We start from the raw sequence: 140,913 nt of genomic DNA, 5'->3' as shown, positions 1-140,913 counted from the left end.
AATAGACATAAATAAATAGAATAGATGAAGAAAAAACAGATCTGTTGGCAGGGTTCATTAAAGGGGGACATATAGAAAATATTTTGTACTGTAAATTGGGGAGGACAGATTGGTATTTCCAACATGGGGGGGGGGACACGACCCCCCCAAAGAATGCGTGGTTACCCATGTTACTAGGGTACATATTTTGAGAACTATGTATTGTAGTGCATTGTGAATTTATGAGTATACTGGCTATTTTCCACGCTGTGCTCCCCGAATAGTTCCGTTGAGGACCTAGTGAACATCTTGTGGACTAAGCACATGAATATTGATTTTGTTGAACAATATGGCAAGAAACATAGCTTTAGACGTTGCATACGCCTGCCAAAGTTCTGCCCTATTTATTCTGTGCAAGATCGCTGTGTCAGGATGGCCTACATAGACCTGAAAGAGAGCATAAAAGACGTCAGCTATGAAAAGATCCAGCAGATCACAATTTCAATCCAGGTTTCCTTGTTCTGCTGAAAATCCTGGCCTGATTACGAGAATAAAACTGAACCCTGAGGAATTCTACGGTTTGCGTACACTTTCATCATAAGACACAACAAAACAAAACAACCCCCTTACAATTGGCCTAATTTAATCAGAATAACTTCAGAAACTGATCTGCTGTCAGTACACATCAGAATGATATACGGTACACATAATTGCATTTTCTGTTTCCTGTTGTTACACAATATCACGATTAACAAACCACGGGCTGACGTCGATTGCTGTTAAGTCTGTGCAGTGGACACGTACACCACTCAAAGCCACGTTTAATTTAATTACAGGATTTGCACACAAGTCAGCATTTCTCACCGTGCAGGTCTGTTGGTGCAGAGCAGATGAGGAATAGAATGCTGAACTCAGCTCAATAAAGCTGGACATTAAGCTTGCTGGGATGGGGAGCTAGGGAACCATCCATCATTTCCACCAGTAAAAAGAGCTAGAATAAGGGCTTACGCTAGCGTTATGGTAAATCAGTATACCCAAAACTACGGCTTTAAAGTATGAACCATGTGCTGTGCGAAGTACGGTGCATTTTTGTTAAAATTACTAGAATAAACAATATTTACATATGAATTATGCTACTTGGGAATGAATAAAAGTGTCATTAATAGGTTATTATTATTGCTTAAAAATGCTTCAGTGTTCACACACACACACTCAGTATGACGTACCACACTGCATAGGCTATACAATCTCAGCTTTATTGTATTAGGATGTGAAACAATTCAAAACGTTCCTTCTGAGTAGAAACCCAAAGCTCATCCAATGGAAACTCTTGTATTCATTAGTGGTTGAGTGGCTTCTGTCCTGGTTGCTGCTATCGATCTGTAAAGCTGTTATCGCTGATAAAGGTTTTGCTGTGGCTTTCGTTAAGCCTCCGGGCCACTGTGGGAGAACCTGCGCTTTTCTGATCCACCTGACCAACCAGTACACGTCCTCCTTCCTCCTTTATGCAGGACGTACATCTGCAACTGTGTCTGTTCTGGTGGCAGATGGCGCTAGTCGCACACTTATTGCAGAAAGAGCTTTCTTCGTGCGTGAGAGTGTGAGTGTGTTTGTATGTGTGTCCTTCACGGACTCGACTACATCCTCTAAGAGTATGCGGGTGTTTACATTTAAAATGTTTGACAAGATATGAAGGATGTAACACAGAGAACAGACGGGGAAAGAATTTCCAGATCTGTATACGATCTCTTCTCCGAACCCGGCCTCCTCCAGGAAGAGATATCAGCCAATATCAATATTTCATAAACAAATGAGTGATTTTACGTCGGCTAGCATTAGAGCACTGCTGGAGGAGGTCGATCAATCCCAGGATGCCTCAGTCCAGCTGCATCTGCCAATCGCAGCCAGACCTAATGACATTACCCATCAGTCAGAGTGGACCATCGACCCACTCACTACTCCCTAAGTGGCCTGATCTGATAAAAAGCATTAAAACATTTGTTCAGTGACACACAGCAGCTCACCGTGAACAGCCATATAGATTGGCTTTAAGATGTCTGGCAGCATTTTTGTCCAGATGTAGTATTTGTTTAACCGTTAACATTTTTCTAAAAGTGGACCATTTTTTCCCCAATTAACACTCATATTAATATATATATATATATATATATATATATATATATATATATATATATATATATCATATTTCATAGAGGGCCTTTGGATAGACTGTAGTGAATAGAAAGTGGAAAACTCTTTCATTTTACAGACCTGGAAAATTCTAAAATATCCCCGTGAAACATCCATGAAATATCTTAGCTCTCATTATTACTATTGCCATAAGACTTAATCACGTTACAAAGAAGCTGCAAAAGAAAAAAGTTTTCCATGGTGGAAAAACTAACTGTTACAAACACCTGACACTGGAGACTCCTTCCATAAACCTTATATAAACATTTCCTCACAAAACACTGCACTGCATGTCAATATATATTTGTTGGTGTGTTGTTAAATATTACACTGTATTACTAAGATTGATTATTATTATTAATATAGAGTGCCTGTGAATTCATTGTTACTATAAAAATGATATTGTATTAAGGTTTTTTTTTGTGTGTGTTAATTAGAACAAGCACATTAAAATATACCTGTGATTTGCCTTACAACCAGCACTACTGTCAGATTTGCTACAACACAGCTCTATCATCACCTTCTGACCAGTCAGAATTCAGAATTCAGCAGCGCTTTAAAGTCAAAATTAAATGATGACAGGTTTTTTGTAAATATTAAACAAAAAACTATGTTTTTCCTCTTGGATTTTCCCCTCCAGCTCCTATTTTCACTTTAGAAGGATCCCCAAGTATGGGAAATTTGTAGTTTTGTGTGTAATTGAGATGAACATCTATATTTCATAGAAATAAAATGTTCCATTTCTATTAGAATAAACTCAAAAGAAATAGTCAGGGTCAATATGACGACATCTATAGTGTCTATTTCTAGAACTAGCAGTCCACAGAATGGTGATATACACTGAAGCTGTGTGCATACGCTTGCAGTCTTCTCTCTCAGCAGTCTCATTATCATTCACTGTCTGTCTCCTACGACCACGTCAGCACAGAGGAATCTCTCTGTCTCTCTCTCTCTCTCTTTCTCTCTCTGCCTCTCACACCCACACATTCTCACGATGAGATAAGCCCCCCTCGTTCCCTTGTGTTGACTCCAAACACAGTGAGAGTCTTCTCAGTGTTGTAATATAACAGCCTGGCATATATCCCTTCACTAATCCCACACACCACAGTCTCACACACCACAATCTCTTTCAATCCATCAATGCAAAAAGTAGAGCTCCTGAAATTTGGGAACTTTAAACATCAACAACCCTCCCACCAACCCCCACTCAAATACACCCTCCACTTGACTGGTTTGCTTTGCTTGCCTTAGAGCCCTGACTTAAAGTCATATATCCAGTGTATCATACTCATTGATTTTGGTGATGTTAGATACTTCATGTAGACATACCATTTTAGAAAACAAGGCCATATCTAACATCCTTAAGGGGTTTTTGGTTTCCCCGATCAGAAAGAGTTTCAAATGGAAGCTACTAATAATTATACGACAAACCTCTTGAAGCAGAGGCTTTGACAAACCTTCTGCAGTCAGAAAAAGCCCCACTTAAGGATTATCATGGAAATGAAGATGATTGCTGTTCAGCAATAGCCGCAGTTAACCCTGAAGGTGATCTTTAGCCAAATGAGGCGGCAAATTAGGGATCCTGTTGCAAGGACATTTAATTAAGACAGATCTGCTCTCTGAGCCCCCAGAGGCACTGTGTGGTGATGGTACTGCATGGGACTGGCTGGGATTTCATTCATAACTCAGAACGTCTGAGAGAGAGAGAGGGAGAGAGAGAAAGGAAGGAAGAGAAAGTCAGGAAGCATCCCAGAAAGCATTTTAAAAGAGTCTAAAGAACGTTTCTAAAAAGATTTTAATTGGTGGACTTACAGTAACAAAGCTACTAGCAAGTTATGCACCAGAAATAAACATAGTAGATATGTTGGAGCCGTGGCTGTCAGTTATATAGATTGATTAATTTCATGTCTCACTATATAGTGCAGCGAAGTGCACAGGGCATGAACTAATGGCTTTTACACGCTAAGTAGTTCACTCTGTGCCAATCTGGGAGCCATCTTCGATTCGCCCCATGAGTATTAACTTTTTACTTGTGACTTATTTCTACTAGTAAACCCTGAATAGATATGTTTGTGTGTTTGTGTGTGTGTGAGTGTGTGTGTGAGAGAGTGCAAAAGAGAATGTGTTCAACTTGACCAAACCAAAGATGAAAAAAAAGACAGATTGAATTAACGACGTTACTAACAGAGACAAGGAAACACTTTAAAGTTGTTCTTATTTATCACCTCAAATGTTTTACTGCATATTTATACCAAAGCACTGTTGAATGGTCTAATTGGTCAGAAGGTGTTGATTTATTTTCTGTAGCAGCAGCCCTGACAGTAGTGTAGCTTCGAATTACTTTATATTTTATATTGATGTGCTCATTTGAATGCATTATCGTTTCTATAGTAACAACGTACACAGAGCCTTGTATAACGGACGCTCCACATATACAGATTTAAAAACGTGCCTCACTGTTAATATAGTAAAGATTTCCGTGAGTAGACGTTTATTTAAAGTTCATGGGAGGAGTCTCCAGTGTCAGCGCTTTGTAAGAGTAAAAAGTAAAACTGCAACTTTAAGTTTCCCACCACTGGAAAGCTTTCAGGACGGAGGAATTTTCGCTTGACACGACAAGCCGTGGTTTTTGTCTTCCTAACTTCAAGAAAGGGGGAATAAAAATGAGAGATTGGTGAGGTGATTGGTAAATATACTTATTTATAGCTGCTGTAACATAAGTGATAACACGAACTAGCTTGTTTTGCTAACGTTCCACAACATTAAACATAACTATAAATGGATAAAATGTACACGTAGTTCTTAAATAAATGAAAAAAAAAAATGAATGGTAACATAAAGATGACTATAGTATACACGGAATCAAACACTTTGGGTTTGGATGTTACTTTATTCCATACTTCTTTTACTGGAGTGTCTAACACACACACACACACACACACACACACACACACACACACACACACACACATATATATATATATATATATGGGGAACTCTTAACACCTGACAAATTCATTTCAGAAATTTCCCACCACGAGTGGTACATAATTCACCTGGTACTTACCAATTTCTCATATTTATTCTCTTACATCCAGAAGTAGTCACTCATGACCTTGGCCTACCACTAAACACAAACGCCCTTCAGAGAGAAGCCTACAGCCATAACACAGCCCTTTTTTTTTTTTTTTTTTTTTTGAGAAACTGCATTTATTATTCTTAGAGTAACTGTAGAGGAGAACATTGAATAGCAACAAGCTATGCTCCAGTGACAATCATAAATCACAATGACCTACACTGCTCAGAGAAACATGGCATTTAATTATGAACCCAAAAGCAACGACCTTCACTTTGGATCAGTGTCTGCATTGTAATTGAGTTTGCTATTTGCCTGAGATTTGTGGCTAGAGCTTGTCTTTTTATGAATATGAGTATGAACATGTGCTCAAATAACACCTGAGTGAAATCAATACAGATCCAGATCATACCTCTGTGTATTTTGTTGTTGTTTATTGTTATTTTTTTCCAGCGCATGCATCGATGGTGGAGGGCTGGTCTCACCACAGAGACGAGGAGCATACTGATCAGGACCCCCTTTTCCAACAAGCATCGTCCTTGAAAACATGAGCTAATTTCCTATTGTATCATGAGGGTCTACTATTACACATCAATGGAATTAAAACCCTTTCTAGCAGTGCACTGACATTCCATTCAGCCGGCGGAATGGAAATCAACTTTTCGTAAATTTTTAGTCAGTAAGAACAAATGAATTATGTTATCACTGCAAGTTTGTTATGAGATGAGTCAGGACACTGCTGGGTTTCTGTGTGTAGAGTATCGTGACCCTGTGTTTAGCTGCTGGTGGAGCAGGGCGATGTGAAAGGGGAGGGAATTGTGAGCCCCCTGCTGGGCAAACAGTTCACATCTCTCTCCAATAACACTGGTTCGGAGATAAAACGGACAGCACAACTAAAACTTTTTTTTGATAGTAAAGCACTGTATACAACTGCCAAAATAAAAGTATAACGTTTAAACCTAATAGGCTAGGGGAAGAAAATAAATACTTATGAAAAACTGCAAATTCATAAAGCCCTGAGGCTTTAAAGCCTTTCTTGTTACCAATGTTGGAGTCTCCGTCATTAAAGTCTAACGTGGGGATAATATTCAGGAGATTTCTTCACACTTAGGAATTTTGCTCTTTCAGTTAAAAGCATTCATTTCACATTATTTAAAAGTACTGTTTTAACACATGCCAGGTGGATTGGTTTGAAAGTTGGAGGTCACAGTAAGAATCAGGAACTCAAGCAGCACATTACAATAAAAGTGAAATTTTAAGCCTAGAGGTTCAACTATTGGTGTCCCGGGGTTGTCACTCATTTTGCATAATCATTTGTAGTGGAGAATATTTAAATAGTTTAAAATCAGAGTTTCCGACTACACAGTAAGTAACTTTTCTGGTTCCGCTTTGGACCAGAGGAATCAGGAAAACCACATCTGTCATCAACAGATTATTTCTTGGGTGAGTGCACTGGAACGTGTCTGGTCATGGGTTTTTTGGCTCACACCAACATTTAAACGTCAAACACACACAAACATTGAGTTAGCTCTTCCTTTAAAAACCCTCATGTTTGCATGTATTTGCATCATGACTGTAATATCATGCCAATTACACTTCTGTGTTCTGTGAAAGTCATTCTTCCTTCTTTGGTGTTTTTGGTTAAAATTGACCAGGCCTCACAAAACATTCTTGCGTTAAACCTTACGTGCCAGCCTATTCGTATTCATAATCACAAGATTTACATTCATTTTTGGAATGAAATGAAATAATTCACTTTTGAGTAAATTTAGGAACAAATCCGGCTTTATTTGGGGTACTGCAGACCAGAGACTAGAGAAAACCTTGTTCAGTGGTTAATGGTTTTTAAGCACTACAAATTTATTCAGGTTAAAAACCAAAGAGAAAAGCGTCAAACAGTGACCTAACAAAACTTTACTTGCTTTGCAAACTGCACAAACTCAGTCACATTATAAGGCAACATGAACTACAGTATTCCACAGAGTAATAAAATAAATAAATACATTAAATAACAACATTTCATTTCCAAGCTTAACGAATTAATTCAGTCCCATTTATGTGTTCATGCACATGAGTAGCACTGTGTAGTCTCCGAGGCATGTGCCTTGCAAATTTCCTGCATTTCTTGCACATGATGTTTTACATCCCCTTTTTAATTTTTTTATTTTACAGCTGGGGTCAAAATTATGACTATGGTTGAGAATTTCAGAATGTGTGAAAAAAGACCCGAAACTAGCCTTTTCTCAGTCTTTGAATGGGAAACAAGGTCACTGGGTTTCACACAAATTTTTCATTTCTTATATCCGCAAAATCTTTGCCCAGTACAGAGATAATCCACTCCATCATCCCGCTTTCTTCTTTACAATATTACTTATAACAGAAATTGTTCTGTACATCATAGTTATACTGTCTACACTTACACATTCCCTTTACGTGCCATAGATTATTTGCATTAAAACACGATCTTGGCAGCAATGGTCTAGTTTTAAACCAGCTCCTAACTAGGACAAGCAAAACTAGTCCAGTTTGGCATAAAAACCATGACCCTTGTAACCTAGATTATAACGTTGTGTGGTTGTGTGTGTGGTGGGTGGGTGAGGCGGAGTGAGTGACAGAGAGAGAATGTTTATTCTGCATCTTCTTAATGTCTGGCTTAATCATGTCCTTGTATGGCTGGTGAGATTTAAACAAGCTCATGAAAGGTCTATGAAACCAATTTTCATTAATTCTGTGTGTTCAGACACATAATCTGGTCAAAAACCTTAAGTTTTATGGCAATCAGATGAGTGAAATCACAGTTAAGCTAGAGGAAATGAGCTAAATTCAACCTTGAACACAACTGAAAAAAAAAAAAATCTGTCCATTGTTTCTACTTTGGAAATGACAAAATAATTCAGTGTTTTATATAATATGTGAACATTATTATCACAATGTTTATTATTGTGATATTAAATATATATGTCACGTCAAGGCCAGAACTGGCGCTGAACTACAGTTCACAGTATGCATTGCCGCTTACAAACATGGCCGCCATGGACTACATCTCGCAACAAGGACACCCCGTGGCATGCTCCAACTCACCTGATTATATATATATATATATATATATTAGTGTTTCACTGATATACCAAGCCTTGTTATTCTTCTGCATGACATTCTGGGGTTCAAAAAAAAACAGAAAACATTTAACCAATCTGTTTAAATCTGCTTTCTGGTATTTTGGAATCTGGTTTTGTCTACCAAGGCTGTTTTTTCACCGCCCGACCCTTGCCTTTTTCTGACCAGGCTCTTGATCTTCAGCCACTAATTTATGATTTCTCAAATCTCCAGTCTTTAGAAAGAACTAATTTTTTTGGGGGGTGATGAAGTGTTCCAGGGCTTTCACTGATTTTGCATAATCATAAACAGTGAAGGTTTGTACAATCTGGTAAACACGGGTGTGTAAGTCTTAGAAAAAGCACAAAACTGTGTAATAGGTGCAGACGACTTTAGTAACTTGTTCCTCTTTGGCATGCGTCTGAACCAGAGGAAGCTGTAAAATTTATATCTGTCATTAAATCAGTATTTCTCTGGGGTTTGTGGTGTTTGACCTCCCTTCCCCTGATTTGCCATGAACCATCTTCTGATTCAGTGTGCCGGAAACAGCTGTGTGTCACAGTGTCTGTTTATAAATGAACAAGTTTCCAGGATGTAAGCTCAATTTCAGCTAAAGTACATGAACATAGTTTGCTGTAGAAGACTTTTTATTGTTCAGTATAATGTGGTAATGGTATACCTTACAGCCTGGCACAGGAATCACAAGAATTACATTGTCAAGGCTAATTTATTATCCCAGAGCCACGTGTCGTTTTGTGTTGGTCCTATGTTAAAAGTAGTCAGCATCCAATCTGGGAATATGTTGATTAAAACTAAAATGCAATTTGCAATTTGATTAGTAAAATTATCATGACATAACAGGGTTATGTTATGTTTGTTAAGACACAAATTCTGCTTGTAAAGTAACAAAAGTGAAAAACCTTTCATCTGTAGACTTTCCTGATAGAGAAACCTGACTGTTAAAGAGTACTAACACTAGAGACTCCATTCATAAATGTTTAAAAAAAAAAAAAAAAAAACGTCACTACATCAACTTTTACAAACATTTTTAATAGCTTTTTTGGGGAGTGTCAGTCGTATTGTACAAGTCCCTGTGAATTGCTAACATATTAGATATATAATAAAACATAATAAAACGTATAATCCTGTGTTTTGCATCTACACTACTGTGAGCTGCTCTTATAGAACATTAATTAACACCTTCTGACCAATCTGAATCGACAATTCAACAGCGCTGTGGAATAAATCCAAATATTTTACCCTACAATTACTGTTCTATTGCAAACAATTTTTTTTTTTTTTTTTGCAATAGAAGTGATGCTATGAAAAAACAATAATGAATAGACTTCTAGATAACAGCTCATCTGGATAAGATGTGGTTCCTCGGAATTTTTTTTATCTAACACATGAAAGAAAAGATATTCCACAAAACTATACATAACAATGTTGGTGCTACATCATTTTTCCTCTGGAAGATAGCTAGCATATATATATATATATATATATATATATATATATATATATATATATATATATATATATATATATATATATATATATATATATTTTACACATACACCTCAGTTCCCCTGACATGACTAATTATCTCCCAGACAAGACAAACTTGTCTGATTGATGTATAAATATGACTTGTGCACAGTCACTACTTGTTCATCTGTAGCCAAAAATTGCACTTAATATACTATATTTCATCTGAAACCTCAACAGAAATTAAAATGTCATTTGAAGTAGTAATTGATACTACTATTCACTTAAGTGAAAGAGGGCCTGAGGGCAAGTGTTGGATGCTGTTTGTGGTCAATAGATGTAGCGTCAGCAACTTTTACATTAGTTCTGATATATTTCCTTCACTGAAGCTTTGTTAAAATTCCAGAAACGCTTTTGCATTCTTATTTATTATCGTAATTCTTCTACCTTTTTTGACTTCAGTGCTGCAATGCTGTGCTCCAGTGGTGTCGATTCTTCTTAATTATAGTACTTCAGGAAATATTTTGCCTGTTAGATCTCATGCACAAAAGAGCTAAATAGTTTTTTAATGCCGTTGTTATACACAACCCACCGAGTACCAAAGAAAACTGGGCTCCAGCACAGACTCCTCACACTCGCATGTCTGGCTCACCTTGCTAATCTGGTAGCAATTACAGTAACGGCTTTTCCATTGAATGGATTTAATAAAGATGAATGCTGCTGATGAAGCTGTTCTATAAAACCTGTTCTAAGATCAAAGCTTTTTTTTTTTTTTTGTAGTTTACATGCATTATTATCTAGTTAAATAGTAAAGTTTTTTTTTTTTTTATTGAGAAAACCCATTGTGCTTGGATAATACTGTGTACTGTGCCCACTTGGCATGCATTGTCTGAATAATTGTGACTTTTATAGTATGCTTATGGTGATTTTTAATAAGGAAGATAAAGTCTTTGTTGGAGAATCTAGTTTAAGGATGCAGTAAGGAGCCAAACACAACCAATCAGGGTGTCCATCCATAGCCAGACACCCTGATAATCTTTCTCCACCCATCACGCCACATACCATTATGGTCCTGTGAGAGCGTTCTTGTGCTTCAGCCTCTACCAGGTTAGCATGGTGCGAGATCTCGCAGCGACACGACGAAGCAAAACACTAAGCTGGCTACTGCTACGAGGTTTGGATCTCCATAGTCCACCAAAGTCTTTTTTCTGTTTTCCTTTTAATTCAGTAGCGCCTCTAGAAAAGTGGGTCACAAGAAGTGCACAAAGGCTCTCGGTCAGCCTCCCTGACACAGGCCGCTTGGGAAAACAGAGGAGCCTTTCACCGCATTGTCGAGCAGTCTGACTCAAAATGTGCAAAATCTCAAGAATAGCGTTCGTGTCACATTGTTTTGTCTTCTGATCCATAGAAGCTTATAGTACGACAAGACAGACCTATTGTGAAGTTGTCTTTTCCTAAGTAGTTTGTATTGCTTAAATTAGCATGCCTGTGTTTTCTTAGGGACGTTTTGTGGGGGTTTTTAGTTTGTTTTTTTTTTTTGTTTGTTTTTTTGAACTGATGCTATCCCAAACCATTTCACAGAGCATAATGAAAACCCTAGAACCCTAATGGATGAAAGGGGCAATGTTTACAGGATCTTACCCATCCCTCTCAGAGTGGGCTCCCAGGAATGCTTGCAGGAGATGGAGTCCAACCAAAGGGGGAGTGTCACAAAGAAATGAGACTATAAATACACGTCAAGCCACGGAGGCTGCAGCTCTTCAGCACAGCTGGGCTTCACTGGAACACCACAGAGGGCACCTCTGCACATTTCACCGACTAACTGTAAGCCTTTTTTCTTCTCTCAGCCATTGCTGATTTCTATTTTTTTTTTTTGGTATTCTTCTTTGCTTTGCTTCTTCTTTTGTGCTTTTATTTGCTCAGCTATTTTTAACACATAAAAGAAAGTTCAGTGAACACTGGCATAAAAAAAGAGATATGAACATCAAAATGATCTTTGTACCTGGATTGTATTTGCTAATTCCTGGCTTATAATAGATACAATAAGAAAAGGTTCTTTTGAGGTAATATGAGATGGCCGGATCTTGTGCTTAAGTAAATATTGACCTGAATAAGACTTTGTCTGCAATGTCAGTGTAGCAGGATTAGTGACCCAGGATGTGGATTTGAGAGAGAGAAAAAAGACTTGATATACAGAAATGATCAAAGGCAATTTTGCCATAATAATTAATAATGGTCTTGGTGCTGACAATTTACTTTTGTTGCCATTCAATGAATCATAACTATTAAAATAGAAATTAGGATTGTACCACTTGTTTTCTTTTTTTGTCTAATGTAGATATGGATTCAAACTGTAATTAGAAAAACATACTTAAATGTATGCTTATAAACTTACTTATATATAATATATGTTTTCATACATATTGTTCAAAGGGAAAAATGAAAAAACGACCAGAGTCTGATTTCAAATGCATTTTAAATAACTGCTTTGATGAGGCAAATTGCGTCATGAGTGTTGAGTCACAAATGGATTCTTCTTATTGGAACAAAATTATTATTGTTTGTTAGATATCATAGTCATGAGTATAATTTAACTCTACTGAGCCTTAATGTGAAATAGAGCAGAGGAATTGTTCTTGGTCGTATATACCAAGTGGGCTGGTTTCACTTTATTTGCATTAACCAAACATTTGATTTAGTCTTAATTTGCATGTTGCATAATTTTATTTTTGGATACAGTGGCTTTCCTGTGTTATACATTGCTGAACAAGTGGAACGGTTACACGTTTTCTCAGATCTGGGTGTGCCTTTTTGCTGTAGTATACGCAGGGTCTTGGGAAATGAGATATACGTGTGAGATCATCTCCCTCGTGTAATGAAACTGCCCAGAAATACCCTGAAATATTCAACAGCTCGGCTATTTAAACATCCTTCCTCGGAAATGCATGTTGAAAACAGATGTTTTCTACTTTTCCACTAGTGCTAGATTTACCCCCATTATTGTCTGGCATCATTTCACAACTCTTCTCGTCATTCTGAGACACACTCATGATTTACGTTCCGATGTTTATTCTGAACAGTTGTAAACTTTCAGTATGTTTGTTCTCATTCAATCCTGGGAAACACCTGATCATTCCCAAGCCTCGCAATCAGAGGGTGTGGCGTATTATGACTCTGGGCATGTCTGTACATGTCCAGAATTTAACTTTCCCACATTTTGCTGGCTTTGACTTGTGATGAAACTGAAAAACCGACTCCAAAACAGACTGTACAGTAATACACCCACACTTGTCTGATCCCTGTGATGAAAATGTCTGATTTTGTTTCGGGTTACCTCAAAGAACTCATGTTGGGGAAATAAATGTGACCTTTAGAGGTGGCTGCATTGATTCTGGCATTGATTTTGATATCACTTGGCTAAGAGAGCGTTTGTAAATGACTTATCTTGCTATGTTACAGAGAGAGCGCTTGCCTCCCTTAACGGATTAAGGCAGGACCTCTTTCCCGGCATCCAATATGAGTCGTGTGGAAGAATGGGTTCTGGAGAACAAGGACAAGATTGAAAAGGGAGTGGAGATCATGAGCCAAGGCTGTGAGATCCTGGCAGCCACTGTAGGCCAGTTCCATCCCATCCTGGAGGCAGTTTTTGTGGCCTCAGCTGAGCTCCTTAGCAACCCAGAGGGCAACGAGGCGAAGTATCTTGCCGAGCAGTTTGAAAGGGTCAACCAGAAGTTGGAAGGGATCCAGGATGAGGTTGAAAAAATCGCTCTGGAGCTGCAGAGAACATCATTGAACAAGCAAAACTTTGACCGTGAAGCACAGATGATCAGTCAGTATGAAAAGTTTCAAGAGTTTGTCATCGCCAAACCCAAGTTCAAGGAGAAGAAGAAGGAGAAGTTTCTGAGCCACTTTGAGAACACTGACCGTGACGTGAACCTTGATGCCTTGTACAACTCCTTCATTGGAGAGAACACCTCCGGAGATGCAATGATGGACACGATACTGGTCACCGAGCAGCGGAGCAGGAGGGCAGTGGAGGAATTCTGTGCTCGCCTGAAGAAGCTGTTCGTGGTTGGGATCATAGCAGTGATGGGCTACACTGCACTAAAAGAAGGCACCGTTGGAGAGGATATGGTGAAGAAATGGCAAGACCGCATGGAGGACGTGGAGAAGCGAATGAAGGCGGCAGTGGATGAATGTGTGAACAACTTTCCTGCACAAGCCAAGATGGATGTAGAACACAAGCTCACGGAAACGCAGAGCCATGTCGATCCTGAGTTTACTAAATTCCTACTGGATGCCCTTGTCAAGAAGTATGACTGGGTCTGCTGGTCAGTTAGGGTCTTTAATCATGGTGGTATTTTTTTCTGGAATTGGCTGGCTGGCAAGCGGTACCATGGAAGTGGAGGAGGTATCAATTATTTTGACCTTTTGACCAAAAACAAAATAAGGATTGTGGTGTCTTTCACCGCGAACCCTAAACCACTCAACAAGGTCGAAATAAAGGATCAAATAGAGAACGAGAGGCTGAAAGGTGACATGATATCTGTGGCTGAGTCTTTGTGCAAGACTCTTCCCAACTGCCTTGTGCATGCTGTCAGTCGCTATAAGAGAGTTGAGGAAGTCAACAATTTTGACCCTGAGTGCTATTATTATGCGGTTCACAAAAGAGCACACATCTGTATCCACTCAGAATAGTGAACATCTGATCAAACTAAATATATCGAAGGCAATCAGTCTTATATATATATATATATATATATATATATTTTCAGTGATTGTGGTCTTAACAATACACAATACAATGATATGACGGCAAGTCTGCCAGGACGTCCAGTTCCTTTATTTTATTTTATTTTGTGGCTTCTTATTCTCTGTAAACGGTAAAAGCGCATATGTGACTACCTTATAAACAGATGTATGAATTTAGCCAAAAATGTTTAATCAAAAGAATTATGCATATACCTTGTGTCTGAGCACTTTTGTATTCTGTAGATCACATTTAAGGCAAAATGGTAGTGTGTTTATGCTCTAGAATATGCTGGTAGACTCATTAGTAATGATGAACCTAACCATTTGATCAATTACATTAAAACATATTCAAACTCATTTCCAGCTAGCTGTTGATTTATTAACCCATGCTGTCTCTTTTATATGGATTCATAATTTTTCAGCCAAAAAAACTACACTGCAATGATATATATATATATATATATATATATATATATATATAAATGAACACAAAAACAAATAAACAAGCAACCAAGCAAAAAATAAAACAGGTCATTCAAATTATAAAAGTATTTTTTAATCCTTAAAATCTTGAAACTAAATTCAACACAGTGTCAACCTCAGGAAGGGTTAAAATTCAGAGGATTTAACCCTTGTTTCTTCTGAACATGGGTGTGACTCACATTCAGCTGCAAACAGGGAAACTACATGAAGTCGGGTTTAAACGGAGAGCTGTCTAACTTTCTTTTGTTCTCCCGCGATTTTAAGGTGAGTTTTTTTTTTTTTTGGTCATACGGCAAATAATAAACGTTAGCCATCCATTACACTACAGCAAAGACTATAAAGTAAAAGGGCTTGAGTAATGTAAAAGAGTTTGTTGTAGGACAGAAGTTTAGCAGCCCTCAGGGCGTTGCTCTGTCTTCAACAAATAGACCGGAAGTTATTCCCGATTTTTTTTTTTAAATCATCATTATTATTATTTTTAAAGATAATATAAGCCTTGTTTCAACTTCATGATGCATTTGACGATTGACTAAAACTTTACTCGATCGTACACTTAGCTAAAAGCGTGATAATATCTCAAAGGGAGTCCCTGAAAACAACTCTGTTTGGTCTTCATCCAACCAGGAAGTAAGTTCGTTTCACGCAACTTAAGCTCGCGCCTTCATACTTCATGAGCCTGAGCGCGAGCCTTTATACTTTCTATTATATTCTTCATCCAGTGTTTTATTGACCCTCACATATAATGTATATAAGCTGTACACTTTATTGAGCTATATACTGTATACCTTACTCATTTAACACTTATATGCGTTATGTTTACTGACTTACATACATAACTTGCATTATAACTGTGTACATTAAACATATTCTACATGTATTCAGCTTTGGCTGTGCCTTACTGAAATATATATACACACTATATTTAGCTATATGCATTATACTTTACTGAGCTTATGTTTATCTGCATTACGCTTTACTGCGCTTTATGCATCATAGCTATGCACAGCTGTGTCTTGTTAAAACACACCAACTAAACAAAGTTATATTATACTGAGCTCAAAGAATTATACCCAGCTATATACATTATAGCTAAACATACCATGGCTGTGCATGATACATACTGGGATATGTGCATTATAGCTATATATGCTATACGTTACTAAGCTGTATATTTTACTTAGGTTAATGCATTTACTCGGCTATATATAAACACTTAATAGTTTTATGCGACATACTTTAATGAACTTTATGCTATGTAGGTATGTGCATTACATATCTGCTGGAAAATTGAGGCCTTGGAATTGTACGTCTCACTGTGTCTGCTCAATATCTTAAAATTACAGAAGTATTCCAGTGTCTCAGCATGTACTATATTGAGCTGTGCATGTTATATTTAGTTGAGATGTATGAATTCTGTTTTATTCAGTATGAATGTATTGTAGGTGTATGTATTAGCTCACTCAGCTGTATGCATTATAGCTGAATAGATAATACTTTAAGCTGTATCGTTCACTCCTTGCTGCTTGCCACCCCGAAAGTCTGAAAATCTTTGACGTAGATGGATAATGTAATCTACATGCATCTGTAGTAAAAGATGGAACCTTTTCCAAATATATTTGTTTCCTGTGGTAATTCTGTACAAAGGAAATCTACTGGAAAGCTACTACAGCTTTTGCTATAAAAATGTTTGCGTCACGTTCTCTGTCAGTTGTTTATCATCTCCTCTTTTCTGCTTCTTGCTCTGTGGAATTCCTAGATCCAGGTGGCTTGAACATCTACAGGAGTCTCTATACTGCAAAATAATGATTTTAGACCTTGGATTTAAAAAGTCTAAAACCTCAGACACTATCCGATATGTTAACACTGCATTAGTGGTGTATTTTAGTGCAATTCCTGATTCTCTGAAGTGCTGCAGTAACCCAGGGGAGGGAATGGGATGAGGCAGTCTGTAATGTTATGTCTAATCTGTTCTAGTGCTTTGTGGCGCAGAAAAAAAAAACTATGATGACAGTGCACAATATATTATTAGTTAATGAAAAAAAAAAAATCATCAGTGGAATATTCTTTGCGAGCTCATTAATCAAACAGATTTTCTATTTGTAAAGGTTTAGTGAGGGTTTAGACTAATCACAAAATTTGACTATGTGAAATTTAAATACACCTGCCTCTAAAAATATTACAATCTACTTATAAAACACATTAATATGTTAGGTAAGGAATAAAACATGAAGGGGCATGCTACTATAGGAATGTAATCAACGATGGGGTGGTGTGATGAAGCGGGGCTATTGTTAACAACCCAAAGTTTATTATTTTCATGTAACAGCATATCCCAAAGTGTTTACTTTTCTTATACAACAGCAATTTGCCAAAGATTCCAATTATTTGATTCAATTATGGCACTTAAAGTTTTTTTTTTTTGTTACAAAACACTGACGACTCCTTCCATAAATGGTAAATAAATGTCTCCTTAAAGAACGCTTTACCATAATGATTATATGCTTTTCTTTGTTAAATATCACATTTTTAGAAATGTGTGTATTGTCTGCCTTTTATTATTATTATTATTATTATTAGTGCATGAATCTCAACAGTGCAACCATCAGAGCTGTTCTTATAGAAAATGAATCACTACCACCTGACCAGAATCAGAATTAATCAGCACTGTGGTATAATTTGGATCAAATACATTAAATAAATTTTTGCTAATTTATGCGTTCACAGAAGAAAATAGATATGGAAATCATTTAAATTATATTCAGTGTCATTCAGTGTGCATTTGGCTGGAAAAAAAAAGCTGTTGAACAAAGTAAATACCAAGTAAACCGGCAAGGAATTTCATCAGTGTAACTGACAGCCTCGTTTTTCTTTTGTCTGGTTTCCATAGAAACTGTCGGGGTTGCTTTGGAAAATGTGCTCTTGCCCAGCGAGTTGAACTACCTTATTAACCGTTTGTCCGCCTACGATGGCACTTGCACACACTGAAAACGGAAGATGTCCTAAATTCTAACTGGTTTATGGATATTATGAAGATATCATGTTCCCATTTCTTTTTAACTGCATCTCATTTGTAGTTTTCAATTGAATTACACGGTCATTACTTAGCCTGTGTTTGTAAGATCAGCAACTGATCTTTCGAGTGCTAGTCTATGTAATAAACGTCTATGCACAAAGTCTACAAAGATTGCTGACATTGCTTTTCTTATGTGCGTTTTAAATATTATGAGGTTAATCCATGTTTTAAGCTGCAGTGCTTGGGATGTAGGAAGAGTCCTGAGTTAATATTCATGTATTCCTCCACTATAAAGCTGCCCAGTTATACAGGCCAGTGGTTATAGATTTTTTTATTTTTATATTATATATATATATATATATATATATATATATATATATATATATATATATATATATAAAGGATGTTTATTTTGAATGATGAAGGCAACACTGTTAAATGTCAATTTGTCCTTGTTATGTGGCCTGTGGAGAGTCTTTTCTCCCTCAGTGTGAATTCCTGGCACATTGTTGACTCATTAGTTCACGGGGTGGGACGTTACTGAGTGGTTCTTGCTCTGATAGCTGAGCTGACTCGCTTTTCTTTCTTTCTCTCGCACAGCAATCTCACCTTTTTCCACTCAGGCACTGCAAAAAGGCTAAAAAAAAAACATTACAATCAAGGACTGACTGTGTAAGTTCTTTATTTACTACCTTCTGGCTTATAAAATGATGCTTAGCTGGACAATTACAGTGCTGTATCTTCAAATATTTCATGTTTTGGATCTTTGCCACCTGGATAAGTGAATTTAGTGAATTTGCAGTGTGATAATTTGTGACCTGACCTTTGTGCTTTCTTTTTGCCCATAGATTGATTTTCAGAGATATTTAAAAAATGGCAGAGAACCTGCAGAAAATTGTTGCATCCAAGAAGGATGTGGTGGAGAATGTGATGGAGGTATTTGAGCAGGGAGCAGAGGTGTTAGCCAGCATTGCTGGAGATCTGTTCCCCGTTTTCTCCATCGCTGCTCCCATTGTGAAGATGGCACTAGATAACGTGGAGAGCAAAGAAGCGGAATACATGAAGGAACAGTTTCAGAAGGTCCGTGAGCGTCTGGAGGTTATATCAGAGGAGATCCAGCGCATAAACGATGAGGTGAGGAAGAGTGGTATGGACGCGGCTTACTTCTCCGTGGAGGAGAATATAACCAACCAGTTTCGCAAGTACATGGACATCCTCAATGCCAAGCCAAAGTTTCGAGAGGCAAAGAAGAAACAATTCTTGGAGCACTTTAGCAAGTCTGGCGGAGACAAAAACTTGCACACGCTTTACGGTGCTGTGACAGGAGATAGCTTCTCGGGAGAGTCCGTGCTGGAGATCACGCTCAACTATGAACAAAAGAGCCGGCGGGCGATGGAGGACTTCTGCGCCAGACTGAAGCAGTTGTTCTGCATAGGTCTCATCGCTTTGATGGGACACACGGCTCTAAAAGGCGGCGATGACGAAGAGGAGCTGCTCCGAAACTGGGCCGAGAACATGAAAGTTGTCCAGTCAAAAATGAACGTGGTCATCGAAGACTGCATCAACAGCTTCCCAAGTCAGGCAGAGATCGATATCAAGCGCCTAGTGAGGAACCACAAGGACAAAAGCAACCAGCAGCTGGCCGACATGATCATCGAGAACCTGAAAGGGAAGTACGACTGGGTGAGCTGGTCAGTCCGTGTCTTTAACTCGCCCAAGGGCTTGTTCACTAGCAAGAAAGACTTCCAGTGTGCCACAGGCAAGAGCAGGTTTCAGGTGCCTTCACCGGATGAGAATTTGAATGTTGTGCTATCCTACAGTGCCTCTCCTGAACCTCTAGACAAAGCTCAGATCCAGCAGTTGGTCCAGGACCAGAAGAAAGTCACAGTTCCAGGGATTGCAGAGCTTATCTTTGAGAAGACCCCTATGTGTGTGGTCCATGCTGTCAAGACGTCATGCAAAGAAATGGCTTACTCATGGAGCTTTCAAGATGAGCTTCACTACTTTGAGGAGTTCAAGAACGTTTACTTGTTCGTTCATTCTTCTTAAGACCACAGTTGAGGATAGCAAACATAGGACAAGATTTGTAATAGAGTGTAAACGTCTTTATTTACCTTTAAAAGAATGCTGACTATTTTCTTAAGCCACTAACCATGTTATCATTTAATGCTGAAGATTTTTTAATGCTGTGTGATTGAACACTTAGATTATTTGAATATCAATCTTTGCCAATTATAAACACTGCATTTGCAGTTTTTGAAAAGTGCACTATGATTCGTATCTCAGTTGTATCTTTGGGTAATTTTAAGTGTCTTGGGGCAAAAATTTCTTTAGCTTCATGAAGGTTATTAGGCCACCCTGAAATGAATCAGTATCAGGATCTAATGAATGGATGCAACAATGCTGAAAAATCTTTGTTTTGTTTTTGTAACAGCCTTATTTTTTTTTCCATTGTATTTCAAAATTTCACAAAGACGTCTCCATATCTACAGCTGTGTGTCCCTGAGCGTATGATATGGTGTGTTTACCCTCACAGAGTTGGATTCTTAAGGACACAATCAGACCTTGAATTACTGCGTTTCAACAAAACCTGGACATGTAAGAACATGTCATGAAGGGAAAAGAATTGTTTCCTTATGAGCCCTTTCCAGCCTGTTGGACTGTCACAGGTTTTTTTCCCCCCCCTTTGATACTAATTAAACTATGCCTCCAGTTTAACTTAAATAATATAGTGTACAAATATAGTGTATCAATATAGTTCATCCTGAACTGAGATATACAAATAAGATGCTACGTTTTAGCAGGACATGGTTTAAAACCATCACAGAAAGGAGTACACCATTCTTATCTGTCTTCTTATCCAAAACAACCATTCAGACATTTAACACTGATAAACGATGGTCATGTGATTTTTAGTTCAACACGCTGCTGACTTTTTATTCTTACCAAGCAGCTTAGGGGACATTTTCTTTCCATTTCACTACAAAATTACACATGTATTAAGTTTTTGGTTATAAATTCAATTAATGACACTATAGCAATAGGCATGCATTGTAATTTTTGCCTCCTAAAGTGGCCAATATATATATACACATATTTGCATTAAAGGAAACACCTTACTTTATGTCAAAGGGAATCGGAATTCCATTTGAGACTGATTCTGGGTTTATTTGTTATACCAATCAGATTCAGCAAGTTTTAGCAAGTAATCTGAGCTAGTTGAGCAGGTTGAACACCTGAAATGCACCTTTTGATGAATTGCCAAAACATCTACGCTTCAAACTGGGTCTCTTACATTTGTTTTTCTTTCTTAGTCGCTATTAAAAGTTTTCTTATTACTTTGCACTGAAGTTGTTGTTTTTCCCCCCCCCACAACTGTCCAACAATGTCTTTGCTTACAGCCATAGCTGATTTTATCTCACAGTATCACTTTATTAGGTTTGGCATTTTCAAGCCTGTCATACCTTTTCATGATTTAAACTTCATATTGTAAATGCAGAGAAATATACACAATACAATATATATACACACACAATTGAGTTTGGTTGTTTTTATTTAAATCACTTAATTAATTTGAAACATATATAATTCAGCAGAGGATTACATAGCGGGTGTCGCTTTAAACAATCTCGGTTACAGGTAAGGATATTTTCTCTTCTTTTTTTTTTTCGTTCCGCAGATCATGGACTGTTTAGTGTAAAAGCAGTAGAAGAGTTACAAAACACACTTCAGTGGAGAAATAGATGTGGTTGTGCACTGGGTGAAACACCCTTCTTACTCTGTAATTATGCACAGGAACAGTGGACTGTTGGGTTTCTATATAAGGCTCCATTCCACTGCACCATGCATGCAAAAAAACATGTTTATAAATACATTACCATAGAAAGTCCATGCCATGGGCACTGATACACCCCCATACCATGACAGACGCTGGCTTTTGGACCTGACGCTGATAACAGCTTGGATAATGATAATGAGTCTTTATTGATCATGTATACAGTACAGCACAGTGAAATTCTTTTCTTTGCGTATCCCAGGTTGTTAGGAAGCTGGGGTCAGAGTGCAGGGTCAGCCATGATCCAGCGCCCCCTGGAGCAGGGAGGGTTAAGGGCCTTGCTCAAGGGTGGCAACTTGGCAGTGCTGGGGCTTGAACCCCCAACCTTCCAAGCAATAACCCAACATCTTAACCACCAAGCCACCACTGCCCCTTTGGATGGTCCTTTTCCCTCTTTGGAACCAGAGAACACGACGGTTGTTAATAAAAATTAATATTAATAATAATAATCCAACCTAGAGGTAAGAAAAGCATGAACTAGTTTTTCCTGCATTGTGTAGAGACATTATATTTCTTACCTTAGCAGTAGTTCTGAGATGAAAGAAGGCTATCCTGATAATATTATCTACATGAGCTTCAAAGGAAAGACTGTAGTTAATAAGGTCTTTTACTGCTGCACATGATGAAACTGAAAGCCATCCAGAGCTACTACGGAATCAGAAAGCTTATTTCTAGCTGCATGTGGTCCTAGAACAAGTACTTCTGTCTAGTCAGAATTAAGCAAAAGGAAGTTAATAAGCATCCAGTGTCTAATGTCCTTTCTCACATTCCTCAACTTTATTAAGCTGCCGTCTGTCAAGTGGATGGAGTAAAACGGAAATAAGGCTGCGTGTTCTCCAAGTCCAAGTGAAGAGGTGAAGTCATGTGGTCTGATCACTGAGGTTATTACAATGTAAGATGACAAAGTGTAGTTGTTGGTTAACTGCATCTGATTCATTTATACTGACCACTGAAAAAAGGGAATACACTTCTGGTGAGTTTTCTGCCTTTTTTAAAAAATTTTTTTTTTAAAGTCCCATCTAACCACCAATATTGCTGATGCTCTATTTCGATTTCCTCTTCTTAAGAAGGCAATTACTCCCAAGTGCAATTTTAACTGAAGCATGCAGAGTTCAGGACCGGAACATCATCTTGAAATGAGCTACTGAAGAAATGAGCAAATCTAGAACTATTTTCTGAATCTTTCCTAGTATTTCTTTATTAGATTATTTTAAATTCTGCATATTCCACCATCCAGTATTATTTTCTAACATGCCCTGATGAGTTTCGCTAACCATTTCCTCTTGTACTTAAGAGGATCCCTCTTGGAGGCCAAAGAGATAAAATCTTTATAAACACAGGCCTCTTGGAGGAATCAAAACTTCAGCACTCCTACAAAGTTTCAGTTTCAGAATAATGATGAATGAGGCATTCCATTATACAGTAACAAGATCAACAAAATACTTAATATTTCAAAGAATATACGTCTCAAACTGGGCAGGTCTCAATCTTGGCCAATTTTACACCACAATCAAGCTTTATAGTCAACGTACTTCATTAAATCTTCTCAACTACCAATATATTACAGTTGAAGTAGGATTTAAGGAAGCTTGACAAAATTTGTCAAGATTTAGTTGCATTATTTTTATTTGGCTCATAGAGCCAGTGTATGTGACCATATGGCCAATAAATAAAGTCTGTAAAGCCCAAGAAATCAGAAAATGACAAATTTTGGAGAGGTCAGATTTGGGAGATTTTCCAGTCTCAAACTTGGAGCTTCAGAGATTTTGATTCCTGCTTCGGTGACTTTTATGATATTTTTGTTGAAGACTTAACTTGAACTTGACCCATTACACAATGGGCACAGGAGCACTGGAGAAACATCTATACTGTGTGTGACTCTGGCCTCAAAATGTTACCCAGATGAATAGCTCAAGAGATTTTTTAAAAACCAGAACAGAATTACTATTCCAGAAACATGATTTGGTCAGACAGCCCTGCATTGAGTCCGGCCCCATCAGGTGATCTCAGGAACGCAGAAAAACATCACGTGGCGTGGAAACATTTTCGGTCGGGATTCAGGAATACATTGTGCTGCCATTTATCCTCGAAATGTTACCCTGTCTACTGCTTAATTCGGTCTCTTTGGAAATAATTTCATTTTAGTGTCCAAAAAAAGGATGGTTCTTATCGGACGACTGGCTCCAGTGGAGCATGAGCAGGGCGACCAGGTCTTTAAACAAGGACCTGATGTAGACAGAGAAAAGAGGAAATTTGTTTATATAGCACCCCAAACACCAGTTTTACAAGGAAACTATAGAATAATAAGCATATAGCATAAAATTAAGCAATTAATTTACAAAAATGCTATAAACCTAAGCCAAGATAATAGTTTTCTTGGTATATTAATCATTTATACTAAAAATTGTTGACCCTATTTTAAAAGGTTTTACATGAAGGAGGAGGGGCACGGCACCTCAAAACGTGAGGACATCGTCTACATCAGTAACCTTTAATGTAAACAACCAAACAAATTTCAGGTTTTCATATCAGGTCAGACCGGTGTATTGCCACGCCCCAAATGTGAGCTGGGTTTTAAGAGACCCAGTGATTCACTCAGAAAGTAATCCAAGTAAAGCACAGAGTAAGAGCAAACCCAACACGAACAATGGCATTAAAAAAAAAACAAAAAAATACAGACATGCCTATGGTATTAAGAGAAAATTCTGTTGTTATCTGCCTTTGTCTCCAAATTGCTTGTTGATTCTCAGTATCAGACCACTTGAAATTAGCAGCTGTACAGAAACACCTTTTTTTGTGGGTATGATGAAAAATGCTGTAGTTAATTATAGCACGCTTTGTATTTAAATTCCATTCTTCTATATTCACTCACTTCTCTTTTGTGAGTTGGGCTGGATCAAGTGCTATTCTAAAAACTGTCAGATGATGACGGTAGAAACCATATTGTTACATTAAATCAATGATTAATGTGATAATTCCTATTAGGAATATTTGTTCAGCAATATGTAATACTGTATCGGCAATATAATAGACTCCACGTAGACTTATTTCAACACATGCCTCATCATGTTAGTCTTTTCCATTTTTCCATTTTATGTAGCATCATATTACTTCTAATAGCAAAAAAAAAAGGCATTTTATTCTTCAGTCCACATTTCACTAGCTTGAGGGCCAATCAGCCGTGAAATATCAAGGATGGATGGAGCACTAAATAAACGCTACATAAAACGCAAACGTAGCAAATCAGTGGTTTTTTTTTTAAACGTATTAGGAATTGTATTCCTTGTGCTTACAGCTTCACTCATTATTTTCTGTTTTGAAATAGAAGTGAGATGTGATTGAACGTCTTCTGTGTGTTCAGGGAACAGCCTCTGCTGGAGTACACCTACTGGAATACAGCCTTCATTTTCTGAGCATTTCTCTCTCAAAATGGCTACTACTGTTCTAGAAATGCAGAGTTGTGAGATCAGTGGCGTTCTCTGAGCGCCCTCTGGTGGTGGACGACTGTAAACACAGTAGATTTCGTTCATTAATACAAAATGTTATTTACTATTTACATAGTAGTTACTGTGGATTATTGTTTATTTCAGTCACTAAAAATGTATGCTGTTCAATCATTAACATTTCTTTTAAAAAATATGAAATATACTTATGCTCAGTGTGTGTGCGCACATTATTACACCACTGTTGTCCTTAATTTTATTAAAGTGGCATAAAGTCAATAGAAAAACGATGACATACTTAGCTGTTCAAAAAGAGAGTTTTATTATCCAGTCTAACTGAAACAGACTATCAGCTGTATGTAAGTATTAATATCTAAATCCCAGGAACTAATCTTCTGCTTTGGCTTCTCAAATACAATCAACAAAGATAGTGTACTTGTTAAAGACTTGATTTTAAGGGCATTCGTAATCCTTAAGTTTGCTGAGGTTTGTTTTTCGTTACCTCTTTATAATAATGATAATTCATATGTTCCAGTTACTCGTTAGAAATGATAATCTCTTTTGATATTATAGCAGTACAAGTATATGTGCCATTATTACCCAAAATGCTCATTAGAATTCAATCAATTATCAATCATTAGCACTGATTTCACGTTGTTAGTGTCATTGAAACAATTTTTATTAACAAAATGCCCATTTTTATTGACTTCTTTACATTTATTTCGATTTTACCAAGCATATGCACAATGGTGGTTGATATAACAGGTGAACAAGCTTTAATAATGATTCATATCTGAAATTGTGCTTACAAAAACAAATCTGTGTAACTGTAGAAAGCAAATGTCATGCAAATTAACACTGATTTTAATAACCATGTAGATACTTTAAAAAACAAAAACGTGACAGAGAGGAAAGTGCTGGATAGGAGCTAGTCTAACTATAGTGGCTTTAGTGTTTCTAACACACTGGATTGGGAGTTTCTTGCTCCATGAGGGGTTTGAAAAGTTCTGGATCCTCCATGTCCTGAAAAATTTGAACACAGATCAGCTTTAAACTCCTTATATCAGCTCATTTATTGTACTTCTTTAAAAAGACAGTTATACCTGTCGGTCTGTGTTCTTCTTGCACAGCGCTTTTGTGTTCAGGACACACCAGCTGATGGTGACGCAGAGCTGAAGAACAGCGAGCACAATCATCATGATGTCCAGGCCTCCGCAGATGGTCTGGGTGTAGAAGTCGATTCATATAAATGATATATTATGCAGTATATTAATATTAATGTAGTATTCAATCCAACTTGTATATTTAGTACTGAGATCGAATACAAATCTGATCTAACAGAATTCACAAGACTTTTATGTCAATCCAACTTTCATCATAATTTTGCATTGGTGGGAATTTATCCGAGCTGAAGCGTTGTTCTTGGTCTTGGAGGTTAAATTGGCAAGATTAATGTATGTGGGTTGTTGGCATAGAAACAACCTCCTCACTCGACATCTAAATTACACAAAGAGATTCAACAGTAATCGAATTTGAGCTTAGCGAGGGTCATATTGCTTACACCTAAAGAGAATTTTTCATGTCGTAACATTACAAAATGTGGGAAAGTCCAAGGGGGTGAATACTTATACATCGAACTGTGGTCTAAAAGTGGGTTTCCTTTTTAACCTTTCACCCCCCCTCCCCCCCAAATTAATCTAATGACTAACAAATCACATCGTACAAATACAACATCATTGTTTCAGAAATTGTACTTTATAAATCAAAAAAAAAATTTTTTTTCCTGAAATTAGCAAAAGTGATTACCTGTATAAGGCGCTTGTTTTGCTCACAACGTCTGTAGTTCTCCAGTTTTATCTCAAATATCTCATCCAACTGAGCTTTTTTCGAAGGAGATGCAGTTGTCCAGTAATACTGATATTCCGGCTCACGTTTAGGAAGTTCACACCCGTAAATGTACCGTATTTGTGCCAAACTGACTGAATAAAGCACGATGGCAGTTATAGCTAATGCACCGCTCACTATGTTCATCACCACGGTCAGGACAACCTGTATACACAAAACGAGAAGACGCATCTGTGTAAGGACGTGATTTCATTACATGCTGGATTCTCTAATAGTCCGGAGTCAATTCCTTACGTACGGCGCACATTCAATTAAACCAGTTTTAACATAAAATGGCAATGAGCCGTTTGAGAGTCGACTTGAATTGGTGAGTCGAATGATCTGACTCACTGAGCTGCCATACAGTAACAGCATGCTTTCAAAGAAAAAGGAGGAAACTCACCAGACATGGGCTCGGAAACTTTTCAGCTAGGATACACATGATTCCAACTCCAAGAAACTGAAATAAAAATTTCATTTATCGCACCACAATAATGCATCTTATGTGAAATAGGCTTACATTAATCTGAATAAAACAATGACATTTTCATGAAATATTTCTACTCTTACCATGCCTCCTAACCAAAAGGGAACAGGACCAAGATCACCGATACCGTAAGTGGCTATATTCAAAAACCCAAAGCCCAGATTAATTATTCCAACCATGATCTGTATAGTCTGTGGGAAGAGAGCAGGTGGTCATTGCAAAGGCCCAGACTCTTCTGAGAAAATAGTTTAATTTATTATAAATCACAGTTTGAGATGCCATCTTAATTCTAGTCCTAAAATATCAGACAATGGGCTATTTCCTTAGATGGGACCATGAAGAAAATGCATGAAATGATATCATGTGGACATATTGTGATTTGTAATCAACTCGGTGATGTCCATTTATCACACCACGTTAAGTTCTGATTGATCAAACGATTTGTCAAGCAAGAAAACGAGGCAGCATTTCACGTGTGAGTTTGAGTGCGTAACAAACCGCCAGCGTTGTGAAAGTGCAGCCAATCTGCTGCTTCAGTCTCAGAGACACCGAGCACACGGGGCTGTAGCACATGGTGCCCAGGATCTGGCAGATGAGCGGCCATTTACTTTTGGGGTTGGATTGTACAGTGTATACCGTCACCCCCTCGGCCCTGCTTATCATCAGCGACATCCTGAAGCTCTACAAAACAGACAATGATATTACAGGGTGTCCCAAAAGTCTCTATACACAGGGAAAATTAACACTTGATTACAAAACTTAACACAAAATGTCTTCCACATATTTTCATACTTAGTTTATACATATACATACATAGACATATACATATACACACACACACACACACATTTTTATATATATATATTTCTTTTTCTTTCTTTCTTCTTTTCCAGATACAGCCTTTAACAATGCCTTTGACAGAAGAAGGTATTGAAATCATTCTCATCGCTGGATCAGGAAGCTGTCACAAGTTTGAGATGAACTTTAACATGAAACATGGCAAGCACATCACACACAGTTTGGAAGTGTTATCAGACCAACCGACAAACATCCATTGACAAAGGCACAAAACCAACCTGGTGCTGGCATACATAGTCCCCTACTGTATGTATGGAGACTTTTGGGACACCCTATATTATTTATTTTATTAATAGATATTAAATATGTCTGCTACTATTTAATAGCTTAAATATAAATAGTTTTATATCCACAAACATTTTCAATTATGATATTAATAGTGCAAGTCTCCCCCGCCCCCATAGTGTATGGGGAAATACCATATGTGGCCACTAGGTGGCGTCTGTAATTGCGAAAATAATTGTGTGATAAATGTGGTCACCAGGTGGCGCTTGTACTATTAACGAACTATTATAGCGCCAATACCTTACATAGCCACTAGGTGGCGTCTGTATGGACGTCAATTCCCAGAACTCCCGTCCAGTTTCGGTTTCGTTCTTGATGTTTTTAAATGAACGAAATGACTTAATTTCGTAAGTAAAATGTATTAATGGTATTCAGATTAGATAAAAAAAATATCTAAATAAATAATGCAGGTTTTACCAGCGCAGTAAAAATGAGTTATGTAATTTATAAACAGGCGGGGCTAGGCTACAGCTCTGCTGCATCTTCTTACACCTACATAGGCCGTTTTCCACTATAATTTACGCAATATTTATCATCTTCGGTTGTTTTCACATTGTAAACCCATTTCCAAGAAGTTCCATTAAAAAAATAAAATAAAATAAAATAAAAACACACACACACACACACACACACACACACATTGAAACTTTTCCTGGGCCTGAAAAAAAAAAAAGAAAAAGAAAAAAAAAACGTGAAAAACGGACCCTTCAGCCAAAGAAATGATCCAAGTAGTATAGGAAAATCCAGTAATTCTGTTGCTGTAAATGTACTATATAACATGTTGCCGACGTTTATCTTCGTTTAAAATACTACTTTTACGACTCCATTTTACAGAGAACTGTTTGTGCTGATGTTTACAATAACGCGGAAGCAACATCGCGTTATTTCCTGGAAAATATCGCGCGTCTTATGCTTCCAAACGACTAACGATCCCCATAATATCCTCAAACTCCTGTTTCTAAATAAATAAAAGCTGTTTAGATCCTTAAATCACCTTTTTTCAGTCGACTTCCTGGTGCTGTGTTTCAGTGCAGTGCTGCTCCAGAAGAGGCGTGAATTTTACTAACAACCACCAGAGGGCGCTCTGTTTCTCCCCCTTCATTATACCGCCACAGCACTTCATCATATCTTCACTACATCACCAATTCTTAAATTAAACGAGTACATTATTAAGTCAATATGGTTGCTAGTATAATTACAAGTAACAAGTAAAATTTATTACTTCTTTTTAAACTATGTTTTAAAAAAAACAATTATGCATGATTACACTGCCCAATCTAAAATTATTAATTGGGTATATTTTATATTTCAGATTAATATTTTGAATTCTCTAATGCTGTTTGCCATACATTCAAGATTTATCACTGTTTTCTCACCTCACAGTTGGTTGGCTACTTGGACTAGATTAATAGTTAAACTCCCCTTACTTGCCTCAGCGCTTCAGTACAAAACTAAAGAGGCAGAATTTTGGCAGATTGACTAATACATTTGAAGATAGTATTAAAAATTGTGTCAATTTCACTTTATTTCCCAAATTAACTGAATGAACACCACTCTATGCGCCATGCTGCTTGGTGGTATTTTGACATTAACCCTCATAGAAGCTAGTTAGTTTATAACGACAATATATTCTGGCTGCTTTTTTGGGAATAAAGAGACTCAGTTATTCACTGTATTCAAACATGTTTGCCTTTTATGGATTTTTGGAACATTCATGAAATATCAAAAAGGTCAGTTAAGACTAACTACAGATTTAATGTGAAATGTTATTTGGACTTTCATATTAAGGTTAGTGGAGGTTACTCGATCAGATCTGACATTGAAAACTCTGCTAAAAGGATGCACTAATCAATTACTGGCTCGCAGCAGTGAAACAGAAAGCTGAATTTAAAAAAAAGAAAAGATTTTATTGAAATTAAGAAGTAGACTGATGATGGTTTAATGTTAATGATTGATCTGTTCAAATAGTTTATCAAAAAGAACATTCCAGAGCACTTTTGTTCGTATACACCATGCATGGTCTAGTGTATTTTGTACATATTTATAGTGGCTTGGTGCTCATGGAAAGTAGCAGCATCAGGTAAGATTTTGGTTTGTGTGCACTAAATTGCTATTTCCACCTTCATGCTAGTTTTAAAAGCTACGCTGATCAGCAGAACACGGCACTGCAACATGCCGAAGCAGCACGCGTTATCTTGTCTGCTTTAATAAAAGCAGTTTAAAATGACACACCATTTACAACCATTTGATTATTAACCATTTACAATTGTGAGTTTAGTCCAGCAATGAAGCTTGAAGCAATGAAAACAGACAGAAACTTTAACCTTGGCTTTTCAGTGTGCCCTTGTATAAGTAATGAGGATTAAATACAAATGTGTTACAGCTAGTCTACTTTTTTTATTATTATTATTTAATGTAGTTTTACATCACAGTACAAGGCATAACAGGACACATAACAGAATGCATGGGTTAACCCGGCCTGTAGCCCAAGACCCCAGGCAAAAGATGCAAATGTAAAAGATCAGAGATTGTTATGTTAAACAAATTCAATATAATCTGCTCTGAAAATGTAAAGTCGTAAGCAAAGAAGTTGTAAGTGAATAAAATGAACATGAAATTTCAAGCCTTATAATCTTCAAAACACAACCACTGGACTGTGAGCACACAGAGACACTAGAGTCATTTTTATAGTACATTTCATTATTTCTAGCACTAATTAAATCTTACAACCTTAAAAAGGGGCCTTAGTTCAACATAGTAAATTCTAGATGATAAAGTGCAGTCAGATTTGACTAAGCAGAGGGGAGGGGACAGGCTTTATCTATGCCCAAATCTAAAAAAAAGCTGCAATTTAGCAATGCTATTTCAGTGTCTTTCCTGTTTATTTCCTGTTCTTCTTTTTCTTTTTTTAAAGAGCGTGATGACTCTGATCGGTCATATCATTAATACTCAGAAAAACCATGCATGAAAGCCTGGAACTGCATCATAAACACACAAACTAACCCAGAACTTAAGAATAAAACCATTTCAGATGAATTCAAATATAATGTTAGAAATGACTTCAGATGTAATTAAAGGGCTAATTAATAAATCTTGTTATCAGTCGTATCCAGGGACATAGGAAGGTCTTTTGTTGCCAAGTTGTGTCTTTTGTTTCTTCTGCAAGATCTGCATCATGTCTGTGAAAAATAACAGTATCAGCCCTCATACCGATACTTTTTTCCCTCGTCCTCCTCTCTAACCCAATGAGCACCGCTCTGATACGAGTCCCACCCTCACCCAGGCCATAAGAAGAGAAAACCAGCAGACATTAACGCAGGTAAGATCCTTAGGCCCTTGGACCCATTTTCTTTTTTTTTTTTTTTTTTCTGTTCACTGTTGTAGTCAGTATGCCTCGTGTACAGTAATTGTGTACTGGTCATGTTGTTTGATAAGGTTGTGTCGTCATTTGGGTTGTTTGCCGTTTAACCTAACCAGCTTAGCCTGACAACATGCCGTGTTCCATTGCTAGACGCAGTCTCTATATTATGCAACCGCAAGAATATGTATAAATAAAACTTTATTTTTTTTATAAATGTCTGGCTCATGATAAAGCAGGGTGTAATAAAAGCCCATCTAATTGTTAATCGGTTGCAGTTAAGGATTAATAGACAAAAAGGTTTAAAGCCTCTGATTCACTGTCGCATGAAAACTCGATCATATGTGAATATAAAATTAAACTCTCCTTTGTTTACACTTCAGGAAACAGTTACAACTTGCTCCCAGTAACCTATTGTTTTTCCTTCGAAAAATCTAATCTAGTCTAAAGTAAAAGCCTGTCCCACACACTAGAGTATGAATCCCTATAGCCCACCATCGAGAATTTCCACAGTCTTGAATGTACTATGCCTATCAAACGGGGATTTAAGGAGTTAGAATTACCAGACACCTTAGCTTACTGCTTAATTATATGAATTAATTGCTTATTATTTACCTCATTAGCTCATAATAAGTACTAACATTTTCTAAAATGAAACGTGTGCGAGGACTGACTGAGGAGTCAAAAATAAATAGCCTTACCAAAAGAAGAGTCCCAGTGAAGAAGGTTGAGATAAAAATGTTAATTTAATGACGAATAATCCAAAATGTAATCCTAATCAAATAAAATCAAATGTTATTTTCAAAAATCACTCCAAGGTTAAAATTTCCAAAGTATCACAAAGTAGTGTAGTAAAAGGAAATGAGTCAGAAACCAAAAAGCTAATGTTTCTAAACCATGACCTTTAAAGTTAAAGCAGCTACCCATGTTAATTTTTTTAAGCTCATTATCACACTTATATACCTTAGGTCTACCTTAGATCTGTCTGCACTCGTGTGAAGCATCAGTCTCCTAGACAGAGCTAGTTAACATTTCACTCAGCTGCTCAAAACCATCTTGTGGTTTTACTTCCTCCAAACTTGCACTGAGAGCCCTTTTCCGTTTCAGCCGTTTTAGAACCATTCTTTTGCATCACTTCTTTTGCTTCAGCTGTTGCATTTGTTGTACCTCAGTTTGAGTCTGAATTCCTCCAATTAGTCTCTTGGTAAAAGAACTTGAGAATCAAAGTGCCACATCACCATATAATGCATTATTTAAATTCACTTTGCAAATACAACTATTGAGGTTGGCCATTGACTTACATAAATACTAGAATCAGGATCTAACTAAATTAGAATCAAAGTGCTCTGAGTGAACGTAGATGTCTTTATAATATGGTTAAAGTATATCTTCTTCTCCCCATCAGGCCAACATTTCTGTTTTAGGCCATGGCTGACGTCAAGATCTCAGAGGACCGAGACAAGCTGAAGCGAGGCCTGGTGAAGGTGTTGGAGTGTGTAGCCACCATCTCATCAGCAGCTGCTGTGGTGAACCCCATCTTTGGTGTGGCAGGCTCACTGATCCGCGTCGTGCTCCACCACGTGGATGATGAGGAGATTCAAACCCTCCGACGCGAGTTTGGCAGCGTGAACCGAGCCTTGGATAAGCTTACAGAACAGAACCGCAGTGCGCTGCTCCAGATCAAGAAGGAGACATTGGACGGGCAGTACAACAGCGTAGAGCAGAACCTACGCAACCAGTTCCGTAAGTTCATGGAGGTGGTGGAGGCACGGCCCAAGCACAAGAAGCGCAAGCGCGATGATTTCGAGGAAAGCTATGCCAACGACATGGGCGACCAAAACCTGCACACACTCTATGATGGCGTAATGGGCAAGCCCAAGCTCTTCAGCCGGCCCATCCTCGAGGTCTACATGACTCACTCACAAGGAGATCGTAGGGTGATGGAGAACCTGTGCACACGCCTCACCTACCTGTTCTGCATAGGCCTCATCGCTCTGATTGGTTACGCCGCCATCATTGGTGATGATGAGGAGGGCCTGAGTGAGGAGTGGGCCGAGAAGATGGAGAACGTGCAAGAGAGGATGCAGGAGGTGCTCCGGAGGTGCAAGTGATTCCTTCCCCCTGATTCACACAAGTTTAATGTTACACTGAAACTATTTACTGTCACAATCCTTAATAAAACAGACAGAATTGTATATTGGTGCACAAATTTCAGGGCCATGAGTTTTTATTTTTAAGTTATTGACATACCCCAACTTGGAAAGTCAGAACAGAAATTTGAGTTCCTGAGTGATAATTATGACATTGTGGTGGCGTTCATGTGCATCACCTTCTAATTACAATATCTATGACAGGACTTGAAGGCAGCATATTGTGTGGGCGGTTCTAGCATTGGCATGTACAATTAGAACTCAGCAGTTTATTGTGTGGCATTTATGTCTTAAACACTGGTGTTTAGATTATACAAACATGCCACATGTTCCATGGTTTTACAGTGCCCTAGCCAGTGGTTTGTGTTATAGCACTCTGGTTGGAGCAGTTGTAGATTCATATCATAGGGCCCAAACAATGGACCCTTACCACCCTAAATTCACCCCTGCTCGTAGAGGTTGACTCAAACATTTGAACATTCTTATAATGCAAATAAGTCTCCGTGTTGTGCTTGTTTTGAGTAATAATTAGGTCTTTGTTTGTGGATACACACTTGCACCTTTGAAGAGGTGTGTCAGTTCTCTATAACTCTGGCACTCTTAGTTACTCTATTATATTCCAGTGCTTTTTCTTTCCATCTTCAATTAATTATTATAAAACTTGATTTTTTAAAATAATAATTCTAATAATTGTACATTAATAAAAAAAATCAATTATAATACTTTAATTTGTCCCTCATAATACATTTTGACACTTTGGAGAATATGGTAACATTTGGCAAGGTCTCAGAAGCACCTCCAGCTGCTAATGCTAATTTAAAAAAATGGGAAAAAAACAAAAACAAACAAAAACAAACAAAAAAAAAACACACACACACACACACAACAACCCTAAACCAATAAACACTAGCCAAATATGACTGATGTAGAAATAAAGAAATCAAAGCACCCATTTCAACAATGTACTGATCTTGGACTAACCAGGAGCACTGTTTTCTCTAAACATGTATACATTGATTTAGATTAAATTACGATTATTTGTTTAGACGGTTCAGTTCATTAAGGATCTAAATCTATATCCTGTTTCTACAAGGTTGGTAGAGCCAGAGAATTCATTACGCTCTGGAATTGTTATTCCTAGAGTTGGATTACTCAATCCCGGATTCGGACTCGAGTCCAATTATGAATGAACTCGGATCTGTCATGCTCTTGGGTAAATTTGTACTCAAACTTGATACGGACTCGGGCATTTTGGGCATTTTTTTCTGAGTACAATCGAGTCCATGTGATGTGTAACATGAAAAGAAAGATAAATAAATAATAACAGGGGGGCTCAAGATGGCGGAGTGAACGGTCGTATATTTTGGAGCTGAAAAACGAAAGCAGGTGGACCCAGTTATTCCTGATAACAAATCTTGACCTGCCTAACAATTCCTAATGAGTCCATTTAGGCCTGGATCAGGGGTGTTAAAACATACAGCTCAAAGGCTGGAACTGGCCTGAAATATTCAAATTAGTCCTGAAATTATTATTTTTATTATTATTATTATTATTATTATTATTATTACTACATTTTAGAATGCATAATCCAAATTAAAAATATTCTTGGGAACCGTAACTGAATTGAAAGATTCAGGGACAAAACGCTAGTCTCTGTTATCCCACTAGGGGGCAACATAGAGCAATAAACTTTCACGTAACTTTTAAATCAAACTTTCAAATAAAAATTATGTTGGAACTACGTCACTTTCTAAAATAAATGATTTAAGGGTTTAGCAGTAACAGGGGTGAAGATGCATGCTCTAACACCTTGTGTTTTTTGTTTGTAAAATGTTTTTGCAGACCATATAGGTGGGTGACTGCTTATACAAGGCATTTTATAAGAATATGTGATACAAATCAAGATATAGATTAAAAAAAGTTATTAATTGCAGTCTGGCCTACTTTTGGCTAAACATAAAGATAGCACCAAATGATAAAGGAACAATTTGTTCCTAAACGTTCCTAAGAGAGCCAAATATTTATCTCTGAGTCAGATTGTTCTTTCTAGCCTCCTCTTTAGGTTTTTTTTTTTCCCCTCCATAATAAACTTTCTCCTTTTCTTTCCCAGAATGGTTTCCCTCCAAGTCTACCGTCCATTAAACTACCGCTCAGAGCACCATGACACTGCTCTATTGCCTGACACATCTCTCTATCTGCACACAGAATGAGGCGTTCAGAGAGCTTATAAAGAGGCGTGTCCAGGTGCAGCGCGTTTAGACTGATTACTGCACCAAGGTGTCGCGTAGCAACCGGTGCTGGGCCTGTTCTAAAAGCTTGTGCAGGTGACTCGCAGCGTTACAGGGTGCACAAACTTTTGCATACAACTGTACCTATGCTAATAGCATAAGGAGCTAACAAAACAAAGATGTTCTAGAACAGTATAGGTGAAGATATCCCAAAAATATCCCAAATTGGAACATTCTGTAGAACATCATTAAATCCCTGTGTGTGTGTGTGTGTGTGTTCCTGATATAATCCCAGTAAAGTTAATTTCAGTTCCAGGTTGAAATGTTACAAAATGTGGAAAAGATCAAAGGGGTGAATACTTATGAAAGGCACCATATCCTGTATCCTGAGCCTTTTATACACTGGGTTATTAAAATGCTGGGTTATTTTTCCTACCCAAACACTGAGTTGAGCCTTTTGGGTCATTTATTTGGGTTATTTTCTCAGTCTTGGGTACTTTTTGGGTAGTTTTGTGTAACCCAAACGCTTGGTTAACGGCTGGGTCATTTTCACTGACAGTTGACTCAACGCTCCCCTTGGACCTCAGCTCTGCTGCTTGGGTCAAATCAACTCAGCACCTTTGAATTCGCCTCAGGTGGAGGTAGGAGTTTTCACACGGACAGACTGATTGATTTATTTGCACAAACTAGGTCTGTATCAGTATATTTATCCATAAAACCATTACTGTACACTAGATAAAGCAAACATGTGCGATAACAGTCCAGTTTACAGGACATTAAATGCAGGGCTGTCTTCATTAGCTTTAGCTTACTTGTTTGTAACGCTCACTGGATCGTATGTTGGTTACTCAGGTTTTTTTTTTTTGGTTTTTTTTGTGATGTTTTAAACGACTCATTTGATCAAAATCTGACGTTTTCGTCTTAAATACATGATATGATTTGAGTAATTTATTTCAAAGTCTATATATAAACACCACTTTAGCAGTTCTAGCAATACATTTCTGAACACCTTCTTGTGTATAAATAAAGAAGATTCCATGTTGACATTTTTTATAATGTGGTATATTTGACATTTTCCAAGGGTAAAAAATAATCCTGAAAATATTAACCCATTTATGAAATAAAATGGGTTATGAAATTTATGAAACCCATTTATGAAATAAAAAATTTTAACAACCCAACTGGGTTGATGGGTTAGTTTAGCCCAAATGTGTTCTGTCTTATATTTACCCAGCCATTGTGCTAAAAATAACCCAGTGTTTTTTAGTGATTGATTTAATCTGAAATGATATACTTTTTTATTTTTATTTTAGAGACTGCTAAAATGTTATTAAAAAATAAAAATCAAACGGTTAATTTTTATTTGGAAACGAGAAAATTTTATTTTTGTGAAAATAATGAAACCGTATGGACCATGGTTCAAATTTCAACCAGAATCAATAACATTCACTATAAAATACACAAACATGTTGGTGGAAAATATCTAGCTCAACTATATATATAAGCAACAGTTTTATATAAGGTGTTGCACAATTTGTTTAAAGTCAATAAAAGTAGGCTACATTAAAAAAAAGAAAAAAGTCAAGTGTTAATTCAACAAAAAGACGTAGAAACAATATAGGAAGAAAAAGAAATAGTGCTCATTATATAACAGCATTGGAATTTTTTATTTTTATTATTTTTTTTTTTTTGCATGCTAACCCCATCAATTCCATATTATTTCAAGTTTGCTAGACCTGTGTGTTTACAGTCGTTCACCACCAGATGGCGCTCATAACTCCACTAATCTCACAACTCTGCATTTCTAGAGCAGCAGTAGCCATTTTGAGAGAGAGAGAGAGAAATGCTTACAAAATGAAGGCTGTATTCCATCTGAAGCTGTTCTCTGACACCTTGGAGGTCAGAGGGGTGGAGACAACATGGCTGAAGATTAATCAGGGGCGAAAATTAGATACAGTGATCAGATGTTTTTTCATTTAAAAACAGAAAAATATAATGAATTAATCTGCAAGCTCTTAAAAATAAAATACTTAAGTTAAAAAAAAAAAAAAAGATTTTGCTACACTGGGTTTTATATAGCCAACTCATGCATCCACAATATATGTTACTTTATTCTCAGTCACCTGGTGAATTGGCCATGAAGCTAGTTAGCAAAGCAGCTAGTTAGCACACTAAATATTTTTCTAGCTTACTGTGGTGCTTGAAAGTTTGTGAACCCTTTAGATATGTCTATATTTCTGCATAATTATGACCTAAAACATCATCAGATGTGCACAAAAGTCCTAAAATTGGATAAAGAGAACCCAAATAAGCAAATGAGACAAAAAATATTATATTTGATCATTTACTTTTTGAGGATAATGATCCAATATTTTACATCTGTGAACCTTTGCTTTCAGAATCTGGTTTGACCCCATTATGCAGTCACACCAGATACTGAAAGCAACTAAATGTTTGCGGTAACTGTTGATCAGTCCTGCACATCGGCTTGGAGGAATTTTATCCCGTTCCTCAGTACAGAATAGCTTCAACTCTGGGATGTTGGTGGGTTTCCTCACATGAACTGCTCGCTTCAGGTTCTTCCACAACATTTCTATTGGATTAAGGTCAGAACTTGGACTTGGCCGTTCCAAAATATTACCTTTATTCTTCTTTAACCATTCTTTGGTAGAACGACTTGTGTGTTTAGGGTCATCGACTTGCTACATGACCCACTTTCTCTTGAGATTCAGTTCACAGACAGATGTCCTGACATTTTCCTTTAGAATTCACTGGTATAATTCAGAATTCATTTTTCCATCAGTGATGGCAAGTCATCCTGGCCCAGATGCAGCAAAACAGGCCCAAACCATGATACTACCACTATCATGTTTCACAGATAGTATAAAGGTTCTTATGCTGGAATACCGTGTTTTCCATTTTCCAAACAAACACTTCTCATTTAAACAAAAAATTCTATTTTGGTCTCATCCATCCACAAAATTTTTTTCCATTAGTCTTCTGGCTTGTCCACGTTCTTTAACAAACTGCAGACGGGCAGCAATGTTCTTTTTGGAGAGCGGTGGCTTTCTCCTTGCAACCCTGCCATGCACACCATTGTTTTTCAGAGTTCTCCTGATGGTGGACTCATGAACATCAACATTAGCCAATGTGAGAGAGGCTTTTAGTTGCTTAGAAGTTACCCTGGGTTCCTTTGTGACTTCATGGACTATTACACGTCTTGCTCTTGGAGTGATCTTTGTTGGTCTCCACTCCTGAGGAGGGTAACAATGGTCTTGAATTTCTTCCATCTGTACACAATCTGTCTGACTGTAGATTGGTGGAGTCCAAACTCTTTAGAGATGGTTTTGTGACCTTTTCCAGCCTGATGCGCGTCAACAACAGACATCTCATTTGTTTGTGCCTTGATACACTTCCACAAACATGTGTTGTGAAGATAAGACTCTGATAGGACTCTCATTGTTCTTTAAATAAAACAGGGCACTCATTTACACCTGATTGTCATCCCATTGAATGAAAACACCTGAATTTAATTTCACGTTCAGATTAACTGCTAATCCTAGAAGTTCACATACTTTTGCTACACACAGATATATATACTTAATAATTTTCCTCAATAAATAAATGACCATGTATAATATTTTTGTTTAATTGGGTTCTCTTTATCTACTTTTAGGACTTGTGTGAAAATCTGATGATGTTTTAGGTCATATTTATGTAGATATATAGAAAATTCTAAAGGGTTTACGAACTTTCAAGCACCACTGTAGTTAAGTAAAACTGAAGCCACATTTTAATCAGTATGCAATAGCAAGTAGAGACAAAACCTGACAAGCAGTCCAACGGCTGGAAAATGTTCATAAGAAAACAATTTTTTTCCCCTCCACAACATGTTCTTACATGTCCAGGTTTTGCTGAGTTCAACAGTAATTTAAGGTCTGATAGTGAGAATCCAACTCTGTGACTGTAGACACACCCTAACACACACATGGGCGAACAGCTGTAGATATAAAGAAGGCTTCACATGGGTTTTCATACCACTGCTATGCTGATGACACGCAACTCTTCCTCTCCTTTCCTCCTTCAGACACTTTTTTTTTTGTTTTTGCACAGAAATCTCTGTGCATTGTCCAGTGTACATCCCCATGTCAGGATCTTGTTATTTCCTTGGAAAACTCTCAGATCTCACCAACTGTTACTGCAACAACAGAAATCTCCTTTGTTTGTTCCTTCATACACTCCCATTCAACACTGGGGTAACCATGGACAACCAACTGAAGACTAAAAATCTATCTCTTCACAAAGCACTTAAATTAGCACAGTGATTTAAACTGATGGTACTCTTAGGCATCCCCATAGACTTCTACAAACAGAATAATTGACCTGCAGAAGGTCTGTGTAAAGTGTTGATAAAATGTTTATGTAACTACTTCTTTGTGAATTGCTCTGACTTAGTGTGTGTATATACACACCAATCAACCGCAACATTACAACCACTGGCAGGTGAAGTGAATAACATTGATTATCTTGCAACAGTGGCACCTGCCAAGGTGTGGGATATATTAGGCAGCAAGTGAACAGTCGGTTCTCGAGGTTGATGTGTTGGAAGCAGGTATAATGGGTAAGCGTAAGCATTTGAGTGACTTTGATGACGGCCAAATTGTGATGGCTAGACGACTGGGTCAGAGCATCTCCAAAACAGCAGGTCGTGTGGGGTGTTCCTGGTATGCAGTGGTTAATACCTAACAAAACTGGTCCAAGGAAGGACAAATGGTGAAATTGTTGTTGAAATTAATGCTGATGATGAGGCACGCTGGCGGAGGAAGTGTGATGCTCTGGGCAATGTTCTACTGGGAAAACTTGGGTCCTGGCGTTCAAGTGGAAGTTACTTTGACACATACAACCTACCTAAACATTGTTGCAGCCCAAGTACACCCCTTCATCACAATGGTATGCTCTAATAGCAGTAGTGTCTTTCAGGAGGATAATTCGCCCTGCCACACTGCAAAAAATGTTCAGGAATATTTTGAGGAACATGACAAAGAGTGTCAAGTTGTTGACTCCGGCTCTGAATTCCCCAGATCTCAATCCGATCGAGCATCTGTAGGATATGCTGGATAAACGAGCCCGATCCATGCAGACCCCACCTCGCAACTTACAGGACTTAAAGGATCTGCTGCTAACGTCTTGGTGCCAGATACCACAGCACACCTTCAGAGGTCTTGTGGAGTCCATGTCTCGACAGGTCAGATATGTTCTGGTGGCACAAGTAGGACTTACACAATATAACATACGTGGTTTTAATGTTATGGCTCATTGGTGTATATACATAACCAATTGAATTCATTAGAAAATATTGCAGGCAGGTACAAACAAAAAATAACTGTGTGGGCAGGATTATAAACCGGTTCCTCTGTCAATGAAACCAGTTATTACCTTGAGCAATGAGAGGAATTCACACACTATGATGGTTTGTTGTTTCTACCTCTAAGGGATTTTCCAGTGTATCCAGGGTAACATTTAAATAGAATTGAAGAAAAAAAAAATCAACCTTGCAGTAGAGGCCACACCTACTGCCGGATTAAATCTTAATACAGATACAGGCGGTGGCATGGCATTACATTCCTAGTTTGTGGTGCAGGCAGGCCCAACCTGGGCTCACACTTACACACTTACAACAATTTAGTTGCAAGACTCAAGAATAAACACATCTAAAGGTTAAGATTAGGGTTCCGACAGAGTACGAGAGTTACGACATCCATGCCTTTTCTTATAACTTTATATGTACTTCTTTAAAACAAAGGCAACAAATCATGTTGCCTCAAACGTTTAAATGCCATCAGATTTCTAATAAATTTGAGAACATTTCTCGCCTTAGGTGCAGACAAATCTGTGATCGTTGTCTCTAGACATGCTAGTTCTGGTATCTACAAAAAGGGTTTACCAAAAACATGAAAAAAAACCGACAAAGCTAACAGTGATTAAGTTTGTAAGTTAAAGATACTGTACTTTTTAATAAAATCACACTATAAAAAGCAGTTAAAAACAGTGAACTAAACAAACGTCTTCATGACAACAGGAAATTGACTGGTAAATTCTTCTAAGCATCTGGAATCTTGCCACAGTCTAGAGACTTGTCACACTTGCTTCTGTTTTTTTTTTTTTTTTCCCAGGTAAACCCTGACAGCCAGCATTCTTTTATTTGTCTGAAAAGTGATCAGTCATGTAGTATGTTACTTTCTATACTGACATGCAAAGATTTTCCTCATCAATCTTTTTGAGCATCATGTGCAGGTTGCAGTAGCATCTGGACCCATCGGTCGTGCTACTTAGCAAGGTCTACAAAGTGCACCTGCTGTTCCTGGCACAAGAAACGAAAGGCTTGGTATTGTATGTGGTGGAGACTGGCGAGAACGTAGTTTCTTGCTGAGCAGGGAAGCAGGCTGTGTCTTGTACCTCCTACTGGGTTTCGGCACCACTGTAAAACGAATTGAAAAGCTGATTCAGCTCTGATTCAAAAACTGATTCAATCTTCCCTTAGTTTTGCCACTGCTGTTGACCCCAGCAATCAGATTCACATCACTCAACACTCCTCGTATATTCTTCAGCTTGATCTAAAAATTTATTTTCTTCATAGGAGTTCTTGCTCTCTTTACTTTCAGTTCTCTCTGTATCCACCTCATGTCCTCCTTGTCCCTTGCTCTGAAAGCTCTTTTCTTCTTGTATAGAAGTGTCTTTGGCTGTCTAGTTACCCAGGTCACGACATTTATGAAATCCTAACGGTGTTGATTATCTACATCTAAAGGAAAATGTTTCTATCACCTTCTAAAGCACATATCCGTTCACCTTTCCTCTGTCCACTTATTGTATTTTAAGATTGTCCTAATTTAGCTAAACCACTGTGTCCCAAATTACCAAACCATGTTCACTTTTAGTGTTTTTACATGTTAAGATAACATGAGCAAAGGCATGCTGTATCAAGTTGGTAGTTTGGGGTGATCCAAATACAAATACTGCTCCAGTTATAAAAAGAAACTTACAGAGCTTTAGTTAGTGTTCAAGAGAGCAAATGTTCTGCTGTGGCACTTTTGTCTGTGCCCTTTCCTTTTTTCACATTGCATATGCTCTAATTTGGGCCTATGACTGACTATCCCAAAACTCAGAGGAAAAATAGTCTCTGTTGCTGATCACAGTTAAGCCGCATGGGAACCAATCGCAGCAAATGCACTGATTTAAAGAAGATAGAGATTTTCTCATGGTATTTTGAGGAAGTTAATTAGCTAAATTAGATAACAGACTGGACTTGATTAGGTGCCAGTATAAAAAATATTACTTATACGGATGTGTTTGGTGCTGAGCACTGACTGCTACTAACTTAGATCTAACAAAGCTAGGGTTAGTGAATGATAATGGACCTATAAGTGTACTAATGTACCCTTTGTACCCTAGAAACCCCTTTTTCTGAAGACGAAGGCATCAGCCATGCACCTCAGTAAAAAAAATAAGACAATTATGTCTCTCTTCCAAACAACCAAATGAATTAGAGGCCCCTTAGTGGTTTTATTTCATTTGTTTAGTCCAATTGTTTAGGGAGGCTGGCATCACAGGGATCTTCTCTTAAAATGTAAATAACAATGAAAACACTCGCTCGCCATCTCCTGGTCAAAAATGAGGAATGGGTGAAATATGTCAAACATGACCCATTAGATAAACCTTTTTTTTGATTCTGCAGGTACAGCATGTCTTACTTATCAAACAAACCTAGCTGTTTTTGACAAGTATTGGTGTTCTTGTGCATTTTTTTGTGGGCTAAGCTAGCGATTTTTCTATTCTGAGTTTCCTGCTTTGCTGATGCTCTGCTTTGCTGGTGTAGAGGAGACAAACAGTGGCAGGACCAGTAGAGAAAGATAAAGCAATTAACACTTCAGGATGTTCACAAGTGAGAAGTCAGTGTTGGGGTTTATTTTTACACTCTTATGTTCTCATATATAAAAAACTGAGTTACCTAACAGATGTTCACCAAAATGGCAGGTAGGCCCAGCCTACACATATACAGTTATTTTGGAAAATGAAGTTTTTACAGCAGTATATGAATATGAAATACATTAGGAGTCCTCAATGGAAGGGAATCACTTGCGCCCCTACATCCGCTCTTTCACATTATCTTCTCAGTCCATCACAATTCTCAGAGGAATGAGGCTGATGCAGAAGAGGCATCTGCACAGGAGCACAGGAATATTATACAGCCTCGATTCTGCTTAGAGGAGGCTCTGCACCAAAGGTCAATGACTGGGTAAAGAGGGTAGAACAAAGATTCCCGTACAGCAATATTATGGACTATTTTATATACGTTCATGACATATAATATAAGCCCAATTAAGTTCATTTCAATTCTGGGTTGTAACACTACAGAATGTGGAAAAGCTCGAGGGGGTAAATACTTATGAAAGGCACTGTATACAGCCTGGGTATACCGTGTGGGTAGTTTGTATTGAAATGTATGCAAGTGTTTCGAGGCTAACATGCTAATGTAATTCTTTGTAAAGCCTGCAGGTGTCACTAACCTAATGATGCAAAACAACCTAATTTGCATATTTTTCTTTTATGAGTTTGGCTGGACGAATCGGTTAGCTCGGAGTGAGCTACTTAATGACTGCTAAATGTTATTAAATGATGCATTTTATTGGAAGCTGATCGTCAATACAGCCAAACCTTGACTTTTTTTTTTATTTAGAAAAGATAAATATTTATTTTTGTGAAAACAATGAAACTGTATGTTTCACAGTTCAGAAATCAAGGATCACTGCTTTAAGTGCTAATCCAACAAAAAGGCATAAAAACTATCCAGGAAGAAAAGATAGTTTTCTCATTAGCCATAATATAAAAAGCATCGATTCTATTTTTCATTGTCTCCATTATAAAGCATAAGAAGCTAAGACAGCTATGGTTTAACAACCTTTCAGTACATTCTATATCACGTCTGCTCTCTACAGTCCAGTCCAGGACTTCTTACATCTTGGTCTGAATCTTGATAACCCTTTGGCCCCATTTTTTTTTTCCTGACCTTGATCTCATAATCCTGTGACTGTGCAGTAGGCCATCAGTGCTATGAAGCTAATTTGGACGAGGTAGGCCAGATGAGAGCATCTAATCTCCCATTATCTTCCTATTCTTTTCGCAGTGCTCTAGATAATCATTCAGCTAAGGGCGGGTTATAATTTCATTTATTTTGCCCCCATTTTCTGCCTAATTTGGTCGTGGCCAATTCCCACCTATCAGCCAGCTCTCTACTATCCTATGACAGCTACCAGCCAGGGAGTGGGGCAGTGATCAGCTGGTAGGTCTGCCATTTTTGTTCAGCTACTTTGCCTTGCACTCTTCTACAGACAATATACACTACCAGTATGCAATAACGTTTATTTTATGTCTGGCTAGCACTATAGGTAGCAATATGCTTCTTTGGAAGAATTATTTGAGGTAGAGAAACAACCCCTTACCCACTCTTATGAGCATCTGACGATACAGATCCAAATTCCTCAGGTTTTAAACAATGGCATACACTAAAAGTTTATAGTTGACTCAGATCAGTAAGCCATTCACCCCATCTATCAGATTCTTTTTCTGGAATGTCTCATTCTAGTGTAGTTTTTCTTTACAGAGTTGCTGCAGAATCACCTTTGATGGTAAGATGAATTGAAACAGGATAGTCATAAATTGACCTGAGGATGGATAATGGTTGAATGGTTGACCAATTAATGTTTTTACTTTGCAGTTATCCTAAATAAAATGAATGAAAGCACAAGCATCATTACATTCCAAGAGCCTTATCTACAGGAAGAATGTCACGCCGCAAGTCCAGATGCTTGACTTCTTTGGCTCTCTCTTTTTCACTGGAACTGATGACAGCTTTGCTGTTGCGATTCCATTTTGTGATTCTGAAGCCACCTATTAAGCATAAAAGATGAAGATTTTTCAATCGGTGAAATTGCTTTCTTCTCATTAGACACAAATTCTAAGCAGTCAACCATATTGAAAATTCTCAACATTCTTTCAAGTGTCTTGAAAGTTGAAGAGTATCTGCTGTCTTATGTTATGTTTGTCAGGGAAAAATTGGCACAGCTGGTAGGATGGTTTAGTGCCAAAGACATAGTACCATCTGGTACTTTCTAGCCTTTGCCTAAGATCTCCTTCTGGCCACAGCAGGACTGTGAACAGGTTTGCATCTTTATCAGTCACCATTACCCAGTAGTACATTGCCACAATATTAGTCATGATGGCTAGTCTCCTCTCCTACCCTCCTGCCTAAATCACATCAAGACTCCAACAAGTGTATTGGCCCCTGTACGAGTTCTACATGCAATGATGTGCTTTGGAAACTTGTAGTACAAACAAATGGTGATCAAAAGTGGTAATGGATACCATATTATTTGGTTATCTGCATGAAGCTCCTCATCTGGTACCTTTCCTTTGCAGTCATGCCATGCATGACAATCCTGTACTCATCATGAAAGCCTGTGACTTGGTGTCACATACAGTATGTGCTACAGAAAATCAAGGTGGAATTGCTAGCTCAACATCTCCATGTTTTCAACAGAAATTCTGTTGACAGTGAAGCATAATCAACATGCATCCTCTCAAAGGACCATTAATCAATCAACCATTAATCAATATTCTAACAGAATATGGTCTGTCATTTTCACTGTTGATAACTTGCATTGGTTTCCTAACCTTATTAGCACTGATTAGCAGCCCAGTTTCAGCTTCAATGTGTGACAACTTCACACCCTTCAAGCAAAGCTAAATTTTCACTCTTCTGTCAAGGCTATTCAGTAGATGTTGAGCGTGCCTGTGGGGATTTGTGTATTTGTCCGCAACACTGTATGGTGAGATGTTGCGAAGAGGCACAACTTCAGGGTATCACGATGCGTAATCCACCAGGACCAACACAAAGCAGGCAGACCATTCCAATGGCCTGATAAGGTCCATACCAATTTTTTCAAAGGGTACCTTGATTAAGGGAAGGGGTGCAATGGGTGGCCAGCGGGTTCAACAGCTGACATTTGCAACATGCTGCACACCATCAACATCGCCACAAATGCCCAGCCAAACAAGCCATGAGACGATTCAGTGTTTTGTCCTGCCATAAACGTCTTGCTATCGGATTATGATGATCCATCTGCCTGGATTAACATTTCCCAACAGCTCTTTGGGACCAATAACTGGGTCATTTCTTCTTTTGTTTGAGTGTCTTGCTTCACTTGGTATAACCTAATCACAAAATGGGGGAAGGAGAGTGCAACATTTGGCTGAACCCATTGACCATCAATTACTTTCACTTGGTCAAAGGCATCCCTGAGGGTTTTGTCTGTTGTCTGCTCCAAAGGGAAATCCCAGAGGGAGATTCGGCCTAATGGGCGGGGGCCTTCCGTGTCTTCCTGATGCGGAGCTGACATCAGTGGCCCAGGCAACGCCTCCCCAGCCAACACTGCGCACATCCCACATAATGCTATCCTGTTGCAGGGCCCATCCACACACACTTTAAGCCCTTGAAAAAAGCTAATTGAAAAAAGCTAAATGCTTGACCAAACAATAAGGTTGTCCATCTTAAAGAATAAGTGAATTTAATAAATTAAACTTGCATTTGTAAGAGTTGCTATTAAATTAATAGTTTCCAATAAATTACAGAGCAAACAAAAGCACAGACATGCCCATAGTGTATGACACTGTTGGACGAAGTATGACAGTGTTGGACTTTAGCCATAAGTACATACTGTAATACTCATTTGCATATATTAACAGCTTTACTCCTTTCACTATGCCTATTGTAATGCGGTGGGTCAATAAACCTGCTGAGAGGTGAATACATTTCATCATTGTATTTGAGCCAAACTGCTTCAAGGCATTATTTTCAGAAGCCAGGACGGAAGTCACCAAAGCACCCCCCCTTTAAAAAAAAAAACAATGAGCATTTCTCAGATTTGAGTCACTCCCTTTGCCTGCCCATATAGCACAGTGGTAAAGACGGTATCTCCAGCCTGAGGTTGATATAGTAGTTACTTGCACGAAACACACAGCAGCACCATTAGGAAAGGAACAGATACAAACATTAGAGCAGGTAAGATTCTTAGCTTGGGCCCATTTTATTTTCTTTTTTTCCTGTTTATAGTATTCCTATGTAATTTTTGGACTGATGTTGTTGTTTGATGTGGTTGAGAGAGTTGTTCTTTGGGTTGTTTTTATTTTAAGCTGACCAGTTAACCCTGACAAATGGCAGTTATGCAGTCTCTTGTGTATATATCTTAATATTTACATAAATGTATTGAAAAGGTTTATTTTGCCTAAGGACAATCTTTTTTTAAAAATCTTTTTTTCTGACAGTAGATACAAGTAGCTCAGCTAATGGTTATGGTTTGAGATTAACAAAGACAGATTTACAGCCTGTGATTTACAGCTGAATGAAAATTGATCTTATGTGAATATGAAATTAAATTATACTTTGTATACACTTCAAGAAATGGACAACTTGCTTGTAGTAGTCTTTATTCAACAGTAACACTATTTAAATCCAGCTTTAAAACAGTTTAGGTCTTATTGGCTCTTTAATGTTAGATTACTCTCCTCTGTTGTTTAAAACAAAATTGGACAGCAACCTACTACAAATACATCTATGATAATAGGGTGATGAAAGTAAATGTTTACAGTAAAGATAAGAAGAATAAACTGGAGAGGAAGTGCCATGGTTTAATTGCCCATACCCTGTAAAATGAACATAATCACATTTTATTAACCTTATTTGTGCACCCCATGATTCCTTATGTGAATTATGGACATGGCTTTGTTGTTTTTAAAACATACATTAAAAACTACCAAAAAAGTGCTAAAGTAAACAATAATGATTTTAAGAAACCACCATGAAACACTTTCCATCCAATCATGGCTATAAGCTATTTCCTCCAGTTACCAGGAGTTGCACCCATAAGAATTTCTATAGCAGCGCCCCCAGGAATAAGGTGGATATGACTGAAGATCTTTTGTGTGCCTGATCAGGCAGAACGCAGTGGTTGTGCAGTTCGTGCTTGGTTCTTTAATACATTTTTCCTTAATAATTTCAGAATTCCACGTGACCAAAGGCTAGCTAGGCAAAAAAACTAGTGACCCCTCTGCATCAATGGCAGACAAGGAGCAAATCAAGCAGACTGCAGCAATGGTGCTGGGCTGCTTGGAGAAAGTGTCCTCCTTTGCCTCCACCATCAACCCTCTGTTTGGCATTGTTACCTCACTGATTGGTGTAGTGAGGGAAGGCCTAGTGGAAGATGGAGCCAGTGAGCTGGACAAGAACTTCCAGCAGATTCATGACAAGTTGGAGAGCATCTCTGTGCAGAACAAGCAGCTGCTGGACCAGATCCAAATTACTGAGATCAACAAAAACTATGGTGACTTGGAAAAGAACATCAAGTATCAATACCAAGCCTTCAAGACCATGGTGGACAGAATCAGGAAGGACCCAGAAAAAGACAAGCGTTACAGAGAGGATTTCAAGAAAATCTATAGAAAACAAAAGGGCCGCCTGAATTTGAATGTGTTCTATCAAGCCGTCATGGAAGACCATGGTCCTTTTGGGAGGCCACTACTGAAATATTATCTAGAGAAAAGCAACAAGAACAGGAAGATCATGGAGGCTAGATGCGCTCATCTGGCCAACCTTTTCCACATCGGCCTCATGGCACTGATGGCCTACTATGTAGTCACTGAGGATGATGAAGATGAGTTCAGGGAAGAATGGGGCCAAAAGGTCATCAGCATTCAGACCAAGATGCAAGAAGTCCTGGATGAGTGTAGTGAGTAGGAATGATACCAAATTCACTGAAAGATTGTTAAACCACAGCTGTGTTAGTTTATAATACATTATAATGGAGACAATGATAAACAAAATCAATGCTATTTATATTATGAGCAATGAGAACACTATTTTTTTCTCTTCTTGTATTGTTTTTATGTCTTTTTATTGGATTAGCACTTACAATTCCAATATTTTATTCAATTGAAACAGAATATGCAACATCTTATATGACTTTATAAATCTAAAAGTGTTGCTGAATGTATAGTAAAGCTGTATATTGTAAATCAACAAAGTTGTGTGTTATGATCAGTGTTGTTCATTTTGGCAGATTTTTGAACCAGGGACCATACTGTTTCATTGTTTGATCGACTATTAGCTTGCAAAAACGTTGCATCATTTAATAACAATAATATCATGAATAACATATTTAGTGAGAGTGAAATCATATTATCAATATGGTCATTGTAAAAGTCCCAGGATATCTTGATATTTTGAAGGACATGTAGCTCACTCCAAGCTGTTCAGGTACACTAATTACCGAGCGCTATACAAATTAGTGCGTTTTGCAGCAGTACGATAGTGTCATCTGCAGGCTTTACAATGAATTACATTACTACGTTAAACCTGGAAACAAGTTTCTAAAGAATCTACACACGGAAGCCCAATACCTTGCATAGTTATTCAGCAACTTCAGCTTTTCCCCTTTTTATATGTTGTTTAAGTTATTTGTCAAGAACCTACTCAAAATAGCCCATGATTCTCAGCCTAATCCCCTCTTTACCCAGTAATACCACTGACTTTTGGTGGATGGCCTCCTCTAGGAGTTGAGGTTGTGCCATATACTTTTCATTAAAAAAAAAAAAAAAGATAAAGATGCTATGTGGAACATTCAAAGTTTGGGATATTTTTTGGGGATATCCTGACTGATACTTTTCTAGAACGTTTTATTTATTTATTTATTTATTTTTGCATAGATACAGTTGTATGCAAAAGTTTTGGCACCCCAACCAGATTCCATATTTCATTGCTTTTTGAAGTGAAAAGAAGAAAGCACAGCTATTAACACTAAAAACGACAAGCAATCCATTTAAAAAAAAAAAAGTTTTCTCGCAAATTTCAATGCACAGTTACTTTATATTTGATGAACTGAAAAAGGGACTTCACAGCTAGAATGGTGTCCAAGTTCATCAAATGGGCAAGCTTACCCTAATTTCTCCATCTGGGGATTAATAAAGTGTTATCTTATCTAAGCTCATGCTTTTACCATATTATAATGTCAACTACCTTCACTGAATCTACTGTGCTTTAAAACATGCAACATGTATTATGACTTTAGTAAAGCCCAAAATACTAATCTCTATACCTTAAAACACACCAGTCAGTGGCCCATTATCAAGGTCTACATGACTCACTATCATGTGCCTGTGCACTCGCCTCACCTACATCTTCTGCATCTACCTCCTCCTTCTGTTGGGTTCCGCTGCTATGATTGGTGATGATGAGGAGGTCCTGAGTGAGAAGTGGATCAAGAAGACCAAGAGAATGTGCAAAAGCAGACGTAGGAGGTGCCATTGAGTCCTTTCCCCCGATACACAAAGGACTCCTTATGTATTCCATAGTGGACTATTATTTGTCTTTTTGTCATCTCTTTATCACTGAATATTTCATATTCAGTTCAGCTTAATTTTATGTATGTAGCACTTCATTACTCTTCTACAACTGAATGCTCTACACAGTCACACAGTACTGAATGCATTGAATGGTCTTCAGTACGAGTGTCACAATTATTTAAGTCCCTGTGTACATTTGCACTATAAAAACTATAACATATTAGAAAGATTGCATCGATACAAACCTGAGATTTGCAGCTTCAGTAATGTCAAAGCTCCTGTTATAGAAAATTAACGAACATCTTTAGACCAATCGGAATGGAGAATTGAACAAGAATCTCAATATATGACAATATTTTACATGAGTGATTGCATGACAAAAAAGATGACGAAATGATTTCTAGATGTCAGCTCACCTGGATTGCGTGTGGTTCCTCCAAACTTAGACTTAACACACAGGATTTCAAATGTATTAGACCGAATTAACTCGGCTCATCAGGGTCTGTGAGTAGGGATTCATTGTTTTATGGTTCCTGTGGCAAACTAAGTAACTAAGTGGTGTAACATTTGATTCATGTTACTGTGGTACTTATTGTGGCCTGTTTACTTAGAATCAATACATATCCCTCTTTTGGTCGGTGATATTTGAGGCAAAGACATCGGCGAGTGCTGGAAAACACAAAAACAGCCAGGCAAAGCAGACACACCTACAAACAACAAAGCAGCACCTCCATTACTGGCTAAGAACTGGTGTGTGGAATTGAATTATTTGGTGGTCTATGGGATACCTGTATGACACTTGTGTTCCTATGATTGTTGGACTTAGAGGGTAGCACGTTCGCCTCGCACCTCCAGGGTTGGGAGTTCGATTCCTGCCACAGCCCTGTGTGTGCAGAGTCCGCATGTTCTCCCCGTGCTGCAGGGGTTTCTTCCGGGTACTCCGGTTTCCTCCTCCAGTCCAAAGACATGCATGGTAGGCTGACTGGCGTGTCTAAAGTGTCCGTAGTGTATGAATGGGTGTGTGAATGTGTATGTGATTGTGCCCTGCAATGGATTGGCACCCTGTCCAGGGTGTACCCCACCTTGTGCCCCATGCTCCCTGGGATAGACTCCAGGTTCCCCGTGACCCTGTAGGATAAGCAGTATAGAAAATGGATGGATGGATGGATGGATGGAAAAGCTGGATCAGGTGTGGTTCCTCTGAATTTATACTTGGCATAGAAAAATGAAATGAAATGTATTTCACATAATAAGACACATTAAGGTTGCACTTACATTCTAATTTTTCTGGAAGACAACAATCTCAGTTCATTTGAGGTGACAGTTAATAACATTGATATAGAAGGCCTGAGACTAACTCCGAAGCTCATGTGACACTTGCCCAAACTTGTCTGCTGTCAGATGTAGTCCACTTATACAGTGAAGTTACAACCCTATCAGTATTAGCTACTTTTACATTAGTGCTGATTTTACTTCCTTCACTGAAACTGAAAATGTATTGAAATCAATGCCGTAAAAATTGTTGTCTTGATTTGTTGGTCAAGACAATTGGTGCTGTCCCAAACCCTTTCACAGAGCAGAGTAGGAGCCTATGAAAGAGGCACAGTTTACAAGATTGTACCCGTCCCTTTCGGAGTGGGCTCCTAGGAATGCTCACAAGAGGTGGAGCCCATCCATAGTGGGAGTGCAAGGAGCGCGGGTATAAATACATCTCGAACCACGGAGGCTGCAGCTCTTCAGCACAGCTTGGCTTCACTGGAACACCACAGAAGGCACCTCTGCACATTTCACCGACTAAACTGTAAGTCTTTTCCTCTTCTCAGCTTTTCTTGATTTCTTTCTTGTTTGCTTCTTTGCTTTCATTTCCTTTTTATTTGCTCAGCTAGTTTAAAATATCGAAAAGTAAGTTCAGTGAAGTTCAGTGGCATAAAAAGACATCTTTGTACCGATATACAACGTGGCTCGTATTAGCAAATTTCTGGTATATAATAAATACAATTAGGAAAGGTTGCGAGATGGCCGGATTTTGTTCTTAACTAAATCTTGATGTGTATAACACTTTGTTTACATTGGATTAGTAACCAAGGATGTGGTTTTGAGACAAAAAAAAAGACCTTGCTAATGTTAAAAGGCAATGGTCTTTGTGCTGACAAACTATGACACTGGATTCTGTTTAGTTTAGGTTTGGAGCTTTAAAAATTTTATTGCATTTTGAAATAAGTTTGCTTTGAAGATGCTCATTTTTATCCCAGCACTGCCAATATACATTTATTGTTGAGTCACAAGTTGATTACAATCTCCTAATTATTATTTTGTCAAGACAGAGCCAACATTCTGTTCTTCTTCGTCCTCTTCTTCTTACTATTATTCTATTTGCAATTTTGTACCTCTCTCACGGATCATAATTTTTGATGTGGAACCACAAAATTTAGAGACATAGAACCTATTCAGGGACAACATACTTGTGCTCTTGAGTAAGATGCATAAAAATGCTTCAAATTTCCTGAATTTTTCATAGGGAAGACATATGGGTGCTTTTATTTTCAGTCTGAAGGTCGTGCAGACTAACCCGTTGATGCTACAGACATGAAACATGTAACTTAAGTTAGTACTTTGTCCCGTCTCTGCTCAGGCAGGAGAGGTGAGCCTGATCGGCCTAATGGCGGCGCTGTAACGCACCATTTCATGTTTAAATCATCTCTTGAGCTCCACGAGGCCTATAGACAAATTTTCCCGCCTGATTCTGTGGCTATTTCTGCAACCGTTTTCAATGAAACCGTTTAGGTCCACCCACTTAGATTTTTTGATAATTTGCATAATATGCAAAACTTACTTGTGGTTTCACTAATACTGGAATTTTGCCTCAGGTTACCTCAAGGAACTGGGACTATTTATACATAGACATATGAATACAGACTTTGGATTTCTTTGCACAACACCCATACAATCAACATTACTGTTATCATACATCAACATAACATACTTCTATGTAAGTAAACTCTGTTTTTAGGTCAATTCTGTTTTGTGTCACCGGACAGTCGTAAAAAGTATTTCAGTGCATGTGGTAGTGTGTATGGTTGTGTGTTTGACCAATAAAATATTATTTGATTTGATATCACCTGCCTGAAAAAATTTTTTTAAATGACTTTTCTTGCTATGTTACAGAAAGAACATTTGCCTCGTTTAACGGAAAAAGACCTCTTTCCCGACATCCAATATGAGTGGTGTGGCAGAATGGATTTTGGAAAATAAGGACAAGATTGAAAAGGGAGTGGAGATCCTAGGTAAAGACAGTGAGATCCTGGCAGTCACTGTAGGCCAGTTCAATCCCATCCTGGAGGCAGTTTTTATGGTCTCGGCTGAGCTCCTTGGCAACCCAGAGGGCAACGAGGCGAAGTATCTTGCTGATCAGTTTGAAAGTGTCAACCAGAAGTTAGAAAAGGTCCAGGGTGAGATTGAAAAAACACAGCTGGTGCTGCAGCGATCATCATTGAATATGGAGAACTTTACGTTCTACACACAGATAATCAACCAGTATGAAATGTTTAAATATATATTCACAGCCAAACCCAAGTTTAAGAAGCTGAAGATAAATGAGTTCCTTGAATTCTTTGAGGAATATGAGGGAGAAAAGAACCTTGATTGCTTGTACGATGCCTTCACTGGAAAGAATTCTTCTGGAGATGCAATGCTGGACACGATACTGGCCACTGAGCAGCGGAGCAGGAGGGCAGTGGAGGAATTCTGTGCTTCGATGAAGAAGGTGTTTGTGGTTGGGATCATGGCATTGATGGGCTACGCTGCGCTAAAGGAAGGCACTGTTGAAGAGGATATGGTGAAGAAATGGCAAGACCGCATGGAGGAGGTGGAGAAGCGCATGAAGGCAGCAGTAGATGAATGTGTGGACAACTTTCCTGCACAAGCCAAGACTGGATATAGATCAGAAGCTCACGGAGAAGCAGAGCAGTGTCCATAACCCTAACCCTGAGTTTACTAAATTCATACTGGATGCCCTTGTCAAGAAGTATGACTGGGTGTCCTGGTCATTTAGGATGTTTGAAGATGATGACAGCAAACTTGGGAAGTTTCTGTCTGGGAAGCAGCACCATGTAAATGGAGGTGACAATTATCTTCATCTTTTGAGCAATAATAACATGAGGATTGTGGCGTTTTTCACTGCGGACCCTAAACCGCTCAACAAGAGTCAAATAAAGGATCAAATAGAGGAAGAGAAAGGTGATATGGAGTCTCTATGCAGGAGTCTTCCTAACTGCCATGTGCATGCTGTCAGTCTCTCTAACAGACTGGAGGAAGCCAATAATTTCAACCCTGAGCACTTTTATTATATTTATAACAAAAAAGCTTACATTTGTATCCACTCAGAATAATGGAATTTAGATCAAACTAAATCTATTAATGCCAATCAGAGTCTACACTATCTGCTCTATTTGGATTCTCCAGGCTCCTGTTAATTAATGGATTCTACATTTTTACAAAAATTTGTGATTATTATTGTTGTTGGTCAAATCACTCAGGCTTGACAGGAACACATTAGGCTCTAAAGAACGAAAACTGCACTGAAAAAAGTTTGATATTGTTCCTATGTTGTATTAATCTTTATATACTGTATATATAAATAAACCCAAGGTTTAGTAAACCTACTCCCATCTCATGACCTATTATTTCCAATACACCTAACACCAGAAACCTGGCTGGATATATTCCAGGCTTTGCCACAGACTTCCCTCCCCCTAAAATTTGTACTTAAAAATCTATTCGAGCATATTGTTATTGTGGATATGAAATGTCTACACACCCCTGTTAAAGTGGCAGGTTTTTGTGATGTAAAAACAAAAAAAAGAAAGAAACCAAGATAAATCATGACAGAACCTTTTCTACCCTTATTGTGAAATTTTACGCTATTAATTAAAGTGAAAAACAATAAGAATCATTTTAGGGGATTTTTTTTTTTTTTTTTTAAGTAGAGTACAATAACCTGGTTGCATAAGTATGCACACCCCTAAACTAATACTTTGTTGAAGAACCTTTAGATTTTATCACAGCATTCAATATTTTGGGGTAGGAGTCAATCAGTTTGGCAGGGCACTTTAATCTACTGATAAATTACTGCTAACTGTCCCACGTTCATGTTTAAAACACAAGGGTGACCAAATGTTCAGGCTGCCCCTAGACTGTGGAATACGCTACCTTTTCGAGTAAGATCTATTTTAACCATTGACGAATTTAAATCGTGCCCATCTTTTCTCCTTGGCATACGACTGTATCTAATCCTTGGTTTTTAAAGTCATGTCTCCACTTAACATTTTAATACAAGGATTTATACTTTGTTTTATTATTTCATGTCTGGTTTGGAATTCTTTTTTTTTTAAATTATTAATCAGTATAGTAACTATTATTGTGGCAAACATTTCTGTCAGCTCGTCTTTTTCCTAGTAACATACTATTCTAATTTCAGACCCTAGTTTTTTGATGTTAGTCAATAGAATATGTTAAATACGTTAAAGTCTGCTGAGCCCGGCAGAATTTGGCCTAGCTGTATATAACCAAAAACAAATAAATAAAATAACAAATGAATGAATGAAGCTTGGCAGATGCTGCAGGGTTTCTTTAAGGTGCACTGTGCTGCTTGATGGGACCAGCCACATTAGTGGCATATCTTTATGTCACAAATCCATTTTGCTTTCTGCTTCATTGCAATGCTCTGGACCCACAGGCACTTGCTCAAGAAATACTCATCATTGTCACAACATTGGCACAGTATGCTTTGAGTTTAACCCTTTTCTTTGCTGCAGCTCTGGTTTCACTGTTACACTCTGCCAAAGCACCATTTTGTTGTTGTTGTTGTTGTTGTTGTTGTTAATCAACTGTGATACACAAGTGGTGTCCACACTGGAGTTTCATGCTTCACCTGTCACTATCGTGTGTGATTAGGCAGTAGAGTAACATAGATAGGAATCTGCCACGAGCTGTGCTTCCTCCAGCTTCAGGGAGTCTAACAAGACCTGATATTTGAACAGTTCTGTACAGCTAGCTGGCAGGAGGCGCTCTAAAGCCATGTTCATCTACACAAATGGGTCTTTATGCCAGAAATCAGAAATTGTAGGTTTTGACCCTCCACAGTCGATCTCAGAGTGCAGATGAGCTTGTCCAGATGTCCAGTGCAATTGAGTCATTACTCCAGCATGATCAATAAACTGGCTTTGGCTGACAGGATCAAAATAAAATGTACCATAACACTTTATGCTAGTTAGCAAAATGCTTGACCAGACAATAACACATTTGTAAGACCTGCTGTTAATTTACTAGTTCCGTATAAATTAAACGGCAAACAAAAGCACAGACATGCCCGTAGTGTATGGCAGTGTTGGATGAAGTATGGTGGTGTTGGACACATATTGTAATACTCACTTGTATGTGTTAACAGCTTTACTCCTTTCACTATGCCTATTGTAGCATGGTGGGTCAATAAACCTGCTAAGAAGTGAATACATTTTCATCAATATATTTGAGCCAAACTGCTACAAGGAATATCCCACCAAAGCACGCCCCCTAAAAAACCAGTGAGCATTTCTCCGATATGAGTCACGCCCTTAGCCTGCCCATATAGCACAGTAGTAAGGACGCTATCTCTTGTCTGCGGTAACATGAAAAACACAGCAGCAGCATTAAGAAGGGAACAGGTACATACATCAGAGCAGGTAAGGTTCTTAGCTTGGGTTCATTTTCTTTTTTATCTGTTTGCTGTATACCTGATGAAATTTTGGGCTGATGTTGTTATTTGATGTGGAGAGTCATTGTTGTGTTCATTTTAAGCTAACCAGCTTACCCTGACAATGGGCAGTGCTTCAGCACTAGATGTAGTCTCTACATTGTGTATATCTGAGTATTTAGGTAAATTTATTGAAAGGCTATGTATATTTTGGCTATGGACTTTTTTTTTTTTTTAAAAATGTCTGGCTCATAATAAAATGGTAGATACAAGACGTTTTACTAATGGCTATGGTTTGGGATTACCAGGGACAGATTTCCAGCCTGTGATTCACAGACGAATGACAATCTATCTTATGTGAATATGAAATTAAACTATGCTTTCTTTACACTTCAAGAAACTGACATCTTGCTTTCAGTAGACTATATGATGCACTATTTAATTGCAGCTTAATGATGAAAGCTATATCCATCCATCCATCCACCCATTTTCTATAGCATGTATTCAGTTTTATTTGTATAGTGCGTACAACAATGGGCATTGTCCCAAAGCAGCTTTACAGAAATATGTAAATTCAGGATATAAATTTTAAATGGATGAATTTATCCCAAATGAACAAGCTTATCGTACACACCCTGGGCAGGGTGCCAACCCATCGCAGGGAACAATACCACACCCATTCACATACGCTACTGACAATTTAGAGATGACAGTCACCCTACAGAGCATGTCTTTGGACTGGGGGAGGAAACCCCTGAAGCACGGGGAGAAAGCTATATTGGACTCCCTAATGTTTTAAGCTTAGGTTTTCAACTGAAAACCACAGCAGGTACTACAATTTGGCCTCAGTTTAGGTTTTATTGACTCTATTTAATGTTACATTACTCTCCTCGGTTGTTAAAAAAAATTGGATAGCAACCTACTACATATGCAGCAATGATAATTAAAAGTAAAAAAGTAAAACTGTTTACAGTAAAGATAAAAAGTATAAACTGGAGAGGAAGTGCCATTTCTTAAATCAAATATCTAACACTCATAGTGAATAAATGCCTATACCCTTGATAATAAACACAATTTAAACCTTATTCCTGCACCCCACGATTCCTTGTGTGAATTATGGTCATGACTTTTTATTCTAAGACATATGTTAAAACCTACCAAAAAAGTGCAAAAGTAAACAATAGGGATTTTAAGAAACCACGTGAAACACATTCCGTCCAATGACGGCTATAAGCTACTTCCTCCAGTTACCAGGAGTTGCACCCATAAGAATTTCTATAGCAGCGCCCCCAGGAATAAGGTGGATATGACTGGAGGTCTTTTGTGTGCCTGATAAGGCAGAACGCAGTGGTTGTACAGTTCGTGCTTGGTTCTTTAATACACTTTTCCTTAATTGTTTCAGAATCCCACCAAAGGCTAGCTAGACAAAAAACTAGTGACCCCTCTGCATCAATGGCAAACAAGGAGCAAATCAAGCAGACTGCAGCAATGGTGCTGGGCGGCTTGGAGAAAGTGTCCTCCTTTGCCTCCTCCTTCAACCCTCTGTTTGGCATCGTTACCACATTGGTTGGTTTAATGAGGAAAGGCCTAGTGGAAGATGGAGCCAATGAGCTGGACAAGGAGTTCCAGCAGATTCATGACAAGCTGGAGAGCATTGCTAAGCAGAACAAGCAGCTGCTGGACCAGATGCAAATTACTGAGATCAACAAAAACTATGGTGACTATGAACAGAACATCGAGCACCAATACCAAGCCTTCAAGACCATGGTGGACCAAATCAGGAATGACCCAGAACAAGACGAGCATTTCAAAAAGGATTTCAAGAAAACCTATGAAATACTAAAGGGCCGCCTGAATTTGAATGTGTTCTATGAAGCCGTCATTGAAGAGCAGGGTCCTTTTGGGAGGCCACTACTGAAATATTATCTAGAGAAATGCAACAGGAACAGGAAGATCATGGAGGCTAGATGCGCTCATCTGATCTACCTCTTCCACATCGGCCTCATCGCACTGATGGCTTACTATATAGTCACTAAGGATGATCAGGATGCGTTCACAAATGAATGGAAGCAAAGGATCCTCGACATTCAGACCAAGATGCAAGAAGTCCTGGATGAGTGTAGTGAGCCTAATTAATTGAATGGCTTATTATTCCTAATTAACTGAATGCTTCATTATGCCTAATTCACTGAAAGATTGTTAAACCACAGCGGTCTTGTGCTGCATTATAATGGAGACAATGATAAACAAATAAATGTTATTTATATCATGAGCAATGAGAACACTGTTTTTTTTTTTTTTTTGCTTCCTGTATTGTTTCTATGCCTTTTTATTGGATTAGCACTTAAAAATCCTATCTTTGATTCAATTGAAACAGTTATGCAACATTTTATATGACTTTATAAATCTAAAATTGTTGCTGAATATATAGTAAACCTGTATATTGCAAATCAACAAAATTCATTTGGGAACCATGTATTTTGAAACAGGGACCATACTGTTTCATTGTTTTATTGACTATTAGCTTGCTATATATACACACACACAGAGTACTGTGCAAAAGTCTTAGGCACCCTATTTTCTTTAGTACAAACTTTGTTATAGATTTTTATTTTATGACTTTCTACATTATCAAGTCAGTAGAGAAACATTTAAACATTTTAGATATCCAAACATTAGTTTTCCAGCACAAAATGAAATGTCACAGAAAAAAGGTTTGTATGTCAGTAAAGAAAGCAGCATCTTAAGTGGTAAGACACACCTTTCAAACAAAAAACACAATGAAGGCTGCTGGATTTTGCTGCAAAAATAAGAAACAAGTGCGACAGTCAAAGTCTCCAGAAGAACCGTGGCTGGTTCTGCAAGATGCTCGATAAAACTTACTTTACTCATTTCCTTATGACAATGAGTCTACTGTTGCTGTTTTTTTGTTTGTTTGTGTTTTTTTTTTCAAAGCAAAGGGTTGTCACACCAAACATTGCCTTTGTTTCATTCATAACTGTTTACTGCTCTTTATAGTTTTTTTTTTTTTTTTTTTTTTTAACTGGAGAAACATTTAATTTCATTATCTTTGAAGGCATCTTTGCTCTACAGCATTTCTTTGCATGTGCCTAAAACTTTTGCACAGTATATTAGAGAGTGAGAGAGAGAGAGAGAGAGAGAGCGAGAGCGCGAGCGAGCGAGCGTCACATTATCATCAAGTCCCAGGATATCTTTTTAAGGACATAGCTCACTCCAAGCTGTTCAGGTACACTAACCACAGGGTAATATGCAAATTAGCATGTTTTGCAGCAGTAGAATAGTGACATCTGCAGGTCTTGCTATGAATTACATTATTACGTTAAACCTGGAATCACTTTTGTGTAGAACAGAGGTTCTCAACCTTTTGTAACTGGAGACCCCCGCCCATACACACACACACAGCCTAGCTAAGCTATAATCTGTTTTTGATAGATTGTACTTTTTTTTAATGACTTTTTATAACTTTAATGTTTTGGTTTTTTTTTTACAACTAGGTTGTCATAACATGGACTATTTTAAATATAAAACATGTTGCATTCCATTCGTCTCGTATTCTAAAAACATTCACATAAGAATGATGTAAATTGGGAGGAAGGGCGCGTCTCGTTATCCATGACACTGTTAAATCTCCGGCTCTCGGCCCCTCACTGAACAGAGCAGACGCAGAGAGAGGGGAGAGTGCAGCAGGAAAGAGAGACCTCGCGCTTCGGGACAGAACTGGTGACATTTGGAAAGTTGCTAAGGTTTGTCCAAAAAGTCGCTAGATTTGTCGTTAGGCGGTTTTTTGTGTTTATTATTATTATTATTATTATTATTATTATTATTATTTATTTTTAATTTTTTTGCACACACACAAAAAAGTCGCTAAGTTGGCAACACTGGCCTGCACTGAGAGCTAGATAAAAGTCAGGCTAAGCTCCGCCCCTCCGCAGCAAAAAGAAAATACAGAAGGAGAGGGAACGCGGGGTTTTCCCCATTTATGCACATTCTATTTGAAAAGCACTAAAATACACAGAGTACACAAATGATGCCCTGTCTGTGTTTTTTTTTTTCCTTTTTTTTTTTCTTGAAAACAATTTGCGCCCCCTTCCTATCTCTCCACGTCCCCCTATTTGAGAACCACTGGGAATCTACACACGGTAGTCCCACGCTGTCATAATAAGAGTCTTAAAAATAGTGCCTTGCATCATTCTTCACCCACTTGTTTATGTTATATGTCAAGAACCTTCTCAAAATAGCCCACAATTCTCAGGCTAATCCCCTGTTTACCCAGTCACTGACTTGATGGACAGCGTCTTCTGGGCAGAGTTGAGGTTGTGCCATATTCTTTTCATTTAAAAAAATATATGAAGATAAATATGCTCTGTGGAGCATTCAAAGTTTGGAATATTTTTGGGGATATCCTGAGTGATACTTTTCTAGAACGTTTTTTTGTTTGCATAGGTACAGCTGTGTGCAAAAGTTTGGGCACCCCAGTTAAATTCCATATTTTATTGATTGTTAAACTGAAAAGAAGTCAACAAAACCACTGCAGCAAACTATTTTTAAAAATCACATTTTCCTGCGAATGTTAATGCACAATTACGTTATATTTGATGAACTAAAAAAAAGTTCTGAGACTTTACAGCTAGAAAGATGTCCAAGTAAATGAAATGGCCAAGCACGTGCTTTTACTCTATTATATAGTCAACTACCATCATTGATAGCAATTTGCTTTCAAACATGTTACAGGTTACATATATTATGATTTTAGTAAAGCACAAAATACTAATCTGTGTACTTTAAGCCACGCTAGTCAGTGGCCCATTGTTAAGGTCTACATGACTCACTGTCACGTGCCTGTGTACACGCTATCTGCTGCATCGTTCTGTTTACCCACCAGACTTCTGGGTAACACTGGATCGTGCGTTTATGAGTTATTACTCTTCTACAAATGTATGCTATAAAGTTAAACATTAATGAATGCATTGAATGGTCTAAAGTACGAGTGTCAGAATCATTCCATTCCCTGTGTACACTGGGGACTATAAAAATGATCAAACATTATAAAGAGTGCATTAATATTAACCCACGAGATGCAGGTGCACTACTGTCAAAGCTGCTTTTATAGAAAATTAACAATCTAATAATTAAACATCTTTAAACATGCCAGAATCGAGAATTCGACATCAATCTAAATATTTTATATTTAATAGTTTTTTTGTTTTTTTTCAAACTCTCAATTAGTGTTCCTGACAGGATGCGATAAACATGTGAGAGATTGTATGACCATAAAATTGATGGATAGAATTGTAAATGGCAGCTTATCACCTCCCCTCTTTGATTGATTGGCTAGAAGAGGATCTGTAGTGGACCAATGGTGACGCTAAAACCCGCCCTCATGTACATGAAACTCGAACTGCAGCTTTTGGAAAAGGAAGCAGGGAATGTGGAAACAAGCACGAAGGGAAAAACAGCACGAGCGTTCAAAAAAGAAAACATGAGCAGATAATGTCAGAGAGCACAAAAAAACCACAGTAATATAACCAAGGAAAAAGATTTTCTGCGTGATTCAAAGAACATTGCAAAGTCCATTAGCAGGGATGTAGCACAACATGGAGGTGAAAGCAGTGGTCTGTTTATTTAAATGTGAAAGTGCAATAAAAATATGTTGTCCCTAAAATCAATGAATAATCATGATAAATAATCGTGATCTCGATATTGATCAAAATTATCGTGATTATCATTTTGGCCATGATCATGCAGCCCTATAGCATATGAAAATGATAAATGTATTTCACATAATAAGACAGTAAGGTTGCACTGACATTCCTATTTCCTGGAAGACAACAATATTTTAAAACCAATGTAAGTTTCTTTCTTTCTTTTTTTTTTTTAGTGATGGTAAGAACGTTGATATAGAAGGCCTGAGGCTAATCCCCACTAATGGAAAGTCATGTGACACCTGCTCAAAGTCACGTGACACCTGCTGTCAGATATAATCCACATATACAGTGAAGGTACAACCAAATCAGTCTTAGCTACTTTTACATTCGTCCTGATTTATTTCCTTCACTGAAACTCAAAATGTATGCAAATCAATGCCATACAATGTGTTACAGTCTTTATTTATTATCATATTGCTAACTTCTTACCTTCTGTGATGCAATGTTTTAGTCCAGTTGTATGATTTTTTTTTTTTTTAACTTAATTACAGTATGTCAGGAAATATTTAGTTTTTTAGATTTCATTCTAATCAGCTCCAACACATTTAACCCATCTCATAATTAGTGATGTTTAGTGTAACAGCTTTTCAGTGTTTGGATTTAATTCAGATGAATGCCAAAGCTCTGTGTTAGGGCAGGTTCTGTAAAACCTGCCCTAACACCAAAGCACGCCGGACCTAATTTGAAGTTCTTTGAATTTCCTAGGTTTTTGTAACTATTTTTGTCATTCTAATATTATGATTATTTTTATTGAGGAGACTTTTTGTTTGCTCTGTTGGTCATGACAGTAAAAGAGTAAAAGCCTATGAACGAGGAAATGACCCATCCCTCTCAGAGTGAGCTTCTAGGCATGCTCAGAAGAAGTGGAGCCCATCCATAGTGGGAGAGCTGTGAGAAGCGAGGTTATAAATAAAGGTTACAAATCCACAGAGGAGTGCAGCTCTTCTGCACAGCTTGTCATCGCTGGCACACCACAGAGGGCACCTCTGCACATTTCTCCAAATAACTGTAAGCCTTTTTCTCCTCTCAGATTTTTGTGCTGCTTTGCTTTTCCTTTCACTGAGCAGTGGCATAAACAGTATCTATCTACAATATGGATTGGATTTCTGGTTAGATACGATAGATACAATAAGGAGAGGTTCCAAGATGGCCGTATTTTGTGTTTAAGTAAACACTGATGTGTGTAACACTTTGTCTTCAACGTCAGTGTCGTAGGATTAGTAACCAAGGATGTGGTTTTGAGATTTAAAAAAGACTTTGCTAATGATAAAAGGCAATGGTCTTTGTGCTAACAAACTATGACAATGGATTCTGTTTAGTTTAGGTTTGGAGCTTTATTAAAAAAATAAATAAATAAAAACATTCAAAGGGAAAACTGAAAATTGGTATCATAAAGAGATTTATGAACAATATAACCCCAATCTGTCGATCAATTCTAGTGTGGTAGAGCTTCATTCACTCAAGCAGCTGTAACTGAGGCTTTTGAGATGTTGTTCCTGTTTTTGGGTGTGGTCATCAATTAAGTTCAGAAAACTGTTTCTCAGGAACTGCCAGTCCGATTGAGCTCAAATTAGGTATTCATCATCGTTATCCTAATTTGTAAGTGTTTGTTAATATCGACCTGGTTGCTGAAAAAGCATGGCCACCACTGGCACCAATCGGCTTGCAGTTTGGCCAGTTAACTTTCAGCAGGCATTTGATAGGGTTAACAGTCAATAAGTGTCACAAAACCTGAATAACCGGCAACTCTAGGAACCCACTAAAAATGATGCCTTTTCACTCACACTGGCCACTAAACCCTTTTCATATAGTCAAGCATATCTCGTGTAAAATAAGGCGTACATTAAAGATTCTTTCTTTGGCTATCTTTCATCGATTCGTGCTTCAAAACTGTGGTGTCAGATTACGCATAAGTGCCTGCCCATCAATAATTGTCTTACAAGTCATTGATGGGCTGGCACTTCTGAGTAATCTTTTCACCGCCTGCGAACGAATCAGTGCGAGTCAGAGCTTACTTTTTAGTCAAACAGCTACAACACATGAAATATTGGATGGATTCAGTCAAAACCTGAAAGGCATATTCAGGACTAGATTCTGAGGTATGTCAATGGGAACACCATAGCAAAGAACAAGGATACCATAGCAACTACCTAACAACAGCCTAACAGCCACACGGAACATCACAGCAATACCTTAGCAACCAACGAATGACTAACTACGTTCTTGCGAATACTGCAATTTTGCTGCAGGTTACTGCAAAGAATTGGGATTATTTATACAACACCTACACAATCAACATTCCTGTTATCATACAAGGCATATCCCACATTTATAAATATTTATTATATTGGTAGCTATCTCAACTCTAAAAACTACCTCAGCTCGACATTGAACAGCATTGCACTGCACTTCATTCCACATACAGATCATAGTTTTGCTGTAGGTAAATTATGTTTTAAGTACATTCTGTTTTGTGTCACGGGACAGTCGTAAAAAGTATTTCAGTGCATGTGGTAGTGTGTATGGTTGTGTGTGTGACCAATAAAATATTATTTGATTTGATATCACCTGCCTGAAAAAAAGTTTTTAAATGACTTTTCTTGCTATGTTACAGAAAGAACATTTGCCTCCCTTAACGGAAAAAGACCTCTTTCCCAACATCCAATATGAGTGGTGTGGCAGAACGGATTTTGGAAAATAAGGACAAGATTGAAAAGGGAGTGGAGATCCTAGGTAAAGGCTGTGAGATCCTGGCAGTCACTGTAGGCCAGTTCAATCCCATCCTGGAGGCAGTTTTTAGGGTCTCAGCTGAGATCCTTTGCAACCCAGAGGGCAAGGAGGCGAAGTATCTTGCTGATCAGTTTGAAAGTGTCAACCAGAAGTTGGAAAACATTGAAAAAACACAGCTGGCGCTGCAGCGATCATTATTGAACATGGAGAACTTTAAGTTCTACACACAGATAATCAACCAGTATGAAATGTTTAAATATATATTCACAGCCAAACCCCAGTATAAAAGGCTGAAGATAAACGAGTTCCTCATCTACTTTGAGGTATATGATGGAGAAAAGAACCTTGATTGCTTGTACGATGCCTTCACTAGAGAGAACTCTTCTGGAGATCCAATGCTGACCACTATACTGGCCACCGAGCAGCGGAGCAGGAGGGCAGTGGAGGAATTCTGTGCTTCGATGAAGAAGGTGTTTGTGGTTGGGATCATGGCATTGATGGGCTACGCTGCGCTAAAGGAAGGCACTGTTGGAGAGGATATGGTGAAGAAATGGCAAGACCGCATGGAGGAGGTGGAGAAGCGCATGAAGGCAGCAGTAGATGAATGTGTGGACAACTTTCCTGCACAAGCCAAGATTGATATAAATCAGAAGCTTACAGAGAGGCAGAGCAGTGTCGACCCTGAGTTTACTAAATTCATACTGGATGCCCTTGTCAAGAAGTATGACTGGGTGTCCTGGTCAGTTAGGGTGTTTAAAGATGATGACAGCAAACTTGGGAAGTTTCTGTTTGGCAAGCGGCACCATGTAAATGGAGGTGACAATTATTTTGAGCTTTTGTGCAATAATAAAATAATGATTGTGGTGTCTTTCACTGAGGACCCTAAACCGCTCAACAAGAGTCAAATAAATGATCAAATAGAGGAAAAGAAAGGTGATATGAAATCTATGGCTGAGTCTCTATGTAGGAGTTTTCCTAACTGCCATGTGCATGCTGTCAGTCGCGCTAACAGAGTGGAGGAAGCCAATAATTTCAACCCTGAGCACTTTTATTATATACATCACAAAAAAGCTTACATTTGTATCCACTCAGAATAATGGAATTTAGATCAAATTAAATATATTAATGCCAATCAGAGTCTACACTATCTGCTCTATTTGGATTCTTCAGGCTCCTATTAATTAATGGATTCTACATTTAGACAAAAATTTATGCTTGTTGTTGTTGTTGTAGCACTTAATCATGGAAACAAGACAGATTTAGACTGAGGGTCAAAGCACTAAGGCTTGACAGGAACACATTAGGCTCTAAAGAAGGAAATATGAACAGAAAAGAAGTTTGATATTGTTTTAATGTCCATACCTTATATAAACCCTTACATATGTAAATAAACCCAAAGTTTAGTAAACCTATTCCCAGCCTATGACCTATTTTTTTTCTGATACACCTAATGTAAACACTGGTTACATTCCCAGCATTTTTATTTTATATTGTTATATCTTTTTGCATTACCCGTTACTATTGTCCTGTTTCAGTAATCATCGTACTACCTTGTGCTGTTTGCACATGCACTTTATACAGTCCTGTATAGGTCTTATTTAGTTCTGTGTAATCTCATGTATTTTGGTGTTGTGTTATGTAGCATCATGACCCTGAAGGAATGTTGTTTCATTTCACTGTGTACTCTACCATCTGTATATGATTGAAATGACAATAAAGCCAGAATACAGACTTTCCCTTCTAAATCTAGTGCATGAACTTGTAAATCTATTAGAGCTTACTGTTAAATACAGGCTTTTAAGCTATTATTAGATTTTACCATTACATCATTGAGCATTAGTAATTAATACATAAGTAATGCATATAAAATGATTAATAAATGATACTATTGAAATATCTAATCATTGTTTCTTCTTTTATATGCCTCGTACAGCAGGGTCAACTTCAGTGACACGTTTAAATTAGTATTTATTTCTAGCATATTTGAATATGAATGAATAATCAATAAATAAGGAGTAATCAATGATCAATAAGTACGGTTTCAGTAACATGACTTGAAAGAAATTTCCCTCAAATTCATCATCAGCATATTCTAATATGATTTGAACAGACTACGTTAAATGGACTACATATTAATATATTGGCCTGTGTATCATTCCATAAACCCATTTCTGCACCAGTAAACAGCGTTGACATGGTTTTAGAAAATATTTGACATTTTCCAAATTAACAACCTACATATATATATATATATATATATATATATATATATATATATATATATATATATATATATATATATAAATATATTAGTATTGTCCTATATTTCCTGGTCTGCCCTTGTTCCCCTGCTTATTAAGCATAAAAGCAACATTCATCAGTGTCACTTAACCAGTTTCATGCAGCTCTTCATGTAACGCTTCTGGGTTGGGAATGCGGTGGCAGGAAACAGGCTGAGGACAACTCAAAAAGGCTCTTTATTCTCTTTATTTTTACTTTCGCTTCTCAGCAGACTCACTCAAAGACCCACACCCACGCACACACTTTATCTCTCTCTCTCTCTCTCTCTCTCTCTCTCTTTCTCTCTCTGAAAGCACAAACAAACACACATAAATCATCACATGTTACCTGCAGGTTCGACAAATACTCTTCCACTTTTATACACCTGTATATGATTTAAACTAACACTATGCTTCTCTTGTAGTGTGTCATACATACATGTATAAGCATCATGGGATTTTGTGTGAAAGTGTGGGAGAAAAGTTGGTGTGTCTGAGGTCCAAGGGAATTTCTTTTTCCTTCTATTTTACTATTTTCCTTCTATTTTAGTGTATATATATATATATATATATATATATAGCATTGAAGCAAACTTTGGTGGCATGTCACATGGTGACTTGGAAAAGAACATCAAGCACCAATACCAAGCCTTCAAGACCATGGTGGACCGAATCAGGAAGGACCCAGAAAAAGACAAGCGTTACAGAGAGGATTTCAAGAAAATCTATAGAAAACAAAAGGGCTGAATTTGATTGTGTTCTATCAAGCCGTCATGGAAGACCAGGGTCCTTTTGGGAGGCCACTACTGAAATATTATCTAGACCACTGCAACAGGAACAGGAAGATCATGGAGGCTAGATGCGCTCATCTGGCCAACCTTTTCCACATCGGCCTCATGGCACTGATGGCCTACTATGAAGTCACTGAGGATGATGAGGATGAGTTCAGGGAAGAATGGGGCCAAAAGGTCATCAACATTCAGACCAAGATGAAAGAAGTCCTGGATGAGTGTAGTGAGTAGGAATGATACCAAATTCACTGAAAGATTGTTAAACCACAGCAGTCTTGTACTGCATTATAATGTAGACAATGATAAACATATAAATCTTATTCATATTATGAGCAGTGAGAACACTATTTTTTCTCTTGGATTAGCACTTAAAAATCCTATCTTTGATTCAATTTAAACAGAATATGCAACATCTTATATGACTTTATAAATCTAAACGTGTTGCTGAATGTATAGTAAAGCTGTATATTGCTGTATAAAGCTGACCATACTGTTTCATTGTTTTATTGACTATTAGCTTGCTATATACACACACAGTACTGTGCAAAAGTCTTAGACACTATTTTCTTTAGTACAAACTTTGTTGTAGATTTTTATTTCATGACTTTCTACATTATCGAGTCAGTACAGAAACATTTAAACATTTTAGATATCCCAACATTAGTTTTCCAGCACAAAATGAAATGTTACAGAAAAAGGTATATATCAGTGTATATCAGTAAAGAAAGCAGCATATTAAGTGGTAAGAGAAACTTTTCAAACATAAAACACAATTAAGGCTGCTGGATTTTGCTGCAAAAGTAAGATGAAAGTGTGATAGTCAAAGTCTCCAGAAGAAACTTACTTTACTCAGAGAGAGAGTCATATTACCATCAAGTCCCAGGATATCTTTTTAAGGACATAGCTCACTCCAAGCTGTTCAGATACAATAACCACAGGGCAATATGCAAATTAGCGTGTCTTGCAGCAGTAGAATAGTGACATCTGCAGGTCGTACAAAGAATTACATTACTACGTTAAACCTGGAAACACTTTTGTGTAGAATCTACACACGGTAGTCCCACGCTGTCATAATAAGAGTTTTAAAAACAGTGCCTGGCATCATTCTTCACCCACTTGTTTATGTTATATGTCAAGAACCTTCTCAAAATAGCCCACAATTCTCAGGCTAATCCCCTGTTTACCCAGTCACTGACTTGATGGACAGCGTCTTCTAGGCAGAGTTGAGGTTGTGCCATATTCTTTTCATTTAAAAAATATATGAAGACAAATATGCTCTGTGGAGCATTCAAAGTTTGGAATATTTTTTGGGATATCCTGAGTGATACTCTTCTAGAACATTTTTTTTTGTTTTTTGTTTGCATAGGTACACCTGTGTGCAAAAGTTTGGGCACCCCAATCAAATTCCATATTTTATTGATTTTTAAACTAAAAAGAAGTCAGCAAAACCACTGCAGCAAACTATTTTTAAAAATCACATTTTCCTGCGAATGTTAATGCGCAATTACGTTATATTTGATGAACTAAAAAAAAAAGTTCTGAGACTTTACAGCTAGAAAGATGCCCAAGTAAATGAAATGGCCAACCACATGCTTTTGCCCTATTATAAGTCAGCTACCATCATTGATAGCAATTTGCTTTCAAACATGTTACATGTTACATATATTATGACTTTAGTAAAGCACAAAATACTAATCTGTGTACCTTAAGCCACACTAGTGTCATATCACAGCCAAGCCACGACTAATGGCCAAGTGGAACGAGTTAACCAGGAGAATGGCCGGTTCCTTAGGACATTCTGTGCCTCAAGCCCTGAGGACTGGAGTAGATTCTTTCCCTGGGCCGAATACGACAGAACTCGCTACATCACACAGCCACGGGGCTCACACTGTTTCAATTTGTGCTAGGCTACCAGCCTCCACTGTTCTCCTGGAATGCGACCCCCACCGAGTCACCAGCAGTGGACCAGTGGTTCCAGAGGAGCGAACAGGTTTGGACCAGCACACACCAGCGCTTTGTACAAATGGCACACACCTACAAGCGCAAGGCCGACTGTCGCCACAGCAAGCACCTGCAGTACCAGCCCGGCGATGGAGTCTGGTTGTTCACCAAAGACTTCAGACAGCCGCATGGCTGCAAGAAACTTACCCCAAGGTACACCGGGCCATACAAGACCGTCAAGCAGATCAATGAGGTCACCTACCATTTGGAACTAGCTTGACACAGTCGCATAGCACCCTCATTCACGTGTCACGACTCAAGCCCGTCATCACGGGACCTCTAGCCACAGATGTGCCCTTCGAAACCGCTCCTGTCCCACTCGAAATCGATGGGCAACCTGCCTACCTCATCAAAGATATCCTAAACTAGTGGCACAGGAGGGGTAAGCTGGAATATTAGGTTGACTGTGAGGGATACGGGCCAGAGGAACAGTGCTGGGTGCCGGCACAAGACATCCTGGACTCGCAGCTATGTAAAGACTTCCACGGATCACACCCTGAATGTCCAGGACCCTGACCCCGGGGGGAGACCCAGAAAGGACTCTGCTCCCGGAGTGAGCCCTGTGAGGTGGGGCTCTGTCATATCACAGCTAAGCCACAACTCAGTTTCCCAGGAGGCACCACGGACTGCAAACATGGCCGCTGAGAACTACACTTCCCACGCACGCATGTGCTCGCCCTCCCCGGAGTTCTAATCGCACACACCTGCATCCAATCGCATACTCTCCCCACAGCACTTAAGAGACTTTGGATGCAAACAGACTTTGTGAAGAAAATGTTGAGTAGACTTGATTTCTGCTATTATCCAAGCCGTTCATTGTGAGTTTTGCTTAAGTGACTTTGACCAGTGTTTCTGTCCCCGACCTCAATTTCTGCCTAGCCTTGTTTTGTTTGTTTACCTGATCTCCTGACCCCTGCCAGTTTTCACAACCACAAACTTTGTCTTTCCCATTGGATTATTCTGCTTTGATTCTGTGACCCGCAACTGCTTCCGTCTCCACCCACGGTACGTGACTACTAGTTAGTGGCTCATTGTTAAGGTCTACATGACCAAGCCATTGGTTGCAGAATTACAACATTTGATGGACTTATTTAGCAAGCCCTTCGCACAAACAAGGGCACACACTTGACTTGGTGCTTTCTTTAGGTTTTCTGGTTTGTAATGTGGAAGTTCTCTCTATCAGATCCTAGACCAGTTGTGTTTGACTCCACATTACCGTGTTCATCTTTTAAATCACAATCCATCAGCTATTATTCCCACCATATAAACTCCACTGAGAACCAGAAAGCCAAAAGTTAAAACTTTTTTCAGCCTTGGTTCACTAATAAAACTAGTATTCTTAGGCAGGAATGCAGGAAAGCAGAGTGAAAACGGAAGAAAGATAAACTCCAAGTCTCAGATGAGTGTTAAAAGATATGTCTAACAAAGTATCAGCACTCAGTTCAAGCAGCAAGAGCTAAATCTTTTTCAGAGTTTCCCATAGCACCAAAACTATCCTTTCCTGCTAGTGTGTGTGTGTGTATGTGTGTGTGTGTGTGTGTGTGTGTGTGTACATAAGGACAGGGATTTCCCCTTTCTTCAGGGAAAGAGATAATGTCATACATGTGTGTATGAGCTAAAAGTATGTGTATGGGCCCTGTTTTGTTTTCTTTATATTTGCTCACACTGGGTTAAAATCCTCCAGATATATGCAATGAAAAATTGCAATGCTCTGGACCCACAGGAACTTGCTCAAGAAATACTCATCATTGTCACAACATTGGCACAGTATGCTTTGAGTTTAACCCTTTTCTTTGCTGAGGCTCTGGTTTCACTGTTACACTCTGCCAAAGCACCATTTTGTTGTTGTTGTTGTTGTTGTTGTTCAACTGTGATACACAAGTGGGGTCCACACTGGAGTTTCATGCTTCACCTGTCACTATCATGTGTGTGATTAGGCAATAGAGTTAAGTAGATAGGAATCTGCCACGAGCCGTGCTTCCTCCAGCTTCAGGGAGTCTAACAAGACCTGATATTTGAACAGCTCTGTATAGCTAGCTGGCAGGAGGCGCTCTAAAGCCATGTTCATCTACACAAATGGGTCTTTATGCCAGAAATCAGAAATGGTAGGTTTTGACCCTCCACAGTCAATCTCAGAGTGCAGATGAGCTTGTCCAGATGTCCAGTGCAAATGATTCATTACTCCAGCATGATCAATAAACTCGCTTTGGCTGACAGGATCAAAATAAAATGTACCATAACACTTTATGCTAGTTAGCAAAACGCTTGACCAGACAATAACACATTTGTAAGACCTGCTGTTAATTTAATAGTTTCATATAAATTAAACGGCAAACAAAAGCACAGACATGCCCGTAGTGTATGGCAGTGTTGGATGAAGTATGGTGGTGTTGGACACTTATTGTAATACTCAGTTGTATGTGTTAACAGCTTTACTCCTTTCACTATGCCTATTGTAGCGTGGTGCTAAGAACCTGCTAAGAAGTGTGTACATTTCATCAATATATTTGAGCCAAACTGCTACAAGGCATATCCCACCAAAGCACGCCCCCTAAAAAACCAGTGAGCATTTCTCAGATATGAGTCACACCCTTAGCCTGCCCATATAGCAGAGTAGTAAGGACGCTATCTCCTGTCTGCGGTTGCACAAAAAACACAGCAGCAGCATTAAGAAGGGAACAGGTACATACATTAGAGCAGGTAAGGTTCTTAGCTTGGGTTCATTTTCTTTTTTATCTGTTTGCTGTATACCTGAAGAAATTTTGGGCTGATGTTGTTATTTGATGTGGAGAGAGCCATTGTTTGGGTTGTGTTCATTTTAAGCTAACCAGCTTGCCCTGACAATGGGCAGTGCTTCAGCACTAGATGCAGTCTCTACATTGTGTATATCTGAGTATTTAGGTAAATTTATTGAAAGGCTATGTATATTTTGGCTATGGACATTTTATTTTAAGACTGGCTCCTAATAAAATGGTAAACACAAGAAGCTTTGCTAATGGCTATGGTTTGGGATTACCAGGGACAGATTTCCAGCCTGTGATTCACAGTTGAATGACAATCTATCTTATGTCAATATGAAATTAAACTATGTTTTCTTTACACTTCAAGAAACTGACATCTTGCTTTCAGTAGAATATATGATGCACTATTTAATTCCAGCTTAATGATGAAAGCTATATCCATCCATCCATCCACCCATTTTCTATAGCATGTATTCAGTTTTATTTGTATAGTGCGTACAACAATGGGCATTGTCCCAAAGCAGCTTTACAGAAATATGTAAATTCAGGATATAAATTTTAATTGTATGAATTTATCCCTAATGAGCAAGCTTATCGTACACACCCTTGGCAGGGTGCCAACCCATCGTAGGGAACAATAGCACACAGATTCACACGCTACAGACAATTTAGAGATGACAATCAGCTTACAGAGCATGTCTTTGGACTGCGGAAGGAAACCCCCGAAGCACGGGAGAACATGCAAACTCAGCAGAGGGCAGGGGCGGGAGAAAGCTATATTGGACTCCCTAATGTTTTAAGCTTAGGTTTTCAACTGAAAACCACAGCAGGTACTACAATTTGGCCTCAGTTTAGGTTTTATTGACTCTATTTAATGTTACATTACTCTCCTCGGTTGTTAAAAAAAAATTGGATAGCAACCTACTACATATGCAGCAATGATAATTAAAAGTAAAAAAGTAAAACTGTTTACAGTAAAGATAAAAAGTATAAACTGGAGAGGAAGTGCCATTTCTTAAATCAAATATCTAACACTCATAGTGAATAAATGCCTATACCCTTGATAATAAACACAATTTAAACCTTATTCCTGCACCCCATGATTCCTTGTGTGAATTATGGTCATGACTTTTTATTCTAAACATATGTTAAAACCTACCAAAAAAGTGCAAAAGTAAACAATAGGGATTTTAAGAAACCACGTGAAACACATTCCGTCCAATGACGGCTATAAGCTACTTCCTCCAGTTACCAGGAGTTGCACCCATAAGAATTTCTATAGCAGCGCCCCCAGGAATAAGGTGGATATGACTGGAGATCTTTTGTGTGCCTGATAAGGCAGAACGCAGTGGTTGTACAGTTCGTGCTTGGTTGTTTAATACATTTTTCCTTTATTGTTTCAGAATCCCACCAAAGGCTAGCTAGACAAAAAACTAGTGACCCCTCTGCATCAATGGCAAACAAGGAGCAAATCAAGCAGACTGCAGCAATGGTGCTGGGTGGCTTGGAGAAAGTGTCCTCCTTTGCCTCCACCATCAACCCTCTGTTTGGAATCGTTACCTCACTGGTTGGTGTAGTGAGGGAAGGCCTAGTGGAAGATCAAGCCAGTGAGCTGGACAAGGACTTCCAGCAGATTCATGACAAGTTGGAGAGCATCTCTAAGCAGAACAAGCAGCTGCTGGACCAGATCCAAATTTCTGAGATCAACAAAAACTATGGTGACTTGGAAAAGAACATCAAGCATCAATACCAAGCCTTCAAGACCATGGTGGACCGAATCAGGAAGGACCCAGAAAAAGACGAGCGTTAGAGAGGATTTAAAGAAAATCTATAGAAAACAAAAGGGCCGCCTGAATTTGAATGTGTACTATCAAGCCATCATGGAAGAGCAGGGTCCTTTTGGGAGGCCACTACTGAAATATTATCTAGACCATTGCAACAGGAACAGGAAGATCATGGAGGCTAGATGCGCTCATCTGGCCAACCTTTTCCACATCGGCCACATCGCACTGATGGCCTACTGATGGCCTAAGGCTCATTCCTCTACACGCCCTCCCCACCGCCTTCAAGTCAGCTGAGGCACTCTTTCAGCACGTGTTCAGGTACATAGGCACTCCGGAGGAAGTAGTCAGTGATCGGAGACCTCAATTCACGTCCAGGGTATGGTCCAGGTTTATGGAAACGATGGGGATCGCTGTCAACCTCACATCTGGCTACCACCCACAAGCTAATGGCCAAGTGGAACAAGTTAACCAGGAGATTGGCCGGTTTCTTAGGACATTCTTTGCCTCAAGCCCAGAGGACTGGAGTAGATTCCTCCCTGGGCCGAATACGCACAGAACTGGCTACGTCACACAGCCACGGGGCTCACACCATTCCAATGTGTGCTAGGCTACAAGCCTCCACTGTTCTCCTGGAATGCGACCCCCACCGAGTCACCAGCAGTGGACCAGTGGTTTTAGAGGAGCGAACAGGTTTGGGCCAGCACACACCAGCGCCTTGTACAAACGGTACACACCTACAAACGCAAGGCTGACTATCGCCGCAGCGAGCACCTGCAGTACCAGCCCGGCGATGGAGTCTGGTTTTCCACCAAAGATTCAGACAGCCGCATGGCTGCAAGAAACATAAAGTTGTGTTTGTATACATAAGGACAGGGATTTCCCCTTTCTTCAGGAAAAGAGATGATGTCATACATGTGTGTATGAGCTAAAAGTATGTGTATGGGCCCTGTTTTGTTTTCTTTATATTTGCTCACACTGGGTAAAATCCTCCAGAAATATGCAATGAAAAATTGCAGTGCTCTGGACCCACAGGAACTTGCTCAAGAAATACTGATCATTGTCACAACACTGGCACAGTATGCTTTGAGTTTAACCCTTTTCTTTGCTGCAGCTCTGGTTTCACTGTTACACTCTGCCAAAGCACCATTTTGTTGTTGTTGTTGTTGTTGTTGTTGATCAACTGTGATACACAAGTGGGGTCCACACTGGAGTTTCATGCTTCACCTGTCACTATCGTGTGTGATTAGGCAGTAGAGTAACATAGATAGGAATCTGCCACGAGCCGTGCTTCCTCCAGCTTCAGGGAGTCTAACAAGACCTGATATTTGAACAGCTCTGTACAGCTAGCTGGCAGGAGGCGCTCTAAAGCCATGTTCATCTACACAAATGGGTCTTTATGCAAGAAATCAGAAATTGTAGGTTTTGACCCTCCACAGGCGATCTCAGAGTGCAGATGAGCTTGTCCAGATGTCCAGTGCAAATGATTCATTACTCCAGCATGATCAATAAACTGGCTTTGGCTGACAGGATCAAAATAAAGTGTACAATAACACTTTATGCTAGTTAGCAAAATGCTTGACCAGACAATAACACATTTGTAAGACCTGCTGTTAATTTACTAGTTCCGTATAAATTAAACGGCAAACAAAAGCACAGACATGCCCGTAGTGTATGGCAGTGTTGGATGAAGTATGGTGGTGTTGGACACATATTGTAATACTCACTTGTATGTGTTAACAGCTTTACTCCTTTCACTATGCCTATTGTAGCATGGTGGGTTGATAAACCTGCTAAGAAGTGTGTACATTTCATCAATATATTTGAGCCAAACTGCTACAAGGAATATCCCACCAAAGCACGCCCCCTAAAAAACCAGTGAGCATTTCTCAGATATGAGTCACACCCTTAGCCTGCCCATATAGCACAGTAGTAAGGACGCTATCTCCTGTCTGCGGTTGCACTATAAACACAGCAGCAGCATTAAGAAGGGAACAGGTACATACATTAGAGCAGGTAAGGTTCTTAGCTTGGGTTCATTTTCTTTTTTATCTGTTTGCTGTATACCTGAAGAAATTTTGGGCTGATGTTGTTATTTGATGTGGAGAGAGCCATTGTTTGGGTTGTGTTCATTTTAAGCTAACCAGCTTGCCCTGACAATGGGCAGTGCTTCAGCACTAGATGCAGTCTCTACATTGTGTATATCTGAGTATTTAGGTAAATTTATTGAAAGGCTATGTATATTTTGGCTATGGACATTTTATTTTAAGACTGGCTCCTAATAAAATGGTAAACACAAGAAGCTTTGCTAATGGCTATGGGTTGGGATTACCAGGGACAGATTTCCAGCCTGTGATTCACAGACGAATGACCATTTATCTTATGTGACTATGAAATTAAACTATGCTTTGTTTACACTTCAAGAAACTGACATCTTGCTTTCAGTAGACTATATAATGCACTATTTAATTCCAGCTTAATGATGAAAGCTATATCCATCCATCCATCCACCCATTTTCTATTCAGTTTTATTTGTATAGTGCGTACAACAATGGGCATTGTCCCAAAGCAGCTTTACAGAAACATATAAATTCAGGATATAAATTTTAATTGTATGAATTTATCCCTAATGAGCAAGCTTATCGTACACACCCTGGGCAGGGTGCCAACCCATCGCAGGGAACAATAGCACACACATTCACACGCTACAGACAATTTAGAGATGACAATCAGCTTACGGAGCATGTCTTTGGACTGCGGAAGGAAACCCCCGAAGCACGGGAGAACATGCAAACTCAGCAGAGGGCAGGGGCGGGAGAAAGCTATATTGGACTCCCTAATGTTTTAAGCTTAGGTTTTCAACTGAAAACCACAGCAGGTACTACAGTTTGGCCTCAGTTTAGGTTTTATTGACTCTATTTAATGTTACATTACTCTCTTTGTTAAAAAAAAATTGGATAGCAACCTACTACATATGCAGCAATGATAATTAAAAGTAAAAAAGTAAAACGGTTTACAGTAAAGATAAAAAGTATAAACTGGAGAGGAAGTGCCATTTCTTAAATCAAATATCTAACACTCATAGTGAATAAATGCCTATACCCTTGATAATAAACACAATTTAAACCTTATTCCTGCACCCCACGATTCCTTGTGTGAATTATGGTCATGACTTTTTATTCTAAGACATATGTTAAAACCTACCAAAAAAGTGCAAAAGTAAACAATAGGGATTTTAAGAAACCACGTGAAACACATTCCGTCCAATGATGGCTATAAGCTACTTCCTCCAGTTACCAGGAGTTGCACCCATAAGAATTTCTATAGCAGCGCCCCCAGGAATAAGGTGGATATGACTGAAGGTCTTTTGTGTGCCTGATAAGGCAGAACGCAGTGGTTGTGCGGTTCATGCTTGGTTCTTTAATACACTTTTCCTTAATTGTTTCAGAATCCCACGTGACCAAAGGCTAGCTAGACAAAAAACTAGTGACCCCTCTGCATCAATGGCAAACAAGGAGCAAATCAAGCAGACTGCAGCAATGGTGCTGGGCGGCTTGGAGAAAGTGTCCTCCTTTGCCTCCACCATCAACCCTCTGTTTGGAATCGTTACCACATTGGTTGGTGTAGTGAGGAAAGGCCTAGTGGAAGATCAAGCCAGTGAGCTGGACAAGGACTTCCAGCAGATTCATGACAAGTTGGAGAGCATCTCTGAGCAGAACAAGCAGCTGCTGGACCAGATCCAAATTTCTGAGATCAACAAAAACTATGGTGACTTGGAAAAGAACATCAAGTATCAATACCAAGCCTTCAAAACCATGGTGGACCGAATCAGGAAGGACCCAGAAAAAGACGAGCGTTACAGAGAGGATTTCAAGAAAATCTATAGAAAACAAAAGGGCCGCCTGAATTTGAATGTGTACTATCAAGCCGTCATGGAAGACCATGGTCCTTTTGGGAGGCCACTACTGAAATATTATCTAGACCATTGCAACAGGAACAGGAAGATCATGGAGGCTAGATGCGCTCATCTGGCCAACCTTTTCCACATCGGCCTCATGGCACTGATGGCCTACTATGTGGTCACTGAGGATGATGAGGATGAGTTCAGGGAAGAATGGGGCCAAAAGGTCATCAACATTCAGACCAAGATGCAAGAAGTCCTGGATGAGTGTAGTGAGTAGGAATGATACCAAATTCACTGAAAGATTGTTAAACCACAGCGGTCTTGTACTGCATTATAATGTAGACAGTGATAAACAAATAAATGTTATTCATATTATGAGCAATGAGAACACTATTTTTTCTCTTCTTGTATTGTTTCTATGCCTTTTTATTGGATTAGCACTTAAAAATCCTATCTTTGATTCAATTTTAACAGATTATGCAACATCTTATATGACTTTATAAATCTAAAAGTGTTGCTGAATGTATAGTAAAGCTGTATATTGCTGTATAAAGCTGACCATACTGTTTCATTATTTTATTGACTATTAGCTTGCTATATATACACACACACACACACAATACTGTGAAAAAGTCTTGGGCACCCTATTTTCTTTAGTACAAACTTTGTTATGGATTTTTATTTCATGACTTTCTACATTATCGAGTCAGTACAGAAACATTTAAACATTTTAGATATCCAAACATTAGTTTTCCAGCACAAAATGAAGTGTTACAGAAAAACGTTTGTATGTCAGTAAAGAAAGCAGCATATTAAGTGGTAAGAGAAACTTTTCAGACAAAAAACACAATTAAGGCTGCTGGATTTTGCTGCAAAAGTAAGATGAAAGTGCGACAGTCAAAGTCTCCAGAAGAACTGTGGCTGGTTCCGCAAGATGCTCGATAAAACTTACTTTACTCAGAGAGAGAGTCATATTATCATCAAGTCCCAGGATATCTTTTTAAGGACATAGCTCACTCCAAGCTGTTCAGGTACACTAACCACAGGGCAATATGCAAATTAGCGTGTCTTGCAGCAGTAGAATAGTGACATCTGCAGGTCTTACAGAGAATTACATTACTACGTTAAACCTGGAAACACTTTTGTGTAGAATCTACACACGGTAGTCCCACGCTGTCATAATAAGAGTTTTAAAAACAGTGCCTTGCATCATTCTTCACCCAGTTGTTTATGTTATATGTCAAAATAGCCCATAATTGTCAGGCTAATCCCCTCTTTACCCAGCCACTTTTCTAGAACATTTTTTGTTTTTTTGTTTGCATAGGTACAGCTGTGTGCAAAAGTTTGGGGACCCCAACCAAATTCCATATTTTATTGATTGTTAAACTGAAAAGAAGTCAGCAAAACCACTGCAGCAAACTATTTTTAAAAATCACATTTTCCTGCGAATGTTAATGCACAATTACGTTATATTTGATGAACTAAAAAAAAGTTCTGAGACTTTACAGATAGAAAGATGTCCAAGTAAATGAAATGGCCAAACACATGCTTTTACTCTATTATATAGTCAGCTACCATCATTGATAGCAATTTGCTTTCAAACATGTTACATGTTACATATATTATGATTTTAGTAAAGCACAAAATACTAATCCGTGTACTTTAAGCCACACTAGTCAGTGGCCCATTGTTAACCCAAGGTCAACATGACTCACTGTCACATGCCTGTGCATACGCCATCTGCTGCATACCTCTATTTACCCACCAGACTTCTGGGTAACACTGGATCGTGCGTTTATGAGTTATTACTCTTCTACAAATGTATGCTATAAAGTTAAACATAAATGAATGCATTGAATGGTCTAAAGTACGAGTGTCAGAATCATTCCAGTCCCTGTGTACACTGGGGACTATAAAAATTATCAAACATTATAAAGAGTGCATTAATATTAACCCATGAGATGCAGGTGCACTACTGTCAAAGCTGCTTTTATAGAAAATTAACAATCTAATAATTAAACATCTTTAAACATGCCAGAATCGAGAATTTGACATCAATCTAAATATTTTATATTTAATAGTTTTTTGGGTTTTTTTCAAACTCTCAATTAGTGTTCCTGACAGGATGCGATAAACATGTGAGAGATTGTATGACCATAAAAAAGATGGATAGAATTGTAAAGGCAGCTTATCTGGATCAGGTATGGTTCCTCCGAATTTAGATTTAACACACAAGAATACACATAATAAAGCACAATAAGAATAATGGTCCACATCCTTACTCTCTGGAAGACAACAGCCATGCATGAAGGCATTTGTAGAAGGCGTAGTATATAAAATATATTTAAGGAATAGCATTCTAATCACACTGTCATCATTTATAGAGCATATGAAAATGCTAAGAAATGTATTTCACATAATAAGACACAGTAAGGTTGCACTGACATTCCTGTATTCTGGAAGACAGCAATCTTTTAAAATCAATGTAAGTTTCTTTTTTAGTGATGGTAAGCACATCGATATAGAAGGCCTGAGGCTAATTCCCACGCTAATGGCAAGTCATGTGACACCTGCCCAAACGTGTCTGCTGTCAGATGTAATCCACATATACAGTAAAGGTACAACCAAATCAGTCTTAGCTACTTTACATTAGTCCTGATTTATTTCCTGCACTGAAATTGTAAATGTATGGAAATAAATGCCATAAAATGTGTTACAGTCTTTATTTATTATCATATTGCTTCTAACTTCTTACCTTCTGTGATGCAATGTTTTAGTCCAGTTGTATGAATTTTTTATTATTATTATTTAATTACAGTAAGTCAGGAAATATTTAGTTTTTTTTAGATTTTATTCTAATCAGCTCCAACACATATCAAACCTGCTTGTCTAGTTTAACCCGTCTCATAGTTAGTGATGTTTTGTGTAACAGCTTTTCAATGTTTGGATTTAATACAGATGAATGCCAAAGCTGTTCTATAAAACCTGCCCTAACACCAAAGCACGCCGGACCTAATTTGAAGTTCTTTGAATTTCCTAGGTTTATGTAACTATTTTTGTCATTCTAAAAATGATCATTATTGTTATTGAGGAGACTTTTTGTTTGCTCTGTTGGTCATGACAGTTGGTGCTGTCCTAAACCATTTTGCAGAGCAGAGTAAAAGCCTATGAACGAGGAAATGACCCATCCCTCTCAGAGTGAGCTTCTAGGCATGCTCAGAAGAGGTGGAGCCCATCCATAGTGGGAGGGCTGTGAGAAGCGAGGTTATAAATAAACGTCACAAAGCCACAGAGGAGTGCAGCTCTTCCTGCACAGCTGGGCTTCGCTGGCACACCACAGAGGGCACCTCTGCACATTTCTCCAAATAACTGTAAGCCTTTTCCTCTTCTTAGTTTTTTGTGCTTCTTTGCTTTTCCTTTCACTGAGCAGTGGCATAAAAAAAGAGATCTTTGTACCTATCTACAATATGGATTGGATTTCTGGTTAGATACGATAGATACAATAAGGAAAGGTTTCAAGATGGCCGTATTTTGTGTTTAAGTAAACACTGATGTGTGTAACACTTTGTCTTCAACGTCAGTGTCGTAGGATTAGTAACCAAGGATGTGGTTTTGAGATTTAAAAAAGACTTTGCTAATGATAAAAGGCAATGGTCTTTGTGCTAACAAACTATGGCAATGGATTCTGTTTAGTTTAGGTTTGGAGCTTTATTAAAATAATAATAATAATAATAATAAAAAACATTCAAAGGGAAAACTGAAAATTGGTGTTGATTGGTGACCCTCTAAAATTGTCAGAGATTTATGAACAATATAACTCCAATCTGTTGATCAATTCTAGTGTGGTACAGCTTCATTCACTCAAGCAGTTGTAAGTCAGGTTTTTGAGAACATGTTCCTGTTTTTGGGTGTGGTCTTCAATAGGGAGTGTTAAGTTTAGAAAACTGCTTCTCAGGAACCGCCAGTCCGATTGAGCTGAAATGAGGTTAGCTTAATTTGTAAGTGTTTGCTAATGTCGACCTGGCTGCTGAAAAAGTTTTCAGCTTTCAGATGGGCCAGTTAACTTTCAGCAGGCATTTGATAGGGTTAACAGTCAGTAATTGTCACAAAACCTGAATAATAGGCACCTCTAGGAACCCACTAAAAATGATGCCTTGTCACTCACACTGGCCACTTTGGGGCTCTATTAAACCTTCTTCATGTAGTCAAGCATATCTCGTGTAAAATAAGGTGTACATTGAAGATTCTTTCATTGGCTATCTTTCATCGATTCATTTTCAAATATGCAAAACATACTATCCCTAGGATTCGTACTTCAAAACTGTGGTGTCAGATTACTCATAAGTGCCTGCCCATCAATGACTTTTATCAATGCGAGTCAGAGCTTACTTTTTAGTCAAACAGCTACAACACATGAAATATTAGATGGATTCAGTCAAAACCTGAAAGGCATATTCGGGACTAGATTCTGAGGTTTGTCAATGGGAACACCATAGCAAAGAACAAGGATACCATAGCAACTACCTAACAACAGCCTAACAGCCACACGGAACATCACAGCAATACCTTAGCAACCAACGAATGACTAACTACATTCTTGCGAATACTGGAATTTTGCTGCAGGTTGCTGCAAAGAATTGGGATTATTTGTACAACACCTACACAATCAACATTCCTGTTATCATACAAGGCATATCCCACATTTATAAATATTTATTATATTGGTAGCTATCTCAACTCTAAAAACTACCTCAGCTCGACATTGAACAGCATTGCACTGCACTTCATTCCACATACAGATCATAGTTTTGCTGTAGGTAAATTATGTTTTAAGTACATTCTGTTTTGTGTCACGGGACAGTCGTAAAAAGTATTTCAGTGCATGTGGTAGTGTGTATGGTTGTGTGTGTGACCAATAAAATATTATTTGATTTGATATCACCTGCCTGAAAAAAAGTTTTTAAATGACTTTTCTTGCTATGTTACAGAAAGAACATTTGCCTCGCTTAACGGAAAAAGACCTCTTTCCCGACATCCAATATGACTGGTGTGGCAGAATGGATTTTGGAAAATAAGGACAAGATTGAAAAGGGAGTGGAGATCCTAGGTAAAGGCTGTGAGATCCTGGCAGTCACTGTAGGCCAGTTCAATCCCATCCTGGAGGCAGTTTTTATGGTCTCGGCTGAGCTCCTTGGCAACCCAGAGGGCAATGAGGCGAAGTATCTTGCTGATCAGTTTGAAAGTGTCAACCAGAAGTTAGAAAAGGTCCAGGGTGAGATTGAAAAAACACAGCTGGTGCTGCAGCGATCATCGTTGAACATGGAGAACTTTACGTTCTACGCACAGATAATCAACCAGTATGAAATGTTTAAATATATATTCACAGCCAAACCCAAGTTTAAGAAGCTGAAGATAAATGAGTTCCTTGAATTCTTTGAGGAATATGAGGGAGAAAAGAACCTTGATTGCTTGTACGATGCCTTCACTGGAAAGAATTCTTCTGGAGATGCAATGCTGGACACGATACTGGCCACCGAGCAGCGGAGCAGGAGGGCAGTGGAGGAATTCTGTGCTTCGATGAAGAAGGTGTTTGTGGTTGGGATTGTGGCATTGATGGGCTACGCTGCGCTAAAGGAAGGCACTGTTGAAGAGGATATGGTGAAGAAATGGCAAGACCGCATGGAGGAGGTGGAGAAGCGCATGAAGGCAGCAGTAGATGAATGTGTGGACAACTTTCCTGCACAAGCCAAGACTGATATAAATCAGAAGCTTACAGAGAGGCAGAGCAGTGTCGACCCTGAGTTTACTAAATTCATACTGGATGCCCTTGTCAAGAAGTATGACTGGGTGTCCTGGTCAGTTAGGGTGTTTAAAGATGATGACAGCAAACTTGGGAAGTTTCTGTTTGGCAAGCGGCGCCATGTAAATGGAGGTGACAATTATCTTGATTTTTTGTGCAATAATAAAATAAGGATTGTGGTGTCTTTCAGTGCGGACCCTAAACCGCTCAACAAGAGTCAAATAAAGGATCAAATAGAGGAAGAGAAAGGTGATATGAAATCTATGGCTGAGTCTCTATGTAGGAGTTTTCCTAACTGCCATGTGCATGCTGTCAGTCGCGCTAACAGAGTGGAGGAAGCCAATAATTTCAACCCGGAGCACTTTTATTATATACATCACAAAAAAGCTTACATTTGTATCCACTCAGAATAATGGAATTTAGATCAAATTAAATATATTAATGCCAATCAGAGTCTACACTATCTGCTCTATTTGGATTCTCCAGGCTCCTGTTAATTAATGGATTCTACATTTAGACAAAAATTTATGCTTGTTGTTGTTGTTGTAGCACTTAATCATGGAAACAAGACAGATTTAGACTGAGGGTCAAAGCACTAAGGCTTGACAGGAACACATTAGGCTCTAAAGAAGGAAATATGAACAGAAAAGAAGTTTGATATTGTTTTAATGTCCATACCTTATATAAACCCTTACATATGTAAATAAACCCAAAGTTTAGTAAACCTATTCCCAGCCTATGACCTATTTTTTTTCTGATACACCTAATGTAAACACTGGTTACATTCCCAGCATTTTTATTTTATATTGTTATATCTTTTTGCATTACCCGTTACTATTGTCCTGTTTCAGTAATCATCGTACTACCTTGTGCTGTTTGCACATGCACTTTATACAGTCCTGTATAGGTCTTATTTAGTTCTGTGTAATCTCATGTATTTTGGTGTTGTGTTATGTAGCATCATGACCCTGAAGGAATGTTGTTTCATTTCACTGTGTACTCTACCATCTGTTTATGGTTCAAATGACAATAAAGCCAGAATACAGACTTTCCCTTCTAAACCTGGTGCATGAACTTGTAAATCTATTAGAGCTTACTGTTAAATACAGGCTTTTGTGCAGATAAGCTATTATTAGATTTTACCATTACATCATTGAGCATTAGTAATTAATACATAAGTAATGCATATAAAATTATTAATAAATGATACTATTGAAATATCTAATCATTGTTTCTTCTTTTATATTCTTTTATATGCCTCGTACAGCAGGGTCAACTTCAGTGACACGTTTAAATTAGTATTTATTTCTAGCATATTTGAATATGAATGAATAATCAATAAATAAGGAGTAATCAATGATCAATAAGTACGGTTTCAGTAACATGACTTGAAAGAAATTTCCCCCAAATTCATCATCAGCATATTCTAATATGATTTGAACAGACTACGTTAAATGGACTACATATTAATATATTGGCCTGTGTATCATTCCATAAATCCATTTCTGCACCAGTAAACAGCACTGACATGGTTTTAGAAAATATTTGACATTTTCCAAATTAACAACATATATATACACACACACACACACACACTTTATGTCTCTCTCTCTCTCTTTCTCTTTCTATCTCTCTCTGAAAGCACAAACAAACACACATAAATCATCACATGTTACCTGCAGGTTCGACCCGCCTACTCTCCGTCCATAGCTGACAGTCAACCACGCCCCCTGCTCCCACAAATACTCTTCCAAGTTTATACACCTGTATATGATTGAAACTAAGACTATGCTTATTTTGCAGTGCATCACATATACACGTACAAGCATCATGGGATTTTGTGTGAAAGTGTGTTAGAAAAGATGGTCTGAGGAACTCTGAGGTCCAAGGGAAATTTTTCTTTTTCCTTCTATTTTAGCATATATATATATATATATATATATATATATATATATATATATATATATATATATATATATATAAGCAAAAAACTACTAAATTATAATTGCTCTGCCTAAATATATATAAATATTATATATATATATATATATATATATATATATATATATATATATATATATATATTTCGAAGCATGTTGAGTAGCCACGGAAACAGCTTGGAGTACAGTCTTCGTCATCTTGAGGAACACTTCCATCCATCTCTTTAAACAAGTCTGTAGTTGGCTTCTAATTCGCCGGTTTTTAAAATGTATTTTATTTGGGATTTTAGTTTTCTATAACAAGGTCCAGTAGTTATGCTGTCACGCCTGTAGATGGTGGCATAAGCATACTAAATTCACACTGTAAACATTCTGCTATGAATCAAAGGGGAAATCTGCTTATTTCTTATGCCATTGTCTCATGATTCACAACTCATTTGACAAATTTGACAGTCACATACGAGTCCCACTGTAACACGCTATCAAAACACTCAGTAATTGAGAGCGGGAGAAAATGACCTAAGAAACAAGGGTAAGACTTTACAGTAACAGTATGTGAATTAGCATGCACTAAAACCTGAAATAATACTTACTTAAATATGAAATAATGATGAGTTAAGGCATGTACTAATCACAAACTAATGAAGAACTAACCTTAATTAACCTATGTGTTAATTAATACATTAACTAACATGTACTTAAGGTGGTCGTTATTCACACATGAATTCATATGACTGACATCATAGTTAAGGTGAGCTCTTCATTAGCTCGTGATTAGTACATGCCTTAACTCGTCATTATTTAAGTAAGTATTAATTCAGGTATTAGTGCTTGATTATTCATGTACCGTTATTGTAAAGTCTTACTAAATTAAGCAGGAAGTATCATTCGCACACACACATTAATTTATTTATTTTTTATTATTTAATGATGTCTTTATTTGTAATTCATTATTTTTTTTCCCGAAGCTTTTACTGGCTGCTTGCACTAGATTAATAGTTCCTGGAAAAAGAACAAACACACAAAAGCAACAGCAAAAGTCATTTTACTGCCATTATTTTCAGAATGCAGTACAACCACATTTACAATCACAGTTAAACAGGTTGAAAAAACAATTAACGTACTCCAGTACGTGCCACAGAGGTAAGACAGGATTAACAGACTTATTTGGAAAGAGATTGATGTTGATATGTGCATGTAAATGCAAGTAAGACATGTCTTCACTAGCCATTATAGAGATTTTTGCATGTTTATGTGGAAAGTTCCAAACCGTTAAAACCTTAACCATTAAGTTTGATTATAATTTGAAGCAAACCTGCAAAGTTACATATTAAACTTGATGACCGTTTGTATGAGGTCAACGCTTGGAAAGTCCATGGCTATGATCCCGAAACACACTGGAGACCCTTCAGCAAGCAGCATTTGCAGATAATCATACAGCCAAGGGTCGATCTTTTCTGCCACCTTTTTCGGTGTTAGAAACATGCCTTCAAATGTGCCTATGCCCGTGCCACTGGAATAGGTGAGGATGATAGAATTTCCTCCGCACTCCTTCATGGCTTGATTGAGGTGTTGAAAGGTTTCTTTCTCCTTGTCGCTAATGTGAATGACCTTGTAGTCCCCCTTGGTGTCGGTTTCCAACAGAGGCACACCGAGCAAAAAGCTGTCTTCCTGTACGAACACGATCTTGCCTCTTACTTCGTCCAGTCGTGGTATGGTAGACTTCACCCAGACACTGCTATCGCCCTCGATGAGCTTTTCAACCGATTCCTGGACTTTACTCTTATCAAACAAATCGGGCTTGACTCGGACAAGAACCGTCTCGCTTGGGAACTCTGACAGGAACGCCTTCAGCGTGTCGAGAGCCATGGTGAATTTTGAGTGCTGGTAAATGATCCCATGCATGAGGTACAGCGTGTTTTTGAAAGCGTACACTCGGAGGTCCAGGTAGCGGATACCTGCCTTAAGCTGGTCTTCCAGGCTCCAGGCCTGGCACTCAGCCGCAGGTCCTCCATAAAGTGCCATTGTATCATGCGTTCCAGGAATGGTGATATCAGACAGGAGAGTGTTACCATCCAGCTCTTTCATCCAGCCGATATTGTAGAACTCCGGAAGGACGAGCTGTGCCTTATCGTTAAAAGCCGGACTGTGACTATCCATCTTTCCAGAGCTCATCCTGGAGGAAAATGTCACATTGTTGGCCATGTAGGAATCAAATGTGTTTGTACGTGAGCTGCATGATCACTGTGCAAGCCTGTACTTGCCTTGGTACACCCTATCATTAATGATATCTGCTATGTCAATACACACGCATAAAAGATTATGAAAAGGCGCATGAAGGTGTTCTCCTAAAGCAAACCATGACTGAAATGAACAGAACTGAGGTGGATTCAAACTGTGGAAATGTTAACGGTTGTAAAGCACTGCTGACATATAAAGGGGAATTAATATTGTCTGGAAATAAAACAGTCCTTCATGTTTGTGCATCTTATTTCATACTTACAGAATAAGCAGTGACACACAGAGGACTCGGTCGACATTTGTTTTCGTCATCTTTGCCTATTATTAATGGTGAAAAAAAGTACAAAGAATTAAAAAAAGTTTTATAATTTACAACAGCACATTCACTTCGTAACTAAAGATAGGTCTAGAACGTAGCTGGGATAAAAACTAGTTCATTGCTAATGAACTAAACAAAAAGCATTAATTCATATTAAAATAAATTAAGATATTCGTAAGCATATAAATGTATCGGAATTCATAAACTACTAAAAATGTAAAAGAAAGTACTCACTCGGCGAGGTGAACCGTTCTGGCTGAGAAAGCAAGGCGAAATGTGTTTGCTGTTAGATTTCACAGGCTTTAAACAAAAGACATAGGGTGTGTATGCAATATATTTAGTCTGGTAATTTATCATGCTTTGATGTCTGATGTTATATGACGTGTTTTTGATTGCAGAGAGGGCAAGTCTCGATAAAAGCCATGGTTTCTGCTCTGTTCTTCTCGGTTAAGTTTAATGAAACAGCCCATTGCTGCCTGTCAGTTTGTTCGTTTTTACTTAAATTTTTTACTTTCTCATCACCTAAAGCTCCAGATAGGATTCTATGTGTGAAACCTTGTTGATTTGGACACTTGCTCTACTCCTTTCTGCTCTCACAAGATGAGAAACTGTGAGTTCAAATCCCAATCGAAAAGAACACGTATCTGTTCTCTCAATGCTATCTGTCCTGATCTGTTTTAATGCATTTTCTCCCTGGCTGTGCTACCTGTACTGTGTTTTTCTCTTCTGTGTTTGATTGCTCATTATTTATCACATTTTGTGTTTGTCCATGATTGTTCATTGTTTATGTAACATTGTATTACTATTGTAAAGCGTCCTTGAGCTCTGGAAAGGCACTATTTAAATTAAACATATTATTATTATTATTAATATTTATTACACACCTATCTACAAGGGTGGAGGGACCCCACCGTATGACAGTAAAGCTCTGAATGTTGAATTTACTTCACATAGCCTACTTCTCCTGTTGCCCCAGAGCTCCAGTACAAAACTAAAGAGGGAAAAACTAAATAAAATTAGGGACATTAAATTTTATTATTCTTCTTTTTCCCCCCCCAAAGTAGCATTAACTGAATGAACGCGACTGCATGCGCCGTGCCGCCTGGGGGCGCTGTGACATTAAGACTCGTTAAACGCAACCGTCTCGCACTCCTTTTCCGATTCCTGTCGGTTTGGTGATGTAATGAAGTAAAAGAGGAGTAAAATGGCGGAGAACAGTGGCACAGATCCTGCCGTGGACAGGAACGCCGAGGAAAATGCTGCCACCAGCGGGACCATTATAATGGTTACTGTCAAAACACCTAAGGATAAGGAGGAAATAGCGATCTCGGAAGATGCGTCTGTTGCACAGGTATGTCGGAGTTCATCCGAAATGGTCAGCGGGGTTTTTTTTCGGCTGCTCCGCCGTGAATGTCCGCTTTAGCCGAGACGCTAGTTAGTTAGCTGCTAGCTAGTTTACGACGACAATAAATTCAGGACGGCTTTTTTATTTGGGAAGTACAGACACAATCATTCACGTATTCAAAGATATAGTTGTCTTTTATGCTTTTATAGATCATTATTTACACCACAGCGCACAGAAAAGTTGACTATTATCACTGTAATCATAATTAAAAATGATAATAATAAATGTAGGATGACGCTGTGAGTTTAGCTCGAGTCGGCACCGGCTATGGCGGCGGCCAACGGGAAGATTCTTCGGCTAAATCCCAAATGGCTCCCTATTAGACACATAGTACACTTGAAAGGCTGTAGAGCGCTGTATTTTACAGCACAAGTAGTGCACTTCCATGTAGGGAATAGGGAGTGGTTTGGGATTTAACCTTGTTTACTAGCAGCATAGATAGGCTGACATTTTAAGGTTTATGATCGTAATTAACAGTAAACCTATTTCATTTTTAAAAACTGTTTAAGAAAATAATTTTACACATATTTCTGTTTGTGTTTGGGCAAAGTGGTTTGTGGTTGTGTATATTTTAAATATCGAACTAAGCTAAATGACTCGTTAGCATTAGCTGCCTCAGAGAAGGTTCTAGTTTTTTAGGATCCAGGCTGATTTTTGTCATTTTTATTTGTTTGTTTATATTGTCATTGAAAGAAAGGCAGTGAGTTAGACTTTTAAAACGCCCCTGCTTCTGCGATTTCAATGTTTTTCCCCCCCTAGAAGACACATTTATATAGATATAAATTTATACATATTAAAATTTAAATGTTATAAACCAGCCTCGCGGCTGAGCTCGTGGACTGAGCGATATAAACAATCACGGTGTGATAATCGTGCAACGGTATCACGGTTTTAATAATATTGTCGATTAATATATCATTGTATTTCATTATCCAGCCACAGAAATTTCTGGAATTTCTTTTCTAAACCGTAGTTCAGGGGATTGAGATTGGGTGTATGTATTGTATTTAAAAGATGTACACAAAGCTGTATTCAATGAAATAAAAAATAATCATAAATCCGTAATATAAGTTGTGAACATTTATACACAGATGGCATGATTCCCTGTGTGAGCTGAGTGCAAAAGAAGGCAGTTTATGTCCTCAGCGCTACGGAGTTCTCGAATCTGATTGGTCGGAAAGTGTTGATTCATTTTCTATAAGAGCAGCTCTGACGGTTGTGCTGCTACAGGTTTCTATTAAGTGAGCTATGGTTTCCATAGTAACACCTCATTCACAAGGAGTTACATAATCTAAGCCTAACAGTGACTAGATTAATCCTTGATGTGGTGACGTTTTTCTTTGAGATGTTTATTTATTTAAAAGTTATGGAAGGAAGGAGTCTCCAGTGTCAGCGCTTCGTAAGAGGTGTAAGTTTAGGTTTACCGGCCGGTTTATCTTCAGGACAGAGGAGGTTATGCTTTAAAATGACCACAAGTTTTGTTTTTTCTTGGTAACGTCAAGAGACAGAGGGGAAAAACAAAACAGCGGCTGGTGAGGAAACAAATGTTTATAGCTGCTGTAATGGAACCAATAACAGAAACCTGCTTCATTGACGTTCCACAACAATAAATGGATAAAAAAAAAATGTGATGAGTCACAAACAAGAGCTTGTAATGGTATAAGAACTTCAGGTTGGTAACAGTAACTAATCAGCTTCAGGTTCAGGTTCTAATCAGCTTCAGGGTGGTAACAGTAACTAATTAGGTTCAGGTTCTAATCAGCTTCAGGGTGGTACCAGTAACCCGTTGTTTATTTTCCTTCAACGTTACGAGATGTTTTATTTTATTCTACGTATCAAGAATAATGATCGAATGTCGGCCAAGACGTTAGAATAGCGATGTTAGAAGAATGGTTTAGGTTTGTCAGACTTTATTGTACGTGTTGATGGATATTAGCTGGAAGATTCCACAGGTGAGTATGTTTAGTCGTATAAGCAGAAGGTGTCGAGAAACACAAGACTCGCTCAGTTAATTCAGTAGCAGTAAAAATCACCTTTTAATCCTTAAGTCAGGATTGTTTTGTTCCTTATAGTAAGCAAATTTTTATTACTTGACAGTATGTGACTCAGCAGTTTTTTTTATAGTGATCTGGAATGCAGATAAATGTTCTGAAGTTCGGTTGTATGTTTTAAAAAAAAGTGCTTTAGCGCAATAATGTAGAGCGGTGTGGAATTTTCCTAACTTCCCTAAAATTCAGTTTCGAAATGGTTCTTTTGATTAAAGTAGTAGTGCGATTGATTCCTTTACTGTTTGTGGAGAGCAATTCTCTATGGTATGGAAGTACGAGCTCTTTCTGACCTCGATGTAATGAAGAATCTTCACGTCTTTGTTGGTCATTGAAACGTTCGTACAAATCGACAAAGTACTAGGCCTATTGTTAAACAACTCCGTACGTAGGCGGTTTTGAACAAGGCTTCGTTTTGGTCTAGGATGTGAAGCCGTCTCGTGAAATTTTTTAGCGTGTGTGTTTACGGAATCAAGTATATAAGCATATTAAGTATTGAACGTAACTTCAATAAAAGAACAAACATATATATATATATATATATTTTTAAGTTACACAGCGAGAAAGAAGAGAAACAATCTGAAACTGAAAACGGTGAACTTTAAAACAGTCATCGAATAAACCGCGTTCTTTAACAGTTTTCGAAGCTTCCTTTTTCGCTAATTTTGGTTTATGTATGCACTGCACGAGTTTTCGTTTCCATCGTGTGGGCGGGGCTTAACCGAGGTTAACTCTCATTGGCTAGTGAGGTTTGGATCGACAGCTTCAGAGTGGTGTTCTTTCTCGTTGTATATTTTTGTTCAATTCTCAAAGTCGCGTTCAGTACTTTTGGCACAAATTTAATTCCATACACATTCAAGTGCATGTTATTGCTGTATAAAATACTTCTAACATGAATTTCTTCCTCGTGTTTAGTTCAAAGAAGAAATCTCCAAAAGGTTCAAGGCAAAGCAGGACCAGTTAGTCTTGATCTTTGCCGGCAAAATCCTGAAAGATGGCGACACACTCACTCAACATGGCATAAAGGATGGCCTCACCGTTCACCTTGTCATCAAAACTGCACAAAAGTAAGATGTCAATAATACACTCGTTATTCTAGGATTAATCGTGAGTCACCCCGTACGTACTGTGCAAGGACGTGCTGCCCTTTTGTGCTCTTATACATACAATTTAAAGGCCTTGTCATGGGGGTGGAGAAGATATGCACGTTCTTTGATTTGTGTTAATGTAATTTATGGTTGTGACCCCTGCGCAGGGCCACGGGCGGAGGTTCCACAGCTGCTTCGTCCAGCTCTGTAGCGTCGCAGGTCAGCAGCGGCACCACAGCCACGGCGAACACTAGTCCAGCTGGAAACCTGGGCACATCACAGGGCACCGCAACATCGCCGGCTCCCTCGCAGCCATCCAACATATTCAGTGAATTAATTAATCATTTTTTCTCCTCTTTCTTAAACGTGAACTCGGTGGTTGTGCTTAGGTGTATTAATTCTGTTGACACTTTGGAAAAGGTTTTTAACCGAGTAAATCCAAACTTGGTTTTAAGAGTTTTAGGGAAAATTAATGTGAAACACTTTTTCTTTTTAGTTTTACTCTTGAATAACTAAACCGGCTCGCCATGAATGTAGCCGTAGAAGCTGGCATGGCGTTTAAAATGGAAAGAAAGTAAGATACACGATAATGTAAGGGATCGTTCAGTTAAAAATGAGTGTTAATACCTCCAGCATTCATTTCAATCCACTCTCTAGGTATTTACGTGTACAGGACGCGTAGACCAGCCCGGTGTAAACGGGGTCATTACGTTAAACAGACAGTAAATCGTAGTAGACCACTCACCTGCTGCGTGTTTGTCCGCGTGTCCTCAGCTGGCTTCGGTGACCTGTCCAGTCTGTCCAACCTGGGCATGGGCTCGGCCAACTTCATGGAGCTCCAGCAGCAGATGCAGCGGCAGCTCATGTCCAACCCCGAGATGCTCTCGCAGATCATGGAGAACCCACTGGTTCAGAACATGATGTCCAACCCCGACCTGATGAGGCAGATGATCATGGCCAATCCGCAGATGCAGCAGCTGATGGAGCGAAACCCAGAGATTTCACACATGCTCAATAACCCTGAGCTGATGAGACAGGTGAGTAAAGAGCTTCCAAATTTTAATTGCGTCACACCACGTGTAACTATTTTAACTAGAATATTAAAAGTATTCAGTATTAAAAGGCCGATCCCAGATTTTTGTAGTGTATAACCTACATAGTTCACGGCACAACACTGTTCGAGATTCAGCTACAGAAATTTACAGACACGCGTATGTAAATATTTTATTAGCGAATTGTTGCAAGACCTGTTTTTGTGTGTTGGGACCAAAAGAGTTTTGCGTTTTTCGATACAGCTAGACAACGAAATATAGACCACGTTGAAACGTAGATATTATTTGTCTTTAAATTCATAAATATTCGCATAAAATAATATTCGAATAATGAAGCTTTGTTTGTAAACTGTTCAGTTTGCATGAGATCAAACGAGCATTTATTTCGTCTTTGTTTAGACGATGGAGTTGGCGAGGAACCCTGCCATGATGCAAGAAATGATGCGTAACCAGGACCGGGCGCTTAGCAACCTAGAGAGCATCCCCGGGGGATACAACGCTCTCCGGAGGATGTACACAGACATCCAGGAGCCCATGTTTAGCGCCGCACGCGAGCAGGTCTTAAAAAAAAAAAAAATTGATGTCAAAGAAGGTTTTTTTTTCTTTTTTTTTTTTTGGTTTGTTTGTTTGTTTTTTTTTTTTAACCAACCAAGACAAATATTATTTTGGTAATTTGTAAAATCAGTAACCTCTTGTTTAGGTTTGGAAAATACTTTTGCTCCATATTTATCTATTGAATAAAGATTACTCATGTCAGGTCTGGGGTTTTTTTTTTTTTTCCCCCCTCATTGTTTGTACAGTTTGGAAACAATCCCTTCTCAGCCTTAGGTGGGAACACAGAGAACTCGGGGGTCCAGCCCTCCAGGACGGAGAACCGAGAGCCACTGCCAAATCCATGGGGACCGCCTGAGACCACTTCTACTGGGACTGCCACCACCAGCACCTCTACCGCAAGCTCCACCACCCCCAGTGTGTCCAATCCCCTGGGCATCAACTCTGCCAGCTTGGGCTCCGGTACCACCTCCACCACCTCCTCTGATTTGCTCTTTTCTGTCGCGTTTCAGAAGTGTCAAACCTATATAAAATGGGTTCTTATATCTGATTAAAACATCTACCGAGTGCTGTGTCTAATTTTAATACGATCAGTATCGTAGGTTTCTATTCCGAAAAATATCGTTACCAGAATTGTTCTCACGCTAACTTGTGAGGGGGAAAAGGTAGCTTGTTAATATTTGATTTTGTTCCTGTGACTCGGCGCAGGCATGTTCAACAGCCCGGGCATGCAGAGCCTGATGCAGCAGATCTCCGAGAATCCTCAGCTGATGCAGAACATGCTCTCCGCTCCCTACATGCGCAGCATGATGCAGTCTCTGGCGCAGAACCCTGATGTCGCCTCACAGGTCTGATTTAAAAAAAAAAAAAAAGAAAAGTAGCATTTAGAAATTCCCTGATTGTCTTCCTGTAGCTTTTCATCCAGTATGTTGTCTCTTATTCCCCCTCTGAGCTGTGCCCTGATCTCCCCAGGTGTTGATGAACAACCCTCTTTTTGCTGGAAACCCCCAGCTGCAGGAGCAGATGAGACATCAGTTGCCAGTATTTCTACAGCAGGTTGGTTCTGCTCGCATGTATAGACTTTACCGTATGGTGCTTTGATTATACTTTTGATGGAAATATTACTAATAGTTGTAATGTACTTTGAATGCGCAGTAGGGAATATATTTAAATCCAGCAAATTCCCCTCTAAGCAGTGCTTTTAAGACCTAGAGGCCCAGTTTTAGTTTCTCGCCAAATTATTTGATGTTTTTTCGTTTTTTTAGATGCAGAACCCTGAAGCCCTCTCTGTGATGACAAACCCGCGGGCCATGCAGGCTCTGATGCAGATCCAGCAAGGCCTCCAGACCCTCCAGACCGAAGCTCCTGGACTCATGCCCAGGTATTCAGAAGCTGAGCTCCGTTACAGTAGCGCTAAGAGATTCCCAGACAAAACATCGTTGTTATTTGATTGATTATAAAAACAAATGAACCTTTTCTTCTTTGGGTGTGTGAGTGAGTGTAAAACACAAAAACTGCGAGAGTGAGCTGAGCGATGTAAGAACATGCACTCCAGAAGAACCAACGTGCTGTTAAACTGCGTGTCGTTCCTCTCGTGCAGTCTGATTACCGGAGGAGTTCCTGGCGGGACCCCCGCAGGTGTTAACGTGACCCCCACAGGGGTTGGCGGGATCCCCGCAGGGGTTAACGTGACCCCCGCAGGGGTTAATGTGACTTCTTCCGAGAGTGCTCCTCCACCCCCTACTTCTGGACAGGGCTCCGCCCCTGCCGCCGGACCCAACTCCTCCCAACAGCAGCTCATGCAACAGATGTTACAGATGTTCGCCGGCGGGAGCGCATCGGTACAGTGTGCATTGATTGATTTGAATTGCTAGCTCTGATGGATTCAGTTTACAAGAATGAAACGATGAAATGAAAGGGGCTAGGCTAAACAGGCTTTCGGAATAATTGAGAACGTATGAGTGTGTCATAAATACTACAGTGCGAGCAGATTGGCAGAATAACAGTCATGTCAGACTTTATGATTTGACTTCATCTGATTGCACCAGCTGAACTTAAGCTCTCGTCTATTAGTTTGAGTTGCTACTTTAAATTTAACGCTTTCACCAAGTAACACATTTTCAACTAAGCCCTAACTTAAGACTTGCAGCACCAGCTATAAATGCATTTGCTTACATTTTATTTTATGAGCAAGATAAAGATTTCTTTATTGACTTTAAAAATAAATAAATAAATAAAAATAAATTATTGTATTATTTTGGCCTATCATCAGCCACATCACTGAAGTACACTATTTGCAAGACATAAATCATACATGGTTTTTATTAGTAATTTATTTATTTATTTATATACCAGCCTACTTGGAAAGCTTTTTAATCGACGAGTGTAAAATGTCATTTTTTTTGCATTTTGTTCATTTTATTTACAGAGGGGGAAAAAAACAAAACAACAACTCCTCGATAGAACTCGCGTGAAGGACGTACATGGGGAAAGCGGGACGCGAATTGCTCGCCTGCCTCTCGATCGTGGATGTAGTATTTCCTATATGGGTTTCTGATTGGCTAGTGATGGCAGAACACACCGTTCTACGATCGCTTCATGCAATATTAGTTACGATGCACTTCAAACGTGTGTGGTACATCGGAGTTTCTCACATTTTAAACTCTCTCCTGAATGTTTTGTTTAGGAACTACTTCACGCCCCGAGTTAGGTGAAAAAACTTCTGCTCAGCTGGTGCACAAAAAGAAAAACAACATGCCTTATACTACACTTTAGAACACAAGCATTTGGACTACGACAGAAAGCAGTCTTCTAAAGTTAACCGTTGCGATTTTGTGTAGCGTCCATCCGATCCTTCGTTCCGTTTGACACGATGATGTCGGTAAATAAACACGTCTTTTATCGTAACCGTTTCGTCTCTCGTCTGACAGACCCAGACTCCGGAGGTGCGTTTCCAGCAGCAGCTGGAGCAGCTGAGCGCGATGGGCTTCATCAACAGAGAGGCCAACCTGCAGGCGCTCATCGCCACAGGAGGAGACATCAACGCCGCCATCGAAAGACTGCTCGGCTCGCAGCCATCTTAATCCCTGCACCACCTAATCACAACCAGAGACAAGTCACAGTCACGAACACAGTCCCGGTCATCACCTAATATCTGACAAATAGACTGAATTCCAGTTGCTTCTTCCTTTAACGCGGTTGATCTGTGAATCTTAGGAAATTGGGGTTCTCAAATTTATTCCCTTAAAAAAAAAAAAAAAAAATCTCGCCGGAATGACATCAGGCTAAAACCCGTCATTCATTTCTGACTGCGTCCATTAATAAATACAACAGGGCAATGCTGTGAACCAAGTGTAGGTTATCATTCCTTTTAATTGACACGTACTCACTCGAGGCACTACTTCTTTCTGGTTTTTGGGGAGTAGAAAAGCATAAAGGTGATCTTCCAAGTCAGAAGAACTCTTTGTCTTTCATGAGGATGGTCAGCTTCCTTAATCTTCATTTTTTTTTCCCTCTGTCACTCTCTCTCTCTCTCTCTCTCATTCTCGCTCTCCCCCCTTCTCATAAATCATACCTGACTAAACCAGTATTTATTGCAAACACCTAGAGATTACCTTTTACTCCCTTATCAATGCTCCAGGATTCACAAAGCTGCTCAGCTGAGATTAATCGAAATGTAATCGATGAAAATGTCCGAGTGTTTGTCCGAGCATCATAACAGCCTCACGCAGACGATTGCTTACTCTTCAGCTGTTTAGAGGGGAATTAATTATTATTTTTTTCTTTCTTCTTCGTTTTGAAAGATGTTGGATATCCAGTCAGCTCTTAGACTTTATGCCTTTTAGGAGCATTCTGATTGATTGAATTGGTGGTTTAAAAAAAGAAAACAATTAAGCTTGTGGTTTTGGGGTAAGGTTGTATAACAAGGCATCAATAAAAAAAACAACTATTTCTCAGCTTACAAGCAACGCTGAAAGCAGACACCGTTTGTTTTGACCATATCTTTATGCTTTGAAATAGTACTCTAGTGTGTGTGTGGGGGGGGGGGAAAGACCCGCATTGTGCGCCGGATACATCATCTTACAGTTGATGTAGTGAGTACGCCTGGTAACAGCATGAACGTGATGCTTTCCTGTGCGCCGATCTCAGTGCTAATCATCACGACTCTAATGGAACTAACAGTTGAGTTTTTGATGTGAATTAAAATGTGTTTTTTTTTTTTTCTCTTTTTTTTTTTTTTTTTTTTTTTGCTGCACGTTCATAATCCACTCTTTCATCTTATTTGATTAATTACATTGCAATAATCTGAACTCATACTGGAGTTGGTATGTTTCTTTAACAAAATGTTGGCACCAAATTGACAGCGATTCTGTTTTAATAAATGCATTTCAAGGCATGTCTATAGGGCTGGTAATGGTGGGTAATGAGGCAGATATGAGGTACTTGAAGACCCCCCCCCCCCCTAATTTAGTTTTGCTTTCAAAGTACTACACTGTAAAACCAGATATGGTCCATTTAACTCAAACTTGTTATATTTAAGTGTATTTGGCTTAAAGAGATTGATTCACCAACTTAAAATTGTGAGCTAATTGGTTTCCTCTCATTTTTTTTTTTAGTTAAATGGACTTGTCCGGTTTTACAGTGTAGGAAAACGAATAACGGACGAACTGTCAGTCGTTACTGTGAGTAATTATGCAGTTACTCATCGTTATAAAGCTACTAATGATAGCTTTGATTGTCGCAGAAAAGCGCGTGTCTGACCAAAATAAAAAATCTATATAAATATTCATGTTCTATCTAATCATGAAAAGGTTAAAGGTGTGCATGGGACTGTTTTAATTCTACTTCCACCTATTCCTGCAGCTATTATTATTATTGGGATGTTGTGTAATGAATTTAGTCATATCGTAGATGAGAGGCTAAAATCTAACGTCTACCGGTAGCTTGATGATGAAAATTATTACGGCTGAGCAATGCATTATATCATATAATGTTTACGTACACGTTTTAAAGGCGAATCGGCAGCCTTTTATTGTGATTCTCTCTGAATACCACAAACGCAAAAGTCAAACTGAAAATCTGAAGCTGCGCAACGTGCTGAGTCTATCGACTTTTAGTTTCTAGTTAGGCGGGGACGGAAAAACCATGATGGAGTAATTAATCCACTTCGTTCCCGTTTATTAGTATTTCGCATGCGCCTTCACGGGCGCTGCTGCTGATGTGTGACGGATGTCTCTGAATAATATCACCCAGATGAAGACCCAACCTAAGGGGCGTGTCACTCTGTGTAATCACCGTCACTGATAGACTGCACGAATCTACAGTATAGGCTGGAGAGACGTCAGCCCCAGCCTCACTTCTCGCTCCTTCACACCGTTCTATTATATATATATATATGAGACTTGGTAGTGCTGTTGTGCTCATTTCCACAAAAGTCTACGAGAATCCACTTTAAAACATTTCGTAACCGCTAATTCTACCACAGCGTGGCAATTCACAAGGTGTGCATTCATTTACTCTCGGAGCATGGCTCATGCTGTAGTCAGGTTTCTATGAATGCACTACTTCTAAAGTATCATCTCATTCAGAGGGGCTTCTACGGCAGACGCTCTATGTAAATCTATAGCGTATAATAAACTATATAAATAATCAAGTGTGGTGTTCAAAGAACGGCATCGTTTTTGATGTGGAGAGGTTTTCTCTAATGTGGGGATGTTTACGTAACATTTATGGAAGGAGTCTCCAGTGTCAGTGCTTCATTGGGAAGTTTCCCCATCTTCCAGAGAGAGGAGTTTATGCTTTTTTTTTTTTTTTTTTAGTGTCTCGGTCACATGATAAGATTCTTCTTCTTTTCTTTTTTTTTTTTTTTTTTTTTTTTTCTTTTCCGAGTGAGGAATAAAGAAATGCTGGTGAGGGAATGACTGTTTGAAGCGACTAACCTAAGGGAACAACAGGAAATAATTTGTCTCGCTGACCTTCCACAACATTAAATGTAACTATGAGCAGATAAAGCATGACGTGTCGTTCATTAATGAATTAAATCAGTGTGATCATTTGCAAATCGTGTATTATTTTCATATGAGAGCACAGTCACGTGATGTGTTATTCCTTACATCTTACACTGATGTCTTTCTTTTGACCTGCTCAACACACGAGGGATTTAAATCACACTAACCGTGACCAGGATAACGCATTCACTGAAGACGAATGACTAAACGGTAAACGTGCGGCATAAGAGCCGTGGCCGGTACGCTCCCATGATAATGAACACGGCCTTTCTTTGTCATGCAAGATTTATATCTGACCGATACTCCCATGCACGCCTCTGGTGAGATCTAGAATAAGATTTCTTTCTTTGAACAATAGGGACTCTCACTTGAAGATGGATATTTGTTGGCCGCCTCACTAATCCAAAAGGAAGGAATAAACTATGCAGGACGTTAACGCATGACGTTTTCGCCTAACGCATGCTGGGTACTGTAGTGACTAAACACTCTGTGCTACTCTGTGGAACAGGATGAACTGCAGATTAAGGGCTAATTTTATGCCAGAATCCCGCTCTAAGTGATCACAGTAATCTGTATTATAGTCCCGTATTGCCCAGTTCTAGTGAAACACGATGACGATCTTTCTGTGAACCTGTCCCTGTTGGATCGAGTCAACAGCAGCCTTGATCGAAATCCTGTGCGGTTTTGTTCGTCTGCTCTGAACGACGTGGAACTGCTTTTTTTAAATGAACAATACGTTTCTTACGTCCATCACAGGGAACCGTGAACGCACACACGTTTACACCTCCGTGCTTGTTTTTTTTTTTTTTTTTTTTGGGAGGAAATCGGAGAACCCAGAGGAAACCCACGGTAAGATGCGGAGAACGTGAGAAACCCGAGTTAAAGCTGTGAAAAATTAAACGTGTGTGAAGTAAGGAATAACATGGAACAGACCGGACAAGTCATACGGAAAATAATGCAGGGTGGAGGGGTGTGATGCGACATGACCTGCAGCATTATGTTCTTGTAGGACCACAAATGTTCTGGAGTGTTCTCACAGCGATTGGCCAATGATTAGTGTTCACTTCATTCGTGACCGATACGTTACACATTTTAATGATTTATAGTTGGATGTTGTGGAACGTCCGAGAGACTAGTTAGTTCCTGTTCTCGCCTTCATTATAGCGATTACCTCTCTCTCTCTCTTTCTCTCTCTCTCTCTCTCTCTCTCTCTCTCAGAAAACACAGCCGGTCATTTTACTGCGAAACCAGAAAGCGTAAACTCCTCTGTCTTGAACACCGTCCTGTGTCGGGAAACTTTACGAAGCACCGTGACTGTTACAACACGCTTACAACCTAGACTCCTTCCGTAAACGTTAAATAAATGTCCCCTAACAAAAATGTCAATTTGATAAGAGTGTACCAACTTTATTAATAGGCACGGTTTCAAAGAGGATCGAAGGTCCTCTTGTCCAAATATGTAAAAAAAAATAAAAAAAAAATCTAACAATTTCCACAGGGTGCACTTATTTTTTCACACGACCGTATGTCTGAGTGGCAAAAGTATGTGAATCTTTGCGTTCGGTATCTCATTGGTTCCCCTTGTGCAGCAATAACCGCAACTAAATGTTTCTGGTAACTGTTAATCAGTCCTTCGCGTCGGCTTGGAGGAATTTTGGAGAAATTTTAAGAAACGGTCGTTTTTTTTTTCTTTCGTCCCTACGATGGAACTCGACCTGCACCAGAACCGTTTGGTTACCAACATTCTTCGAAATATCTTCCTTCGTGTCCCGCACAACAAAGAAATGCCTACAGATTTGGACCGACACCGGGGTGAGTAAACGATGACCCAAGTTTCATCTTTGGGGTGAACTAGCCCTTTAATAAACGGTCTTGAAACCGGCACGCGAGTCTTGAAACTACAATTCCCATGATTCCCTTCGCTCTTGCGGAAGTCCGGGTCAGCTGACGTCTGTGCGGCTCAGTGTTTTAACACACAAATAAATGCCTTGGTAGTTTTGTACCTTCAGCGAACTTTCTTTACAACACAAATAATAATAATAATAATAATGTTACGGCCCAAAGCGTTAACTCAGGTCCTCAGTCAGGCGAACACAAACGGCGTCCAGAGCACTCTGTGAGTATTCCTGCAGTTCACCTAGCTTACACGGTGTAAACCTCTGTCTGCTAGCTGGAGAACGAGCTAACCTGCCGTTTCATTGAGACAGAAATGATTCATATATTTTTGTTTTGATGCTGTAATGATTCATTACTTAACCCTCGGATGGATCCAGCACGTGCATGGGTGATGTTTTTGTTTGTGTTTGTGTTATAAGGGAGCTCGTGAGGTTGTTGTTGTTGTTGTTGTTGTTGTTGTTTTTAACTCATGACTGAAGAGGATGTTTGTGGACTTGGACTTTTAGATTACTGAATAATGAAGGCTCTCTGCTGGCTTATTCGGGTTACGGGGACACGGACGCTCGGGTTACAGCCGCCATCGCCAGCAACATCTGGGCTGCTTATGACAAAAACGGACATCAGGCTTTTAACGAGGACAAACTGAAGTTTATTCTGATGGACTGCATGGTAAGAGTGAGCAGTTGTACATGGTGAGCAAAATCATGCCGGTACAGGTCTACATGTTCGTATCAAACCTCAGAATTTGGGAACAAAATGTGATCCTGGTCCCGAAATCAGACAGTTCTAGATCGGACACAGACGAGGTGATGTTTCCAGACAGCATCGGATTCCTGTTCTGCTGTTTTTAACCCGTCCGACCCCAGGAGTCTGCGTGCTCCGAGGGTTTATTCGAGTGACCGTAGTGAGTTCAAGCCAGGCTGCTCTTCTCAGACCTCGGGTTCTGCGCAGAGAACCACCGCTCGTCTGATGTTTTTTGTTTTTCGCACCGTTCTCGGGGTAAACTCTAGACGCCGTTGTGAGGTCAAATCCCAGAAGTTTCGGAAATCGGTCCGTACAAGATTGCTCCGAGTTTGTTTGTTTGTTTTGGGTTTTTTTAAAATTTTTTTGACTAAATCGGACAAGTTCTAGATCGGACGTAGACCAGGTGACGTTTTCCCACAGCGTCAGATTCCTGTTCTCGACTGACACCTCATGCGTTCTGCTGTTTTAACCCGTCCGCCTCAGGAGTCCGCGTGCTCCGAGATGCTTTTCTGCTCACCACGGTTATAAAGAGTGCTTATTGAGTGGTGGTTGGATGTTTTTTGTTTTTCGCACCAGAATTTTATTCGTGTAGCGCTTTTAACAACGGACGTTGTCCCGGAGCAGCTTTACAGAAACATATAAACACAGGATGGAGATTTTAAGTGTGTGAATTTATCCCTATTGAGCGAGCCGGTGGTGAGGGAAAAACTCTCTGAGATGTTATGAGGAAGAAACCTCGAGAGGAACCGGACTCAGAAGGGAACCCGTCCTCATCTGGGGAACGACGGATCGTGTGAACGTAAAGCACCAAAGTTTTCTTATGGTTTTCATATGTAGTCTGTTTTGTTGAACGAGTCCACTGTTCACTAAAGTAGGACTTGAGTGCAAAATTGTATGTAATAATTGCAGTCCTGAAGCCATCACAGCAACCGTAGTCCCAGCAACCACGGCGAGAACGTCCAGGAAGTCCCGTATGAGATTTCCCAGAGTTTTGGTTTCTTCTACAGCCAAAAACGCTTGCTTTTTGCTGTGGCTTTAAAAAAAAAATCTGCGCTGTAAGTCACGCGGTTTTTTTTTTTTGTTTGCTCTTCATTTTACTACCCGTATTGGCGAAATTGCAGTCGCGTGAAATAGTTTCGCACGGCCTTCCGCGGTGATGATTATCGGTAAATAAGCCCTTTTAGCTGTACTTGTGTTCGATGCACGTGAATCGCACATGACGTCACGCCACACGACGCGTCTCGGCCCAGATCTGCGCGAAATCCTTGGCGGGTTTGAAAAACTGTGGCGTCTGCTTGATTTTTGCGTTCGTTTCGGCGATCGCGAAGTCCTGGAGGGACTGTGATTTCACTCGGAGCAGCCCCATCAACCATGCAGCGGTCGTTCTGATGTTTGACATGAACGTTAACTGACGCTCTGGACCTGTATCTGCATGATTGTATGCATTGGATTGAGTGGAATACAGCATGAGCGTACAGGTGTTCCTAATAAAGCGGATGCTAAGTTTATCTTAATTAAGCACACCTGTATAGGATGAAAAATCTTCTAACTGCATGCAGAGCTTTCTCTAAAAGCCAGGCTCTGTTCCTTCTCTCTCTCTCTCTCTGTGTCTCTCTCGCTCATTTACGGCAAACCCATAATCATCTTCACTGACTCGCACTTAGTGAACCAGGCAATGCGAAATGCACAGCGATCAAATGTAAATCGGTGTGTATATAAATAATATATTTGGTCTCCTGCCACTGAGGATACAAATGTGGCGTTGCTGTTGTAGCGTAATAGCAAAAGCGGTTGTGATTACAGGAAGGCAGAGTGGCCATCACCCGGGTCGCAAACTTACTGCTGTGCATGTACGCCAAGGAGACCGTGGGCTTCGGGATGCTGAAAGCCAAGGTAAGACGTGGAACGTGCACGTTGCACACGCTTTGTTCTTTTTAAAATGACATTAGAAACCATTTCAGCGTGTCTTTTTTTTTTAATCTGTAGGCGGAGGCCCTGGTGGAGTACCTTCAGGAACCACTGACGCAAGTGGCAGCCTCGTAGATACATCCATCTGAAATTTGGCCTTTATTTTTTTGTTAAAACCCTATGATTTCATGCTTTATTTATTTGCTTAGTCGATCCTTCTAATCTTCATAACAGGCTAAAATTATGCCGTTCTTATACAACTTCTTATTAATCAGAATCTAATTGAACTTTGTTTTTGTTTTTGTTGTTTTTTTCCCCCCCTCAGCATCTTTTAATTGTTGCATCTAACCAATTAACTTATAAATAAGCCAATATTTGTTTGAAAAAAATAATAATAATAAACGTGCTTTTTTTTTTTTTTGTAGATTATTGTCGTAGTGGTTTTATTTCATTATCGTTAACCGAGTGATCCCATGTTAAAATCGCTTTTTTTTTTTTGTTTTTTTTTTGACGTCATTCCTGGAATCCATCTGGATAAAACTAACTCGCTGATCAAAGTGCATCTCGGTCTTAAGAAACTTGTAATGATTGCGTTATAGCTCCAACGATCGAAGCTGATTCTTAGCTGGAAATCACTTTTTATCCTTTTTATGGCTAAACAAATGTATTAACTCATGACTCTGATATGAATAAATAAATAAATAAATAAAGTACGGTGTGAAATCCACATGACGTGGACTGTAGATACGGTGGGAATATCTCATAAATCTGCCACGTTCACACGGCGGGAGGAAATAAATCCGTCCAGGAAGTATGAGTAACCTTCTGGAAACTTCTAAATTTGGGCTACTAATCCATGTTTAACACATTTCGTAGAGAAAAAAAAATCAGCTAAAACGGGAGGAACGTACATATTTACACGTTTACATAGACGTGTTATCAAGGTAACTTTGAAACCCTAAGAATACCGTCCATTTTAATTTATTTACTATAAAACTTTACTGTCCGTGCATTTGATGGGAGGTGGAACGTACTCTGCAGAATAATGACTCTAGGTCAAGTCAAGGCTGTGCATCGTTTTTTTATCATGTTCGTCGGTTACTAACAGCGTTGCTCCCTGTACAATCAGAAATACGGGTAAGTAAGGATCACTGTTTACACCCTAGAAGAGTTCTATGTGCTTGTGTATTTATTCGAACGTTTTTGCGAAGGAGATTTTTGTTGGAACTCTGATCAGATTCGATGTTTTTCAGGGCTTTTATATTGGTCATAACATCAGTCGTTAAAATCTGAACGTGGTTGGTTGGTTGGTGGTGATTTTAACTCACTCACACTTAACCAGTCTCGAACAATGAGTCGAATTTGTACAATGTGTATCGTTTGAATATTTCAGTAAGCTGCATGAAGCAATCACTGACCGGCGCGTGGTTTGTTTCAGACGTTTACGGCGCCAGTTTCGCAGTCCTGACGAGTCACTAATCAATACGAAGAAAGACAAATCCGATGTTTACCGGTCAAATAAGGTCTCGTTCGTATGAAAAAGGAAGTAACCTTGTATGTTTTTCGTAACTGCATTGTTTCACAGTTACGAGGTTCCTTTAATGTGGTTTTTTGATACCGTTTCCTCGTGTGTCGTCATATACGGAACTGTCGTAATGCTGTTGTCCTGGACACGACTGTCCTGTTTGTGTAACTAGCACTAGTCCTTTTAGCACTATTGTGTACCGGGTTAATACCAGTAACACGAATACGAAATATGAAACACCGAAAAGATCTTAAAACCATGCTTCTCAAAGTACGGCCTGTGACACGGAAGCAAGGTGTCCGCAATTTTTAAAAAAAATTATTATTAATTTAAATTTGATGCTATAGTGGAAATCACTACCAACTACTTACAACGCTGGTGTAGTTATTTACTCATTATTATTATTATTATTATTATTATTATTATTATTATTGAATTAAATGGGTATAAATGTAAAGTAAAGCTCAGCAACTTAAATCTACCTGTAGTTTTAATAAAACGCTGTTGATATACAAAACGTCTCGCCTCTAGACGCGGACGCACTGTTCGCGTTCTCTGGCTGGATAGTGCCGAAGTGAAAACATAAATAAATATAACAGTACCCATGTGCTTGACATGCCATATATTTGACTCATTGGATTATGTTAATAAACTATGAAAATGTTTTTCATTTGATTAATTTTTTTTTTTTAACATTGGAAAGGATTAACTTCCTGGATGTAAAAAGTTCTCCATGGATCTACTTTAACACAATAACAGGTGCCATTTAGACTGTGTGCACTAGGAGAGAGGCTACATCTCAAAGAACCCAATCAGGCTTGGTGTAATATCTTTGTATACATATAATATATTTTTTCCCCCCCACACACACTATTTAATAAGGAAGTGCACATGTTTGTATATAAGCAAGCTCTTCTTGAGCGGAAGGCAGTGCATTCCTGCTGTATATATAGCCAGCTCATGGATTGGCTCTTCCTGAAAAGTGGGCGGTTCTAGTATCAGTCTGTCTCGTCATTGGTCGAGCAGGTGCAGCAGCAGGGGCAGTTTCATATGACAGCACCTGTGCTCACTGTACTCGTTCAACCTGTTTTACTATTCGGTCACACCCCATCTCCAACCACCAGAGTTGTACTTATCAGAGGAAATGCCAAGCCAAACATCACGGCTACTTCCTCGTCCTCGCAGGTGAAACTTCACACCTAAACACACGGAGAGAGCCGGAGCGTTCCTAGTCGGGTTCTTTTGTTTCATTCTCGCCTTCACATCTGGCAGTGTTGAGTGAGTGCTTTGTCATCTCTGTTTTTGTCTTCGTTCCTGACGCCTCGGGATCCTGACTTATGCACTTTATCCAGATTGAGACAGAGGAACTAATGTGAAGGCTGAGAATGGGATCAGACGAGGCCTACAACTTTGTATTTAAAGGTGTGTCATCTTTTTTTCTTTTTTTTTGTAATCATTATTAAAATCACATTTTTTCCTGGTAGTTCAGAACGTACACACACACACACAGTGTTTCGTTGGCTTAGGAACTGAAGGCTGTCTGTAGTGCGGCTGTGAGGAAAAACACAGCATGTTGATATCTGACAGCAAATGAGATCACTCTTCAAAAAGTTACGGTTATTAAGCAACGTAAGGATTCGGCTCGCCAAGCGAACGGCGTCTCGATCACGTGCTGTTATGTTTGACATGAGGGATCCACCGTGAGGGATCAGGATAATCGTTACGGTCATGTTGTGCTTAACAGACACGTATTTAGGAGTAAACTACAATCAGAACAACGCTACAGCTCACAAACGGAACGTAATTGCCACGTCTAATATCCTTCCAAATGATAATGTTACGCCTGTCTCATGATATTTGTGTCAGCCATTGTCCTGTCGTCTTAAATGAGCACTGAAATGCTTTGTGCACGTTGTAAGTGCAACGATTCGTTCTGGAGGGACCTTGGCTAAAGTGGCGACTGGAAAGAAACGCACGTCTAGTTAACAGTTTTATCTGAACAGCTACATTTTTGTGCACTGGCATGCAAGATATGCAGCCGATCCTTCAGGAAGCCAGAGTAAGTAAGGTATTTTTGTCCAGCACAGGAGTTTATTATTATTATTATTATTATTATTATTATTATTAATATAATATATATTTTTCACTAGAATCCACACATAAGCCTTGCAAAATGCTTCAAGGTCACAAATCTGATTTGCCATGGCAACCGGTGTGTTTGCACACGACAGATTACTGAATAAGGGAGTGTTTTTGACTTCCATCTTACTTTGTAAAGCTTTCGCAATAATCTGGCGATGGGATATTTGGATCCCTGTAATAGAGGAATGTGTTGGAAAATATTTCCTCATTTCTATTTTGTTAGGAATTGGGTTGTACATGAATCACTGACTGTTTCATGGGTGTGATGCTCTCAGGGATGAAACCTTCAGATATATCTGGCTTGCCTAGACATACCGGAAACATCCCAAATTGTTACAGGGAGTGTATAATAATGGGTATTTCAAATGGTTCGCTCTGAAATGACTCATAACATCTTCAAGCCACCATAAGATCAGACCGGGCCCAGTCCAATCCAAGCTAAACCCATTTTCTGACCACAGTTGCTAAATAGTACACGTCTGAACCTGTAGCTGCTCCCAACATCATGGCTTTATAATCACCTCTGTGTTTATTTCCCCAGTGGTTCTCATAGGGGAATCGGGCGTAGGCAAGAGCAACTTGCTTTCACGCTTTACTAAGAACGAGTTCAACCATGACAGCAGGACCACTATTGGTGTGGAGTTCAGTACGAGGACTACGGATCTGAACGGCCTCACTATTAAAGCCCAGATTTGGGACACAGCCGGATTGGAGCGGTATCGTGCCATCACCTCGGCGTAAGTCATCAGGGTTGTTGTCCACTTGTCCTACAATGGAAAACCACTGCAGTATTCAATATTCCACAGAGTGAACAGTCATCAGAAGGGCATATCGTGCTCAGGAATAGTAGTTCCTCAAAAAAATCTCAATACACATGTCATGCGTCAAAGTCCAGTCCTACTTTCAGATTTTCACCACATAAGTTAGTCTTTATGCTCGCACAACACCTACTAATCTGGGAAGGTGAAGGCTAAGGCAGGGGTTACACTTTAACTTTTGCACAAAATGGCTGCTGGACATGTCCTTGATTCAATATGCGCATCGATTGTGCATGTTTAAAAAAAAAAACCCACTTCTGTAACACGTACCAACGTAAACAACAGGGCAGGATGTGAAGCGATACACTGTGCGACACAATCAATATGTGATAGCCATAAATACTACCCACGTTGTCGTGATGAAATTGGTTTAATGGCCTGATCCACCATCTCCGTTGGCAACACTGCCGCTCTAGCTGCTCTTTTCTCGAGATACGCATTATCATAGCCTCCTCAACTCTCACCATCTTCAGTGTTGTTATGCAAAATGAGATCACATGGTCAAAAAACGGTAGAACGTGCTTTTAATCCTCCAACGTTCTAAAAGGTACACCATATGTCTTGCAATACTAATATGTCATGTTTAACCCTTGTCTTGCCAAACACCTTCTTAGTTCTTACGAGACATGTGAAGAGAAATATTTCACCGCACTCCTGTCCAACTTGCAATCTAACGAGAGAATGAAAGCTTAGGCCGCTGTGATTCTTGGGAGTCCTTGTTTCCCTTTCTTGGGAAACTTGACGCCCAATCGGATAATATCTGCCAAATATAGAGGTTCTGCTTGGTTCGGAAGACTGAGGAACCACCAAACAAATTTAGATCCTAACTGAAGACCTTTCAAGTCAAAAGCTGCAAACTGTTAGTGTTTCCCAAACTGATCTAATAGAACTGCCAGATGGTCGATCATTTTGCTCTCTCTGAGCTCCCACTACATCTAAAACAAGCAATCAATAAAACTAACTACCTGGTACAGGGTGCTTACAGATGCTCATGATTGTCTAGGGTTGCTCTGATTGGTAGGGAAGAGATGAATGCCATCCTCTACCCAGAGAGCAGGACAATTATTCTCTCTTTATTGCACCACTCGAGTTCCCATTTTTCATTCTCTTGATGACTTGAAACCCAATTAGAAAACATCTGCCATTATACATTATGTCTAAGCAACAACTAAATCCAAAAAACGAATTCTTTGGGTGACCTTCATTTTGGAGAACCGTCGTATACACGGAGATCATTTTAATTAGAAATTCCAATTTTCCAATGTTTCTCAAACTGGTCCTTGGAGACTCTCGGATGGTCCACATCATTGCGCTGTCCTAGTTGGCAACAGACTTAAAGCAAGCAATCGCGAACACAGAATATCTGGTGTAGGTGTGAGACAGAGCAACAATATGACTATTCAGAGAACCACCAAGGACCAGTTTGGGAAACACTACACTAACCCGTTTCCTGATTTTCTGCTGTTCCTTTGCTGTAGTTATTATCGGGGTGCTGTTGGAGCGCTGCTCGTTTATGACATTTCAAAGCAATTGACCTACCAGAGTGCCGAGCGCTGGCTGAAGGAACTTTACGACCACGCCGACCCCCAGATTGTGGTCATGCTGGTCGGCAACAAGTCGGACCTGGAATCGGTACGAGCTGTGTCAACCGAGGATGCGAAAGATTTCGCAGGTGTTTATCTAAAATGTACTTTCCTGATATACAACCTGTTTAACTTGCTATACGCTTGTTATAACAGACACTCTATGAAGATTTGGTATGTCTTTATTTATTTATTTATTTATTTATTTATTTATTTATTACCAGAAAAGAACGGCTTGCTGTTCATGGAAACCTCAGCGTTGGAATCAACCAACGTCGAGGCCGCTTTCAACAACGTCCTCACGGGTATTGTATACTGTCAATACTACAGCTCGTATTTCTGTTCATTTTCCATCCTTGGAATTTAGGCAGCAGACCTAATGGTGGCTGCCGACAGTTAAATTGGGAAGCTAATTCATCAACTGTCTTGCAGAAATCCACAAGAACGTAAGCAGTAAAGGGGCGACCCGTGGCTCGGTCGGCGCCGTGTCGCTGTCCAATCCCAACGCCGCACCCACTGAAGCTCAGGATGAGAAGAAGCCCTGCTGTAAAAACTTATAAGAATGAAGACGTGGAGGGATAAACAGAGGAGACAAGAGGACCACATTGTGTCTGGAGGAACACGGTGCTGTCTGTCCAATGATGACTCCGATTGAACCACAGTTTGCTGACTGACGTGGCCATATGTATTTCTTTGTGGGGTGTCACTACTGTGTTACTATCACGAGAGAGTATTCTTGTGCATGTTTTTTAGGCTGAAATTGCTTTCTTAGATGTTTCTCCTGTCTTTTCTTACATGCACACTAGCAATTATTATTATTGTTTTTTTTTTTTTAGCAATTCTTACTTTTATGAAAACGATGTTATTTATAAAATAATGTCACCATGTAGCAGCTGTGTCTTAACTGTCTTAAGTCATCCTTTAGGATTAATTTTGAATGACTGTTTGATATCAATGTGACGTATTGAAAATATTATTGTACACTAAAAGTCGTTAAACAACAGTTAAAACTACACACTACATTTCCCGACTTTCAAACTTCACCCAGTTTTTATTATATATTATATTATTATAATAAGGACACGAGTTTTCTTTTAATACTGATATATCAATCAAATACGATGTAGTGGATTGTAAGCGATAATGATGAATAAATTGATTACGTATGCCTATGAAACACTAGAGTCCTCTTTTCCTGATATTTGAATCACATCGAAACATTCCTTACTGGTTTAAAAAATATTTCATGGTCATCATGATCTAAAATTACACCCAGACTTTTCCATACACAATAAGCCTTGAATTGGTGGAGCTGTATAAAGGATATGTGTGACACTTGTTTAGGCTATTTTTATGTAGCTTCATTTTAATAATTCATTGGTGTTCGAAATAGAAATTACACTAGGATATATAATTATGCAATTACGAATGATATAATCTGTTTTTATATTTGGATATTACTTGATACTTGGTACCTGACTTACTTTTAAAGTATTCATCTTAACACTATATGGCCAAAAGTATGCGTACACCTGACCTTCACATTCCAGATTTATTCCCCCTTCTGCTGTTATAATACGCTCCACTCTTCTGGGAAGGCTTTCCACTAGATTTCGGGGCGTGGCCGTGGGGATTCGTGTTCGTTCACGAATGAACGAGAGCGCTAGTGAGGTCGAGGTCAGGCGCTGATGTTGATGTGAGGAGACTCTAGTTCCAGTTCATCCCGAAGGTGTTCAGTAGGGTTGAGGACAGGGATCTGTACAGGACACTCGAGTTCTTCTACCTTCTTCCAGTCTTCACACATCACGTCTTCATGGAGCTGGCTTTGTGCACAGGAGCATTGTCGTGCTGGAACAGGTTTGGGTTCCTCTTAGTTCCAGTGAAGGGAAATCGTAACGCTCCAGCATTATACAAAGACATTCTGTACAATTACGTGCTTCTGACTTTGTTGCAACCGTTTTAGGGAAGAACCACATATGGCATACTCGAGTGAGGTATCCAAGTGTGGACTTGCCGGGTTAAAATGAAATAATATAAAATAATTTTGACATGACTCATAATTAAAGAGATCTTCTACTGATCTGTTGTACCGAATCATTGCCATGCCCAGACTTACGTTCCTCGTTCTTGCACCGTTTACATACCTTTTACTATTTTTTTAAATTATTTTTTTTACTGATTATTGATTGAAAAAACAAAACAAAAACGATCCCAGGGTTGAAGCATATTCTAAAATCAGCTTTACTGCGTCTGTCATTCTTTCAGGAAATAAACACATGGCAATTTCTGTGTAATTAAATGTAAACTGGATAATGTTTATTACATTGGATTCATCCGTATGAGTTATTATGCAGTTACACAACAAAGATGCTATAGTAGTGTAGTTACAAATGTAGTTATTAAGCTTCATAAAAAAAAAAAAAAAAAACCAACAACAGATCAGTCTGATTAAAAAAAAAAAACCCCTTTGATGGATGGTAAGAACATCTAATCCGGAAGTACTGCACTAAAATTTCACAAGATTTTTTTTTTCCTTGATTGAGTGAGATAAGGTATTTCTTTAAGTCCCCCCCTTTTTTTTTTCCTTCTTACCTCCTACGTGGCATTTCCTGTGTTACACAGCGCTGCACCTGTGTAGTTACCTGAGAGGATGACGTGTGCACCTGTTGATTCCAGTGCGCTCCTTCATTGGCGAACGTATTATGATTGACAGCCGTATGAGCCAATCAGATCCGAGCTAGTGTCAGGCGTTCGACGGGGCGGAAGCAGCTCTGAGTGTGTATGGAAAGGAGCCGCTCGAAGCACGAGCGCAGAAACCTTGGTGACGCAGGGAAACAAGTTACTCAGTAACGCTTTGATTTTTCAAGAAATTGATTAATATTATTAGTAGAATATATAGATATATATATATTTAAAAAAAAAACCCGCTTCGTGACACCGTAAACTCAGTTTGTGAGAGATCATCAAGTTTTGACATGCGCTTTGACTACCTCGTATCTTCATGTCAAGTTGCTTTGACGTTAGCTTAGCTTAGCTAGCTACAAGTAGCGTCAACTCTTTTACTACTTTACACACTATTTATTTATTATTTTTTTTGGTCAGTTACCTGTCTGTACGAACCGCTCCGAAGCCATGACGGGTAGAGAAGAGGAATATGACTATCTTTTCAAAGGTAAGAAGCCTTGCAAACTTTCTCATAAGATGGCTTTATCTGTCTGGTTTTTAACTTGAGGCTGTATTCCAAATTGCGTCTAGTACCCTGTTTATGCGCACTCTATAGTGTATAGAATAATGGCTCGTGCAGCCTATGTAGTGCACTCGGTTATACTTGCAGCCGCCATTTGGGTTGAAAGGAGAAAATAACATCACAAACCCTCATTTTATGTAGTGTCAATTACACAAGTGTTGTCGCTAATAACATTTAACACAATGTTTATTACTTCTCTCTCTCTCTCTCTCTCTCTCTCTCTCCCTCTCTCTCTCCCGCTCTCTTTTTAACGAGCAAACTTAATGACTTATAGTCTGTCTGGTATTTAAAAACAAGATAAAGCCTAGGGGTCCTAATGAGCATACTACAATACTAAATAGTAGACTAATCTACTCATACATACACACACACACATACATATGTGTATATGTATGTGTGTGTGTGTATATATATATATATATATATATATATATATATATATATATATATATTTATTTATTTAAATATTTTACTAAAACAGTACTGATTAATTACTACTTAGTAAAATAGTATGTTGTTTTAGTATGGTGCGATAGTCAGACTGGTGGACTATGATGTAGGTGGCTGTGTAGAAAGAGTGAGAGATGTTACACAATTCTGTGCTGAAATGAGTCAGTTATTTCCAAATATTCGTGTTCCAAAGCCATCTGTTTATTACCTAATTGCACACTTCGACAAAAGCCGGACCGCATTCACATTAAAGCTTCTGTAGCAACACCCCGAGCTGAGAATACATCCGTTTCCTTTTCACATGTAGCCGAAAAAGTCTCCGAGCGTTTCTGAAAGTTCTTCCAGGTGTCCGTCATGGTGGCGTTACACCGAAAAGTAATACAAAGGTGTCTTTTAATGTAAAACGAGCGCTCGCAGCTTTCCAGTCGAACCGGAAAGACCTGCACACACGTCCCATGCAGCATTCGTTTTGTTTAGTGGATGGATACGGTTGCAAATCAAAATGATTCAACCTCCCCCCCCCTCCCCCGTTGCAAATCAGGTTTATCGTCCAAAAATGTACCGAGTTTTTATTTATTTATTTTTACAGTGGACCTGAATTGTAATGGGGGGGGGGGGGGGGTCAGTTTGATTGCGTTGATCTCTGGCCCTAAATAGAAATCTCAGTGCAGTGGTATCGCACATGACGAGTTGTCGAATTGAGGATTTTGCGAGACAGTCCTGTGTAGGTGTATCAGCCATACCTTGAATGTTCTCTTTTAAAACGAAGAGCCCAACCTCAGCTGCACCTCTTACTGTTTTGATCCTGAGTCAGTCAGTACTAATGAATCACTGCTCGGTCCTCCGTATGCTGCCTTTTCCTGCCAAACAGCTTGTTGACTGAGTTTGTTTTTTTTTTTTGTTTTTTTTTAGTCAAAGCAGATTGTTTCAGTCATTATTTGCATGTCTGAGTCAGTAGTGAGTTTTGGGGTGTCGGATGTTTTCCTTGTAGTCTCCCTTGTAGTTATGCAATCAGATAATGGTTTGTTTTTTAAAGAAAAACACACACACATATACACAATAAACATGTAAGAAAGTTCTTTTAAAGATTTGCATCATTTTTAAAACGGGAAATCTTTGTGATCCCTCAAAGCGTATGTGATTTTATATATATATTTATATTTGCACCTTACATTTCCTGAAATTCAGGAAACACCAAAGCCATGGTATGCGTTTCATAACAGATATGTAGGTGAGCTTGAAAAGGGAGTTGTGTAGTGCCTTGGTTTAAAACCAAAAAAGAATGAAGCCGTGTTGAAATCCTGCCGTCTTTATGATCAAAGAAAGCTTCCCCGATTTGTTCTTTCCGCCTTGCTGACCTCTGGCCTCTTAAATCCTCCGCAGTGGTGCTAATCGGAGACTCCGGAGTCGGGAAGAGCAACCTGCTGTCCCGCTTCACGCGGAACGAGTTCAACCTGGAGAGCAAGAGCACCATCGGTGTGGAGTTCGCCACTCGCAGCATTCACGTAGAGGGCAAGACGATCAAAGCCCAGATCTGGGACACCGCAGGCCAGGAGCGGTACCGTGCCATCACCTCAGCGTGAGTGTTAAACCTGCACCACTCTCAGCTCCTACGTACACCCGTGCGTACATGCATTTTTTGGGTTTTTTTTTTTTTTTTTTGCGCTTATACATCGCAGTCATTCAAGTAATTTTTATTTCAAAATCATTTAATTTCTCTCCATACCATTTTCTATTATAAATCTTAGTCGTGTGCGTCGAGCGTTAAACACGAAGCATAAGAAAATAACGAAACCACGCGCAGAGTTAAATGTAAAGCGACAGTGTGTACGGTGTCGTGTCTGTATTCACGGGGACTTTGCATGTTCATGGAGGACGTGTAAAAGAGTGTAAACGTTGAAATGAAAGGAGTCTCCAGTGTCGAGCTGTGTTTTTGTCGACCAGAGATGTAACTATAAATGGATAGAAAATAGAATTGTACTGGTTGGCCTATTGCCGTGAGTACAATTAAGAGGAATCGAACGCTTCAGGATGTGCTGTTGTAGGAATGTCTTATTGCTTATTTAATAACCGAACCGTGCAGCGTTAATGTGAAGGTATTTTTGGAACAGGATCACGATCTAAAATTAGCGTTTGCACAGTGACATGCTGAAGAATAGCACTCGAACCGGTATCACTAGCATTCGTTCATAGTTCGCTCGAAGCGTATGGCTGCGAAGGTGACGTCATGGTAACCAGCAGCGCTAGTTTGAATACGTCGTTGGCCTCATTTGTTTGAGCTACACTTAGGGCTGCACTATAAGGGTTAAAAACAGTAGTAGCGATTGATTTATACATTTTTTTTTTTCTAGTTTGTCCAGTTTAAGAGTTTCAATCAGCAGAGAAAGAACGGTTTGTAAGTCAAAGTTTTATTCAGCGTCGGTGAAATGAATGAATGAGTGAAGAAATAAAAAGGCAGAGCGCTGCGACGTTTGTGTTTGCAGGTACTACCGCGGCGCAGTCGGCGCTCTTCTGGTGTACGACATCGCCAAGCACTTGACGTATGAAAACGCCGAGCGCTGGCTGAAAGAGCTGCAGGACCACGCCGACAGCAACATCGTCATCATGCTGGTGGGCAACAAGAGCGACCTGCGCCACCTACGGGCCGTGCCTACGGACGAGGCCAAGGCTTTCTCAGGTCAGTCCACACGGTTTCTGCTCACGAGTAGACCTCTAACGCAGTGAGGGTTTATGGAACCGACGCTGATGACCGATGCGTGTGGAAGTGGGTTCTCACCTCAGCCGGTGTTTTCCACGGTGTGCTTCGCTTCCAGTTTTGTAGGGTCAGCTCTGTTGATTAGCTGCTTATTCATTCAGCAGGAAGTTCACTGTATCTGTACACTAATATATAACTGTACTGTATATATATCTATATCACTGTATTTGTATTGTATGTTCAAATTTATTAATGGAAAAGGAGGAAATAGCGATAGCCAGGTGTTAAATAGACAACGCGACAGTTTCGTATATATTTACTGTTCTCACTAAATTACTCCAGACTAATTATTCCCTGGGTATCTCTTCATCTGAGAGAACAACAGCTTTTTGTAAACACATTTTTGTTCACAGCGGCTGCATGCTGAAAGCATAAAGGAACATTAAAGCAGTTCAGCACCACACACACACACACACACACACACACACACACACACACACACACACACACGCACGCACACACACGCACGCACACGTGCACCAATTTTATATCCAACAGCTCAACGTTTTAAGGCAGATACATCACTTGTGCTTGTAGGTGTTCTGGATCATGATTTATAAAGGTGGTGGTGGTGGTGTTTTTTTTAAACAGACACATTTCTTTTAGTGTCCATCGCCTGGTGATAACTCCATGACTTCAGTCTGCTGTGTGATTTCTATCTTTCAGAGAAACACGGGCTTTCCTTCCTCGAGACTTCTGCTTTGGACTCCTCTAACGTAGAGCTCGCCTTCCAGACCATTCTCACAGGTAAGGCGGATCGTACCAGGCATCAAGCGAAAAGGGCAAAGGCGCACAACTCCAGGTCAGGGGCTCAGTGGATTCAAGCTTCCACTAAATGTCTCAGAGTATAAGCTGCTTTCACACTTTTTTTTTTAAAACAGAAATAGCACTATCCAGAGCACCTTATGTGATTATGTGGAGAAAAAAAAAGCAGCTCACGTGACATAAGTATAACAATGCTCTTACCAGTCCTAGTTAGTATCTTCTAACTAACTAGCCTCGCTCGCTTTCTAGAATAGATGTATAATTATCCGTAATGCAGATTGCTGTAACGCTGGTGACGAGGAGGTCGTTTTGCCTTCGCGGCAGCTTTAGGGGCAGGAAATCAAGACCATTTGAGCTGCTCATGCGACTCGACTGTACGTACAGTTGTGCCACAGTTTACACATCATGTCCCGGTGATTTGTCTCAAGAATTAGACACGTTGGTGTTTTTTTTAGGTACGCTGCAAATTCGGAATAGCGCCAATGAAATATTTCTTCAATGCTGCATGTCATAAATATCCTCGTTTTTTTTCCTTTCTTTCTTTTTTTCCTCACTTGCCCCCCAGGCGACCCCCAGTCCCAGCCCCAGTGTCCTGATCATTAGAGTTACATGTAAATCGTGTGAAACACGATGTGTGAAAGCAGCCTTAAAATACCAGATAATTACCAGCAGTGGTGATTGGTTTACTAGTCAGTCAGTAAGTCAGGTGGATAGTGGACCTTTCTGTCCTTTAACCAAAAAAACAAAACAATCCCAAAATGTTTATTTATATACACACATACACTACCGGTCAAAAGTAGACACACTCACTCTTTATTTTATTTTAAAATCATGAAAACTCTGGAGTAACACAAATGGAACTATGGGAATTATGTTGTGATAAAAAAAAAAAAATAATAATTGAATATTTTAGCATCTTTAAAGTAGACGCTCTTTTCGCCGAGAATTTCAGAGATGTATTCTTGGCCGATTTCTTGAGGAATCTCCCTGAGATGCTTTTTAAACAGTATTAAAGCAGTTCACACCTACGCCGGACTCTTAACGGCTGCTTTTCGGAATATTTCTCTCGGAGTCGCGTGTTTAAACCAATATTTATTTGTAAATAAAATGTTAGTTTTCTAATGAAAGAAATGAAAACATCGGCACGATTATATTTTTGTGTACGACACCGATTTCACACATTTAATCACACACCTTCAGATCAAAAGCTTTTTAACGATCAGGAGAAACATTTCAGTCGAGTGTCTCCAGACTTTTGACCGGTTGTGTGTGTGTGTGTGTATATGTGTGTGTGTGTGTGTGTGTGTGTGTGTGTGTATATATATATATATATATATATATATATATATTACATTTGCACTACACGCATCGTGATACGTTCTGGCCTTTGTTCAGAAGTATTTTTGCTAGTTACCTAGTAGCGCTATAGCAGTAATAGTAGTATTTAGTTCTACTTAAAAGATACGGCAGTATTTTTGCTATTTACATTTATTCATTTAGCAGATGCTTTTATCCAATGTGACTTACAAATGAGAGAATAGTTAGATAATAGATGGATTAAATGGAGAATGTCCTTCAGTCACGGAGTGTTATTTTGGTTAAGTGGCAGATTACGAGTACTAATCAGACTACAAATTCATTAAAAAAATTTTGACCACACTACAGTACGTTGGCCCTCCAGGACCGAAATCTTTCGCCCCTGATCCTGGAGTTCGATTATATTTCTGCCATTAGGTGGCAGCAGATTCCAAGCCACAGACTTGAACTGAATCCTTTTCCAGGTCCAATAAGCCTTCGCTCTGTGTATAATAAGCCTGTATAATTTAGAAAATGTGCTTTTTGTGTTTGTTTTGTGAACGGGAGTTCTTTATTAATCTCTCCACTGAAGTCATTTATTTTCCCGTCTATCATGGCGTTACAGCGTAACGTATCCGTGCGTTTTTCTTTCAGCAATCTACCGCATCGTGTCTCAGAGGCAAATTTCGGGGCGCGGCGACAGCGACTTCTCCCCCAACTCTAAAGTCGTGCCCATCACGGTGCAGCCCACACAGAGCTCGGCCAAGCAAGGCGCCTGCTGCCAGAACAACTAAGCAGCCGCCGTAGCACAATGGGATTATGGGTAAAAACCGACATAAGGCTGACCAAGGGGGGTTGCAAAGTTTGTTTGTCAAGCACATTAAGACCACCCCCCATCTCTTCCCCCCCCCCTTAATAACACATGCAGTAGGCTTTATCGGCTAAGCCCTAATTCAACAAGTTAAGCTTTATCATAGGGACCAAAGTGAAAAGAAAGAATTGTTTTGTTTTGTTTTTCTCCACAGACTGATTTAATGTCTTTTTTTTTTTTATTATTTTTTACGCTAATTAGAAACGGCACTAGGTGACTATTTATGTCTTTGCACGTATTGCTGAAGTAACGATTCATATCACCGGCTAGTGCTTCGAACGTGCTCAAGCCTGTGCAGATGGAAAGAGGGCGCTACAATGAAATGATGTCTATTTTAACCACTACACACTGTTTAGGTCTAGTTTTTATCAAACGGTCTCCTGGAGGAAGCGAACTCCTGTTTTGTTTTGTTTTTTCTCAGTGGATCCTTGGGGGAACAAAAATCGACTTAATCTCTGTGTCTGCTGCGTCTGCCTGTGTTGTTGATTTGTACGATGACTCAAGTAGAGAAAAAAAAAGAACCCCTCTATTTATTTGATGTATTGAAATATCTGAGATGACACTGTTGAGCTCACATCCTGATAGCCTGTGGATTTTTTTTTATTATTTTTTTTTTTAGCACGTGTTTTATTTAGATGGTGTTTGTTGGTCTGTTTGATATTTAAGGGTTGATTTAACTGTATTTTCTCCAGGGTTGAGTAAAGCGTAACATGAATTAATCAAGTGTCTGGTTTTTTTTGTTTGTTTGTTTGTTTGTTTTTTTAAGAAAAATTGTGGGGGGGAAAGTTTTCCTGCTGTTTCCTTTTGGGTGATTTTTTAAAAAAAAAAAGTTTGTTTGAGTGGATCCGCTTTGCTTTAGAGGTATTTCTAGGTGCCGTTTTATCAGTGAGTCATTTAACCTGGACTAAGACGGAGGCATGAAACAGGAAGGCAGAGGCAGGCTCATCCCTTTACATGGACGGATTATGTTGCAGGACTGAGCAACAGTGGCACGCTGAGCTGCTCACTGAGGAGTTTCTGGTGTACTGGAAGGGGCTTGTCTTACTGTAAGTGAAGTCCTCATTGCCCATCCCTATAACATACTGCATGTAACCCGAAGAAAGCCATACCCTCCGGGATCTCTGTTAATTGTGTCCCATCTCTCACGCTATTTCTCTGTTCACCGTCCTTTTCTCCCTGGTTGGAGTCATGGTGAAATGGAGGTCATGGTAGGTCAGATTTATCCCTTTTTCAAGGTAAGGTAGAGCTCTGGTGAAGGTCGTTTTGTCTGTAGTTCTAGTGCAGTTTTCAGTTTACGTCGATTAGGAAGAGTCTTTTAATTACATTACGGGTTTGTGAAGAGCCTGTGATGTTTAGCGGTCATCGCTGACTTTAACCCCGTTCTCGAAGGTTTTTAGATTTGATGCGTCGAGGTGTTCTATGCATTTTTAGAAATCCTCCAGAACCAGCAGTACTTTTCACCAAGGAAAAGGTAAAATGTTCCGAGATTAAACACTGCATTATTGCACCAAAAACAAATTGGAAATGCTAAATTAAACGATCGTCTAGTAACCAGGGGAAAACACGGATCTCTCCTTGGGAGCTTCCATCTTGTTCTGGTTTCGTAAAGTGAACCCAAAAGTGAAATTAAAAAGTGGCGTCTTTTTTGTTGTTGGTTTTTTTTTCCTCTTTTTTTTTTCCCCCTCTCTAACATTTGTGGCATTCATATATGAAGGGATGAAATGTAAGAAGGAAACTTTATGTTGCTTAATAAATGTGTATATTTGGATATAATATAAATATATTGTGTTTGCTTTTAGCCGCTTGTCTCCTCGGTCTAACGCCGGTGTCGGATCAGAGATTCCAGCAGATTTCATCAAGATTATTAAATTGATTTTTATTAGAAACATTTACAATACATGTTTGGAAAGTAACAAAATAACAAAAACTAGTATGGTATACATACATTGGTCAAATATAAAAACAAACAAACAAAAATTAACTCACAGAGAACCTTTGCTAAGAAATAAACCTGCAAAATTGTATGCCTCGTGTGGGCACCGTATGAACGACCAAAGGTTTTGAAAAAAGAAGAAAATCAACAAGGTCTTTGAAGTATTGGCTAGCCAAAAACGAACCCTATGGTATGGCGAACCTTTCTCACTCACCAACAAGAACCTAAACACTTAGAGCAGGAGATGCCGGTCCAAACTAATGCACTAAGACCACTACATGAGTTTATTAATATGAAACACTTTTTATTTTTTTTTTATCCTTTTTTTTTTTAAAACTTTTCTACTGAGTCGGAAGATTCTGAAAGCTACCAAAGACAGACCGTTGGAGCGGAGTTACCCTATCCAAAGCAAGCCCGAAAAAGAACATGATCACCCCTTAAACCCCCGCCCCGCCCTTTTTTGTGTCACTATCATACTGAAACAAATCAAACCACGCTACACAATTAGCTTTGCCATTATGAAGTCAAAACAGTCGAGATACAATTTCACCATGTAAGAGCTGAGGCTATCCTTAAAAACATAACGATCCGCTGTTATGTGTGTTTTCCTGTCAGTGATGAAAATCTACAAGCAGAAACCAAAAAAACAAAACAAAAAAAACCCAAACAAATAAAATAAATACACAACCAAGTATTCATCAGCCCTTTAGTGTAGTGTGTACAGAAAGCCTTCACTTGTATGCAACAAAAAAAACATTTTTAGTACCGTTATCCAGCCTGGCGATGATACAAGATGCATGCAAACTACTGTGTTGTAGAATATATGAGTGTTCTGTGTTTACTGATATCGGCATAGATCTACTACATTACACTGAGATAGAAAAGCGGAAATGTTGAGGCGTTTTTTTTTTTGTTTGTTTGTTTGTTTGTTTTTTTTATTAAATGAAATGTTTTGTTCATAACACTCAAAGCACCCTGTTATTTTTTCGGGGGGGTGGGGGTGGGAGGGGAGTGGTATTTTCCAGAATGTAGTAGATGTATGCTCAAAAAAATGTGTGTATATGCACAATTATCCACCTGCTTCTCCACTCCACACACCTCTGTGACGCCCTTTCACTTCACTGTAGTCGAAACAGATGAAGCGTTTAAAAGTAAAAGTAGAAAGAAATGAAAGAAAACCCCAAAAAATATATATATATAAATAAATAAAATTCTAGACATTATTGAAACCAGAAATGAGGGAGTAAAGGATTGTGTTCAGTCAGCAGTATGGGGTTAGTTAAAGTACAGCAGGCAAACAACACGTGTGCCAAGTGTTGATGCAGTGCTAAAATGTGATTGAGGCACAAACTTGAGACTAAAATACCTCCTAATCCTACAAAATATTTGTAAAATTATTATTATTTTTTTTGTGTATTTTTTTTCCTGAACTTATTCCATCGTTAACGCTTGAAAATCTGAAGTTAAAATATAATCCTGTAAAAGCCCCTACCGCCCACCTCGTTTTACACCGTCAGAGGTACGAAGGATTTATCTAACTTTTTTTTTTTTACTTATTTATAAATAAAAAATTCTATAATCTTAATTTTAGTAGAAATCAACATCGTGTTTTTTTTTTTTTAGAAATATATTAACTTTTTTTTTTATTAATTAAAAAACAAAACGTCTCGAAGTTACTTATAAATATGTTTGCTTCATTTTAAGATATTCATAAATAACATCCAGATACTGACCTCTCCCTCTTTGTATGAAATAATAACCCATGTTAGCAAAATAGAATCTTACGAAAAATGTTATAAGACTTTCCCCCTTACTTGCTTTGTATAGGGAGAATCTAAACAGATACGGTGGAGCAACGACTTTCCCTAAACCATGGCATCAAAAAACGTAAAGCTTTTCTCTTTCTGATGGTTCAAAAAGGCAAATCATACACAGATGGAGTGCTGTTTTTTTTTTCTTTCCTTTTTCTGTTTTTTTTTTCTCCTTTTTTTTATTTTTATTTTTATTTTTTTTACATTCGAATGCACCGTCCTGTCTATATTTCCAAGGCATTAGAATTGCTTTAGTGCATTTAGTGTCTTTGCTGCTGTTTTATAGATAAACGCCTGCAGTCCTGCTAACTGGATTAACGTCAGAGTGATTTCTTTCTAGTTCTATAATTAAAATTCCATAGATGTCAATATCAACACTATGCCCAAAAAAAAAAAAAAGAAAAAAAGGTTAGATTGTAGCTTTATGGAAATATTGTGACTGCCATGTAATTGTGCATTAGATACTATAATAGATAGATAAAGTTCAGGGGGGGGAGGGGTGGGTGGGGAATCTTAATACGTCATTAGTTCAAACACTAGATGAAGTCATTACTAAAGCTCTCTGTATAACATGTAGCTCTATTATATCCACAGATCTGAACTGATAAAAAGGTAAACGCTCTGTAATAAATCAGCATGCATAACCAATATGGATCTAAAAGGATTATTATTAATATTATTATCATTATTATTATTAAACCACGTTACCACTATGTACTTACTCCAAAACTAAAGAGTTTCTTAAACGTTACCTTCACAAAATACAACGCCTTGGCACTGAAACGAAAAAACCTTTCCTTCCTCTTTAGTTCCCAAATGAACAGATTGAATCTGTAGCCCTGTAGTGTTTTAACACGTCTAGCACAAGGATTTCGATTAGCTATAGCAAGGTACGTCTCTTCGTCGTTGTTGTTACTGTCAACATCACGATCACGAAGTCCGACATTATTTGGATTGTAGTCATCATGACTCATTGGTCTGAATTGATGTACAGGTTTTTGTAGATTTTATATCTTCACCCAATAATGTAAAATATTTAAAAAAAATTTTTTTTATGTATGTTCACTGAACTGCCCTGTTTCCAAAGGCTTTCTCCCTCATTATTTAGTGCTATATTAATATTTTCACTTTTTCTTTTCCTTGAATCTCATTTCAATTCTTTGGCTACCATAAACACTCTTAACTTAAACTTTAATCCTTCTATTGGGATTATAACTAGTCCCATTATAATATAAACAAACTGTCCAACAAAAGAGTTTTAGAACTTTTAAAATAGTTTCATAATCGGCTTAAATACTGAAATATATTCTCACGATATGCCTATGGTAGTCACATTATTTTTTTATTTTTTTTTTAAATGATATAGCTATCTCCGAATATATTTGAGTAAATACAAATATTTTTAATAGCAAATAAATGCTACTCTGTTAAAAATGTACCTGGCTCTTTGCAGTGATTTGCTGGGAAGAAAAAAAAAAGAGGAAAAAAAAACAAAAACAAACAACAAACAATCAAAACAAAACAAAAACATGCGGAATTGCTGTCCAAAAGTTACTCTGTGAACACGTTTAATCCGTATGTACTAAAATCAGCTAATGATTCATTATGGGTCAGAGAAACGACGCTAATACGACGATAATAGTCTGGAATGGTGGATTTCTAAGTATTGGACAATGTGCAAGCTTTTGTTTTAAGAAAATGTTTTAAAAATTTTTTTATTTTTACCTAATAAGCAATGCCTATATGAAGTTCTGTACAACTTTTGAAAGCTACGCATTGTTGTATTTGTTGTTAAAATATAGTTTGTTATTGCTAGTATGTATTCCCCTCACCTGAAGAACACGAGGAGTCAGGAATACATTTCTTCTTTTTTTTTCTTGAAAAATATCGACACGGGCACAGTTTTCTAAAAAAAAATTCCAAGCCACTGAATGTGATTTGCATAATTTTTCTAGCAGTTTTGGCTTTGACGAGGAAAGAAAGACACAAATCCTGCATACGTTCCTTCCTCCAAATAGGCCATGGTTTTATCCTGATTTAGCGCTGATCGTGAAAGAGTTAACAAAGCGTGCTTTGCACTTTGTTTTTAAGAGAAGCGTAGCTACCTGCGTCGGCCGAATTGCGTTCGAGAGCTTCGTTTACTCGCTCGTCTTCTACCAGTGCAATGTGAAAGAACTTGGTTGAAACGGCAACAAAAGAAAGAACAAACTAATTAGAAGATGTCTACAGTGCTTTCCAGTTGTTTGGTTTCAGATACATGCTGCTCGTCTTGATCTATAAGGTGCTTCTCTCTTATCCAGACATAAGTGTTTTAATGTAAGTGCTTTTCATAGCTTGAATTCTTTGTATAGTAATGCCCGTGTGTAGCACTGTAAATTAGATTCGATTCTGATGTTTATCCTTTTGACGTTTAAAAAGTCTAAATGCTTTAAACAAACTGAAGTTTGTTTGGTGGAATGTTCATACCGTTCATGACAAGTTCCCTCCCGTTAAATAAAATCACTTTTTTTTTTTTTTCTTCTGAATTTCCTGACGGACTATCAGGACCGTCTAACGTACGACTAGCGCTATCGTTTAGCGTTCGTGAGCTTACCCGGACACCCGACCAGTCCCACACGTGTGGCAGCGGCGCACGAGGTCTCCAAAAGGGACAAAACTGACCCATTTCAAATGGACTACATTTCTCAGTGCCTTCTTTTCTGTCTGTCTGGCTGGCTTTCTTTCTTTCTTATGCAGCAGCCCATCTTGAAGGGCGCAAAAAAAAAAAAAAAAATCCCAAAAATGGAGACTTTGCCTACCCTGCAAATGCTCTAATCCTCTCAGCCAAAAATCCGTTAGGTTGATATGCAGGGCTCACTGGGTGGGTGTGTAATTTGATTCAGCTCCAGCAGCCACTAAATGGGGCGTGTCCACCCAGCTCTCCTGTCAATATCAATTGTCTGATTTCATTTTGGACTTGGATGTCTTGCTCCCATTGGCTGCCTGGTAGCCGTTTGGCTTGGGGCTTGGTGGGGGTTTGGTGAGTTGGGGTGGTTGCACCAGGATGGTCATGCACATGGCGAATAATGTAAAAAAAAAAAAAAAAAAAAAAAAGCAGGCGACCTCCATGGCAACTTCCATCGACTTGCACTCCCTCTCGGACACGTCAGATCTGCCGATTTCTTTTGGGGAGGGACTGAACTTTTTGAGTGCGAGCGAAAGCATTAAATAAGAACGATTACCGTCTGTCTGCAGTTTTACTTTTTGGGCCGATAGAACGTTCAGGTTTTTATCGTAAACAAAGCAACAATTTTTAGAGGGATCTGCATCCTTGGAGAAAATGAACAAATAACTGTTTGCTACATAGAAAGCCTGCCATCATGTGCACTCTCTTTCTCTCTGAAATAAAATCTGCACTTGGGATTTTTTTTTTCCCCTTCGTCAGGACAAAGGAGGCCCCTTTCCTCAGTGGGAATACTAAAGCTCCGAGGAGCAGGAGAGCAGAAGGAGGAGGGAGGGTGAGAGAGAGCGAGAGAGAGAGAGAAATAGAGGGAGAGAGAGAGCGAGCGAGAGTGTTGGGGGCTGAAGGGAGGGGCCCCAGCTGCACCTAGTGAAGCTTTTCTGCGAGGTTGGTACGGAGGGGGAGTAAGGGCAGCACGGGGTTTCGGAGCATCCGTGGCAAAACGGACTTTCCCCAAGTTGCTTGCACCTGGTCTGTGTCACATGACTAATTACCAGCTCCTCATTGGGCGAGAGCGCACTCTGGGGAACGTCCCACCGCTGCGTTAAAACAATACGCCTGCTTCGCTGAGCAGTTGTGGTCATTATAGCCGAGTAAGGGGACGGTTAAGCATCGAGTGGGATCAGGACACTCCCTTTAGGAAAAAAAAAAAAAACTTGGGTCACAATATGAAACACCTGCTCATGAACGGCTTCAATAAAGGACGGAGAGGCAGCAGGCACCTCGCAAATGTGGGGACCGGGGGAGCTGCATAATTTTCCTACTATAGCTCCGAGACTCTTTCTCTTCCTTTTGTGGAGGGTCTATTCAAGCTCAGATTAGCGGGCACCTTCCCTTCACGTTCCGTTTACGTTTCATGCATCCACGATGGAAAACCGCTCGCCGAGAAGTTAAACATGACAGTGTGAGGGTATTCATCGTAGCCAATATGTCGAAGAGAAAAAAACGTGAATGAAATTAAAAAAAACGGGGAAATGCCTCTTTTGTAAGTCCAACGTTTGAACTGATTGGTCAGTTTATGGCTCAATACTAGGACATCCTTTTCATTTTTACAATACAAGAGGTGTAAAGCAAGAATGCATCACAACCTCCCCCCCACCCCGCCCCTCCCCCATCCCACCGTTATATCATAGATTATGAACGTGTGCAATTTTTGTAAAACAAAACCCAGAATCCCTCAAACACCGATTCAAAACTGTTATAAAGACAAAACAAAAACCATATTTCTGTTAGTTATTGTGTGTCAATTTGTTTTTATAGTTTGCTGTTGAAGTTAAGTGTTTGAATGCACAAAGTCCTGTGAGTGTGTTCCAGATCCGGATCTTCACAAAGCAGGATTAAACAAATACGGTTTTTTGTGTGTGTGTGTGTGTGTGTGTGTGTGTGTGTGTGTTTTTTTTCTTCCAGTGACAATCAAGCTATCAGTTTTAAGGTGCAATGATAGACTTAAGATTCAGTCATTTATCTACTTTTACCTTTAAAAAGCATCTTTGTCTAGTTGCAGACAAATGCTGGGATGTAAAACTATATTCTTTCCAATCGTAAAAATTAACGTTAATAATAATAATTATATATGTATATATATTATAATAATAATTATAATAATGGTAATAACTTCCAAAATAAAACAAAGTGTAAAACATTCACATTATTTCTTCTGTTTCTACCCACACTGCAATTCATGTGGAAAAACAGCAGCAGTAAAAAATAAAATAAATTAACAGCCAAAAAAAAAACCAAAACAAAAAAAAACGAACATTAAGAGTTAAAATTTTCCCCATTTTAACAAAAGTTTATAAAATATATATGCATATATGTGTGTATATATATAAAAGAAAAAATCTGAAAATACTTCTTACTCTTTTTTTAGTAAAGCAAGCAGTGTCTTCTAAAATATCTGCTCGTTTTGATTTTTTTTCATTTTCTGAAAAAAAGCAAGACGTACATGGGGCATACTGACCAATACTGACCAAACAAATGCTAAACTAATAAAAGTAGGTAAAAATATCTAGTTAAAACCAATGCACCAAAAAAAAACCAACAAAAAAAAAAACAAAAAACAACCTTTTTAAGAGAAGATCCGGATGGCCTGGGTGACGAGCGTGTGGCAGACGGGGCATTCGGGATGGTTCAGCTCGCAGATGCGGATGGCGCACTCCATGCAGAAGAGGTTGTGGCCGCAGGGCACCAGAGCGGCCGTCACTTTGCTCTCGAAGCAAGTCATGCAGTCTCGGGTCGAGGTGGGCTCGCTGTGGGCACGTCGAGCCTGGGCGTGGGCTGACCCTATGCCAGTGGATCCGGCACTGCTGTTTCCAGAAGGTTCCGGGAGACCCGGAGACAGTCTGGTCAAGGGCAAGGGCAGGCCTCCGAAGCTCTTAGAGCGCTGCTGGACATAGTAGGCCACCTGCTTGGGATAATCGGGGTCACCCCAGCTCTGGGACCCTTCAGAACCAAAATAAGAGCATGGCTTGTCTCCGTTGGTAGGGGTCGAGAAGTCGGATTTGCTGTAAATGCCCATACCGACTCCAACGCTTCCACTTCCGGTACCTCCTAGCACGGCGTCGGAGAAATTCTGGCGGTAACTGCTAGCGAGTGGCTTGCGCTGACCGCCCTGAAGCCCCCATGCGTGCTGTAGGCGACTCTCCGGCCCACCGTTGGTGCTGTTCTCCGTGGCCAGGCAGTCGTTCTCATTGTTGTGGTCGTGGAGGGTGCCGGTGCGCGAAGCGATATGCGCCTCGATCTCCTCCCGCGCTCGCTCCGCGTTGCCCGGCGAACCGGTGATCTCGAAGACCGGGTCGCGATCGCGGCTCGGAGTCACGATGTACGTGCACGTCTGCTGTTGGATGCGCTTGATAGTGGAGCCTTTGGGGCCCACCACCAGGCCCACCACACGGTAAGGCACGCGCACCTGGATGGTAGTCTGGCCTGGCAGCAGGGCGGGGGGAGAACCGTTAAATGACACGCCCAGCTTGTTCCGGGATGCACGCAGCATGGAGAAGTGCTCAGCCGCTGAGATGATCTCGCGTCTAGCCAACGCCACGTCTTCCTTGCGACCGGTAATGAGAAAGACGGGCTCCTCACCCCGCACCGGGGTCTTGATGTAGGTGTTGGTTTTCGCCCGCAAGGCTTTGATTTTACAACCTGCAACGTGAACGGAGTGGCATGAGTGACGCTGATCAACAATCACCTGTCACCCTGAAATCAACAGGTGTCCGTGTTAATTAAGAAGCTGCGCATTCATTTATTTATTTATTTATCTATCAAGGAATCAGCATCATAAATTAGCATAAATTAGGCCTGTAACCATACTCATGACTTATCTGAAATATTTAACTACTTTCAAACACACACTGAGCAACGTAAGGCACCAAACGGACTCATATTTCTCAGACGTTTTGTAAAAAAAAACAAAAAAAACAACTTATAATGATACTAACAAACCGCGATACGAGAAAAAGAAACAAACGTCCTGTATCGCTATAACACGACGGCGATGATGAACTGTTCCATGTCTAGTCTAACTAGATTTCTCATACTTAATGTTATATCAATGTTGCACTCAAAAAAAAAAAACAAAAACATTTTCATTACATAATAATAAGCTTGTCTTAAACGGTCACCTTGAAACAGATCCACATCTGAGGAAATTATATTCCGTGCCAAGCTGAATAATTAGGAAATTCACGTGTCCACAGTTTTGTCCAATAGATCGTGTAGATCTGCAGTCTGTCGTATAGTTTTTAGATTTTTCCTCCCACTATTTCTACCAGGCTTTGGTGAAGTTTTATTTCATTAAACCATCATTAGCAATATCAGACCGTGTTTGTAACGATGATTAATAAATCTTTTTGTATAATTTTCCTGCTGTCATAATAAACCAAGCAGGCCCTTGGAGCTCCTCGCTACTGTCTGCTCATTCTAAGCTAATTAAATATATAAATAACTAGAATAAGTGTGATTTCTCTCTCTCTCTCTCTCTTCTTCTTCTTCTTCAGGAATAATAAGCAATGCTGTGGGGCAGAAAAAAAAAAAGTGGTTTCAGCAGTGACTGTAGTACAAACACTGCAGATGAACACAAGACGGAAATCTTCACCTGTATTCTCTATGAGGTGCTACTTTATCTATTTATGACCTGCTGATTATGGGAAGAAGGAGAAGGTCAAGTGAGGGCACAAAGCAAAGCGTGCATGTCGAGGACGTAAGCTCGAATAGAAATTCAGCGTTCAATCCTTCTTCGGAATATCTCCCGATATAGTATTGTGTAAGAGAAGCTTTTTTTTTATTATTATTTTTTTTTTTTTTGGCGCTTCGTGTCCAGCATATCGATCGTCTCTGTGATCTGGGATGCTTCTACAGCAAAGGCCGCTGCTGTTTTGCTGGCCGAGGGGCGTGTTGTGAATCTGGCTCGTGGCATGTTGTGTACAGCAGCCACTAAAAAAACACAACCTGGACGGAGTGTGTAGTCAAGCGACGGCATGGTGCGTGAGTACAGCCCTCCTGAGCAGACTTGGCAGGCGCTGCAGGTGAATGGAGCGCGCTTACTACGACCATTCAGACGCCAAGCACATTGCTCAGCCTGAACAATGAATGATGGAAGAGAGGCGACGAGTGGCATTGCTTATCCATCGATCAAGCTCGAGTAACGATTACTTCATGAGTGTGTTTGTGCTGATCATCGACGTGTAAATAAATCCGCATTTACACAAAAATGTGACAGGGGGGGACAACAACAATAAGAAGAAGAAGAAGAAGGAGGAAAGGAAAAAAAAAAAAAGAGCAGAGCATTCACACACTGCTTGCGGTTTCTGAATTTTACACCCGCCCCCCTTTCCAGCTGAAGCGGACAAGTCAGTGGTATAAATACAATAAACCATTGTTACCATTTCCTCCACAGTGGAGGAAAAAAACAAGATGGACAAATCCCATCTCTAGCCGTGTCCACCAGCTGAAACGCTTGCTATTAAAGCACCAAATCAAAATAGGAAGCTCTTCCCCAAAAATCCACCTAATCAGCACTTTACAGTCCAGGCAATGCCCGGTGCTGCACTTGGACTGCCAGGCCCTGCCCCGTGCCACTCCTCCTCCGCCTCTCCATTGGAAATTCAAGGGCACACTTCACATCAACCGTCAAAACCAGTATGGAAACATGTAGGAGCTCTGATGAAAATTCGAATGAGTCCGCATGCACAGCGGACTTCATTTTGCATGTTGTTTCGTATTTAAAGTGTGCATGCGCAAAAGCCCGAGCGCCTTCCGTGACCCCTGAGCACACGTGGATGGATGGATGGTTGAGTAGATGGATGGGATGATGTGACGGCTGCCTGGGCGTGACCCTCCTCCTGTGAGCAATGACTCTGAGCTCACTCATCTTCATCTCTCTTTATCTCATCAGCTCCAAGTAAACACTGTGCACTGAACAAAGCCAGGATGCCTAACCCCAAGGAACAACTGTTTTTTTTTTTCTTTCTTTCTTTTTCCCCCCCTCCCCAAACCCCTGAATGAGATTAAGACACCAGACACAATAAAAAAGCACCACGAGTCCAACAAGGCTCAGTCTCCCAGCTTCAACTTAAATGTTGTTGGCCCAACAATAGCATAACGTCATTCAGGAGGATCTCCTTACTTTTAACCGCCGTTCAGACAGGTTTCAATGCTTCTCCTGAGCTTGATGAATTGCCTGATTTTAGTTACACATCACCACCTTGCGTCGTCGCACTGTCACTTTCGCGCCTTTTGTCTTGACAGCCGCGTCCTCTCTTTCTCTCTCTCTCTCTCTCTCTAGCAAGTTTGAAATCCACGACACTAAAGACGCAACTACACACACTGCATCCACATTCATTCTCGAGGCAACCTAAAATGGACAAAAAATAAACCGCTACTCATTAACCCTGCATGCAAATCAAACACCCTGACTACAAAAGCTGGGGGGTTTTTTTTATTATTTAATTTTTATTTTTTTTTAAACCAGCCGTTTTTAAGCTAGGACTTGTTTTTGTTTTTTTTCTCCCCTTTCCGTCCCTGGCGCTCAGACGACAAAGGAAGCGCGTCTGCACACGGACACTGATGGCGCGGAGCTGGAACAGCGCGACCACGAGGTTTAACGCCCCTTGCTGGGTTTTTTTTTTTGTTTGTTTGTTTTTGTTTGTTTGTTTTGTTTTTGTTTCTCTGCAACAAATTGTAAGAGATGTAGCATTTCTGGAAAAAGAAAAAGCTTTTTTTTTTTTTTTTTTTTATAGCTACACTGTAAAATGTTGCTGAATGGCCACAATGTGAGCTGAATAACAAAACAGGACCACCACTCCCACTTTTTTCCACGGATTATAAAAACAAGATCAATATTGTATTTAAATAATAATAATAATAATAATAATAATAATAATAATAATAATACACCCTGATTGGGAACGTGTGCCTCGTGAGCTCGTTACAAGTTGAAGCAGTGTAAACAATCGCGGTCTTTACCTTGCCTGCCCACTATTTCCGCCACATGTTCCGAGCTGGGCACGGGCACACACTCGGTGATGTTGCAGCCGCGCGCTTTGGTCTCAGAACCGGAGCTCTCGTACAGGGCGCACAACTTGCTCTTGCCTTGTAAGATCCCGGCTTCTCCAGCACCACCGCCTCCTCCACCACCACCACCTCCTCCGCCGACGCTGTTGGCGTGGCTGTGGCCGTGGTGGTGGTGATTGTTGTTGTTGTTGCTCCGCTCCTGAACTCCAGCGCCCTCCTCGCTTTCCCCGAGCCCGAGCAAGGAGAGCTGGCCCAGCGCAACCCGCAGCGCCCGCGACTCCTCTTCCTCCTCGTCGGGCGGCGCCAGGAGGCTCTCGGTACCAAAGCCGGAGGCGGCCAGTTCCGAGCCGTAGCCCCCATTTTTCTCCATGATCCCTGACAGCACCAGCAGGCTAGGCATGGCTAACAAAGAGTGTGAGACAAAGACGCGAAGAGCGAGACTGGAGAAGCAGCGCATCCGCCGCCCTCCTCCTCCTCCTCCTCCTTGCTCCCTCCCTTTTGACTGTTGGTCCCTCCCACAGACCTTCCCTCTTGCTCACACTGCTGTAGCTCCTAACGCTTTTCATTGTGCACAAGGCAAACAGGATACGAGCAGGGTTGCCAGATTCCAGATTTCCACCCCGGACAACACAGTTCTCACACCAGTTTTATGCAAGATTCCAAAGTATAAAAGGTGAGTGGATTAATTTAGTTCCAAACTGTTAAAATGGAGTAAGAGTTAAAAGGTGATATAAGAATACACCTACAAACCACTTGATTAGAAACGGCAGAACTACTGATCGTTCGTGCAGTTATCCAATCAGCCATGTGGCAGCAGGACAGTTCATTAAAGCATGCAGGTCAAGGGCTTCGAATAATGTTCGCATCAAACATCAGAATGAAGGTTTGAGCGTTTCAGAAACTGCTGATCTCCTGGAATTCTCACACACAACAGTCTCTAGAGTTTACACAGAATTGTGCACAAAAAAAGAAAAAGCATACGCCAGTTCTGCAGATGGAAACGCCTTGTTGATGAAAGAGGTCAGATGAGAATGGCCAAGCCGGTTTAAACTGACTCGAAGTCTTTACAACTGCGCTGAGCAGGACATCATCTCAGAACGTGAAGGCGAATGGACCACAACAGCAGAAGACCACATCGGGTTCCGCTCCTGTCAATCAATATCAGGCATCTGAGGATACTGTCCAGTTTCAGTATCCGCATGATTTTACACATTGTGCCACTGCTACACGATTGGCTGATTGGATAATTGCATTAATGAGCAGGTGTACAAGTGTCCCTATTAAAAAAATAAATAAATAGTAGGAATATGTACGGACTGCGCAGTATGATAGGCGGTATAGGAATAGCAGTGAATAGTACACAAGACAACAGTAATATGTTCCTCGACAGTCAGGTGGTAAGGAAAGTGTGCAGTCCATACACTACAGTACCAAGTTGCAAATAATATACAATGTGCAATTAGTGTCTGGTTAGTGCAGCATGTGGTTATTTAGTGCTATGGCCTGTGGGAAGAAATTCTTAATACAGGAAAATATTACATAACAAATAATGTAAGCTTATGACCTTTAGATTGACAATGCAGTTTAAATAATACAAACTACATGCTTTAATTGGTCTCCTAAAATGTACTTCCTAATCAATATCATAGATTATCAGGATACCCAGGATAACAATCTGCTCGTCTGTGAATCCTGGTCTCAAACTATGGACTTCACCCCAGACTACTTTACAGCCACGAATCAACTGACCATTTTTTAAATACTTTTTAAAACCTATTATCTTTGTATTATTTTTAAATAGAGGAATCAATTCCTCTGGGATTTATTTTACACTATTTTATGTTCCATTACTTTCTATTCTGTGTTTATGTTTTACTTAAGTATTATTATTATTATTATTATTATTATTATTATTATTATTATTATTATAGGACATACCAATCTAATCTTGCCTGAAATGTTGTATCAATGTGAAATCATTTCCAATCTGATCCACCGATGTATTTCATGCCACGAATGTGTGATATCGGACAGACAGACACCACTGCTTTATTCCGGTTAGGGTCGTCCACTAATCGTAGGGTTGGCGGTTCGATTCCCGGCCCACGTGACTCCACATGACAAAGTGTCCTTGGGCAAGACGCTGAACCCCAAGTTGCTCCTGATGGCAAGTTAGCGCCTTGCATGGCAGCTCGGCTACCATTGGTGTGTGAGTGTGTGTGTGAATGGGTGTATGAGAACCAGTGTAAAGTACTTTGTAGAACCGCTAAGGTTAAAAAAAAAAAAGCGCTATGTAAGTGCAGACCATTTACCATATGGAGCTTATCCCAGGAGTATTGAACGTGATATGGGATATACCCTGGATGGGCTGTAGCAAGGCACCACACAGATCCACATACACATTTGTAGCTAGGGGCAATTTTAGTGTAGTCAGTGCACCTACCGGCATGTTTTTGGGAGGTGGGAAGAAAACTGGAGAAGCCGGACAGACCAACAATGTGCGAAACAGTAACACAGTAACACGAGCTCAACACTGACCACAACATTATTATTATTATTATTATTATTACTATTATTAGCAGCGGCAGCAGTAGTAGCAGTACAGTAGTAATATTAGTAGTATCTAAGTAGCTTAGTGGTTAGCACGTTTGCCTCACACCTCTGGGTTGGGGGTTCACATCCCGCCTCTGTCCTGTGTCCTCGTGCTTCAGGGGTTTCCTCTGGGTACTCTGGTTTCCTCCCCCAGTCTAAAGACATGCGCTGTAGGCTGATTGGCATTTCCAAATTGTCTGTAGTGTGTGAATGTGTGTGCGATTGAGCCCTGCGACAGGTTCGCACCCAATCCAGGGTGTCCCCTGCCTTGTTCCCCGAGTTCCGTGGGATAGGCTCCAGGCTCCCCTATGACCCTGTGAAGGATAAGCAGTATGGAAAATGGATGGATGGATGGATAGATGTTGGCTTGTAGTGTGCAGGTTGCTCTTATAAGCTCTAAAATAAACAAATCGAAGTAAGTAAACAACTTTGCTCAAACATATATTGGTTGATTGATGGCACTTCAGACTGCAAAACAGGGATGCCAAACTCTCTCAATCCTGGCGAGCTGGAGTTCTGCACAGGACACACCTGCTAAACCTAGAAAGCCAACCAACATGCCAAGTTTTCCTTGATCAGGAAAATCACTAAACTCTGCTGGACTCTGACTCAACAGGACTGGAGTTTAGCCTGACCCAGGCTGCCAAATGAGCTCCTACCTGCCAGTATGTTTCCCCCCACCCCGCCTATTTCCCCACCACACACACTCCAGTTCACAACAATCTGGCAACCCTCGATCCCAGCCCGTCTGCGCCGAACTGGGCGTGGCTCTGCGTGGCTCCGCCCCGTCTGGTTCACAGCGTCCGCTCCCTGCGGAGTTCGAGCGAGCCGCCTTCCTTCTGCGCAGACCGCCGCGTCTGTTTCCCTTCCTAACGGCATTCCGTTACCGAGCTGCGAGCCTGAGCAGCCTGAGAGACACTACTCGACTAAACACGTGCTTTGTTAAAGACAGTAGTTCTCTCTCGGTCCTTTCTTTGGGAGCGCTTTGAAGTGCGTGTAAGTGTGAACGGTGCTACATTAAAAAACGTAATAATCGATATAATAATGATGATGTATTGTTCTGGTTATCCGTGGAGCAGTTTGCACTCATTCCCTTCCAGACGCATTTCTCACCCTCACGTTAAATAACGCACAGGCTACACGGAGACGGATGGAGAGACGCGCGTCGCGTGCAACGCGTCTCTCGGCCATTTTTATGAACCTGCGGCTTTTGATTTGAAGCGGCCACGCCTCACGCGCACCCGACACTGGAACAAATAAAGGAGCCGATATGATTTTTTTTTTTTTTTTTTGGTATGGGTGGGGGGGGACAGGACGGGGGACGGGACGGGGGGCTCCGCCTACCTTTTACTGTCTGTCCGTGTTGCAGGGTGACCATGACTGCGTCCCAAACCTCATACAAAACAGTAGCGACATCAAACCGGCGCCGTCGCCACGGCTACCTGTAGAAGCGCATCCTATACCGTGCCAAACCTTAAATCCTGGGTTTGCGCACTACTTCACCCTGCTAATGAATAAGGGAGGGTTCATTTTGGGACGTGGCCACCGTGGCGGGTTTGATTTTAGCGCTACACATCGGGGAGATGGTCTCAGTGAAGAAGGAAGGAAGGAGGGAGGGAGGAAATGAAGGAAGGAGGGAGGGAGGGAGGGAGGGAGGGA

The 140,913-nt window shown here is 39.4% G+C and overlaps 13 protein-coding genes and 3 pseudogenes across 22 annotated transcripts; 13 read left to right on the top strand and 3 right to left on the bottom strand.

Moving 5' to 3' along the window:
• The first annotated feature begins 10,128 nt into the window (after positions 1-10,128).
• On the top strand, positions 10,129-21,420 carry LOC128599925 (protein rapunzel-like). 5 transcript variants are annotated; one of them, XM_053611987.1, is made up of 3 exons: positions 10,129-11,653; positions 18,678-18,749; positions 18,926-21,420. In XM_053611987.1, exon 3 carries the CDS (start codon positions 18,951-18,953, stop codon positions 20,124-20,126), a length of 1,176 nt encoding a protein of 391 aa, XP_053467962.1. In that variant the 5' UTR covers positions 10,129-11,653; positions 18,678-18,749; positions 18,926-18,950; the 3' UTR covers positions 20,127-21,420. The 5 variants fall into 5 exon arrangements, with proteins under 5 accessions (XP_053467962.1, XP_053467965.1, XP_053467960.1 ...); XM_053611986.1 differs by lacking the exon at positions 10,129-11,653 and adding an exon at positions 15,054-15,328; XM_053611990.1 differs by lacking the exon at positions 18,678-18,749.
• A 4,627-nt stretch (positions 21,421-26,047) lies between these two features.
• tmem176l.1 (transmembrane protein 176l.1) lies at positions 26,048-33,219 on the bottom strand. Of its 2 annotated transcripts, none has more exons than XM_053612001.1 (7): positions 32,929-33,219; positions 28,225-28,407; positions 27,810-27,917; positions 27,643-27,699; positions 27,162-27,404; positions 26,459-26,578; positions 26,048-26,378 (listed from the first exon to the last, which is right to left on the bottom strand). In XM_053612001.1, the coding sequence occupies exons 2-7, from the start codon at positions 28,396-28,398 to the stop codon at positions 26,313-26,315; spliced, it is 768 nt and encodes a 255-aa protein (XP_053467976.1). In that variant the 5' UTR covers positions 28,399-28,407; positions 32,929-33,219; the 3' UTR covers positions 26,048-26,312. The 2 variants fall into 2 exon arrangements, with proteins under 2 accessions (XP_053467976.1, XP_053467974.1); XM_053611999.1 differs by lacking the exon at positions 32,929-33,219 and adding an exon at positions 29,864-29,963.
• On the top strand, positions 32,019-35,532 carry LOC128599934 (protein rapunzel-like). Its single transcript, XM_053612005.1, has 2 exons — positions 32,019-32,188; positions 33,633-35,532. Exon 2 carries the CDS (start codon positions 33,655-33,657, stop codon positions 34,336-34,338), a length of 684 nt encoding a protein of 227 aa, XP_053467980.1. The 5' UTR covers positions 32,019-32,188; positions 33,633-33,654; the 3' UTR covers positions 34,339-35,532.
• A 12,973-nt stretch (positions 35,533-48,505) lies between these two features.
• Positions 48,506-65,518, top strand: LOC128599921 (uncharacterized). 2 transcript variants are annotated; one of them, XR_008384486.1, is made up of 5 exons: positions 48,506-48,720; positions 49,718-50,443; positions 60,188-62,549; positions 64,685-64,805; positions 65,300-65,518. XR_008384486.1 is itself a non-coding variant. In XM_053611982.1 (3 exons), exons 2-3 carry the CDS (start codon positions 49,774-49,776, stop codon positions 60,919-60,921), a joined length of 1,404 nt encoding a protein of 467 aa, XP_053467957.1. In that variant the 5' UTR covers positions 48,506-48,720; positions 49,718-49,773; the 3' UTR covers positions 60,922-64,073. The 2 variants fall into 2 exon arrangements, 1 of the variants encoding a protein (XP_053467957.1); XM_053611982.1 differs by lacking the exons at positions 64,685-64,805; positions 65,300-65,518 and having other exon boundaries at positions 60,188-64,073.
• Positions 51,797-56,693, top strand: LOC128599927 (uncharacterized; annotated as a pseudogene).
• A 448-nt stretch (positions 65,519-65,966) lies between the features above and the next one.
• On the top strand, positions 65,967-69,152 carry LOC128599928 (uncharacterized). The gene is made up of 2 exons (XM_053611992.1): positions 65,967-66,950; positions 67,126-69,152. The coding sequence occupies exon 2, from the start codon at positions 67,178-67,180 to the stop codon at positions 68,336-68,338; it is 1,161 nt and encodes a 386-aa protein (XP_053467967.1). The 5' UTR covers positions 65,967-66,950; positions 67,126-67,177; the 3' UTR covers positions 68,339-69,152.
• Positions 69,153-70,123: 971 nt separating this feature from the next.
• On the top strand, positions 70,124-70,983 carry LOC128599415 (protein rapunzel-like; annotated as a pseudogene).
• Positions 70,984-74,216: 3,233 nt separating this feature from the next.
• On the top strand, positions 74,217-79,136 carry LOC128599939 (protein rapunzel-like; annotated as a pseudogene).
• On the top strand, positions 78,311-82,282 carry LOC128599935 (protein rapunzel-like). The gene is made up of 2 exons (XM_053612006.1): positions 78,311-78,850; positions 80,283-82,282. The coding sequence occupies exon 2, from the start codon at positions 80,338-80,340 to the stop codon at positions 81,013-81,015; it is 678 nt and encodes a 225-aa protein (XP_053467981.1). The 5' UTR covers positions 78,311-78,850; positions 80,283-80,337; the 3' UTR covers positions 81,016-82,282.
• Positions 82,283-83,892: 1,610 nt separating this feature from the next.
• Positions 83,893-87,599, top strand: LOC128599926 (uncharacterized). The gene is made up of 2 exons (XM_053611991.1): positions 83,893-84,109; positions 85,727-87,599. The coding sequence occupies exon 2, from the start codon at positions 85,779-85,781 to the stop codon at positions 86,949-86,951; it is 1,173 nt and encodes a 390-aa protein (XP_053467966.1). The 5' UTR covers positions 83,893-84,109; positions 85,727-85,778; the 3' UTR covers positions 86,952-87,599.
• A 1,908-nt stretch (positions 87,600-89,507) lies between these two features.
• On the bottom strand, positions 89,508-91,571 carry si:dkey-152b24.7 (1-phosphatidylinositol phosphodiesterase-like). 2 transcript variants are annotated; one of them, XM_053611993.1, is made up of 3 exons: positions 91,273-91,571; positions 90,982-91,037; positions 89,508-90,654 (listed from the first exon to the last, which is right to left on the bottom strand). In XM_053611993.1, the coding sequence occupies exons 1-3, from the start codon at positions 91,393-91,395 to the stop codon at positions 89,802-89,804; spliced, it is 1,032 nt and encodes a 343-aa protein (XP_053467968.1). In that variant the 5' UTR covers positions 91,396-91,571; the 3' UTR covers positions 89,508-89,801. The 2 variants fall into 2 exon arrangements, with proteins under 2 accessions (XP_053467968.1, XP_053467969.1); XM_053611994.1 differs by lacking the exon at positions 91,273-91,571 and having other exon boundaries at positions 90,982-91,054.
• Positions 91,572-92,210: 639 nt separating this feature from the next.
• On the top strand, positions 92,211-104,394 carry ubqln4 (ubiquilin 4). The gene is made up of 11 exons (XM_053611979.1): positions 92,211-92,389; positions 95,404-95,555; positions 95,744-95,904; positions 96,351-96,613; positions 97,028-97,186; positions 97,429-97,642; positions 97,889-98,028; positions 98,153-98,236; positions 98,446-98,561; positions 98,781-99,021; positions 100,111-104,394. Exons 1-11 carry the CDS (start codon positions 92,243-92,245, stop codon positions 100,261-100,263), a joined length of 1,830 nt encoding a protein of 609 aa, XP_053467954.1. The 5' UTR covers positions 92,211-92,242; the 3' UTR covers positions 100,264-104,394.
• A 458-nt stretch (positions 104,395-104,852) lies between these two features.
• Positions 104,853-108,156, top strand: lamtor2 (late endosomal/lysosomal adaptor, MAPK and MTOR activator 2). Its single transcript, XM_053612012.1, has 4 exons — positions 104,853-105,304; positions 105,591-105,753; positions 107,632-107,721; positions 107,815-108,156. Exons 1-4 carry the CDS (start codon positions 105,237-105,239, stop codon positions 107,869-107,871), a joined length of 378 nt encoding a protein of 125 aa, XP_053467987.1. The 5' UTR covers positions 104,853-105,236; the 3' UTR covers positions 107,872-108,156.
• Positions 108,157-108,605: 449 nt separating this feature from the next.
• Positions 108,606-116,248, top strand: rab25b (RAB25, member RAS oncogene family b). Of its 2 annotated transcripts, XM_053612010.1 has the most exons (6): positions 108,606-110,539; positions 110,614-110,683; positions 111,945-112,140; positions 113,700-113,893; positions 114,029-114,109; positions 114,237-116,248. In XM_053612010.1, the coding sequence occupies exons 2-6, from the start codon at positions 110,647-110,649 to the stop codon at positions 114,362-114,364; spliced, it is 636 nt and encodes a 211-aa protein (XP_053467985.1). In that variant the 5' UTR covers positions 108,606-110,539; positions 110,614-110,646; the 3' UTR covers positions 114,365-116,248. The 2 variants fall into 2 exon arrangements, with proteins under 2 accessions (XP_053467985.1, XP_053467984.1); XM_053612009.1 differs by having other exon boundaries at positions 108,606-110,683.
• A 314-nt stretch (positions 116,249-116,562) lies between these two features.
• rab11al (RAB11a, member RAS oncogene family, like) lies at positions 116,563-125,292 on the top strand. Of its 2 annotated transcripts, XM_053612008.1 has the most exons (6): positions 116,563-116,650; positions 116,907-116,976; positions 118,885-119,080; positions 119,985-120,178; positions 120,923-121,003; positions 122,972-125,292. In XM_053612008.1, the coding sequence occupies exons 2-6, from the start codon at positions 116,937-116,939 to the stop codon at positions 123,109-123,111; spliced, it is 651 nt and encodes a 216-aa protein (XP_053467983.1). In that variant the 5' UTR covers positions 116,563-116,650; positions 116,907-116,936; the 3' UTR covers positions 123,112-125,292. The 2 variants fall into 2 exon arrangements, with proteins under 2 accessions (XP_053467983.1, XP_053467982.1); XM_053612007.1 differs by having other exon boundaries at positions 116,619-116,976.
• A 6,226-nt stretch (positions 125,293-131,518) lies between these two features.
• Positions 131,519-137,134, bottom strand: mex3a (mex-3 RNA binding family member A). Its single transcript, XM_053611981.1, has 2 exons — positions 136,615-137,134; positions 131,519-133,293 (listed from the first exon to the last, which is right to left on the bottom strand). Exons 1-2 carry the CDS (start codon positions 137,117-137,119, stop codon positions 132,221-132,223), a joined length of 1,578 nt encoding a protein of 525 aa, XP_053467956.1. The 5' UTR covers positions 137,120-137,134; the 3' UTR covers positions 131,519-132,220.
• Positions 137,135-140,913: the final 3,779 nt, after the last annotated feature.

This window comes from Ictalurus furcatus, chromosome 23 (assembly GCF_023375685.1).
Source record: "Ictalurus furcatus strain D&B chromosome 23, Billie_1.0, whole genome shotgun sequence".
Classification (NCBI taxonomy): Eukaryota; Metazoa; Chordata; class Actinopteri; order Siluriformes; family Ictaluridae; genus Ictalurus; species Ictalurus furcatus.
The sequence above is the reverse complement of the archived record's forward strand: the minus strand, read 5'-3'. Positions and strand labels throughout refer to the sequence as shown.

Coding starts and splice junctions, on each gene's coding strand:
- LOC128599925 (XM_053611985.1), top strand. CDS start 13,346: ATGAGTCGTGTGGAAGAATGGGTTCTGGAGAACAAGGACAAGATTGAA.
- tmem176l.1 (XM_053612001.1), bottom strand. CDS start 28,398: ATGTCGCTGATGATAAGCAGGGCCGAGGGGGTGACGGTATACACTGTA. Junction 27,918..28,224: donor GCACTTTCACAACGCTGGCG/GTTTGTTACGCA, acceptor CTCTTCCCACAG/ACTATACAGATCATGGTTGG. Junction 27,700..27,809: donor CCTTTTGGTTAGGAGGCATG/GTAAGAGTAGAA, acceptor TTTTTATTTCAG/TTTCTTGGAGTTGGAATCAT.
- LOC128599934 (XM_053612005.1), top strand. CDS start 33,655: ATGGCTGACGTCAAGATCTCAGAGGACCGAGACAAGCTGAAGCGAGGC.
- LOC128599921 (XM_053611982.1), top strand. CDS start 49,774: ATGGCAGACAAGGAGCAAATCAAGCAGACTGCAGCAATGGTGCTGGGC. Junction 50,444..60,187: donor AGAAGTCCTGGATGAGTGTA/GTGAGTAGGAAT, acceptor TAATTGTTTCAG/AATCCCACCAAAGGCTAGCT.
- LOC128599928 (XM_053611992.1), top strand. CDS start 67,178: ATGAGTGGTGTGGCAGAACGGATTTTGGAAAATAAGGACAAGATTGAA.
- LOC128599935 (XM_053612006.1), top strand. CDS start 80,338: ATGGCAAACAAGGAGCAAATCAAGCAGACTGCAGCAATGGTGCTGGGC.
- LOC128599926 (XM_053611991.1), top strand. CDS start 85,779: ATGACTGGTGTGGCAGAATGGATTTTGGAAAATAAGGACAAGATTGAA.
- si:dkey-152b24.7 (XM_053611993.1), bottom strand. CDS start 91,395: ATGATAAATTACCAGACTAAATATATTGCATACACACCCTATGTCTTT. Junction 91,038..91,272: donor AGAACGGTTCACCTCGCCGA/GTGAGTACTTTC, acceptor CATTAATAATAG/GCAAAGATGACGAAAACAAA. Junction 90,655..90,981: donor TGTGTGTCACTGCTTATTCT/GTAAGTATGAAA, acceptor ATTTTCCTCCAG/GATGAGCTCTGGAAAGATGG.
- ubqln4 (XM_053611979.1), top strand. CDS start 92,243: ATGGCGGAGAACAGTGGCACAGATCCTGCCGTGGACAGGAACGCCGAG. Junction 95,905..96,350: donor GCAGCCATCCAACATATTCA/GTGAATTAATTA, acceptor GCGTGTCCTCAG/CTGGCTTCGGTGACCTGTCC. Junction 98,237..98,445: donor TGCCAGTATTTCTACAGCAG/GTTGGTTCTGCT, acceptor TCGTTTTTTTAG/ATGCAGAACCCTGAAGCCCT.
- lamtor2 (XM_053612012.1), top strand. CDS start 105,237: ATGTTACGGCCCAAAGCGTTAACTCAGGTCCTCAGTCAGGCGAACACA. Junction 105,305..105,590: donor AACGGCGTCCAGAGCACTCT/GTGAGTATTCCT, acceptor TTGGACTTTTAG/ATTACTGAATAATGAAGGCT. Junction 107,722..107,814: donor TCGGGATGCTGAAAGCCAAG/GTAAGACGTGGA, acceptor TTTAATCTGTAG/GCGGAGGCCCTGGTGGAGTA.
- rab25b (XM_053612010.1), top strand. CDS start 110,647: ATGGGATCAGACGAGGCCTACAACTTTGTATTTAAAG. Junction 113,894..114,028: donor GGATGCGAAAGATTTCGCAG/GTGTTTATCTAA, acceptor ATTTATTACCAG/AAAAGAACGGCTTGCTGTTC. Junction 114,110..114,236: donor TTTCAACAACGTCCTCACGG/GTATTGTATACT, acceptor ACTGTCTTGCAG/AAATCCACAAGAACGTAAGC.
- rab11al (XM_053612008.1), top strand. CDS start 116,937: ATGACGGGTAGAGAAGAGGAATATGACTATCTTTTCAAAG. Junction 119,081..119,984: donor TACCGTGCCATCACCTCAGC/GTGAGTGTTAAA, acceptor TTGTGTTTGCAG/GTACTACCGCGGCGCAGTCG. Junction 121,004..122,971: donor CTTCCAGACCATTCTCACAG/GTAAGGCGGATC, acceptor TTTTTCTTTCAG/CAATCTACCGCATCGTGTCT.
- mex3a (XM_053611981.1), bottom strand. CDS start 137,119: ATGCGCTGCTTCTCCAGTCTCGCTCTTCGCGTCTTTGTCTCACACTCT. Junction 133,294..136,614: donor GGAAATAGTGGGCAGGCAAG/GTAAAGACCGCG, acceptor TTCACGTTGCAG/GTTGTAAAATCAAAGCCTTG.